This window comes from Heteronotia binoei, chromosome 7 (genome assembly GCF_032191835.1).
Source record: "Heteronotia binoei isolate CCM8104 ecotype False Entrance Well chromosome 7, APGP_CSIRO_Hbin_v1, whole genome shotgun sequence".
Taxonomy (NCBI): Eukaryota; Metazoa; Chordata; class Lepidosauria; order Squamata; family Gekkonidae; genus Heteronotia; species Heteronotia binoei.
Window position 1 is genome coordinate 63,144,260 of NC_083229.1, and position 144,179 is coordinate 63,288,438.

The following is a 144,179-nucleotide window of genomic DNA, read 5'->3' on the forward strand; positions in this document are numbered from 1 at the left end:
AAAATATATCTGAAAAAGCCACATATGACCCTTTGGCTACCTCTGTTCTATCATGTTGCACCAATAGTCATCTCTTTTGTAAAGTGAAAAGTCCCAGATGTTTTAGCCTTTCCTCATAGAGAAAATGCTCCAACCTCCTAATCATCTTGGTTGTCCTCTTCTGTACTTTCCCTAGCTCTGCTATGTCACTTTTGAGATATGGTGACCAGAACTGTACACAGTATTCCAAATGAGATTGCACCATTGATTTATACAGGGGCATTATAATATTGGCAGTTTTATTCTCAACCCCTTTCCTAATAAAGCCCTCGAGCTATCTAGTACAACCCCAAGATCTTTTACCCTCTCCTTCTCAATAAGTTCAGACCCCATTAGCCTATACTCGAAGTTAGGATTTTTTGTCCCCATGTGTATCACCTTACACCAAACTTCATTTGCCAAATTGTTGCCCACTCACCCAATTGCTGGAGATCCTCCTTGGTTTTCACTATCCTGAATAATTCCCATTGTCTGCAAACTTGGCTGCTATACTACTCAACCTCTAGTTTCAGATTAAGCAGTGGATCCGTATTGGGCCAGTATTATTTAATTTGTTCATAAATAATCTGAGAAACTGTGAGAAGTATTCATTGATACCTATTCTTTATGTCATTTAACCAGTTTTTAATCCATAAAACCTATCCTCTCAATTGAAATCTAGTTTCCTGTAACTATAAACCAGAAATAGATGTTGTACTTCCAATGATGTCTGACTAGCATAGAGTGGAACTATTACTTCTTGTTACTTTGATACTATGCTCCTATTAACGCTACCCCAAATATTCAGCTTTTGCAGCCGTCATTTTATACTTCAGCAATCCTAAAACCCTCTTTCACATGTGCTACTCTCATTCCAAGTATCCACCATCCTAGTAATCTGAATCTGATTTGATTCTTTTCCCTGAAAGCAAAACTTTGCATTTGTATTTCTTGAACTTCATTTTGTTACATTCCATCCTGCTTTACCACCTATCAAAACTATTTGGATTTTTTTTATTTCTTAAGATACGATCTCTCTCAGCTTTGTGTCATCTGTAGATTTGATTGGGATTCCCGCTAATTCTTCATTCTTAAAAATATTGAATATTGCCAAGTCCTGGACAGAGTCCTGCAGCACCCCATTCAGAAATTACTATACCTTATTGTGCTATTACCTGAGGCACATTTAATCAATTGGCTAATCAAAATAGCAAGAAGCTGGCTGAAATCAAGGTATATTATTTCATTTCCCACAATCTACTAGGATCTTAGTAGGCTAGCAACCTGTTTTAAAAAAAACCACAATAAGATTAGTCTTAACAATATTTGCTCTTGACAAAACCGTGATGCCTTCTACTAATCAGATAGAAAGAGTCACCGATAGATGGAATTTATGACAGAAGACAGTATATGGCCAAAATTAATAACCACTTTAATGGTGAGTCACAATGTTAGATTTCTGGACACTTAGCAGATATGATTTTAATTTCTAAGTGTTAGTAAAAAAGGGGGGGGGGAATCTAAAGAGCAGAAGAATATCAGTCTTTGTCTCCAGAAATGGATATTGTTGAAAAAAAAAATACTGACGGGGTTTAAGAAGGTTTTTCTTTTCTTATACAGGCAAAATTAGAATTTATATATTGCATAATAGAATGATTTAATCATGCAATCAAGGCTTTCAGAATAAGGACAGGAGACAAACATGTTTAATCTTGAATTTGGGACCTTTCTGTGGGATGAATAATTAAATATATGTATTTTTTGCTGGTGAGTAACTACGCTGAAAAAATAACATTGAAATAAGACAGAGTGTCTGGAAGAAAATGCGCCCTGATAGGATTTTAAAGAGGTTATTGGATGGAAAGCAGGGGAAAGCTGTGTACATTAGGGAAAGAAATTTGAGCTAGGGTCTCTAAAAAAATTAAACATGTAAAATCTGAAAGAGAATGAACAACGAAACTCCAATTGTTTCCTGAAGCTTAATATCATCCAAAACATTATCTGTAATCCATATGAGAATAAAACAAAGAACAGTAATGGGGAAAATGGAAAGATAAAACACATAAGACAGAAAATTGATCAGAGTGGTCCCTAAGAAAGCTATTGTAACATTCAATGACATTTTAAATCTAAATTTTAATTCTTTCTTTCTTTTCAAGCAGTTGGTAAAAGATGCTTGAAAATTGCACATCTGTTTTAAAAATCAATTGAAAAGTTCTTTTAGTACCTTTCTTCCAAGGTAATGAAGGCAGAAAAACTGTATTATATTATTTGTGTCACTTACCAGTATATTTTGATCATTAAAAAGATAGCAGTGGCTTATTCAGGCAAAGCTATCTCCAGCTTAGAAGTTGTTTTCCTGTGCTGTAATCATACATTGCTGGACAGGAGGGCCATGGGGGGGGGGACGCTATGGGACAAAATTCTGGGCCCTAAGTCAGTTGGAGGGCCCCCTAAAGTCAACAGCATGATGAATTCAGATTGTAATGCAGTTCTGCAAGCAGTCACTAGGGAAGGGAGAGCACAGAGAATAGGATTCACTCTGCTTTCTGCAAAATTTACTAGAAGGAAGCAAACACTTGCATGCCCTACTAAACTAATTAACCAAGCCAGCATGGGAGCAAGGCAAGACCAGCCAGCACAGTTCATAAAGGTTACAGCTTCCTAACATGGTTGTTGTTTTCAGCAGTGTTTCCCTCTTCCTTTCCTTTCATCCAGTTCCATAGTTTTGTCAGCTCAGCTAGATCTTTTCTGTTAGTGTGTCATAGAAAATAAAACAACCTTTCATTGTCTCTTAATTTACTACACTTTCCCACACTTTCCTCTATTTTGCTCACTTCATGATATACCTTCATTTCTCTCTCTCCCTTCCTACACCCCCCCCCCCCCTTTTCAGTCTTGGTCTCAATACCTCATCCATATCCTGGTTGGCAAGTTAGAAGTATTTAATAGTAGTACAGCAGCAAACCCTTGTTAATATTATGATTAATTATACTGTAAACACTATTCAGGCAGTGGGTTGTTATTATGTTGGTGGGATGTCTGATCTCTCTCTCTCTCTCGGCTTGACTTCGCGAATGAAGATTTAAGAAGGGTGCAGTAGTCCACGTCTGCTGCAGGCTCGCTGGTGGCTGACAAGACCAATGCGGGACAGGCAGATCCGGCCACAGTGGCTGCAGGGAAAAGTCTGATTTGGGGTTGGTGCTGTAGCAGTGCAATTCTTCCTCAATCTCCTTTTGTCCTCAAGACCAGCTATGCGTGCGTTCTCAAAGGAAGAGACAGCCTGGTGGATGGTGTGCCTCCATACTTTGCGATCTGAGGCTAGGTCAGACCACTGGTGATGGTTGATGCGACAGGTGCCAAGGGATTTCTTCAAGGAGTCCTTGTCTGGCGAAGGACTGATGGCGAAGGAAACCGCCATCAGAAAAAGTAAACATAGCACTAGCACTTTTAAAAATTAACTTAATTTTAATGTTTAATCAGATTTTAAGTAAATGCTGATAATGTTTAATGTAGTTTTATTCACTTGTATAAGTTAACTCCGAACCATGTTGTTAGCCGCCTTGAGCCTGCTCCGGCGGGGAGGGCGGGATACAAATAAAATTTGTTGTTGTTGTTGTTGTTGTTGTACCTCTTCTTTGGTGCCCCTCTATTTCGATGGCCGGTGGAAAGTTCGCCATACAGAGCAATCTTGGGAAGGCGGTGGTTTTCCATCCTAGAAATATGCCCTGCCCAGCGCAGCTGCGTCTTCAACAGCAGTGCCTCGATGCTTGTAACCTCCGCCCTCTTGAGGACTTCAGTGTTGGTCACAAAGTCACTCCAGTGGATATTGAGGATGGTGCGAAGGCAGCGCTGATGAAAGCGCTCAAGGAGTCGCAGGTGATGATGGTATAAAACCCATGATTTGGAGCCATAGATGAGGGTTGTCATCACAACCGCTTTGTAAACATTGATCTTTGTGCCTTTTTTCAGATGCTTGTTGCTCCACACTCTTTTGTGCAGTCGGCCAAATGCACGGTTTGCCTTTGCCAGCCTGTTGTCAATCTCCTTGTCGATCTTGGCATCTGAGGAGATGATGCACCCCAGGTAGCTGAACTGCTGGACTGTCTTCAGAACTGATTCACCCACAGTGATGCAGGGAGGGTGATAATCTTCCTGGGGTGCAGGCTGGTGGAGAACTTCTGTCTTCTTCAGACTAACTTCTAGGCTGAATAGCTTGGCAGCCTCTGCAAAGCAGGACATCATATGCTGCAGAGCTGATACCAAGTGGGAGACGAGTGCAGCATCATCAGCAAACAGTAGCTCTCGGATAAGTTTTTCCATTGTCTTGGAGTGAGCCTTTAGTCGCCTCAGGTTGAACAGGCTGCCATCAGTGCGATAGCGGATGTAGACACCATCGTCATCATCTAGATCTACTGCGGCTCTTTGAAGCATCATGCTAAAGAAGATCATAAAGAGAGTTGGCGTGAGAACGCAGCCTTGCTTTACACCTGTGCCTATTGGGAAGGGCTCCGAGAGGTCGTTGCAGTGTCTGACTTGGCCTCGCTGGTCTTCATGTAGCTGGATGATCATGCTGAGGAACCTTGGGGGACATCCTAAACGTTCCAAGATTTGCCACAGGCCTTTCCTGCTAACGGTATCGAAAGCTTTGGTAAGGTCGACAAAAGTCACATATAGACCCTTGTTCTGTTCCCTGCATTTCTCTTGGAGCTGCCTGAGAACAAATACCATGTCGGTGGTGCTCCTGTTAGCTCTGAAGCCGCATTGGCTCTCTGGGAGGAGTTCTTCTGCAATGGTGGGCACCAGTTTGTTCAGGAGTATTCTGGCAAGGATTTTGCCTGCGATGGAGAGCAGGGTTATCCTCCAGTAGTTGGAGCAGTCTGACTTTTCCCCTTTGTTCTTGTGTAGAGTGATGATGATTGCATCGCGGAAGTCCTGTGGTAGTTTGCCTTGTTTCCAGCAGGTGACAAGTACTTTGTGAAGTGTGCTATGTAGTACTGTGCCCCCATGCTTCCAGATCTCTGGTGGGATTCCATCAACTCCCGCTGCCTTGCCACTTTTCAGTTGCTTGATGGCTTTAACAGTCTCTTCTAGGGTGGGGATCTCATCCAACTCTGTTTTCACTGGTTGAAGTGGGGTGAGGTGGATTGCTGAATCTTGAACTACGCGGTTGGCACTGAAGAGAACCTGAAAATACTCAGACCACCGGTTCAGTATGGATGCCTTGTCTGTGAAGAGCACTTGGCCGTCTGCACTACGCAAGGGACTCTGAGCCTGATATGATGGGCCATATACTGCCTTCCGGGCTTCGTAGAACCCTCTTAAATCACCAGTGTCTGCACACAGCTGGGTTCTCTCAGCAAGCTTGGTCCACCACTTGTTCTGAATGTCTCGAAGCTTGCGCTGGAGGTTGCTACATGCAGCGTGAAAGATTGCTTTTTTCCCGAGACAGGAGGGCTGAGCAAGATGTGCTTGGTAGGCAGATCTCTTTTTCGCTAGTAATTCTTGGATCTCTTGATTGTTCTCGTCAAACCAGTCCTTGTTCTTCCTTGTGGAGAACCCGAGGACTTCTTCAGAGATCGACAGGATGGTAGTTTTTAGGTGTTCCCAGAGTGCTTCTGGAGAAGGGTCTGTGGGGCAACTGGGGTCCTCAATTCTTGACTGGAGTTTTGCCTGGAAGGCAGCTTTAACTTCGGCTGACTGAAGGCTGTCAACCTGAAGCTTTCTCTGAGGGATACCTCCTCTCCTGGGTGTGGGTTTAAAGTGAAGACGGAGATTGCAGCGTACAAGATGATGATCCGTATGACATTCTGCGCTGGGCATTACTCGGGTGTGTAAGACATCTCGAAGGTCTCTCTGGCGCACCAGAATGTAGTCGATAAGGTGCCAGTGCTTGGACCGTGGGTGCATCCAGGTTGTCTTCAGGCTGTTCTTCTGCTGAAAGATAGTGTTGGTGATGGTGAGCTGGTGCTCCATGCAGAATTCTAGCAGGAGGCGCCCGTTATCATTGCAGTTGCCAATGCCGTGTTTGCCAAGTACTCCTTTCCAGGCTTCCGAGTCTTTACCTACTCTGGCATTGAAGTCGCCAAGGATGATCACCTTGTCCTCTGTAGGGGTCTTCCTTACGAGGTTGCGTAGATCAGCATAGAACTTGTTCTTTTCTGCAGGATCTGCTTGAAGGGTTGGGGCATACACACTGAAGAGTGTTGCATGCTGCTTGTTTTGCAGTGGGAGGCACATGGACATGATGCGATCTGAGTGACCTGTTGGCAGGTTTTCGAGTTTGGAGGCAATGGAGTTCCTGACCATGAAGCCAATGCCAGAAAGGCTGCTCTCAGCCTTTGACTTACCCGACCAGTAGAGGGTATAGCCAGCACCATGTTCTTGAAGACTACCTTCCTCAGGAAAACGGACCTCACTGAGAGCTGGTATGTCAATATTCAACCTGAGAAGTTCGTGGGCAACTAGAGCAGAGCGTCGTTCAGGGCGACCACTGTCTACTGTGTCAAGTATGGTTCTGATGTTCCAACACGCAAGCTTTAGTCTTTGCACACTTTGTGAGGCAGGTGCATGCCTTTTCTTTGTTGTTATTTTTTGACCGCAAGTAAGGATGCCCGTTGACCGCGGCTAGCCAACTGGGGTGGGGGAGACGAGCTTTGTTTAGGCCACCTTTTCTAGGCCCCTCTCCGTGTGGAGCAAGCAGTGCTGTCCCTAGATAAGGCTGCTTGGTCATTCAGGGTGCTGCCGAAAAATGCTTTCATCTCCGGGTCAGCATCAGGCGACCAATACCCTGAACCGCCTACATGCAGGATCGGGACTGCGGCTTCCAGTGGCATCTTCCACCTGCCGTTTCGCCCCTTGCCCATCGCTGCAGGACTTGGTGTGTTGTGGGTTGTGGATGTGGATATGCCCTTCAGGCCTGCGCAGAGGAATTTTTAGGTGAAGCACAGTGTGCGCGGTACTGGCTCCACCCTTTCACCTTGGGGTCATCTGCCATGGCCCAGTAAGCCGGGACGCCGGCAGCGAATCCTCCAGGTGGTGGGTATTACATTAATAAGCTCTATCTGCCCGGGTTTGATGTTAGAGTTTTCCTTCTCTTGGCTAGCGAGGTTGGTGAGCCCAGCCTGCCCATCTGGTTATACCGCCGGACATTCGGTCGCACCATGATGTGGCAAACTCTGTGAGAAACGGGGGGGGGGACCAGTGGGAAGGTGTTGCCACGGATGCAGTAATGCAGGAGAGGCCATTGCAGTGACCATCTGCCAGGCATAGCCGGACAGTGACCACGCGGTGTTCACTACACCAGGAAAGGAGAGACTATGTATTGCACATACACTTTCCCTGGGGGGGCAGGGTACCCAAGAGGGAGCCCACCCCTCCCCCCCAGATGTCTGATATCTCTTTGTAAATGCCGCTTTGGTACTGTAGACATTAAACTTAATGTTATATGAGAAAAGAAACAATCTTTTTCAAAAATATGTCAGCAAAATCAATCCCAACAATCCCGCTACATAATAAGTCCTTGCATTTGTGATAGCTAAAGGTACATTTAAATAGATTACTTATTTATTCAAGTTTTATAGTTATATTAAGTTTTTGTGAACTACAGCCACTCCATCAAATGCAAAAAGAGTATCCTATATTGACACACACATGTATATATGTACAAATATACAATTACAAAATGATGATTTGGATCGGGTGCATATGATTTGGATTGGGGGCAAATGGAATCTTTGGGGACCATTGTTGTTCTAGGCAACCATGCTGTGAAGTGCATTTGAATTAGACAAATATGTGCGTAGAGCCAGTCATTTCCATCTTTCTCACCCTGTACCATTCCAAGGTGGAGGGTCGCAGGTTGGGATGGGTGAGGGTCTTTTTAATGTGAAAGGTGCTCATAGCCTGAACAGCTTTGCATTAGGTTAGTCCACATGATCACTCATCAAGAGAATGAGCATCAAAAATTGTTGAACAAACACTAGCTGTTGAAGACACCTGAGTATAAAATCTGTTGCAAATATTTTGATCTCAAAAATAACTTCAAATATTTATAGGTACAACAAGGCCAAGCAACAGTATTTACTACACAGAATGTGAAAAGTTGGTGTGGCTCAGACTGCACAGTAAAAGCATCACTGGTTATAGATTAACACAGATATACATTGGTAATGAAACTGGACCATTATGGTTCATAGTTCTTACTACACGTAATTATAATGTGCATTTTCAATTATGTTATAACTGAGAGTCTTTATTATAACAACAACTGAACCTGCAATTAATCATCAAATTAAGGCATAAGTATTGCTTCCATATATCAACATTTTGTGGGACAAGAGGCATCAGGTATAATTAAAAGTGGGACAGTCTTTTAAAATTAGGAACAGGTGGCAACTTTAATTATTGATGAACTTTCTCTTGAAAGATGAGAATTTCCATAATAAATGCTTTAGAAACACCACCTTACCCATCTGCAGTTTTTCAAGTGTTTATCTTGTAACTACCTTTGGTCAGATCTGTTTTCAATATGGAGAGTGGAAGACAGGAGTGTGGGGTCAGTAGATCAAAATACGTTGTGAATGGCAGAATTCTGAAGCTCACTTCCTTTGTGTCGATCACTGTACCCTCAGTACTTACCAGAATCCTTAAAAGTTTGTATCACTATTTCAGAAGTAAATCAAGAAGGGAAGAGTATTCTGTTTCATTGTTCCCCATTGTTTTCCCATCCATCCATCCACCCACCCACCCAAGCCAAGGCATACACTGCCCCCACCCTTGGTGTCTTCCCATCCTCCAACTTCCTACCCTGCCCTGCATCCTAATACCACCCACATCAACCACCTCTTCCTCTCAACTACCCCTGCACCCCACAACCCATGACATTCACTCACCTGCACCCTTGCTGTCTTTCCACCCCCCCCAACCTTGGCATTCACTCACTCCACCCCCGCTGTCATCCCACCCACCCCGCAGCTGAACAGATGCTGACTTTCCCCCTGTGTGTGTGTGTCTCCATGTCTATGGTGGCTCAAAGCCCTGAAAGAGGACCAGAATGGAGATAAGGAAGAATAATTATGGAGGTATAGGGGGCATGACAACAGTCACACAGACACCAAAGCACAGCATTCCTTTTCTTTGCAGTGCATTGTTGCCGCCTTTTCCTGCCGTATACAGCCTTGCAGTGTTTAGCATCAGTGTGAGCTTGTGGCATGATCTGAGTTTTTTTGCGTGGCTGGGTTGTATGTATGCGTCTCAAGGTGGCTGTTTTATGTAGGGAAACCAATCTGGCTTCAGCTTTCCCTCTCCTCCTCCCTCCCTGCAGCCTCTACCTAGGAAAAGTACAGTCTTTCTTCACAGTTTGGACCAATGCAGGAGGGAAGCATCCTCAGCAGGATATAATGACATCCCACAAAGCAGCTATTTTCTCCAGGGGAACTGATCTCTGCCATCTGGAGAACAGTTGTAAATCTGAGTGATCACCAGACCTCACCTGGAGATTGGCAACAATGGTTCCCCAGGAGGAAATGATCCTCCTTTCTTTTTTGGTCACCGTGTGACACAGAGTGTTGGACTGGATGTGCTATTGGCCTGATCCAACATGGCTTCTCTTATGTTCTTATGGTTTGGAAGGTGGAGTCTATGGCATTATACCTGTCTGAGGTCCTACCCCTTCTCAAATCCCACCCTCTTGATGCTCCACCCCTCAAATCTCCAGGAATTTCTCAAACTGGAGTTGGCAACCCTATCTCCTTCTCAGCCAACCATCTGCCTACCTTGCTTTGCCCCATGACTTCAGGTCTCCATTTTCTCCCCCCTCCCTGCATCCTCTACCTAAGAAAAGAACAGTCTTTCTCTACAGTGAGGACCAAAGCAGCTTACATCATTCTCGTCTCCTCCTTTTGATCTGCATAACAACCCTGTGAGGTAGGTTAGGCTGAAAGTCTGTGAATGGTCCAAAATCACTCAGTCAGCTTCCACAGCAAAAACCTGGGTCTGGCAGACCCTACTCTGAAGCACTAACTCCTATGAAACACTGTCTGTCATAGGGGGGTGCTGCTGAACAGTAGCAAGCTGTCAGGCCTAGGGAACCAACCTTCAGGTGGAGCTTGAAGATCTCCTGGGATCAGAACTGAACTCCAGACAATCATTGTCTGTCCTGGGGTGAGGCTGAGGCGGGGAGGCCTTTGAGGAGATGTTCCCAGGGGGCCAGGCCTTGCCATCTAGTTGCATTATAGCTTCGGTGGCAGCAGCCTTTGGAGGCTTTGTGTGCTAGGAGGCTGTGTGAGCCATTGATGGGGTGGTAGAGGTCTATTGCCAGCAGTGGCCGTAACACCATGAGGGCGCAGTACAGCATCATATTATCTATGATTAGGTTAGATTTGCTAGCTCTTCCAGAAAAAAAGTCCTATTAACAGTTACATTTTTGATCAGTCCAGTTTAGTCCAAAGTTAAGAGTCTCCTATAAAAGCCTCCACATGGATCAATGGCTGATTCAAAGCCTCCCAATAGCTGCTTGTGCCTAGCTTGGAAAGAAAGGGTCCTTTAGTTCCAGCATCATGTGGAGATTTCTGTCCTCAGCTCCTATCTTGCCTTGAGGAATCATCTTTACCCTTGCCACTCCCGAGGCTCTTTTTCTAGCAGGAGCTCCTCTGCATATTAGGCCACGCCCCCTGATATAGCCTATACTCCTGAAGTTTACAGTAGGCCCTGTACTAAGAGCCCTCTAAGCTCTTGGAGGATTGACTACATCAAGGGTGCATGGCCTAATATGCAGAGGAGCTCCTGCTAGAAAAAGAGCCCTGGCCACTCCAAAGCCTCCTTGCTGCATACAATGCTTCTGCTCCATCTCTTATTCCCTGGAATGAGTTTGCTGTAACCTACTAGGAAGAGTTTGTCTGTGCTGTCAGCTGAAACAGGATATCCTTTATAATCCTTTATAAATGTGTATCTTGATGGTCTTGATATTGAAATGTCCAAAATCAATATGGATCAATCAGGAATGTTGTGCAGTTTCACACTGCTTCATAGGAGCTATAGTGTGTGTATATAATGCCAATGTAAACAGCATCACATATATATTGATAGTCCTACTATACAGGTGCAAAGAGAGAGTGAACATCAAATGATCCTGTGCTCTGTAAATAAGTCACTTCAATGACACTATCATTATTCTTGGGGATGCCTGCCTTCTCTAGTGTTTGAAAATATTGAGTCTGTTGGCTATGTAAGTGCAAAAGCTACTGTGCAGTCACAGAGCTTCTCAGCACTATGTTTGAGCTGAACTTTGAGCAAAACCATCAAGGCAAAATAAGGCGTTAAATAAGGACTGAAATTGTACCTCAGTCAGTGTTCTCAGCCAGGCCCGTAGCCTTGGTAAGGCTCAGGGGGCACGGCCCCTCTATTAACCCCCCTTCCCCCTGTAGGGCTCCTCCGTTCAGCACCAGTTTTCACCCCCCCCCCAGCACGCCGGCCGCCGCCAATGCCTCCTCCACCAGCTGGCCTTCACCGCTACTGCCAATGCCCACCCCTCCTTTCCCTTTGCTTCCCCCCACATGATCACAACAGCCCCCAGAAATAAAAATAAGTCCCTGATCAGTGCTGGCTTGCAGCCCTCCCAATGCGCTGCTCACCTGTCGCCCGTGCCTCCTCCACCGGCCTGCCATCATCACTACTGCTGCTGCCTGCCTCTCCTTTCCTTTTTCTTCCCATCGCCTCCCCCTCGCACGATCACAGCAGGGCCGGGCATGGTGCATAATGATTGCGCATGGAACGGGGGTGATGGGAAGGAAAGGGAAAAGAGATGTGGACAGTGGCAGTAGTGTCTAAGGATGCACAGGTGGCAGCCAGGTGGTTCACTGGGGGGGAGGGGTGCAAGCCCATGCTGATCAGGGACTTATTTTTCTTTCTAGGGCCTGCAGTGATCACGCAGGAAAAGAAGGGGTGGGCCTTCATAAGAACATAAGAGAAGCCATGTTAGATCAGGCCAATGGCCCATCCAGTCCAACACTCTGTGTCACACAGCGGCCAAATATATATATATATATATAAAAATACACACACACACACTGTGGCTAATAGCCACTGATGGACCTCTGCTCCATATTTTTATCTAACCTCCTCTTGAAGGTGGCTATGCTTGTGGCTGCAACCACCTCCTGTGGCAGTGAATTCCACATGTTAATCACCCTTTGGGTGAAGAAGTACTTCCTTTTATCCGTTTTAACCTTTCTGCTCAGCAATTTCATCAAATGCCCACGAGTTCTTGTATTGTGAGAAAGGGAGAAAAGTATTTCTTTCTCTACTTTCTCCATCCCATGCATTATCTTGTAAACTACTATCATGTCACCCCGCAGTCGACGTTTCTCCAAGCTAAAGAGCCCTAAGCGTTTCAACCTTTCTTCATAGGGAAAGTGTTCCAGCCCTTTAATCATTCTAGTTGCCCTTCTCTGGACTTTCTCCAATGCTATAATATCCTTTTTGAGGTGCGGCGACCAGAACTGCACACAGTACTCCACCAGGTGGTTGGAGGGAGGGGGAGGTGCTGTGGAGGGGGCAGGGCTGCCAGAAACACGGGGAGATCGAGGGTCGCCAGAGCAACGGCAGCAGAGAGAGTGGGGGCCGCCAGAGCAGGGGGGCCCTCCACCCAAAATTTTATTTCACGGGCCTCCCCATCTGAAATTTTCTGGCTACTGGCCTATTCTCAGCCACTCTCATATCATATGATAAGTTGCAGTATTTATTGCAAAGCCAGAGATCTGGGAAGCAGTACCTCTAAAAAGAGACACCAAGGTGTTCAGGATTTTGTGCAACAGTCCAATAGCAATCCATTCTCCAGACCATAATATATTGGTCCCACTAGTTCTTTAGTCTGGTATTTCTATTTGTGGGACCTGATCATCATCAGTATTGTATGAATATCTTCCTTTTTCTTCTTGCCATCTCGTTGTCCTAACAACATAGTAGCTACCCAAAATAATTCCTCTTATTCAAGATCGCTCATATTTTTTGAGTTTTCCTCTGAGAAGATTTGTTCAAAGTTTGGGTTTCAGGATCACACCTGAAATTATTTTGTTTGGGTTTTTTTTTGAACCTCAGAAAAATATAGAGGAATCAGGAGTTGCTCTGTTGGGGAGTGGGGGGTGCTAATGTTAGTTAACTTACATCAGATTGCCATGAGCTCTCAGACTTTCCTCATGAACAAGAGTTCAAATGCTGCATCTGTTCATCATTTAGTGAACTAGATGGTTTCGTAGATACTGATGGAATCTGCATAAAATCTGGAATTTAGTATGAACTGTGGCTAAAAAAACAAACTTTAAAAGCCTACAACATGCAGGTGAGAGTTCAAAATGTGAATGAATTTCCAAGGAGCCATTGATATCTTCTTCAAATTTCATGGAGATGTTTTTGGTCCCTTTGAAACGTTTTTAAAAATCATCTTTAAATTCTGAAAATATACATGTTTCTTTAATACACTAACATTTCCAAGTTAAAATGAAAATTAATTTATGCAACTTATTTTAAAATACATTGCAGAAAAAATTAAGAGCATATATTCTGTCAGTGGATACACACATGTTAATGGGAATATAGATTTAAATATTTTGGTTCTCTTCCCTTATTTGAATAACATGTATTGTATCTATTTAATAAATATATGCTGAGTGAAATCTGAGCTCTGTTAATATAAAATCAATAGTGAGGCTTCTGCTGATTTAAGCAGAGGCAGGATTTCATTGTGTAAATGCATATTTCATTAACATTCATTGACAAGTTCTATGATGTGACATTTTTAAATGCTTGCCAATTTAAACCATGAATGTGTCGTAGGATATTTTTGATCTTAGAGTCCTATAAACCCTCTCCTGCGGGTGGTATACTTTTAAACAAATATTTAGTTTGGCTGCCCAAGTCTTAAGATCCAACTTGAGAAAGGCTTTTTAGAAGTAATGCTTTAACAGTGTTCCTTTGACCTTCAGTAGCAAAGCTTATGCCTTGCAAATTGATTAATATAGATACAATATCAAATCATTTTTCATACTATTTTTTTAATGTTTGTTAAATGCCCAAGCAGTATGTAAACAGAGTAGTTGGCATTTTTATTAGGGTCCGGAACTCAGTCATTTCCTTTGCAACAACATCTCATAAACTATTTTGACAGTCTAATAAACTATAAAAAGCTGTGGTAAAAACTAGCTCTGAATGTTATAACCGAACAAAATGGAAAGAGCAAGAGAAAACATCTATCACTGAGATTATTATCACTGTTGCTATGGCAACCTGGTTGCAATGGCAATATCTCCATGGTTCTGCTGTTTGTTATCATCTTTCTTGATTTTACATCATTGAAATTGTAGTAATTACACTCTGCCTGATGAAAAATGCATGCTGTCATGGCAACTAAGTCAAATATTCTTAATCATTTCACCTCTTCAATCCAAAATGTAATTGTTTGTCAGTTAAATAGGTTATACAGAAGGCTTCTATGGTCTTACAATCGTTTTAAGTGTTTTGCAAAAATTGTGCTTTTAGGATGAAGACCTGAAGTTAAACTAATGGTCCACAATGGTAAACAATGACTCATTAGAGTAAGTGATCAGTGCTTGTTAATTTTAGAGTATCAATTTTTGTGATGCACATCATATTATTCTGCATTATTTGGAAGTTCATGAACCAGGAAACAAAAGATGGCAATACTGCAGGAATTTTAAAGAAATATTTGTGGTACAAATCTCATAGTCATTGCCTTGAGTTCCTTGATAGCTGTCTCTGAAGACATTGTATCAAAACGTCTGTGACTCTAATTAGAGATCCTTGTGTGAAGCAGTGGCCTACACAGCTCACAAGTTGCAATGCATGAGAACTTCCTTCCTCAAAACAAATTATTTGTACGGTCCAGACCCACAGTCAGATGATTACTTCAATCAAAGTTGCTGCTGGCAGTTCAGGGATATACATGCACCCTGCTGTTTGCCCCATTTGGTGCTGTCCCCTGCAGCCCCGATGGATAGATAGCTGCATGGATAGATCAATCACCATTGGCTAATAAGTTGTCCTTATTTTGAGTAGGTTTCTGCCCCTTGTTCCATAGCAAATCAGTCAGTAGGGCTGAAAATTCTGAGAAAATGAAATCCTTGAGATTTTGGGGTGGAGCTTGGGAAAGATGACGGTTGGGGAGGGATCTCAATGTGATATAATGCCACAGACTCCATCTTCCAAAGCAACCATTTTCTCAAGAGGAACTGACCTATGTCACCTGGAGCTCAGCTGCAATTCCTTAGGCCCCACCCGGAGGTTGGCTACCCTTTGTTACATGGGGCTCATGTATAGCCATTTCCAAAGTAAGTTTCATTATGTAATCATAATGAGTTGTCCCAGAAGTCTGACTTTGGGTACAAGGAATCAACCTAGTAATGGACTCAGTCTTGTCCAATTTTGGGGAGAGGGAATCTGTTCAATGTTGAAAATAGTTGATTTGTAAAATTGATGAAGTTAAAATGTAATAATATATAGCTTTTTAAAGGATACAATTAGTCTGAAACAGCACTGAAGCTGATTGAAGTGTGAAGATTCTTTTAAATTGCTAATTCTAGGCTATCTCCTTTTATTCTTGTTTTGGTCAAAATTAATTGCTGAGGTTCTCTATAACACCATAGTTGAATTTGCTAGCAGGGCCTGTGGTGCAGAGTGGTAAAATAGCAGTACTGCAATTTGAACTCTCTGCTCACGACCTGAGTTCGATTCTGGCAGAAGCTGGATTCAGGTAGCCGGCCCAAGGTTGACTCAGCCTTCCATCCTTTCGAGGTCGGTCAAATGAGTACCCAGCTTGCTGGGGGAAAAGTGTAAAGGACTGGGGAAGGCAATGGCAAACCATCCTGTAAAAAGTCTGCCGTGAAAACATTGTGAAAGCAACATCACCCCAGAGTCGGAAATGACTGGTGCTTGCACAGGGACCTTTCCTTTTCCTTTCTTATATTCATGCAAAGAAATAATGTAGTAAACAGAAGTGTTGGAAATATTTATACCTTGCTACCTACTGGCCTGCAGGCTTCTTCATACAGCCTTACAAAAGTCTCTATTAAGATTTCACAAATTCCACTGTAAGAACAAATTGAGAAAGTACAAAAGAACAAGAAAGCCTACATAGAGATGTACTAATACAATAGGATCCATATGTAATGGATTTTTTAAAAAAAATATAATGCTTTTTATAATCCAAATTCTTATGTTCTTATATAAGCATTATTGTCTTATGTGTGAGTTACAGATCCTATCAAAATCATTTTTCTAGAACAATCTGATGGCATCATGCTGTTGATTAAAAAAAAATATATATCAGATCATTCAGCCATGATTGCCTTTCTGAATTTATTTCTGGAAAACAGCCATGCGTTGGGTGGTGAAGAACATTGAAGTAGATTTCAGAGTTGTTAATAATGTGCCATTCTAATATTGGGGAGAGACGGTAGGAAGCCTAACTTCCCAGTAACCCAGAAGGAACAGGTATGCAGACTGGGAATATTTTCTCTTATGTGTTTTGTTACTACCATCAATCAATTTTTAAAGCAATTCTAAAATTTGATTGCCAACAACACAATCTAAATTTGTTTGGTTCTCAAGTAACTACAATACTATTGTAATATATGTTAAAAAGGAGAATGATTTTGTGAAACAGAATACTAATATTAAATACTTTTCAAACATCCTAAGGCAAAAAAAAAGGTAGCATGGATGTTTATAAACATGAGAAAGCTGTTATTACACAATAACTTTATTCAGCATTGCTAGCATTTCATGATGAAACTTTGCAGAATGAATTTTAGTCTTCTTCTGCCTAACTTTCTCCTGGCTGCCCTTAGGCAATAGTGAATACAGTCTTTCAAATGAAGGCTGCACTTTAATAGCATTGACTTAAAACAGAAAAGTAGGTAAAAAAATTTGACAGGAGACATCTCAACTTTTGCTCAGACTGAGTTTTATGAGAGTCGTATTTTGAAATCTGCAAAATGGTCAAAAAGAATTTCTGTTTGTTTGCTACAAACTTACGCTTTCAGTAGAAGAAGCAGGAACAGTACTAGTTCGAATAAGAACAGCACCACCCCTCCTTTTCTTTTCTTTTCTTTTCTTTTCTTTTCTTTTTTTGCTGAACTTTGTTACAATTCAGGCCTATGAGAGAGGAGGGTCAGTACCAGTGAAGGAAAACATGAAATGAGGTTAAATCCCCTCAAATGAGCTAACTCTTCTTTGACAAAACACATATCTATATTATAGCCCCTTTGCTTATGTGAAGGGTAATGCCATTTTGGTACAGCATTCAATAGAAAACAAAGTGGAATGGTAAGTGGAAGCAAAGGAGCCAATATTGCTGAAGATGGTCCAGGGTATAAAAACCTCTCAGAAGCTTACCTATGAAAGAGTCAAACATGTGAATAAGGAAGACTTTGAATCAAAACTCACTGATGCTTTGAACTCACTGTCTGGATTTAGGCAAATAGACTTGCCAGCCTCCAGGTGGGGAACTATAAATACATGTAATAATATCTGGAACCAATGCTCAAAAAAACCTATGTGCACAATTAGTCAGAACCGCTAATGCCATTGAGAGAAACTGACTAATTGTGCACACAGTTTTTTTGAGCATTAGTTCCAGATATTATGAAGTAATTTGGTCAGATGAAGGTTGATGTCAAAACATGGATGTTTTTTACCTAGAAAACGTGTTATCATCAAATCAGCAATACTTAATCATCAATACTTTGTTTTATGTTCATTTTTAAAACAATTTTTATTTATTTAGTAACATATGGTAACAATATCTATTTCTTGCATCATTAATAACTTCTTTTTATCTATCCCATATATTACTTTCTAACCACCCCTCCCCCCGTTACTTGACCCGCCGGTGTTATTTACTTAAAATACTAATATTTAAAGGTACCCTTAACTAATAAAAACCAAGATTAATATTCTTCTTTCTTCTAAAGCTTAATCATTATCAAAAATTGTCCCATGCCCTTTTATTTTCCATTCTTTTTCTACATATCTTATAAACTTTTCCACTCCATCTTAAAAACTTCTAAGTCATAGTCTCTTAAAATTCTTGTTAATTTGTCTATTTCACTCCATGTCATAACTTTTACAATCCAATCCCATATTTCTTGCTTCCACAATGTCCTAGCAGCTGAAAGCAAGTACCAAATTATAGTTCTATCTTTTGGAAATTTTTCCATTTGTAATCCCAACAGAAAAGTCTCTGCAACTTTCTTAAACTCGTATCCCAAGATCCTAGATATTTCTTGTTGAATCATCGGCCAATACTTTTTTGCTCTTTCACAAGTCCACCACATATGGTAGAAAGAACCTTCATGTTTTTTACATTTCCAACATCTGTCTGGCATCTTATTGTTCATCTTTGCCAACTTTTTAGGAGTCATATACCATCTATACATCATTTTAAAACAGTTCTCTTTAATACTATGACACGTTGAAAGCTTTATCGAATTCTTCCACAAGTATACCCAAGTTTCCATCTGTATTTCTTTATTTACATTAATTGCCCATTTAATCATTTGAGATTTCACTACTTCATCTTCCGTAGACCATTTTAAGAGTAATTTATATAATTTTGAAATTAATTTTTCATTGTCTTCAAGCAGAACTTTTTCCATTTCTGTTTGCTCTTTTCTTATTCCTTCAGTTTTAATATCATTTTTCACCAAGCTCTTTATTTGTTGCATTTGGAACCAATCATATTTATTATTCAGCTCTTCAGCGGTTTTTAATTCTATTTTGCCACTTTGTATTTTTAATAGTTGATTATATGGCAACCACTTTTCTTCACCCATCTCAGCTGTTATTTTTATTACTTCTGCTGGCACTATCCATAATGGTTTTCTCTCATCCCCATATTTCTTATATTTCATCCATGTATTTCATAAACTGTTTCTTATATAATGGTGAGAGAAAAAAACATCCATCCTTCCCCCCCCCCCCCATAGTACATATAAGCGTGCCAGCCAAATTTATTTCCATAACCTTCAAATGCTAAGAGTTTTTGTTTAACAGCATCACCCATTCTTTTATCCACACTAAACAAACTGCTTCATGATATAGTTTTAAATCTGGTAATTTGAATCCTCCTCTCTCTTTTGCATCTGTTAAGATTTTCATTTTAATCCTTGGTTTCTTCCCAGCCCACACAAACGCTGAAATTTTCCTTTGCCATTTATTAAATTGTTTACTGTCTTTCACAATCGGAATAGTTTGAAACAAATACATTATTCTTGGCAAAATATTCATCTTAATTGCAGCTATTCTGCCAAGCAATGACAAATTAAGTTTATTCCATTTTATCATATCTTCATCCATTTTACACCATAGCTTCTCATAATTGTTTTTAAACAAGTCAATATTCTTCATTGTTATCTCCATACCCAAATATTTTACCTTAGAGGTAACTTCACAACCTGTTAGCTTCTGCAGTTCCTTTTGTTTGCTTACTTGCATATTTTTACATAGCAGTTTTGATTTTTCTTTATTAATATAAAGTCCTGCCAGTTCTCCATATTCTTGTATTTTAACTAACAACAAAGGTGTTACTTGTATGGGATTTTCATTTATAAACATTATATCATCTGCAAATGCCCTATATTTATAAGTAAATCCTTTTACTTTTAATCCTTCTATTTCTTTGTCTTCTTGGATTTGCATCAGTAAGATTTCAAGAGTCATTATAAACAACAGTTCATTGAGTCTTTACTTCATTGCACAGCAGTCTTTGTACAGCAACATCGCTATTTTTTTCAGAGAGGTTTCTGCACCTACAAGGGCACTTCACTCACTGGAATTTTCCATCCTTGGTGGACTCTCTAAGTGATTCATACTTCACCATTGGTTCATTGTATCCTTGCCTTCTTTGTGTGAGCATCTATATGAATTTGTGAGATTATACGCTTGGTGCTTTAAATTGTATGGTATTTGGAGAATTGATTAGTAAGTAAATTGTTTTTCTCTGCATCAAGCTGTTTTAATTTTTGAAGTGTTTATGAAAAATTAGTTCTATTGATTGTTTATTACATGTAGTTATAGAACATGGGTCTCTCCAGGTTCTCAACTTTACTGTGTTCTTCCCATTTGGTTTGCACAGCCTCCAGATGACAGAGCTCCGTTCCCCTAGATAAAATGGCTGCTGTGGAGGGTGGACACATTATACATTATACTTCTTTGAGGTGTCTATCCTCTCAAGGCTCTACCCCCAAATCTCCAGGGATTTTCCAATCCAGAGTTGGCATACCTAGATTCAGTACACCAACTGCAATACTGGCTTACCCTCACAGGTAATTCTTGAGATAATGAATCTAAAATACTTCACATATTCAAAGAATGCTAAACAAGTGCTAAGTGTTATTAATATTCCCCTGGAAAGTTAAGATGATACTAATAAGTGAATGATAATGTATAATGTCTACAGAGTCCAGAGTTGGGATTTTATCCAGGCTACTTTTGCCAGGGATCCTGGAGGGTTTTGTCATCTTCTGGGCACAGAGCAGATGTCACTAGGAGTAGTGGGCTGTTTTGGAAAGTGGACTTTATGCTGTCATACTCCATTGAAGTTCCTTCCCCCATTGAGTCCCTCCCCCTCAAACCCCACCGTCCTCAGGCTCCGCCTCCAAAATTTCCAAGTATTTCCCAACTCAGAGCAAGTAGCCCTCGTTGTACTAGATGACCCTGGAGGTTCCTTCCAACTCTATGTTTCTATGATTCTCCACCACCTGGAGCCTATTATACTGTCTATTAGGTACCAGGCCAATATATATATATATATATATATATATATATATATATATATATATATATATATATATATATATATATATATATATATATATATATATATATATATATATATATGTATGTATGTATGTATATTTATATTTATATATGTATATTTATATTTCAAAAAGAAGAAAATTACAATACAATACAATGTCAGATTGCATTTTCAAATTTTGAACTAACTCAGCCCCATTCCAAAATTTACAAATGAACAATCATTGCAGTATTACAAATACAAAATTTAAAGCCTATTGGTATAATAACTGCTTAATTAACATTCAGTCTTGACTATTTACTAATTTCCACCATTAATACAAAAGGGAGACACAATTATACTAATGTAACATCATATTTTATTCCTTTCTCCAAAATTAAAAAAAAAAATTAAGAAAAATCCCCTGTCAGAAATTTGTCAGAAAAATATGAACAAATTCTGATAATTTTTGGTAGTTTTGCAATACCCCAGACGTTTCAATGCAAAACTTGATGGTAAGGTGTTACTAATTTTCCAGTTTTTATCTTGCTAGTAACAATTTTGCACCTGTTATATCAAAATCATCTTTATACAGACTTTTGGACTATATGCATTAACTAGTCCCAGTAGTACTTCCTTGAGATCTAAAGGAATGACAGTCTCTTTATATGATACGTTTCTGTAAGAATCTTAGATTTATTTATTTATTACTTTAAATTTCTATCCCGCCCTCTCCGCGGGATAGAAATTGAGAGCCAATTTGGTATAGTGGTTGTGCATGGACTTTTATCTGGAAGAACAGAGTTTGATTCCCCACTCCTCCCCATTCCCCACCCCTGCACATGCAACTGCTGATATGACCTTGAGTCAGTCACAAGTTCTCACAGAGCTATTCTGCTCAAGAGCAGGTCTGGTAGAAGTCTCTCAGCCCCACCTACTTCATAGTGTGTCTGTTATGAGAAGAGGAAAAGAAAGGAGATTGTAAGCCACTCTGAGACTCTTTAGGTAGTAAAGGGCAGGGTATAAATCCAACCTTTTCTTCTTCTTTTACCACTGGACATCGCCCAAACATATTTTTATGCAGAGTTATATCTAAGGGGTTCCATCTTCTAAAATTATTTTTGTTTCTAGCCTGATGAGTCACAACCATTTTATTGCTGTCATTTTTAAGCAACTGTTTTATTCTTTGTTACAACCTGACTGTTTTTAATATTTTTATGGCTGTTTATTATTAATAATTTGTATACTGATCCTAGTGATGTAACTCAGCAGTCCAATCCAGACATAAGCTATGGCTGGCCATGGTGCATGTCAGGTGGCACTCATCAAGTTCCTAAGGAAATTAGCATGCGCAGGCATAGGGGTGGGGAGGAGAGGCATAAGGCAGCTGCAGGCCTGGCAGCCACCATGGCAACCCCGCTGGAGCTTGCGGGTGAGGCAGATGCAGAAGGAGGGGAGGGCCAGCCTAAGCCCCCCTGATTGACCAGGCACCATGACAGATGAAAGTCGGGGGTGGAAAGAGGCTGCCCCAGAGAGGCTGATCACCTTCCCCACCCCGCCTCGGCAGAGACCTGAGCCAGTCATGGCCAGATGGGCACAGTAAAGGGGGAAAAGTCCCAGCAATGCGGCGAGGGGAAAGGGGTTGGGCTAGGCATGTGTGCAAGAGTGACAGAGAAGCCTGGCATGCTGCTGCGATTTGGGCAGGGAAGGGGAAGTGTGAGCTACAGGATTGGCCAGTCCCATGGCTGTGCCCACCATCAGAGACTCATGCCAGTGGCAAGCAGGCGAGAGAAGTCATGCCCCCCCCAGCCATACACAGACAGGGGAAACGTAGTGCAGGAGTCTGCAGTCAGGGAAACCAGGCAAAATGTGTGTCCAGGACAGAGGAGACAGAGCCATGGCATGTCGAAGTCCCACAGGAAAGCACTGCCCAGCACGGACATAGAGTCTTGCCGCCCCCCTTGCCGGGAACACCACCCCCATTGGCAGAAGGACACAGAGTGCGAGTTGCCAGCCAGGTGCCCAGCTCCTGCCCCCCTGCACCCCCCCCCCCTCTGCTCTGTGCCATGGGATGATGAGGGGAATAACCCCTGGGCTCCCCTGTTCACTCTCTCATGGAGGTGGCTCATAAGCCCCAGCCCTTCCCCATGAAACATGTGACCCCACCCCCAAAGAACCCACTGACGGATGGAACACTTCACACAGCACACTTGGAAGGGGCAGAGGGAATGTTCAGCAGGCACCACGCACACGAGACAAGGAACACAGCACATCTCAACACTTTTCCTAGGTGCAAGTTTCCTTGAAACAACTCAGACATTCTTGCCGGCCAAGGGGCTTCACTCCAAGAGGGGGGTGGGAACAGCTGACAGAGAAGAGGGGGGGAGTAAGTGCCCCACATGGAAGCCTCTCTGTTGCATTCCCACCTGCAAAACAGAAACAGAGATCAAGAGCACCCGAAGGGGTGGCAGTTGCAGCATGTACACGTGTTGTGCTGAGGGAATCTCTTAAAGGGACAGTCCCTGACACACCTCCCCACAGGCATCAAAGGAGTTGACAGACCTCCCCTGCCAGGGGTGGGAACGGGGAAGAGGACAGACTGAGGGGGGGCCTCCGGCAACATGCGGGGGCCACGGAAAGAGCCCCTGCCTGGGCTTGCAGCCTGGGTCCAGTGCCAGAGACGCTGTCACTGTGAACAAGGGGGGGGTGAGTTTGGAGCATGCACTCACACTTACCATTGGGGTGCAACTGGCTCTGCCCACCAAGCTTCGGACACCTGTTTGGACTCAATAAAAAGAAGTTAGCCACAGAAGAGAGCCCTCACTCCCCTCCTTGCAAGTCGAAGTGCCAGCCCTATACTGTCTAAGCAAATTCGCTGTACAAGTTCTGTCACCAAAGTGCCCCCCTCGCTCTAAGTCCATGTGGCAGAGAGCTCCCTGGCAAATCTCCCTGCTACATGGCTGGGTGTGTGGGGCAGGACCAGCATCCTTTGTAGAAGAGGGGGGATGTGATTGGGTTTTAGACAGGGGGCTCACCCCATCCAGAGGATGCGGGGATTGGTGCACCGTTTAGTTGGCTCCCTGAGCGTTTCTGAGGCTGTGCCAGGAGCGCCGGGAACCTTTGTTTTCGGGGCACATGGGTTTCTATGGGATCTGCCACGATTTACCTTGCCGTAACTTTATGCCTCTCACAGGGGGCATGCCCGGGCTGAGCGGTCTTAGGAAGCCACCTAATGCCAGCCACGCCCCTAGTCCAGCTCACTCGCACACCGGCATACCTTCCTACGCCCCAGTTGTGCTGCTGGCTAGGCGGAGCTGCGCTCGCCTGAGGACTGGAATGGATGCACGCTGTGGTGTGCGCAGACGGGAGTAAGCCACATTTGCGCCAGTGGGGAAGGGGTTAGAGTGGCATACCTCCCATTCCCACTGGCATAGCAGTAAGATTGCCTCCAAAGCACTTTCAGCCCTCCTCCTCAGGATTGCACTCCAAATTTTCTAAGTAAATAAATAAAATTTTGCCCTCCCCCCCTGTCTCTAAGTAGTTTATTACTTAACATTTTACGGATTTCAACTCTGGTAAGTTCCTGTCTATTATGTATACTGGTTTGTGGACTAGTGACTACTTGTTTCTTTAGCATTTGAGCATTTTCTCAAGCCTTGAAATGAAAGAAGATCATGTGTCAGCTGAGATGATGGTATACATTTATCTAAAGTTTCCGCAGGTCTGAGAAACAGAACAGTACAATGAAAAACAACTCTGATGGGAAGTCTACAGGGCTCTGGTCTCAAAAACCTGTAAAGGTCAGTCTGGGAAATAAAGCATACTGTGCTTTTCTTGACTATAGCCGTACTCTTATCAGTCAGTTTTTTGTATTTTAACCTTGCTTCTAAAGTTGCCACAGAGATTTGAAGGGACAGATCAATGCAGATAGCTGTAAACTCCCTGGAATTGCACTGAGAACAATCAAATTGCAAATACATGACAACCTTCATTATCTAGGGTTCCTGATTACCCAAAGTCACTGTCTACCCCTCATGTTGCTCTCTGTCAAAGTAGCACCATGTAAATACTTTTATTTATCCGGATGTCATATTGTACTAACACTTTGCATGCCCAGTGAAGCAATTCAAATAAATGAGGTGGTTGAGCCTGTGGATTGACTCTTTGGCTGCTACACAGCACACAGCTGTTGATTCTGCCCTGATTTTTCCACAAGCCCTTGTAGTTATTACTGCTTGCTTAACTATAATAATTACTATTGGTATACTAACAGTAATAATTTTATCTATCTACTTGACCATGTAACACTAGTGGTAATTAATGACATTATGATTGTATTAAAGAGGTCACTGTATAATAGCTGATCCTAATTCATTTGGGAGAACATGCCTGTAGCCTACTTTAGTTAGGTTGTAAGCCAAAATGCCCTCAAAACGAGGTTGGGGAATTGTCAGGTGGGCACCTGGCTTAATCAAGATCTTTTACCGGTGTATACAAGATTCCACATCCAGAAATTAATGCTTAAAATATATTAGGGACTCTAATTAAGTAAAAACAATTAAAATTTATTCAGAAAATATAGGCTTTCATACAAGATAAAATACTCATAAAATCATACATACAGTCCTAAGAAAAATAGATAGAGAGAGAGGGGAACACATGGGTAGACGAACAGGGTGATATTTACCGATCATAGTCTTCAAGGAAGGCTCCAATGATGACGAGCAAGGAAGTGGGAGAGGGGACCCGAAACTTGGCCTTAGAATTGGGGATGGATCTAGGCAGCGGAAGTTGGATTACTGCTAGAAGCACACCTGTGGGTAGCTAGTCCACAGGTTATAAGGACTCTCTTGAGCCCTTAGGGTATGGGAGGTATGAGGGAGAAGGAAGGTGGTCAGCTGATACATGACTTCACGAAAAGGATAGGCTTCGCAGTGACCATGAGGGCTGGACTACTACGATAGCCAATAGGAAGTTCATTGGTGTCACCTAATTGGGTGCCCATTCCTGACCAATGGACTTGCTTGGATCCTGGATACCTGAGTGAACTTTCAGGATGAAATGGACCAGGGTGAGGCTCCAAAAGGACAGTTGGGGAGAAGAATAGGAGAGATTACTGGGTGGGGAGATACTTAAGACTATCAAACTTATCTAAAAGGGTGACAAAAGAGAGTCAAATCATTGCCTAGGTAATACACAGTCTATACAAAGGAACTTGGCTCTGGTTGAAGATGGTCTTCCTCTTCTTCTGTCTTCTCCTTGACACTAGTCTTTGTCTTGAGTTCCGTTAAACAAAGACAGTGGCGGTTGGATGATTAGCCACTCCTTGGGTGGGTAGATTGCTTGCAGGCACAGGTGACATAGGGTGGCCAGACCGTCCCGGTCTCCCGGGACTTTCCTGGTTCTGGCCACCAATTCCCGGCTCCGGGGCTGGCTATACCAGGACCATTAGAAGTCCCGGTATAGCCAGCGGGGAGCCGGCGGGCCGTGCACGCGGGCGGGGAAGGTGGGGAGTGAGGGAGCCAGCATCCCTGCGCGTGCGCACGGCGGTGTGCGCACGCGCAGGGACACTGGCTCCCTCACTCCCCACCTTCCCCGCCCGCTGCGCGGGGCCCGGCGGCGGTGGCGGAGGCCGGGGAGGCCGCCGCGGGTCCCTGGAGGCCCTCCAGAGGCCCGCGGAGGCCGTGGAGAGGCCGCTGCGGGTCCCTGGAGGGCCTCCAGAGGCCCGCGGAGGTCGCGGAGAGGCCGCCGCGGGTCCCTGGAGGCCCTCCAGAGGCCCGCAGAGGTCGTGGAGAGGCCGCCGCGGGTCCCTGGAGGGCCTCCAGAGGCCTGCGGAGGCTGCGGAGAGGCGCCGGCCTCTCCGCCGCCTCCCCGGTCGCCGCAGCCGCCGCCAGCCCCGCCAGCAGCACCAGCCGCCCGGAACAAGGTAAGCCAGGGGGGAGCGGCTGGCGGGAGGGGGCGGCCGGCCTTCCTTCCTTCCTTCCTTCCCTCCCTCCTTCCTTCCTTCCTTCCTTCCTTCCTTCCTTCCTTCCTTCCTTCCTTCCTTCCTTCCTTCCTTCCTCCTTCCTTTCTTCCTTCCTTCCCTCCCTCCCTCCCTCCTCCCTTCCTTCCTTCCTTCCCTCCTTCCCTCCCTCCCTCCTCCCTTCCCTCCCTCCCTCCCTCCCTCCTCCCTTCCTTCCTTCCCTCCTTCCTTCCCTCCCTCTCTCCCTCCCTCCCTCCCTTCCCTCCTTCCTTCCCTCCCTCCCTCCTTCCTTCCCTCCCTCCTCCCTTCCCTCCTTCCTCCCTCCCTCCTTCCTTCCTTTCTTCCTTCCTTCCCTCCCTCCCTCCTCCCTTCCTTCCTTTCTTCCTTCCCTCCCTCCCTCCTTCCCTCCCTCCTTCCTTCCTTTCTTCCTTCCTTCCCTCCTCCCTTCCTTCCTTCCTTCCCTCCTTCCTTCCTTCCTTCCTTCCCTCCTTCCCTCTCTCCTCCCTTCCCTCCCTCCTTCCCTCCCTCCTTCCCTCCCTCCCTCCTCCCTTCCTTCCTTTCTTCCTTCCCTCCCTCCCTCCCTTCCCTCCCTCCTCCCTCCCTCCCTCCTTCCTTCCTTTCTTCCTTCCCTCCCTCCTCCCTTCCTTCCTTTCTTCCTTCCTTCCCTCCTTCCTTCCTTCCTTCCCTCCCTCCCTCCTCCCTTCCTTCCTTCCCTCCCTCCCTCCTCCCTTCCCTCCCTCCTTCCTCCCTCCCTCCCTCCTTCCTTCCTTTCTTCCTTCCTTCCCTCCTTCCCTCCCTCCCTCCTTCCTTCCTTCCTTCCTTTCCTCCCTCCCTTCTCCCTTCCTTCCTTCCCTCCCTCCCTTCCTTCCTTCCCTCCCTCCTCCCTTTCTTTTTTCCTTCCTTCCTTCCTTCCTTCCTTCCTTCCTTCCTTCCTTCCTTCCTTCCTTCCCTCCCTCCTCCCTTCCCTCCCTCCTTCCTCCCTCCCTCCCTCCTTCCTTCCTTCCTTCCTTCCTTCCTTCCCTCCTTCCTTCCCTTCCCTTCCCTTCCCTCCCTCCCTCCTCCCTTCCTTCCTTCCCTCCCTCCTTCCTCCCTCCCTCCTTCCTTCCTTTCTTCCTTCCCTCCTTCCTTCCCTTCCTTCCCTTCCTTCCCTCCCTCCTTCCTTCCTTCCCTCTCTCCCTCCTCCCTTCCTTCCTTTCTTCCTTCCATCCCTCCCTCCTCCCACCTTCAGCGGCACGCTGAAGCAGCCTGTCGGTCACTTCCGGGTTCCTGTCCCGCATCTCGACCTGTGTTATTAGTGACAGGCTGCTTCGGCGTGCTGCTGCGCCGGCCCCCTGGGCCCCACAACGATGGGACCAATGCCACAGGGACGGGCTCGAAACACTCTATAACCCCTCAAAAGAACAGCAGTCTAGCTCGCTTCCCCCGAGCCCTGCTGCCATAAGCCTCAAGGGGGCTCATTTTGCGGCATCTCCCGGCAGGAGGGTGGCACCCGCACGGGACACATATCAAATGAAAGAGGGGGCGCAGGGCTATCAGAAACAGCTGGCGGAGGGAGTCGGGAGACCACCCCACTGGGGGATCCACACCCCGAAAGTGATGAAGGTGGCGCAGATAGAGCCAACAGAGCAAACAGGACAAAATAAATAGTCTGCATTATGCAGCACAGTCTCACTGGAATCTCACTGGAATCTGACTGGCTTCTCAGTGTGGAACCCGTTCTCTCTAGTCTTCTCACTTTGAAAAAAGTAAAAAAAGAGTTTTATTTAACTTTATTTCCCCCTTTCCCTCTCTATAAATAATCTTGGTGTTTCCGGCGGTGATATTTGGGGATTTTTGGGGACGTCACAGGAAGTGCTGTGAAGTCACTTCCTGTTTCCGGCAGTGGCATTTGGGGGAAATGATGTCATTTGGGGGAAATGATGTCACAGGAAGTGATGTCACTTCCTGCTTCCGGCAGGTGGCGCAGGGGAAATGATGTCACAGGAAGTGATGTCACTTCCTGTTTCCGGCAGGTGGCGCGGGGGAAATGATGTCACAGGAAGTAATGTCACTTCCTGTTTCTGGCGGTGGCATGACATCACCGGAAGTGACGTCACCGGAAGTGACGTCACTTCCTGTTTCCGGCCGCGCACGCGCTCTGCACGCATACACCCCTACCTTCCCCCTCCCAAAGGTGTCCCTGGCTGGCCTTCAGACATTATGGCCACCCTAAGGTGACATCTGGCGAGTACGTGAGCCGTCCACTGTGCTGGAATGGAGTCAGGCCTGGTAGGAAGATGGCTGCGTGTGGTGTTAGCCCTCCACAGTGGATTCTATGGTCAGCTTCAAAACTGTTCACTTGGATAGCTCCTGGCGGCGCAGTCTCTTCCGCTCCATGGCCGGGATAGACGTCATACAGAACGACAGGAAGCCATCCGTTCTCCTGGTGGGCACTCTTGTACCAGTCTTGAGTACCTTTGTAGTGTTATGGCTGCTAGTACTGCATAAGTCCCTTTCACCCCTGGATAGGTTAACCCACACTCTCTGGCCAGATGTTTGTGAGTTACTTCTCCAGGTGCTCTGGCAACCAAGTTGGTGATTATGATGTTCTGTAAGGGGGTTTTTCTTCACAAGGTCCCCTGACAAAGAACCAAAGCCATTTGCCATTAGAAAGCATGCAATTTGAGTAAAATCACTGATTAGTTGCCTCCCTGGCCACTACATATCAAAGGATTTATTTATTTATTATTATAGCAACAGTGGTGTAGTTAAAACATGTCATGTACTTTGTAAAACCATGAACATTATATTTCTCATCAAACCAAGATTATTTGTATTTTCATTATGTAACGTAGTATGTCTCTTGTTATGTAGTACAAATGATCCAAATTTCAGGTGAACAGAAGTTTTAGCAGTGTAAAAATAGGAGAAAAGCTCTCTCCCTGCCAGTTCTTCCCACCATGTTTTATTGAACAGGGAAATGTAGGTTAAAACATACAGGTTTGTGGTTGTAGATGTTTTCAAATATTGCAGTGTGCAGCTAAGGAGTGCCCTTATTGGGGGAAAAGATGCACTGTGCTTTTAAATTTCATATTTTTCAGTTCCTGTGGAAGTGTTTCCCAGTCTCATTGTAGCTATAGGCACTTTTAGAATTTTGAGGACAAGGGAATAGACACTATCACAATATAAACTGTGGTTATCTGGCGGTTCAGGGTCAGTTCTAAAATGGCTGCCATTGGCTGTTGGAATCAATAATAAAATGCTGAAAAGTTGTGTCAAGCATAACCCTATGACAGAGACAGCTGTTTCTGAATGTGTGCTCTCTGTAGCCACACACACACACAGTTGTTTCCAAGTGCCTCCTGCTCAAGTGAGGTGGCAAGTTTTCTTTGGAAGATAGATGCTTTGTGGAAGAAACAAATGGATTCCAGGGAATCCACTGTCAGGTGCCATGATGATTGTAGATACAACACTGAGGATCACTGTCCTATAACATTCAACGAAGAGAGTTGGATATGGTCAGGGTGGTGGGGGGTGGGGGGTTGTAGCAGGAATTCCTTTACATATTAAGTCACACAATCCTAATGTAGCCAATCCTCCTGGAGCTTACAGGAGGCCCTGTACTAGGAGCCCTGTAAGCTCCAGGAGGATTGACTACATCTCTTTCCTTGGAGGTTTTTAAATAGAGGCTAGATGGCCATCTGACAGCAATGAAGATCCTGTGAATTTAGAGGAAGGTATTTGTGAGTTTCCTGCATTGTGCAGGGGGTTGGACTAGATGACCCTGGAGATCCCTTCCAACTCTGTGATTCTAGGAGTATATGACCTAATATGCAAAGGAGTTCCTGCTGCTAAAAAAGCCCTGGATATGGTATTTAGCAGGGCTTTTTTGTATCAGGAACTCCTTTGCATGTTAGGTTACACCCCCCTGATGAAGCCAATCCTCCAAGAGCTTACAGACCTCTTCTTACAGGGCTTACTGGAGAGCCAGTTTGGTGTAGTGGTTAAGTGTGCGGACTCTTATCTGGGAGAACCGGGTTTCATTCCCCACTCCTCCACTTGCACCTGCTAGCATGGCCTTGGGTCAGCCATAGCTCTGGCAGAGGTTGTCCTTGAACGGGCAGCTGCTGTGAGAGCCCTCTCCAGCCCCACCCACCTCACAGGGTGTCTGTTGTGGGGGAGGAAGGTAAAGGAGATTGTGAGTCACTCTGAGACTTTTCAGAGTGGAGGGCGGGATATAAATCCAATATCTTCTTCTTCATCTTCATCTACTGTAAGTTCTTGGAGGATTGGCTACATCGGGGGGGGGGTGTAGCCTAATATGCAAAGAAGTTCCTGCTGCTAATAAAGCCCTGGTATTTAGTATATATATTGGCTGTCCTTCAAATCCTGCAATCTGGCCTAATCTTCCTAGAACATCCTATTTACAATGAAGGGAGGCAGTGATTCTGGGTCCCCAGCTTGGGCTTTTGCGCAGAGCCCTAGAATCACTAAGACTGCTCTTGTTTGAAAGAGTAAGCTCAGAACAGAGTAAAGGAAGTAGTTTTTCATACAGTGTATAACTATGAAACTTACTGCTCCAGGTAGTAGTGGTGGCCAGTGTTCCCTCTAAGCTGAGTTAGTGTGAGCTAGCTCACCGTTTTGTAGGCTCTGGCTCACACATTTTTGTCTTAGCTCAGGGAAAATGGCCCCAGAGCAAACTAATTTATGCAGTAGCCAAATGGCTTGCTCACAACTTTAATGCCAGTAGCTCACGAAGTAGAATGTTTGCTCACAAGACTCCACAGTTTAGAAGCAGCATTGGTGGTGGCCACTAATAGATAACATTAACAAGCTATTGTGTAAAATAGGATGCTGGACTAATTGGAACATTTATCTGATCCAGCTTGACTGCTCTTATATTCATGAAAGAGGATTAGGTGTTATTCATGGAGGATAAGTCCATCAGTGAATATTTTACAGATTGCTTCTAATGATGGTTGCTTGCCGGGTTGGGGGTGGGGGGCAGACAGCAACAAAGTTTTTGTTATATTATCTTATGTAAACAGAAAATAGTTCAAAAAATACTCACAGACTCATTTCTTATTAGGAAGAAGTATAATCGAAATAGGGACTTTCAAATCGAATCAGTAAGTTTACAAAATGCAGTCTCATCCCTAGTTGGAATCAATGTTCATTGTTCTCATCTGAAAACAAACTGTTCATTTTCCACAGGAAGTTAAATGTTCAATAGAAAATCGTATTACTTTGCAGATATGTCTCATGAAACTGTTTACCAGTTGTCATCAAGTAATCTGGTGGAAGGTAGATAGGTAGAAGAAAGCCAGGGGAAGGAAGGCTAAAGTTACAAATAGTGCAAAGGGGCAGCTGCTTTCTGTTACTGCAAAAATAAACGATTGTGCATCATTATATTGAGTGCAAAACTTACTGTGAAGTAGATATTACTCTTTTTTTGTGATACAAGTAATGACATTTCTAGTTGGAAGTTTGATGAGATGATATCTGCTAAGCACTATGTTTTCTATTGCATGTTTAACTTTCAGTGGAAAGTTTTTTCTCCAATGTCAATGAGAAATCAAAGATGAGAAAGTAGGATATGAAAGAAGTACTTGGGCATTCAGAAATTACTTAAAGGTTGGTACTGCTTCAAGAGGTGAAATGTTATGCATTTGCTTCTCAAAAACCATAGAATTTTTAAGGTCAAAATCACTTCAGCTTAAAAAAACACAGGTTCTTATAAATAATGTGAAAACTTAAAATTATCCTTTCTTGGTTGTATAAATTTCATAAAAATGATGGTCCTCCCCAAATTCAATTTCTTATTTGGCAGCTTACCAGCTGAACTTCCAGAAAAACTGTTATGGCAATCATTACTGAACACTTTTATTTGGAATAAAAAGAAACCGGGGATACAATGCGATAATACATACAACAGGAAAATAAACAGTGGCTTGGGGGTTCCCACCTTAAGTTTTATTACCAAGCTTCTAGAATTAATTGGGTGAAGAATTGGCTAACAAATATTGTTGAAAATACTTCAGTAGAACAATTATTTGTGACAATACCTCTGAAGAGCTGGCCTTGAGTAAAAAAAGAAAATAGGAAGAAATATAATAATGATAATACCACTATTAATGCTATATTTAGCATGTAGGAACAAATGCAAAATAAACTGTCACCGAGATTTTCACCTTTAGCCTCAGTTATTAGTGATATGATTGATAAGTCCAGAACTTGCCTCTTTTAGAGGATAGGAAATTTGAGGTTTGAGACTCCCAGACTACCAGGCCGGCCTCCCTCCCCGGCTTAAAATGCTATGACCTTAGTTGGTGAAGGAGTCAGAAATCTCCTTGCCACAATTAATTCCTTGAAGAGTTCTTTTGACATGGCCTCTTATTTGACCACTAAAAGGGGGTGGGATGGGAAACCGCATTTGCAAACCTGCTCCTGGCTCCTTTTTGTGCTCTCATTTGTTGCTGGACTTGATCCCACTGGGAAAATGCTGGTGGGCAGGCTGTCCCCACCACTGGCTTTGATTTTTGGACTGGCTATTGCTTACACATTACATTGTGCTGCTGTAAGATGCATCCCTGTCTCCCCCTTCACACAAAAACCCAGAAGAGGACTGGAACATAGAAACGGCTGGTGGAGGGGGATTATTATTTACTCTTGCTGCTTCTCCTTTCCCCCTTTCCTTTGTAAAGTTTCAGGAAGCAGAGAAGGCCCTGAGTGAAGTGCTTGAGAGCCTCCAAAACCAAAGCTCCTGGCCAAGACTCTTCCATCCCACAGCAGCCTCCTCTAAAGCAGAACTGGCAGAGGAGGGGGGGGAGGGATGGAATGTGGGCTTTTCTGAACATAGGGGAGGTGCACAATGCATGGTGGTTTTTTTTGGGGGGGGACAGCCAACCAGCAGAAAATGTCCCTCTGTGTGCTCCTGATCTTTTGACTACCCCTCACCCCAGACCACTCACTGATGGATGGAAAAAGTAGCGAGAACCCAATTGCTGCACATGAGTGGGGGGGAGGGCTCCGAGGCACCTTCTTTTCTCATGGTTCATTGGGGGCAGTCTCTGCTACAGTTTCCTGGTCTTGCGGTCACTGGACGGTGGCATGAGGGCTTGGCAAGGTGAGGCAGTGGCAACTCAAGGATACCTGAAAGCTCCTCCCTCTGGGGTCAACAACAAGACTGGGAAGGAGAGCCATGCAGCATCAGGGGGCCTGCATAGATCATGTTCTTGGACTTCCAGGACTGCTCTGCTCCCCTGCTAGCACCTCACCCAGCTCCGGCAGTGAGAACTGCCCTCCTGCAGACACTGCACTACACTGCCTGGCACCCTCAAAGCCAAAGCACTTGGAGAAGCCTACTCAGGGCCTGCCTGCTAGAGACTCTCCATTCCGCGGACCCAGATGCTGCTGGCAGAACTGGATGAGACTGGTGTGCAGAGCAGCAACAGGAGGGTCCAGCAGCCTTTTGCCCAGCAACAGAGAGGTGCACTGCATCTGCTTGAGGAGGTTCCACTCAGAATTGCGTGCAGTAAGTCTAATTTGGCACCCCCCCCCCAAAAAAGGCCCTTGTCCTAGGGCCTAATGCCTAATTTGCCCAGTGGCAGGGCTGGGCAATGAAAGTGTGTCTGTCTTTCTATCTGTCTGTCGGTCTGTCTACACAACAGTATTGTACAATCATAATTCACTCAAAATGTACAAAATGGGAAAACAAGTCCAAAATTCTTATGGTGATTCTCATGGAGTATTCTTAAAGCTGTTTCCTCAAAGCACATAGTTGCACACTAAATCAGATCCCACAAAGTATTCATCCAGTTAATCATCCAGTTTCAAGTCCAATATCTGCATAGGCTTGCTAGCTTCAGTTTGATTCCCATTTCGCTTCCAGCTTTATCAAGAACCAACTTAAAAATCCAGCATTCCGTTTCATGAAGTTGACCCTCTCTCCAAAACAGACATTGTCACACAGTGGCCTGTCTTCACATAGTGACTTTGGAGAAATTTGAGACAATTGATTTCAATATTATTATTTAATATTTAAAATATTATAAAGAATTACCTCATGCTATTTGTAATTGGCTACACAGTTGTCTTTTTTCTTGCTAGTGCTACACTGTATATTCACTGTTATTGGCCCATTGTCAGCAGGCAACCTCCCACCAAAGTACCCTCATCCCCTACTGGTGCTCAATATGTGCTGGGAGTAAAGGGGGCAAGGACGTCATTGATATGTCAGTGTCATTTTAGGTTAAAACCTGGAAATGATGTCACTGACACTCTAGGATTTTGCCTATTTCTAAGGTTTTAGATATTGGCAAAATCCCAGAGTGTCACAGGTGTCAATTCTGTGTTTCAGCTGGAAGTGATGTTGACACATCCTATTTCTCAATGTCTCCTTTGGATTCCAGGCATGTACCTGGCAACCCTAAGCATAGCAGTTGTTGGGTTCCGTACCTGTTTGCTGGCCTAGGACTACAGCTTGGGTGAAAGAAAGGGGTTTCTTGGTGAAAAAAAGGATTTATGTTCCAAGCTAGCAGCTCTAGTTCACTCAAAACTGTGTGCGAGACTCAGTTTTCTTCAGTCCTGGTGTGCCCATGTGTATAATGAAGACATCTGTTTTCTTTCTGTTGTAACTTTCACCAACATTAAATAAACAGAGTAGTCCCTGATTCCAATAATTGAGGCTGTGCTTTTAATATTTTTATGCTATAATTAATTAATTACATGACAAATGGTGCTGATTAATCAGTAAATGAATTCTAGACTACTTTGTGCACATTCCTTCGTAATGCAATACAGAAATTTATGTTAGCACAACTAATTAAGACATTGCAAATTTATTCATGAGGGTTTTTTTCTGAATGAGATTTTATGCATGTGAAACCAACATGTTCCAGTTAGTGAGCATTTCAAAATGCAATGATTGCAACATCTCTGTTATAGTTATTTTTCCACGTAAATTTTCTTTGTTCCTGGCTATATTTATTTTTATGCTTTCTTTGGAATTCTTTTATGTCATGGTTTGTTGTTGCATTTTTTGATAATTCAGTTACCTCTTTTTCTTCTCTTTTTGACACTTCACTGAAGTGCATCAGATGCCAGCAAAAGAACCAGTGCTGTCAGATCTCTCCATCCAGAATTCATGGCCTTGTCAGTTAGTTTCAACACTTTATGAGATGGCCCTTTAAAAGGGAGGGGCAGCTAGCATGTGTAGTCTACCCTCCATTCCACCAGTTTACTTGGTTCTCTCCAGAACCCAGACAGGTTATTTTGAAGTAGATTTTGCTTTTGTTCTGTTGTCTTGACAATAATCTGGATTAATCACAGGAACCAATCACATGAACAAAGAACTGTGCTAACCCTGCTTGTCAGTTGTAAAACTGGAACATTTCTTGTGAACAACCAGAGTAATATATAATCTGTTGGGGGCAAAATTTTGTGACCAGTCTTTTATAATGCTTTTTTTCAGATTCTCACTTAGCCCTTAGGCTAGCCTTGGGTCAAATCAAGTTAAATGGGCCAACACAGAGAAACCTAGAAGTCATTTTATTTTTATGCATGTTTTTGTGATATGCAAACTAGTTAGACTTTATTTGACTCTAAATGTTAATCAATTTGATATTTGTAGATTTACCTTGACATCAGAAAGTAAGCAAGACAATCGTTATCTTAGATTTTTTTTAAAAAAATGTTTGTGTGCATGTTTGATAGAGGAACATTTATAAATATTACTTTTTCTTCCCATACATTTTGGCTTTACAGTGTGGTTTCACATTTCATTTAATGCTAAATGGTTCATTACACTGAGTAGCAACTTACTTCTCTTATTATGGTGTTATCGTTCACTTTGTCAAAATATGTCTACTTGATAAGAAATCTGACAGAAGTTGCTTATGACGGGATCACTAGCAGCCATCAGTTTCTCTCTAGCAAATGAAACTGTAACCATGGAAACAGGCTTTTTTTGCCAGAATGAAAATGAGACAGCACTCTGCTGCAGCCATTAGTAGAATACACAAATGTCCCTCAAGGCAAACATCTAAAGCAAATGGACTGCAAAGTAAGGAGCACTAATTTCTATTTATTTAGGATTTGTAAACCTAGCAGAGCAAGATATTAACAAAGGAACAAACAAAGGAAGGTTAAAAAAAAAGATGTTTGTGTTTCCCCCTTCCATTTACAAGATTTCTCCTTCTAAATTAAAAAGAAAATATATCTGCCGAGTCTGATTTTTATAAACTTGTTCATCTACAATCCAATTGTAAAATTGCATATGCTTTTAAAGAAAGAAAATAAATTATAACTGAGGAGGTTGCAACTGGATTGTTTAAATGCTCTTTTTGATGTTCAATATCAAAAAATGTTCTCATTTCTAAGAGTTTTTCATGCTAATAAAGAAAATCTATATATTGTCTACCCTGGAGCTTATAAGAAATCAACTACATAGTGTTTCAGAGGCCTTTCAAGTGTCAGATTCCTTTTGCTGTCTTCTTTACTCACAACTACACCCATCTTGCTAGGTACCAACTACTTGCTGATTGTCTAGAATGTTCAGAGTGACATAGATTAAGGATTAGGTGAAAGTATCTCAAGCAATCTGTAATATAGCTCTGTATAGTAAATCTCAATTTGTCTGCCATTTCATGTCCCTGTTAGTTTGTTTCTTTGGAAATCACAGGCTGTCTCTGATTAATTTCTAGTTCAGTGCATAAACTAAATGTAACATTTTCCAAAGGGATCATTTGTCTGGATCATTAATTCATAGACAGAAATGGTGTGGAATTATCATCTGGGTTATTTTATGAATACTGTGGGGTACAGGGAATCGCCATATACTCAACTATCCTCAAGTCAGGACACATCATCCACAGGCTGAGCAGGCATGGTATGCTTTGTGGGAGAGAAGAAACCACACAAAACATTAAAAAAAAACAGAAACAAAGTGAACTTTTTTCCTAATTAAAATGCATCCATTCTGTTTTTGAATCAGATACTCTTGGTATGTCATTGGCTTGGTAACACTGTTCATTTCAAATAGTCTTTGACCACAAACCTGCAGGGAATTTTGGTAAAGGGGAGAAAAGTCAGGAGAACATTTTATGAAGTAATCTTTGTCTCCACTGAAATCCAGAAGAGCTTCTCCATTAATATTGCTTTCTCCCTTCTTCCAGGGGCCAGACAGGTCATCCAAAAAATGGGGAATCACCATGATATTCCAGAGGGGGAGGGGCTGTACTTCCTTTATGGCACGCGGCCTTTACGACACGCGGCCAGTGTCAAACTTGCTTTTTTGGCCAAGATTATTGAAAGGGCGGTTGTGGTGCAGCTACAGAGCTTTCTGGATGATGCTTCTGTATTAAACCCTTTTCAATCTGGGTTCTGCCCAGGTCATGGGATGGAGACAGTTCTGGTCGCTCTCATAGATGACCTCCAGAGGCATCTGGATAGAAGTGGCTCAGTGGTACTGATGCTTTTAGACCTATCAGCCGCTTTTGACACAGTTGGACTGGCCGCCCATCAGTAGATAAAGCTGGGTGTCATCTGCATACTGACGACATCCCAGCTTGAACCTCTGGGCAATCTGGGCAAGGGGGTGCATGTAGATGTTGAACAACATCGGGGATGGAACTGTCTCTTGTAGCACACCACATACAAGCCTTGCTGACGCTGGGATATGGCGGTTGGCCTTACAGTGCCTCTCCTCTTTCCTTCAGGGTTAGGGACAAAGGGTGGCGATAGGGGAGGAACTGTCTCGACTGCACCCACTTGTATGTGGTGTGCTACAAGGGACAGTTCCATCCCCGATGTTGTTCAACATCTACATGCACCCCCTTGCCCAGATTGCCCAGAGGTTCAAGCTGGGATGTTGTCAGTATGCAGATGACACCCAGCTTTATCTACTGATGGGTGGCCAGTCCAACTCCTCCCCAGAAGATCTGACCATGGCACGGTGGCTCAGCTGAGTTGACTGAAATTGAATTTGACGAAGCCGGAGGACCTGTATCTAAGTCGTGCTGGTCTAGGAACCGAGGTCTCATTACCGACTTTTGATGGAGTGCTACTTACACTGGCGCCCAAGGTTAAAAGCTTAGGGGTGTTCCTGGATTCCTCTTTAAATATGGAGGCCCAGGTGGCAGCCACCACCGGATCAGCCTTCTATCATCTTCGGCTGATAAGGCAGTTGGTCCCCTACCTCGAACGCAATGACTTGGCGACAGTGATCCACGCCACGGTCACCTCAAGATTGGATTACTTCAATTCCCTCTACATGGGACTGCCCTTGTCTCAAACCCAGAAGCCTCAACTAGTGCAGAACGCAGCAGTCAGGTTGCTAATGGGTCTTCCTTTATGAGAGCACATTTAACCTGTGATGAAGGCGCTGCACTGGCTGCCTATCGCATACCAGGTTCATTTCAAGGTGCTGGTTCTCACCTTTAAGGCCCTATATGGCCAGGGGCCTGCATACCTTAGGGACCACCTTTCTCCACATGTTCCCCGGAGAGCACTTCGGTCTGGATCACAAAATCTACTTACAATCCCCGGCCCTAAGGAGGCCAGGCTCATGATAACTAGAGCCATAGCCTTCACTGTAGTGGCCCTATGCTGGTGGAATGAGTTGCCGGAAGAAGTTAAGGCCCTGTGAGAACTCATACAGTTGTGCAGGGCCTGTAGGATGGCACTTTTCCACCAGGCATTTGTAAATTAGACTGCTGGCCACTACAGTTTCTAGGCAACATATGGACCACCCCTTGCAATCTGCTTTACAGCAACAGCGGAGAGGACAATCTAAGATCTGCTTTTCAGAGAATCATTAATTTGAAACTTAAGATCATAGCACCAAAATGTTAATTATTCTATGTTTTTATACTGTTTTGTGGTTGTTATGATCCATCATCATGTCTGCTCATGCATATGCATGTCTATGTAAACTGCCCTGAGCCCACCCTGGCAGGGAGGGTGGGATATAAATAGAATTAAATTAAAAAAATAAAATGTGTTTTATTTATTAAAACCATGTTATCTTGCTTTTAGATCACTAGGACTCAAACAAGCTTACAAAATAATATCAATTTAAAATATGCATCTAAACCCAATTTAAATAAATAACCATCAAAATAAAAACATACAAAAGTTCAAAAGTACCAAGCATGAACAATTCAATCCTAAAAAGAGTCAATTGAAGTTAAGAGATTCAGAAGGGTATATCTAATTAAGACTGTACTGTAAAATTAGTAGAGTAGAAGTCAATAAAACTTATTCAAGAATCACAGCAGAATAGTTAGAAGGGTCAAATGGAATTAATTTGTTTTAAAAAAAACTTCTCCTAAACAAAGCATACAATGAAAAATTAACAGGGATAGTGCCAAATATGTGTCTAGGTGGAGAGAGTTGTGTTGGAAAAAAGCATTCCTGGGGCCCCAAAATTTGGAGATTTAAAGACTAACACCATAGCTTGAAATTAGAATCAGAAAGAAGATGGGCACTAATGGAGGTGAAACAACATGTGCTCAGATTGGCAAGCTTCTGTTCCCAACTGAGCAGCCACATTTGAAAAAGCTGAAATATCTGAGGCAATACTGGAACCAGTATACGTCAGTTCTTTCAAGGTCACATATGTTTAAGAAGTCCAAAATTTTCCCATTTAAAAACTTTAAAACAAATGTTGGCTGTTTCACAAAACTAAAGTATGGCTGTTTTACAAGTGTCATATTGAGTTTTCAGCATTTTTCCAATTGATGGCAATGCTTCATGACATATAAACCACATCAGCAAAGTTTGCAAATCACAACACATTATTTAGACAATAGAAAATCCAAAAAAACCTGCAAAGTTCTTTTTTAAAAAAACAAACAAACTGTTGGATCCCTCTAACCAGGAACCTTAGTTGCAACCATTCCATAACTATCAGTCATTCTCAGTAACCATCATCAGCATATCAAAGTCAGAAGAGGTCAGACTTTTTCTTTAAAGTATTTAATCCCCAAATTCTGAACAATGGCCATTGCTATTGATATCTATTTTCTATCACTTTGTCTTTGACGTGAACATATTCAGTAATCAGAATTCCTTCTCCCACAAAATTCTTCTTCTCACCTTTCATAGCAACTGCAGTTCTATCCCTAAGTTTAAAGAAACTCACATAAATTTAAAAGAGATTATGAAAATTGCTGCTGAGCAATTACCATAGCTTCTATCTAACTGCCAGTCATGGGAGCATACATTTTGGCAACCAGGTCTTGTGAGGTCTGAATTGGCCCTAGAATTTTCATATTTTTCTCTGAGATTCTAAGCATATTACACAGTATAAATCAATCAATAGGATCAATCAATAGGATAAGTTTTTTTTAATAAATAATCTTTATTTGTTAATCTTTTAAATCCATTACAACACTTTTTTTTTATATTTCCAACGCACCCTTCCTCCCCCCGCTTTACTCCTAATCTCTTCCCCCCAGCCATGGGCACAAAGTCTTAATCTTCCACTGAATGTCCGTCCTTCCTTCTATCACTGACCATTCTAGGTAGGTCTTCCATCTGGTCGTAATTTCCTTGGTTTTCTCATCCCATGTTGTCATCTTGTTAAGTACCGCCACGATGTCTGACTGTATAAATTCAAACAAAAAATTGTGCCAGATTTCTATTGTCCATTTACTTTTGTCCTTCCAACCCAAAGCAATGACCGCCTTACCCGCCAATACCATAGCCTTAACTAAATTTTGCATACTCCTGTCTATTATCGGACCACCCATTGTATTTACCAATATAAGATTAAACTCTATCGTTAATGTTATATTGCATACTTTTCTGATTATTTCAATAATTTTGTTCCAAAAAATCTTTACTTCTGGGCATTTTCACCACATATTAGCATACCACCCTTTAGAAAGTTTACAGTGCCAGCATAGCGGACTCAGTCGTGGAATCATATTAGCTAATTGTGCTGGGGTTTTGTACCATTTTGTAAGAAATTTATATTAAAGTTCTTTAAATTTGGTTACTTTGATTTCTTCTATTCCTTTCTTAATTTTTTCGACCGACCTCTTTGATATCCTGCCCTCCTGGCTCCATCTCCTCTGTAAATACTCTACTATTTTTTCCATATTTACTATCATCATTCTATATATCTTCCCTACGAAACCCTTTTTCTGCTTTGCCATTTCTTTGTATAATACTTCTATTGGCGTGTCTATCCAAAAATCTTCATTTTCACTAATCTTTTTTACTGTCTTGTATAGCCCAACTACTTTTAACCAGTATTGTTTTCCTATTTCTTCTGTTATTTCCTGTAAGGGTTTAAGAATTCTACTTCGAAACATGTCTTCCACTCTGCAATAACCTTTAAGATTTAACCTTTCCCACCAATCAGTTTCTTGCACTTCCTCATTGACAGTTTCCAGGGGTGCCCATCTAGAAATTCTTCCTAGCCAATGTGGCTGTCATTTCTTCCAAACTTCTAATGAAGCTCTTCTAGGGCCTATTGTTAATTGTAAGTCTTTGTTCATGACTTTAGAAAAAATGCCTGATCTCCCAATATTATTATTTATTTCATTCTCAAAGTTGACCCATTTCTGAGTCTTTTCCTCACCTATTTCCAATAATGGTTTTAGTTGGAAGGCTTCATAATAAATATTTAGGTTCGGAATTCCCCATCCAAATTCTGATTTATGATTATATATTATTCGCTTATGGAATCTGCAATTTTTACTGTTGAATATCCATTCTCATAATGCTCTATTCCATTGTTCAATTTTATTTTTCCTTGTTCCCAGAGGCAGCGTTTGAAATAGGTATGTTAACTTTGGTACCCAAAACATTTTAGCGCTTCTTATTCTAGATGATATCCCTAACGTTTTATTTTTCCATCTTTTCATGTCTCCCTCAATTCTTTTCCATATTTTATCATAGTTATCCTTTGTCATTTTATCGATATTTTTATGCAGAACTATATCTAAATATTTATATTTCTTAACACCCAATCCTATTTTTATAGACCTATTTATCTCTTGCCTTTCTTTTCTATTAACATTGAAATAAATAATTTCTGATTTTGCCAAATTAACCCCTAGCCCTGAACACTTTTCAAAGTCTTCTAGGATAATCTTAATTTCTTTAACCCCCTCTTTAGGATTAGACATAATTATAATAATATCATCTGCAAAAAGGTTAAGCTTCATCTCTTTGTTACCTATTTTATAGCCCTCTATTCTACCCGAATTTCTAATCCTTTCCACTAGTTGTTCCATTGCTATTATGAATAAGAGAGGAGATAGAGGACAACCCTGCCTTACTCCTCCCTGTATAGGAAATACTTGTGTATGATTGTTACTTTCGCATTTCCTCCTTTATAGATCCCCTAAAGTGCCTGTAGAAACTTTTTCCCTATCCCAATTTTCCTCAATATTTGCCATAGAAATTCATGAGCTAGAGTGTCAAAAGCTTTGTAAATGTCTAGTTTTAATAATCTTATTTTTTCCTTCTGACCATGATATAGGACATTAAGAATATTTCTAATGGGTTGTGTGATGTTTCTACCCTTGATGAACCCATATTGGTCCTCTTTGATGACTGACGAAATGACCTTCTGAAGTCTATTAGCCAATATTTTTGCAAAAATCTTATAGTCTTGATTTAATAGACTTATGGGTCTGTATGAACCTACCTCTTCCAGGTTCTTTTGAGGTTTTAGGATTAATATTATTTCTGTTTCCCTCCACGTATCTGGGGCATTCTTTCCTCCAACACTTCATTGAAAACTGCTTGCATTTCAGGTGCAATAATTTCAATCATTTCTTTATAGAATTCTCTTGTAAAACTGTCTAGCCCTGGTGATTTGCCTTTTTTTTAAACCTTTAATTACATCCTTTATTTCCTGGACTGAAATATCGCCTTCTAATGCTTTCTCCAAAGAAAGGCTAATTGATTCCTGGAACTCCTTTATGGGCTTCCCCTTATACAGATTTTTATAAAAATTCTCAAAGGCCTTAATAATTTCCTTGGGGCTTTGTGTTGAGTTTTTGTTAATTTTAATACTTCTAACCTTCTGTTTTGCTTTTTTAATCTTCAAATAATTCGCCAATCGTTTCGCCGTATTAATACTATTTCTCTGAAAATCATTCCTTACCATAATTTCCTTTTTTCCATATTGTAGCTATGTCTAATGCCTCCAGCTGTTTTTGGATCTCTTTTATTTTGTTCTGTTTTGCAGGGCAATATTTTATCATTTGTTCCTCTTGTAACTTCTCCAGTTCCTGAAATTTAGCCTGTCTTTTGTTGTACCATTCTCTTTTCATCCTCTTTTTGCTCTTTATACAATGCCCCCTTATTACCGCTTTGGCAGCATCCCATAATATATTAGTGGGAACCGTTCCTCTATTTTTCTTAAAATATAAATTTACTGATTTAATTTCATCTGATAGCTGCCCCAGTGAGGCTGTAACTATATTTTGAAAAGCAGCCAGCTGCTCAGATAACTCCCTAATTGTCTTTGCCATCTTCAAAGATTACTAGGCTTAATGAGAGCTTGAATTCGCTCAGGGCGTTGCCTCCTTAGAAGAGTAAAAAATGATTGTTTTCTTACCCTTGGACGTTCAGATAAGACTTCTTACAATCACCAAATACTCCTACAGCAGTTCCTTCTTACTATTAGTCTTGAGGACAGACTTATCTCCATTTATTTGAGCTTTTAGCAAATTACGCTGAGGAGAGAATGGGCCAGCTGTTGGCTTTCTTCAGCGCATGCGTACAACTCCCAATAGGATGAGATATCTAATAAACAATGCAATAGAATTAGGATTAAGGAAATCTGAAACAAAGCATATTACATAAACTGAAACCAACACAATGAGAGCAGTAATATATATTTTGCAAATAGATAATGCATACCATATACAATCAGGGCCTTTTTTGTAGCAGGAACTCCTTTGCATATTAGGCCTGATGTAGGCAGTACTCATGGAGCTTACAGTAGACCCTGTACTAAGAGCCTTGTAAACTCTTAAAGGATTGGCTACATCAGGAGTTCCTGCTACAAAAAAAGCCCTATATACCATCCTGTTCCCTTTATAAGTCAGCTGAACCCTACTGAAGGTGGGACGCATAACATCCCTACTGAAGGTGGGACACATAACATCCTTCAAGACCCCAAGCTTCCCAACTTTTCTCATGTTTGCAATTTGTTCATTCTTAGCTTTTCACCACAGCAGTCAGGCAGTGGTTCAAGGCCTCTGGTGCATCAGTTTGGATAGAGTAATATAGAGCTGGATGTCATCAGTATATTGACAACACCCATTTCCAAAATAATGAATTATTTTTTCCTAAAGGTTTTACATAGACATTGAGTAGGAAGGATAGAACGGTGCCTTGAGGAACCTCACAGGACAAATCTCACACTTACAATAACTGGTTTTCAGTTGCAGCTCTTTAAATCCAGTCTACAAGGAACAACTTAAACTCATTGAAAGCACATAATTTGTTACCTACTTCTGTCTCTAGAGATCTCAACAAGATGGCACAATCCACTGTATCACAGACTGCAAATTAATCTAGTAGAAGCAACAAACCGCCTTTGTCTACATCAGACCAAGATAATCTGTTACAGGCAACAGCACCACCTCTGTCCCATAGGCCAACCTGGAACCACATTGAAAGGGTCCAGAGCAGGTGAGTTATTTAAGAAGACCTAGAGTTGGTCCACCATTGCTCTTGTCACCTTGTCCAGAAAGGGCAGATGAGAGATTGGGTGATAACTGGTGATAAATGGGCCACACTTCTTTTGTGAGATATGTTAACAAAAAGCATCCAGATAAGAATGTATTTGACAGATTTTATTAGGGAAAAAAACCTTGCAGAAACATCACAGCTAGTTTCCTGTTCCTGTAGCAATGGTTGAGATTTAGGAGTCAGCAGATCCTGAGATACTTTAAACAACTAGGAACTAGCTGATGTAATAGTAGCACAGAAGTAACATTTCTTTGCTGTTGTCACCACTGCTTCATAAGAATTCCAATTCATTCTAATAGCATGCTCTTTGGGATTCAGCACAAATTTTCCACCAGCATCACTCTAGATGTCTTCCAGCTCTTCAGGTCACTCAGTTCTGTGGTAAACCATGGGACCATGTACTGCCCCAAGGATGGGCTAGGTCAACAAACAGAAGCCTTGTTGATAATTTCTAGGAGCTTCATGTGCCAAATTCATAATCATAGTGTCATCAAGCTTTCAAAGACCTCCCTTCTGGGCTTTGCAGTCCTTGAGTCATATGTTACGCACTCTGTTTTTTGTAATAATACATTTCTGTATTTCCTGTTGCTGAGATAAACCTAGACCATTCTTCATTTGCACGCATGTCTCTTTTCCTCCAAAATCGATCTTGCCATCTTCTGCTGACAATTATAGTTATTATTAACTTGGTGCAGAGATGGTGGGCTAAAAGACTAAGCAAATCAGAAAGTTTCTAGTTTGAATTTCACCATTTGCATAATCTCCCTATGTGATTTTTAAGCAAGCCACATTCTCTCAGAACTAGTTATTAGGCAGCTTTGTGAGTGTGTGTGTGATTTTGAGCAAAGATAAGAAAGGACTAAAGTCTCTTGCCCCCTTCTCTATCTGGTCATCCACAATCTGGCCACCAATATCTTCTTCATATGGTTAAAAGATAGCCCTGGAAGTATATGGGAATATCAGAACAACACTGACAGCAGCATCCTAAACAGAGATATATCCTTCTAAGCGCAACTTGAATGTAAGAAAGGTATAACTTTGTTTTGGTTGGTGCTAATGTGTTTGTAATAAAGGGATAAGAATACTGATTTCTTTTAGATGACTGTTTTAATTTCAGGTATCTGGAGTATTTTGAACATTAGTGAATTATATGTTTATTGTCAACATTATTATTAACCTCAGTAATCTCTTATTCCACTGACTGGATCCCACGGCAACTGGATTCCACTGCAACTTATCCCACGGCAACTTATTCCACTGACTGGATTCCACGGCAACTGGATCGAGGCGGTGTGGCAGTGCTGATGTTATTAGATCTGTCGGCTGCATTTGACACAGTCGACCATCGGCTGCTGATCCATCGCCTCGCCGACATAGGGGTTAGGGGGTTGGCCTTACAATGGCTTTCCTCCTTCCTCATGGGTCGGGGACAAAGGGTGGCAATTGGGGGTGAATGATCCCAGAGGCGCACACTAGATTGTGGGGTGCCCCAGGGAGCAGTTCTCTCCCCGATGTTATTTAACATCTATATGCGCCCTCTTGCCCAGATTGTCCGGAGGTTTGGGCTGGGTTGCCATCAATATGCAGATGACACCCAGCTCTATCTGCTGATGGACGGCCGGCCCGCCTCTGCCCCGGGGAGCCTGGATCAGGCCCTACAGGCTGTTGCAACATGGCTTAGGCTGAGTGGGCTGAAGCTGAACCCAGTGAAGACAGAGGTTCTCTGTGTGGGTCGTGGCGCTTTGGGGAGGGAAATATCTCTCCCGACCTTTGACGGTGCGCCACTGAAGGCGGCGCAGCGGGTAAAGAGCTTGGGTGTTTTACTGGAGCCTTCATTATCAATGGAGGCCCAGATAACAGCCACTGCCAAGTCAGCATTCTTTCATCTGAAGCGGGCGAGGCAGTTGGCCCCTTTCCTAGAGCGCCGGGACCTAGCAACGGTGATCCATGCGACGGTCACCTCAAGATTGGACTACTGTAACGCCCTCTACATGGGGCTGCCTCTGTGCCAGACCCGGAGATTGCAGCTAGTGCAGAACGCGGCGGCCAGGCTGCTGCTTGGCCTCCCAAGATGGGAGCATATACGGCCGGGGCTGCGCGAACTGCACTGGCTGCCGATTGTATACCGGGTCCAGTACAAAGTGCTGGTGATTACCTTTAAAGCCCTATATGGCCGAGGACCGACCTACCTGAGGGACCGTCTCTCCCCGTATGAGCCCCAGAGAGCACTGAGGTCAGTAGGTAAAAACAGATTGACCACCCCTGGGCCAAAAGAAGTTAAACTTCGGACTACCTATGCACGGGCCTTCTCTACCGCGGCCCCTTCCTTGTGGAATCAACTCCCAGAGGAGGTGCGGGCCCTGCGGAACCTTGATCAGTTCCGCAGGGCCTGCAAGACCACCCTTTTCAAACAGGCATTCATGAACGGCTGACCAAGTCCACAAAGAAACATCAAAATGGTCCAGTCTGGAGATCTGCCATCATTCACAAACTGACAGGCATAGCGCCGATTAATAACGGTACTGTCAGATCTAACTTAATGTTTTTAGACTTAGTAACTGTTTTAACTAATGCATTAATCGGTTTGGGGTTAATTTAATGTTTTGTTAAATGTATTGTTGTTTTGCTGTTGTTAGCCGCCCTGAGCCTGCTTGGCGGGGGAGGGCGGGATATAAATAAAATTTTACTTACTTACTTACTTACTTACTCTGACTCTTCTGACTTTTGTAGATGCTTCTCTTTCTGAATGTCCTCACATTTAACTAATAACAATGATTTAAGTTTGGTTGTGTAGTGATAAAAGATGTAAGGATGAGCAAATTCCATGGCTCTGTTCAGTTATCATCCCTCTGATTACCTGTAAGTTGTCATTCCATTTCTCTGCCTTTTTGCTTCTGCCTTTAGATTGCATTTTATTTTTCAGCATTGGCCAACAATACATATTTGAATAGATACATGAATTCATATTTCACTTTACTGTTTCATATGGCTTTTCCTATGATTTGGCTGAATCACAATAGACAAATATTGTTCCTGAAAATACATCTCAGTACATATTTTAGTTCATCATTTCATTGGTAGCAAAAGAAACTGTAGTTGTGTCTGCTCTGAAATGCCAGTTACTAAACTGAACAGATAAAATTTGGCAAAGAAATTAATCAAGGAGGAATTTTATTACTCTCTCTAGTAAGATATGGGGAAATTTTGTGCCCAGTTCTGAACATTGGTTGAGATATAGAGGATGACTATTTTCTCCAGTATAGTTTCAAGCTGATAATGAGCAATTCAACTAATGGCGGAATAATTAGAGCAGTGATATTCATTTAGAGACTTTTTAATGTACCATCTGTGAGTATTTTGAGTATTCTTTCCCAGTGTGCCCCACATGTCCCAGGGAAGAGGGCAAGGCCAGTGCCCCATAGGGCTTGTAGCTGGCAGGTTTTTCCACCTTGAAACAGCTTTTTTCCAGAAGGACTAGAAGATGAATAGGCTATGCTGCACTGAATTGTAGACCTTATGCCAGGCATCTCATCCTTGTATCATCCTTTCCCATAATCCTGCACTCTTATTCACAGCCTCTGTACTTTCATCATCCCAGCACCCAGGTGGTTGTTGGGAAGAGTGTAAACTGGCAACAGAGAGCAGAGAGTAAAATCACTACCACAACAGCAGCCCACAAAAAGAGAATTTTGGCCATAGTGTGGTGGCACCAATTTTACTCCCCTTGTTCTTCTGCAGGCACCTTGGCATTAGACTATCTCACCTGAGCCTCTGTGCTTCATGCTGAAGAGAGAGTGAGAAGGTAGAGAGGGGAGTCCTTGGGGCTGGCTAAGGATAAACAGTGATGGGAAGAAACAATCTTATGTACTCAGAAGTACTGTGGTAATTTAAAATGATATATGTATATATTTCATATGATATATTCTATATGACAGCGTCATATAAACACCTTTTTAGTGAATAGTCATGATCTTTAGAACCAAGTGACTTGATCAAGCATGTCTCATGCACAAAACTGCTTTCAATTACATCTGAAGCTGCTCTCGGGACTGCAAGATGCAATACAGGATTGCAGTTAAAAGGTACAATGGCACACAAAGAAGCTGCATCATTACATGCTCTCCAGGACTGAGATTTGGTCTGCCTTGTTTAGAAGTGACAGCAAAATAAATTGAACAGTAGAAACAGCACTGAAACTTTGGACACATTTCACTGTGAAGTTCTCCTATCCAAACCCAGATTATTGCAACAGAGAACTTTCTAGTGGGTTATATCCTTTGTTTTCAGCACAGAGTGATAAAGCTATCACTAATACAAAACCTACATTGAGATTTCCTGCCTTGTATAGCCATATAGCTATATGAATAATACATGGACATAAAAATATACGCAATACTTGAAAATGGTTAGCAAATGCTTTAGGCAAAAAGGTGACAATTCTAAGCTAAGGCAAACAGAGAGCACTATTCAGCCAAAGGCAGGACACTGACTGCTTGAAATACCTCAGGACACCTCCAAGGTTGCCAGGACAAAATCATTTTACTTCACCTCCCACTGCCCTAAAATAAACAAAGAACCTAACCTTAGGATATCTCAGGCTCCCAACAATTTGCTATTCTTTGCCTCACATTTTCTCTATAATGGGATAACTGGGATAGACAGATATCACATGGCTGTTAAATTTTGAACAAAACGTTAGGAAATATTCCATTCATCATGGAAAAAGCATCAAACCTATAGCAGAATAGTGCTACTGATTCAGGCATCACAAATAAACTTTGGTTTGTTCCCAAGTGAGAATAACTTGTGGAAGTTCTTGGACTCATGAAATCCTTCACTCCGTTCTCCTTTCTTCCTTCATATGAGCAACCAAGACTATGAGATCTGGGGCTTCTTAGTTTTGTTCTCATTCTGAACAGCCCAAAGTTAATTTGTAATGTGTAAAAATAGCTAATCAGGGGTACCTGCCAGAAAATCAGGGGTTAACTGCCAAAATATCCTCTCCAGGCCTATTGCATAACCTCTGCCTGGTTCTAAAATGATTCCACATGGTATATTTTTAAAAAGCCATACAGAACCAGGCTTTCCAATATCTCCCTGCCCAGGTGCGGCAGATATTCAGTTGGCAAATACATGCTTACAGACTGTGTCAATCAGTGCTACATTATAGTTTTTCAGTAGTTTAATGTTGTTTAATGTTGTAAATTGGCAAAATTTCTATACTAGTCATTTGATCCTCTCTTTGTGCACATTTCAAAGCCACGTTCTACATTACCTGCTGACTTCAGTTCTGTCTTACCTTACAGTTTCTTCTAGCTTTTGCTTCACTGTTCTCAAAACTTGTTTTTGCCTGGACCAGTATCCAGATTTGGATCTAAGCCTTCATTGTAGAATTTTCCCTTAGAGTTTTCAAACTTCTCCCCACTTTTCATTGTTCTCTTATCATTGCACCAATTCTGGAAGTTCCTCCCCACATCCGCTTGTATATTACAATGATTGTGAGACTGTGTACCCCATCAGATGCTCCCTCACACTTCCCCCAGGCAGCAGAGGAAAAGGAGGCTTGGTAACATGAATGCTAACTTAGCTTGAGATCCATGCCAAAGAGTGTTAATAACAACTTTCACTCATCTGTGGAAGTGTATGAACTCTAAAGTCACCACCCACCTCAAAAAACCAGTGCGTTGATATTAGTTTGGCAGGAAACGTCTCTTCTTCCCCCCCCTCCCAGTCATCCACTGCCTCGCTGAAGTTTTACAAGCAACACATGCAGGCTAAGAGAGAGAGATCATGGAAAGAGGGGATCTTTTGCTTGCAAGACAGAAGATCCAATCATGACAAGGGTGGGGAAGGTGAAGGGAAAAATCTGAAATCTCTCTGCTGGACAGATATGGAGTGTGGGGGGATGGAGAACCTGCTCACAGGTACAGGCAGAAAGCTAGTTTTTTAGAAAACCTTATAGCATAGTAGCAAATCAAACAATGGAAATATAGAAGTAAAAATCTGCAGATAAAACTGTTTCTCTTGGAAAAGTATGAAGCAAATTTTTAAATGCAGAATCGGTTTGGATGATGCAGATCTGTAGCAGGTGGATCGGGTGCTCACAAAAAAAAAGGATCAAAACTGAGTGTAGAAAGGGCCAGTGACTCAAATTCTGGTTTGCCTTACCAGTGCTGGTTTAATTTCTCTTTATTGCCTGGGAACAAGCCAGGACGTCAGTATTCAGTTGTCACACAAAATCGTAGTTGACACTAATTGTGGTTAAGAACATAAGAGAAGCCATGTTGGATCAGGCCAATGGCCCATCCAGTCCAACACTCTGTGTCACACAGTGACCAAAAAAAAAAATTATATATATATACACACACACACACTGTGGCTAATAGCCACTGATGGACCTCTGATGGACACCAATTTCAGATTCTAGCTGCAGATCTTGGTTTGATGGATCCCAACTAACTATAATGGGTGGAACAGCCTACATTTAGATAATCATAGTTGTTATTTTAATGAAACCATGGTTTTATGCAGTATCTATACTGAGCAAACAGTATAAAAGGTAATTTACTATGAATTCATCACTGATAATCACTGCTAAGTAGATAGACTTGTCTTTTAGGCATATACACAATCAAAAATCAATGGTAGCAAAAGTATGATAATAATGCCTTCAGCATTTGGCAGCACTTTTCAGATGACCAGTTTACTGAGGGATTACATGCATGTTGTGGTAAGGTACCAGTTAGTAAAAGTATGACTTTATTTACTAAACTATAGCATTGTTACTACATCAAAATGACATTATCCTAATTTGGATTGTAGTCATCTTCCACTGAGTAATGGCAATAATTTACTTGCAAAATTATGTACAAAAGGCAATATGAATATTTCATATTTTCTTCCCCTTACCATCTTAAATGAGGCTGCTTATAAGTAATAGAATCATAGAATTGGAAGGGACCTCTAGGGTCATCTAGTCCAACCCCTGCACAATGCAGGAAACTCACAAACACTTCCCCTTAAATTCACAGGTTCTTCATTGCTGTCAGATGGCCATCTAGCCTCTGTTTTAAAACCACCAAGGAAGGAGAACCCACCACTTCCCGAGGAAGCCTGTTCCACTGAGGAATTGCTCTAACAGTCAGGAAGTTCTTCCTAATGTTGAGCCGGAAACTCTTTTGATTTAATTTCAGCCCATTGGTTCTGGTCCTAATGGTAGAGGAAATTCTGTTCCACTGTATCTGAGGAAGTGTGCTTGCACATGAAAGCTTGAATAAAACACCAGAATAAAACTCTGGTGTTAAAAGGTGCCACTGTATTCAAACTTTGTTCTGTTGCTTGAGCTAATTAATAAAACAAAACGAAATGAAATGAAATGAAATGAAAAAACTCTAACATTGATGAAATCCTTAGGCTTGCATTGGTGTGTTGCTTTCCTCATAATCAATATAATTCTGTGTCTGCCATATGCTTGCTTCAGTACTCCAAGAAAAGAACCAGAAAAAATATGAGAGCAAATTAAAATGGGATAAAGAGTACTAGAGTACATAGTATCAATGTTGTTCTATCAAAAGTGTGACTAGCATACATGTAGTTCATTTGGCTTGCATACCCACCATTCATTGGGTGAGTGTAGGTGTCCTTATTCTATAAAACTAGCTCAAAGAACCCAATAGGTTGATGAGCAGTATATTCAGGACAAAGGAAAAAAACTTTCACACAATATACAAGTAACTCATGGAATTCACTGCTACAGGAGGATGTAGTGATGGCTAGTATCCTTATGAAGCTTTAATAAGGATTATACAAATTCATGGAGGATACACTCATCGATGGCTCGGCCTCTTTCAATCTTCAGAGGCAGCACATCTTTTGAATGCCATCTGCTGAAAGACAGTAACAGAAAGGCTTTGGACTCAGTCTGGTTGACCACTATGTGAAACAGGATGTTAGACTAAACAAACTGTTAGTTGATCCAGCTGGGCTCTTCTTATGTTCCCTCTGGTAGCTGGCAAATTCTGCAAGAGTACTGTCAAATTCTACATTTTAATCCTAGCCATAATTACTTTGAAATTCCATTGATTTCATTTAAACTTATTTCAAGGCAGTATGTAGCTTTAATGCTGAAATCCAGTACCATTAAATGCTTTTTCATTCCATTTCAACCAGTGGGACACAATCAACCTTAAGGGTGCCCAATTTTTTGTTTTGTTTTAACTAACAAGAAATTAGTGTATTTTTCTCATGTATCATACAAATCTGTCTTCAAAATGCTAGAATTTCAAGTTTCATAAGCTAGCAGGGATCTGGAAATGAAGAAAAATTGAAGTCTATTATTATGGAACAGAGGAAAGGACCAAAGTGATTTATATTCATTTTCATGGCTACCTTTAGCATGCCAAGGGATGCCATTCCACATAATTTTTTTCTAGGATAATGTTGCGCTTTGTGATATGTAGCTGATATGGAAGCTTGAGGAATGAAAGGAAAAGCTGTGTCTCAGAACATAGATGTTGCTGTTGCCTTTGGCCATTTGTTTAAGAGAATGGATGTTCTTTCAGCGGTCTAAACCCACATAGTGAATAAGTGCAATGCCCTTGATAAATTGATCAAACAGTCATACTGATACAGCGTATGCCCCATTTGCTCCCTTGAAACATTCCATTGCTTTGGGACTGAAGGGAAGGTTAACACTCAGCACTCAATCATTGTGAATCCATGAGGAAGTAGTTCTGCTTAACTTTCACTTTTACTTGTTCCAAGTAAAAATTGCCAAATTAAAGAAAGGACAGATTACATGCCTTTCTGTTGACTAATATAGTCGGGAAAGGTGTCACAGAGAGACCCATCATGTGAACAAGGTTTTGCAAAAACTGAGCCAGTGTGGTGTAGTGGCTAGTGTCAGATGATAATCTGGGAAAGTTCGGTACTCCAGCAGCATACATGTCACACCCTGAGTACCTTCACACAAAGGCAGAGGTATTCATACAGAAGTAGATACATACCATGATGCACTTTTAGGTTTTTTCCAGTTTACATCTGAAAATTTCCCAGCAGTACTGGAATTATTACATTTTATCTTCACAGAATATTAATAGTCATTTGTTGTTGTTTACATGATTAGGAAATGGTTACAAAATGGAGAATTTCAATGGGGACCAAATTAGCATTTCTTTGATCCTCTGAGGGAACCTATAAAATGGGTTAGGGGTCCTTCAATTAAAATACTTTACCTGGGCTCATATTGCATAAAGCAAGGGTACCAGTTGAAGCATGAGAACTGCTTGAGGACTATGCACTGGTGTTTTTCTTTACTTTCACTGTGCTTGTCTGTTGGGTTTTCTTTGTCATTCTGCATCCCCATCACTTTCACTTTGCATATCTGTTGGAATTTCTTTATTGTTTTTCTGCATTTTCCCCCTCCCTTCAGTACTCAGTTTGCTTTCTGTTCACTGTTTGCCCATGTTTTCTGAGAATGTTTTTGCAGTGGTCTTTACCTCTGCTTCACTTCCAAGACAAAGATTATTCAAAAGCATACATATTCCCTCAGATTTCACCCTGCCCTTTTCCAGCTCTTCTGTGACTACTCCTATGCTCACTGAAGTCCTTCCTCCCATTCTTTATTGGTCAGTTTTGTACTCCCACTTAGCACTGGTGGCTGGGTGGTGGGATGGTCTGTGTCTTTGTCAATCACCAGCCTCTTCTCGAAGATCCAGAGAGCTGGGACGGGTGTCTGTTTCCCCCAGCCCCCCTTTTGTGGATTAAGTGGACTGCAGTCAATTCTGATGGTCCTGGGTTTGGCATTTCCTGGGTTTGGCAGCCAGAGCTTGATGAATAATATGGCTCTTTTTATTGCTCAGAAAGAGGTGGAGGAGAGAGGGGCAGAGGTGGAGAGAGAGAGAGCAAAACAAAAAGAGAAGGAGAGTCTAAGAGAACCTTGGTGCTTGTTTGTGTGCTGGGGAGACTTATATCATTAGTGTACCAAATGCCAGCTCTCCTAAAATGTGAGGAAGACCCCCTAATCCATTTATCATATGCCACTACCCCCTCCATGGGGGAGAATCTGTAAGGCCTCCAGTTCTCCCCTCTATCTCAAAGCAGATGGCCTGTACAATCACCACAGGGATAACTGGACTGCAAGAGGAAATCCAGAGAGCCAGCTGAGTTGAAGAGGAACAGGCACCACTGGCCCACACATCCCACCTCTCAGCATGCCCCTCAGCATGCTCCTTCACTCTCCAAAATGCAACTTGCCCTCCAGCATTCTTTTAAGGGAATGCACAGAAGTGGCCAGTTCTGTTGGGCATTGTTGAGCCAGCTCTGAGAGTGCCATGGCAAGTAAGCAAGACAGGCTCATGTCTTGCCAGCACTCAGATTCAGCTGCATGGGCTTTATTTGTGGCTTGTTGTCTCACCCAACCACCTGCCTGCTGCCCCACTCCTTTCTCCACTCCTAGAGGGGTAGCAAGAGAATGCAGCATGATAATGAGCTTCATCAATAGCAATGAAGGAGGGAGGGGGTGGCACTGTGACTGTTGTTTTGTTTGACTCACTTGCAGCTTGCCAAGTCCTTCAAACCAGGTCCATAGAAAGATTTTAAGCCAGGCAATAGAGAAGGGGGGAGAAGACACTCCACTCCCTAATTGCAGGGTTCCTCTGGAGTGGAATGGTGGGAGGGGGAGGGGGGAGGAGCTGCCTTTGCCACAAGGCAAGAGATGAACCTGGAGCATGAGGCTGGTTTGAGACAGAGCAGATTGATCTCGACTGAAGCAGTTTTTAAAATTTATGCAGTGGCTGATAACACATCAGAGAATCCCCTAGTACCCAGCAATATGGACAATGGGGCTTTGCAGCTACCTGTATATTTCAGAAAAAACTTGGTCAGTTTCAAGAGTGGATTTCCCCCTTTTGTCTATATTCCTTTTTGTTCCCTTTCATTCAGTGAACTAATGCTAAAAGGCATGCTCTCAGAGTGGCTCATATTCTCTTTTATCTTCCTCCCCCACAACAAACACCCTGTGAGGTGGATGGGGCTGAGAGAGCTCTCACATAAGCTGCCCTTTCAAGGACAACTCCTACGAGATCTATGGCTGACCCCAAGGCCATTCCAGCAGCTGCAAGTGGAGGACACTTGCATAATTAAAAAAACCCAAAACTTTAGATGCACCTCCCACATGTCACATATGATGTTGCTACTCCAATTAAGAAAACTTGAAATCTTTTTGTTGCAGCTGCAAAATAATACACAGAAATACACTAGAGAAAAAATAATACAGCATATAGTGGGCACACAAATCTGCAGTCAAGCTTAAAGGCTTGACTGCTGGGATTTTCTGCAGTAAACTGCAGTAAGATGTGTGTTCAGAAAGGGCCTTAATACCTGTACACTGCATTTCAGAAGCCTAAAATATTTGATATTTTGTTCACCATTTTCCTCTCTGAAAATGTAAGTGCAGTGATCTGGGCATGGTAACTTCTTTTTTTCTGCAGTACAGATCAAGTCTTGCTGTTGAAAAGCTTTTTTTCGATAAGGAGAGTCAAAGGCCATGACTGCACAGCAGGTGATCTCATTTTTGTCTAGTGTAATGTTCAATTGCATCGCACACACTTTTTTGAATTTTGTTGCCTGTTCCTTCCAGTCTTCTAATTCTTCCCATATTGAAATAAAGATGAGGACCAAAAGCATTAGCTATTTTTCATATTTGGGTTTTGGGAAGAGAATAAATTCTGGAGCTTGCAGCCTGCAGCATAGCTGCTAGGCTGCTTTTGCTCTGTTTGCCTCCTTGGGAGGGAGGAGTTCGCCCGTTTGGGCGCGCAATGTTGGGGGTGGGGTTTAGCCGTTTTAACGGCTAGCTCTACCTTCCCTCCTGTCTCTTCTTCGTTGATCAGCCCTCCCGCCCATCCTGTCTGTTATGTAGGCTTTGCTGGTTGCCTCATTGGAGGAGCCGGGTAGGAATTTTTTATGCCCCGGCTGATTGGCTGTTGCTGGGGTGTGTTTTTCGCCTACCCTGCATAGTAGTGCAGTGGATTGTGGAATTGGCTTAGGGATGGTGCCTTTAGGTGGTCACTTTAATTGGCAGGTTTTTGTGGTTTAGGACACTATGCGGCTAGGGGAGGACTGTGAAGCATCCCCCTTTTGGGGAATTTGGGGTCTGGCATGATCAACCTTGGGTTTGGAGACCTGGGTTTGCAGAATGCAGACTGTCCAGGAGGCTCGGCTAGAGGGTGCCTTTCTGTTGAGACGTGCATCTGGGTTTGGGCCCTCTGGTGCGGGCCTCCCTGCTGGGCCTGCCTGGAGGGAGCTGAGTCACTCAGCTTTGGCTGGGGGGCTGGGTCTCTCACCCGTTAATGGCAGGGGAGCGGTCACGGTGACCCCTAGCCCTGACCAGGCCGCTGGTGGGGCCCTGGTGGGGTGGGGTGTTTATGCTGTTAGTTAATAAAGTAGCCCAATTTTATTCCAATGCATTGTGTCTGACTCTTTATTCCGACCTTGGGGGGCAAACAAGTATTTGTGAGTATTTTGGTCCCCTGTACTGTCCTGGGATTACACACACCACTAGAATGCTGGAATTACTCAGGTGCCATTTCAAATGGTATCAAACTTACAGGGAAGCTAGTACTGCCTGCTCACTAAAGACCATCACTAAAATTTCAAGCAAATTGGACTAGGGGACCAATACTATGGACCACTGAAAAAGGTGCCATCCTACTTGCCATCCTACAAGCCAACACACAAGAGAAACCAACAGCCAAAAGCCTCCAAATGCATACAGAATCATCATGCCCAACAAAACCAATGATGTGGGGAAATGCAGTCGTGAGGTCCTGGAGGAAAAATTTAGGCTGCTGGGCAGGAGACTTAAGGCCAGGACCTCCAAGGTAGCCTTCTCAAAAGTGCTACCTGATCCACGTGCAGGGCTGCAGAGACAGGCACACATTAGAAGTCTCAATGTGTGGATGAGACGATGGTGTAGGGAGGAAGGGTTTAAGTTTATTAGGCATTGGGATGCTTTCTGGAAAAAGCGGAAGTTGTACAAAAGAGATGGTCTCCACTTATCACCAGATGGAACCAAGCTGCTGGAGCTTAAAATCAAAAAGGTGGCAGAGCAGTTTTTAAACTAAATCTTGGGGGGAAGCTGACAGGAGATGAAATGTCTCTGGTTTGGGAGGATTCATCTCAAAGGGCGTTTTCGCACTCACCTTCAGCTGGCGCGACCCCCCTCTTCACCGCGCAGGATCTGCGCGGATTTCACACTAAATGCCGCAGAGCAGCCGGAAGAGCCGGAAACTCCCGGCGCTTTTGCGGCGCAAATGGAAACCGCCAAAAAGCAGTTTCCGTTTGCGTTGCTTTTGCGCCAGGAGTTTCCGGCTCTTCCGGCTGCTCCGCGGCGTTTAGTGCGAAATCCGCGCAGATCCTGAGCGGTGAAGAGGGGGGTCGCGCCGGCTGAAGGTGAGTGCGAAAACGCCCAAAGAGATGAAGGGTTAGTTGTTACTTTTCTACTGGGTAATGGATCAGAGTTGTCCACTGAGATGGTGACAACAGTATGGAGTGTCTGCCAAAGTCTCAAGGCAGCAGGAGGAAGGTTGCGGGCCTAACTTGCCTGGGAAATTATAGATGTTTGTATACAAATGCTAGAAGTGTTCGAAGTAAAATTGGTGAGTTGGAATGTTTAGTGTTGGGAGAAAACATGACATTGTGGGAATTTCAGAAACTTGGTGGAATGAGGAGAATCAGTGGGACACGGTGATTCCTGGATATATCCAAAGGATAGGGAGGGAAGGGTTGGAGGTGGGGTGGCTCTGTATGTCAGAGAGGGTATACAGTCCAGTAAGACTGAGGTCAAAGAATTAGATTTCCTTCTAGAAATGCTTTGGGTTGAAATAGAGGGCCCAAAAGGAAATTTAAATATGGGAGTTTGTTATCGCCCACCAAATCAAAAGAGAGAGGACGATTATAATATGATGGAAGGATTAAAGATAGCAGCTAAACATAAAAACCATGTCATAATAGGTGATTGCTCTCCAAGGACGGAATAAAGAGTCAGACACAGAGTATTGGTATAAAATTGGGCCACTTTATTCAATATTCTTATAAACAGCAAGGGTACTGGCCAGGGCTAGGGGTCACCGCGACCGCTCCCCTGCCATTAACGGGCAAGAGACCCAGCCCCCCAGCCAGCTGAGTGTTACTCAGCTCCCTCCAGGCAGGCCGAACAGGGAGGCATGCACCAGAGGGCCCAAACCCAGATGCACCCTCTAGCCGAGCCTTCTGAACAGTCTGCATTCTCCAAACCTGCGTCTTCAAATCCGAAGGCTGATCATGCCAGACCCCAAATTCCCCAAAAGGGGGATGCTTCACAGTCCTCCCCTAGCCGCATAGTGCCCTAATCCCCCAAAACCTGCCACTACTAAGGCCAAGTCTCTACTTAGGGCTTAGCGCCCACCGGAAGGCCAAAAGCTATCCGCAACCTTTGCTGCAAATCTCTCAGGAAAAGCATATTACCCTTTTCCAAGAGATGGACCCCATCCCCTCTGTAGAGGTCAGGAAATTTCAACAAAATGTCCGGATCTGGCAAATAGTGGCCCAACCCCTTTTCCAGCACCTTCCTGATCTCCTTATTAGCCTTATACCGGGCCCTTTTCTATAGCTGCATGGTCCCAAGCACAACGCCACACCAGGCAGGGCAGCATGGCTGACCAAATTATAGTGGTCCCAGGCCATCACTCCCCAATGTGCTGGAAATCATCCCAGGCCTGCCAAACTAAGGCCTTGCCCTTTAAGAGTCCCAGATCATTACCTCCCAGGTGAACAATTAAAACTTGAGGAGGAGAACCCACTCAATCTTTAAACAACAAAGGCAGCAGGCCCGGCCACTGAAGGCCCCGGCGCCCCCACCATTTGATACACACATGCTGGCTGAGTCCCAGCTGAGAGCCAACTGCAGTTCTCCAAGCCTGATGAGCGGCCCAAAACATGTGGCTATGGCCGCATACAAGAACTCGGCTCCTCTGGCCAGGATCAACAGCATCTAAAGAGAAAAAACAGTTAAACAAGAAGAGAACCAACAATAAACAGACACCAAGTCACTCATGGCCTAATAAAAGGTCGCACGTAAGCCTTATAGGCCGAGAAACGCCACCTGCCCAATCTCTGAATGGAAGTGGAAGGATACCCCATGACAGCCGCTGTTAAGGCTGCCCCAATTCTAAAGGAGTGGGTCCCAAACCGCACCCCAGACAACCCCAACTCACCCAAAGCTCGTGACGTTACTGCCCAAAACTGATGCTTCGTCAGCGGGCTACCATTCGAATGTATAAACAAAAACCTTTCCTTGGGCCCCCTAACTGCCAAATAAGCAGCCAACGCAGTAACTGGACACAGCTCAAGCTCTGAACAACTACCCAACTCGAGCACCGTACCCTTCTGCAACTGATCCGCCTTAGAGCGACAGACAGTGATGACTGCCTCCCGCAAATAGCTGCAGATCCCTTAACAACAGAGCCTTACCAGAAACATCGTTTCTAGACTGTGCCACCAGCTCACTTACTCTAAGAGCCTTCCAAAAAGCTAAAAAAGACGCAGCGTGAAACAAACATGCATCAAATGATGAAGCACACACCACGTCCCAAGCCCTCTTCAAACACTGCGTATCAACCCTGGGACCGGCCTCTCTGGCCCACCCCTCCAGCATCTTTCGAATACGAAAGTCAGCTGTTTCTTCCCTATAACCCAGCACCTTAGTGACAAAAGCCAATGCAGCCAGGCACCCCCTAATGGATCGCACGGCCAACCCCTTACCTTGCCGCAAAACACAGTAATGGAGCAAATGCTCCACCAGGAGGGGCCAAACCCTGCAATACCCTACCTCAGCCCTAAAGTCTTCAAACTGCCGCACAGCCCATTCGTAAGACTTCTTGGTGCTGGGCGCAATGGCTAGACCTATCGCTCTGCAGGCCTCGGCTCCCCAACCAGCCATAGCTCCTGGGGCATTGGCACCGGCTCTCTGTCGGCATCTGGGGCCAGCTGATGAAACCTCTCCATCTGTTTACGAGATAGAGTGTCAGCCACCCCGTTACCCCAGGAACATGCTTGGCTAAAAACATAATGTTAAGCCGCAAACAGCGCAGAGTGAAAGCCCACACCAATCTCATAACCCGGCCAGATTTGGATGAAGGGGAATTAATGACGTGGACCACCACCATATTATCACACCAAAAATGGACAGTGTGATTGGCCATATCCTTCCCCCACAGCCAAACCACAACTAAAATAGGAAAGACATCGAGAAACTTAAGATCCGGTTCACACCAACCTTTACCCAAGAGTCAGGCCAACTATCCGCGCACCAATATCCACGGAAATAGATTCCAAAACCCAAGGAACCAGCAGCACCAGACATGACCTGAAGCTCAGCTTCGAGACTCATGTTGTCCCTCCAAAAAGGGACTGCAGTAAAGGACTCCAAAAATTCCTGCCAAACCCTCAAATCATCCCTCATGCTGCAGGTGACCCTAGTTCTACGCTGAGGCAAGCATAACCCGGCCATAGCATCACACAGCCTTCTAAGAAAAGCCCTCACAGGAGCAACCACTTTGCAAGCAAAGTTGAGGTGCCCAACTAGCTGCTGCGACTCCAACAAAGTAACCTTCCTTTTAAGAAAAAAGGTAGAAATCCTAGCACTCAGCTCCACTATTTTCTGAAGAGGCACCCTAGACAACGGCGCAATAGTGTCAATCTCAATCCCCAAAAAGGTCTACCACTGGGTGAGACCTTCAGTTTTCTCAGGAGCGAAAGGAACCCCAAGCTCCGCCACCAGCTCAACAAAGCCAGACAGCAACTGCCCACAATGCCCAGTCCCCTCAGGAGCCACAAAAAGGTTGTCATCCAAATAATGAATGACATCCTGCAAACCCACTTTCTCCTGCACAGCCCATTCCAAAAATGTACTGAAACGCTCGAAAGCCGAACATGACACAGAGCAGCCCATTGGCAATGCTCAATCCATGTAACATTGACCCTCAAAAGAAAACCCTAGAAGTTCAAAATCATCGGGATGGACAGGTAAAAGGCGAAACGCAGACTTAATGTCTCATTTCGCCAATTCTGCCCCCACCCCGCAACGCCTCACCATGGCAATATCCTGGTCAAAGCTGGTGTACCTAACAGAGCATAAGTGCTCTGGGATCCCATCATTCACGGACTTCCCCTTAGGAAAAGACAAATGGTGTGTCAAACAAAATTCACCAGGTGCCTTTTTAGGCACCACACCCAAAGGTGAGACACTAAGAGTACTCACTGGAGGATGTGAAAAAGGACCCAGTATCCTTCCCTCAGCCAGCTTTTTTGCAATCTTGTCTCTAACGACCTGCTCCAAGCCCTGAACTGACTTAAGGTTTCCTGACATAAACGGAACTCGAGGACCCTGAAAAGGGATCCTAAACCCAACTTTAAAACCTTCTAACAAATACAAACTATCAACCCTTCGAGGGTACCTCGACAGCCACTGCTCAAGAGGTCCCACCCTTATTGGGCTGGGCCCCTTTCTTAGCTGGAAAGGCACCTCCACTCCCACCAGGCTTCTTTGTATTTTTATGCCCACGGGCTCTAGGCAGTTGTCAAATGAGTGGGAACCACCACACATGGGGAACTCGTGCTTGAACTGGCACGCCTTCCTATTACATACCCCAAGGGATCCAAATTCCCAGCAGAGCATGCGGGGTTGAACTGCCTGCCCCGCTGCACAGCGGGGAGAGCCCGATGAACCAGCAGCGGATGTGGATGACCTACTCACCAAGTGACCACTATTAGAGCGATCACGCAGATTAGGCCGTATAGCCTGTATAAATTATGTCCAAATACTTGAACAGGAATGCTGCCCACCACGGCTGCGCCCTCGCTATCACCCCGGCATAAATATAGAACCCAGGAAGCCAATTAGCCCAGGTCCTGTCCACCTTCCGTTCTTTCAATTTTTCCTGCTCTTTCTCATCCAATTCTTCCTTGTCTTTTTTCTCAACCTCCCGAAAGAGAAGAGAAAAAATATCCACGTACTCCCCTTTTAATATTTTTCCCCTAGTAGTGGGAAGCAAGTGGTCCCCCAGCGGCAAGGCAACCTCCCCAAATGGCAAAGCAGCAAAAGGCACCATAAAGGAACCAGCCATGCCAGGATGCCCTGCACCCGGGTACACACTAGGAATGCCTTGCCCACATGGCCAAGCCCAATTCTGAAATGCGCCCAATGCAGAGGAGGCAGGAACCCCCACGCTTGACATGGAAGCGCCCTGCCCGGCCGCCGAAGCAGGCCCTCATGCTCCCCATGGCCAAACCTGCCCAGGCCCTGCCTGTAAATTATCACCCGACCTACCTCCGAATCTAGCAGGAACCAATGGCAAACCGACCACAAATGCTCCAGCCGCCACCATCAAACCCACATCTGGACTGCAAAGGCCATTGTCCCTGCTAGGCACGACTCCACCAGACCTGCCCTCAAGAACAGACAGCCTGGTGAGAATACTCGCCTGCTTTTCCTTCTTAGATTGCCTCACATCATCCTCCCCACCTGGAGAAAGGATGCCCGCTGCCTGTTCTACAAGCAATATTGGAAACAACCACCATATCACCCTCCTCATCAGAAGAGGATAAAGGTGGTGGTGGCCTTTTCACAGGAGCCCTGGGCGCCTTAGGTGCTTGCCTGACCCCTTTCCACCAGCCACCAAAATAGCAAGCACAAGACCACAAAATGGCCTCCTGCAGCTCCACTCTAAAATGGCTTTCCCCTGGAAGAAGAAAGGGAACTCAAAATGGCCACAAAAGCTTCTGCTGCACACCAATGTCTCCAGTAGGAGAAAAATGGGGGGGGGAGACTCTCCAAAATGGTCGCCTGCCAACCTCAAGGGCAATAATAAAAAAAACCAGGTTGCCCCACAGGCCCACACCCTCAAAAATTAAAAGGGGAAAGACCAACCCCTGGGCTCCACAACCCCTGCCCCAGCAGACCCCAAATCGCAGGCAGACTCAGTCAACATGAAGGAGAACGCAACATCCTCCAACGCCTCCGATGGTGCTGCCAGCCCACAGCACCGCAGCCGACGCTACAGCCGAAACTGTTGCTCCGGCCAACGCTTCACCCACCGCTGCCCAGTCGACTGCCCCAGCAAATCCCGACGTCCAACCAAAAACAAAAGAAAAGCCTCAGCCTTAGCCAATCGTCTGCCAAGATGAAGGAGCTGACGAGGAGTGCAGATCTGACAGTTAGACTGTCAGATCCCGCCTTTTTCTCTGCGTGCTTAAACGGGCGCCCCCTGACTCTTCCCATCCAGGGAAGCAAACTCTGCTCATGCAGCCTAGCAGCTACGCTGCAGTCCGCAAGCATAAGATTTTAACGACCCGCAGATTGATTGGGTCAATATATGTTCAGGTCGAGAGAAAGAGATTGAGTTTCTAGATGCTGTCAATGACTGTGCTATGGAGCAGAAGGTCACAGAACCTACCAGGGGTGGGGCGATCCTGCATTTGGTCCTAAGTAATGCCCAAGACTTGGTGAGAGATGTAAAAGTGACTGCACTGCTTGGGAGCAGTTACCATAATGTTATTGATTTCACCATTTGTATAAATAGGGAGATGCCCCAAAAGACCAGCACAACCATGTTTAACTTTAAAAGGGGTAAATTCTCTGAGATGAGGAGGCATGTGAAGAGGAAACTGAAAGGAAAGGTAAGTACGGTCAAAACCCTTGGGGAAGCTTGGAGGCTATTTAGAAGTACAATCCTAGAAGCGCAGATAAAATATATACCACAAGTTAGGAAAGGCACAAACAGGTATAAGAGAAGGCCTGCATGGTTAACAAACAAAGTAATGGAAGCTGTAAAAGGTAAGAAGGACTTCTTTAAGTGATGGAAAGCTAGTCCAAGTGAGATTAATAAAAGGGAACACAGGCTGTGGCAAATCAAAGGCAAGACTGTGATCAGGCAGGCAAAAAGGGACTATGAGGAGCATATTGCAAAAAACATAAAGACCAACAATAACAATTTCTTCAAATATAATAGAAGCAGAAAACCAGCCAGGGCAGCAGTGACCAAGGGGTAAAAGGATTACTGAAGGAGAATAGGGAAATGGCTGAGAAGCTGAATGCATTTTTTGCCTCCATCTTCACTGTGGAAGATGAGAAGTGTTTGCCCGCTCCAGAACCACTAATTTTGGAAGGGGTGTTGAAAGACCTGAGTCAAATTGAGGTGACAAGAGAGGAGGTCCTACAACTGATTGACAAATTAAAAACTAATAAGTCACCAGGTCCAGATGGCATACATCCAAGAGTTCTGAAAGAAAAAGTTGAACTTCTGGATCTCCTGACAAAAATATGTAATGTTTCATTGAAATCTGCCTCCATTCCTGAGGACTGGAAGGTAGCAAATGTCACCCCCATCTTTAAAAAGGGTTCCAGAGGAGATCTGGGAAATTACAGGCCAGTCAGTCTGACTTCAATACTGGGAAAGTTGGTAGAAACCATTATCAAGGACAGACTGAGTAGGCACATTGATGAACACGAGTTACTGAGGAAGACTCAGCATGGGTTCTGTAAGGGAAGATCTTGGCTCACTAACCTGTTACAGTTCTTTGAGGGGGTGAACAAACATGTGGACAAAGGGGACCCAATAGATGTTGTTTACCTTGACTTCCAAAAAGCTTTTAATAAAGTTCCTCATCAAAGGCTCCTTAGTAAGCACGAGAGTCATGGCGTAAAAGTACAGGTCCTCTTGTGGATCGAAAACTGGCTAATTAATAGGAAGCAGAGAGTGAGTATAAATGGGCAGTCTTCACAGTGGAGGACGGTAAGCATTGGGGTGCCACAGGGCTCAGTACTGGGTTCCATGCTCTTTAACTTGTTCATTAATGATCTGGAGTTGGGAGTAAGCAATGAAATGGCCAAGTTTTAGATGACGCTAAATTGTTCAGGGTGGTGAGAACTAGGGATGTGCAAAAAAAAAAAAAAAATCGGTAGTACATGGATTCGGAAGTATACGGGGGAAAAAAATATGGAATCCCATATATTTCTGAATTCCGTAGTCAGAATAGCCGCATATACGGTAGATGCGCGGCTATTTCCGAATATACAGCCCCATTATACCCTATGGGCCACTGAAATAAATGGCAAATAGGGTATATTTGAAGCCACCTGGAGGAGAGGGGGTTTGAGGGAGAGCCCCCAAATTTTCAGGGGACCTGCAGAGGACTCTCCCCTACAAACCCCCCAAGTCCCAAAAAGATTGGGCCAGGGGGTCCAATTCCTGGGGCACCCAAAGCCAAACCTAACTTCACACCAGAGAATCTCTATAGGACCCAAATGCACTATATACATCTCTCTATGAACCCTGCCACACAAAACACAATCTGCTCAAGGTCTGCTCTGCAGACCTGGCTGTAGCAAAACCAGATGCCAGCTCTCCAGCCCTGCCCCAAAGAATGCGGGGAGAGCTGGCCAAGCACAACAAGCATGCTGGCTCTGGGTCTCTCACCCAGGTGCTAGCTTCCCTGCCACAGAACACACAATCTACAGATGCCAGCTCTCCAACCCTGCCCCAAACAACACGGGAAGAGCTGGCCAAGCACAACAAGCATGCTGGCTCTGGGTCTCTCACCCAGGTGCTAGCTTCCCTGCCACAGAACACACAATCTACAAATGCCAGCTCTCCAGCCCTGCCCCCAAACCACACAGGGAGAGGTGACCAAGCACAACAAGCCTGCTGGTTCTGGGTCTCTCACTCAGGTGCCAGCTTCCCTGCCACAGAACACACAATCTACAGATGCCAGCTCTCCAGCCCTGCCCCAAACAACACGGGAAGAGCTGGCCAAGCACAACAAGCCTGCTGGTTCTGGGTCTCTCACTTAGGTGTTAGCTTCCCTGCCACAGAACACACAATCTACAGATGCCAGCTCTCCAGCCCTGCTCCAAACAACATGGGGAGAGCTGGCCAAGCACAACAAGCCTGCTGGTTCTGGGTCTCTGACCCAGGTGCCAGCTTCCCCCCCCAAAAAAAACAGAACCAGGAAAAGGGACAACAGGAGAAGGCCAAGAAACTCAACTGTTAAAAAAGTGGCCTTTTAAACAATGAAAATTAGGCCCAACAGCCCCCTCCCCAAGAACCAGAACCAGAAGAGAAAAGGAACAACAGCAGCACAACACAGCAGCAACAAATCAAACACAGAATCCTTTTAAAACAGTAAAAAACTTAACTTTTAACAATACAGGAACTTTACCAACCCCTACCTCCCAAAAAAACCCCTTCACCCTAACCCCAAGAAATCAAAGCCACCCAAATCAGGAAAAGTAAAAGGACACTGTACTTTTAAAAGTCCTCTCACTCAAGTAAGATATGGGCAAATTGGCAAAAAAAACCCATCCCAGGCCCCCTTTCCCAGCAGAGCCCCCTAACCCTAACCCCAAATAAGCTACCCATCACCCAAATCTGGATAAGTAAATGGACTCTGAGTCCTAAAAAGTCCTTTTACCAACTAAAATAAAAACAAGAACCCCAAGACTGTCTTGCCTTAAATGTCTTCTCTACTCCAGGCAAGTCTGGTAAGGCTGAGAGAGAGCAGCAGCAGCTGAGGCCAAGGGCCAGCACAGCACAATCTCTCTCACACACCAACACACACCAACACAGCAGCAATGGAGGAGTCCAGCCAGGCAGACTCCTTAAAAAGGTTCTCTGGCCCTACAGTTTCAAAAAATAGCACTGCTCTGTGATTGGCCAGACAACAGTGCTTACTTGGATACCCAAGTAAGCAAAAGATCAAAAGAACAGCAATGTTGCTGATGGCTGGGGGATCAGCTACACAACAGTCCTGCAAAGCATGCATGTGCAATGCATTTTGCAAATGCATGCTTTGGATTGGCTGCCTGGGCTCCTCTTTCCCCTCCCCCCCTCCCTGATCCGCCCTGAGACACTTCGGTGAGAAGGGCGGGATATAAGTCCACTAAATAAATAAATAAATAAATAAATCCCAGGGAGGCTATGGGAGAGGTGGGAAAAGGCTACCAAAGGTGGGAAAGGAGGCAAGCAGCTCCCCTGAGGCCGCAGAAGCCCCTTTCCCACCTTCTGCATTGAATTCCGTATACTTCCAAATATCTATACGGAAGTATATGGGGAGCCATACTCGGCTCCCGCATAATGGGCCCCAATTGGATTCAGCTGTATGCAATTCCGTATACAGCTGAATCAGGGGTGATTTGGCGGTTGATTTGGTTTGGTCAAACCGAATGCACACCCCTAGTGAGAGCCAGAGAGGATTATGAGGCACTCCAAAGGGATCTGTTGAGGCTGGGTGAGTGGCCGTTAACATGGCAGATGAGGTTCAATGTGGCCAAGTGCAAAGTAATGCACATTGGGGCCAAGAATCCCAGCTACAAATACAAGTTGATGGGTTGTGAACTGGCAGAGACTGACCAACAGAGAGATCTTGGAGTCATGGTAGATAACTCACTGAAAATGTCAGGACAGTGTGTGATTGCAATAAAAAGGGCCAACGCCATGCTGGGAATTATTAGGAAGAGAATTGAAAACAAATCAGCCAGTATCATAATGCCCCTGTATAAACCGATGGTGCAGTAACATTTGGAATACTGTGTACAATTCTGGTCACCACATCTGAAAAAGGATATTATAGCACTGGAAAAAGTGCAGAAAAGGGCAACTAGAATGATTAAAGGGTTGGAACAGCTTGGGGCTCTTTAGCTTGGAGAAACATTGACTGCGGGGTGACATGATAGAGGTTTACAAGATTATGCATGGGATGGAGAAAGAAGTACTTTTCTCCCTTTCTCACACTACAAGAACTTGTGGGCATTCAATGAAATTGCTGAGCAGTTAGGTTAAAATGGATAAAAGGAAGTACTTCTTCACCCAAAGGGTGATTAACATGTGGAATTCACTGCCACAGGAGGTGGTGGTGGCTACAAGCACAACCAGCCTCAAAAAGGGATTGGATAATGATATGGAGCATAGGTCCATCAGTGGCTATTAGCCACAGTATATATGTGTGTGTGTGTGTATGTATATATATACACACACACATATATTGGCCACTGTGTGACACAGAGTGTTGGACTGGATGGGCCTTTGGCCTGATCCAACATGGCTTCTCTTATGTTCTTAAAACCAGTGTTAAACCAGAGAATCTCACCAGACCCAACCTTGTGTTTTGTTAAATACCTACACCCCTTATCTTCAATTGTTATTAAAACCTAACCAGAAATTTTCTTCAGACCCTGCTGCAACAATTACATTTTTAAAAGAAAACAGCAGAAACAACCCAATACTCCATGCAACCTTCCCCCCTACAAAAAACCACAAAAAATAACTATAAAACAGTAACAACTTTGAAACCCCTGCCATAAACACACTTTTAAAATTTTAAAAAAGTTTTTAGAAACAAAAACAAAAGCATCCAAGATCCCCTTCCAGGAGCAGTACAGAATGAAACTAGCTTCCTCTCCCATCCAACTATACCTGCCAGACAAAAGCAAAAACACAGAAAAAATTAAAATAATTTTTTTAAATGAAGTAAAAAATTAGAAAACAAGACATGAAGATATTCAGCAGGTGAGCACAGTACAAGAAGATCTCCCCAGGCAGGCAGCACTCTGAGGCAGAGACTGCAGCAGTACTCAAAAAAGATCTATTCATGAAATGGAGTCCAGCTGCAGGACTTTTTGCCTATACTCAGAAAGCCATGGAGGGTTGAGAGAAGTACCATGACTGGACAGACAGTTCATGTCACCCTAAGGTCTGAAAGACCTGCCTCCCGCCTCCCCCCTCCCTCCCTTCCTTCCACCCATTGCCTGGAAGTCCTGTAAACTTGAAGAAAGACACAAGAAAAACAGTTGTAGGAACCTTAAAATGGTGGAATATTTCCATATTTTTGGGGACCCTGTTAATCAATATCCCCTTAAATCCTCAGTACAGTTTGTTTATTTTATTTCCTTAGATTTATATCCCTCCCCCCCACATGCAGGTCTGGAGACATAAATACGCCTGAGAAACACAGATAAGGCATATTATTATTATTATCATTATTATTATTATTATTATTATTATTATTATTATTATTCTCTATCATGCTCTCTCCACAAGTGGTCTCAGGGTGGCTAACAGTCAATGGACTCAGGGCGGCTAACAGTTTTTCAGTTATATATTCAGACTGGTTTTATTTATATATATAAGCATACATCCCTAAACTAAAATTATATCCATATGAGACAACTAAGGACCAAACTAAGCATTATATTTGATTTATATATACCATGTATGTAAGTATGTGTATGTATATGTGTGTGTGTGTATTTAAATTTTAAAATATTATATAAGGACTCTATATTTAAAAAGAAAGGAGAACTTGATGTAGCTGGGAACTGGCATATGGGGTGGAGGGGCTCTTAGCTCTCCTTCTGTGCAGTTTTATGTTCAGCATCTAGAACAGATGTGGATAACTCTTTCATTTTTAAAGCATTATTTTATTTTTTTAAATAGCTAGTGTCTGGAATCCATATTTGAATTGGGACTGTGATGTGGGGGCAGGTAAGCCTTTCCCCCTGTGATATCTTCCCAATCTGCATCAGGACCTATATGTTTGCCCCAACAAGACAAAGAACAGCTTTGTGGAGTTGTACAAGGAAGTACTTCTTCACCCAAAGGGTGATTAACATGTGGAATTCACTGCCACAGGAGGTGGTGCCGGCCACAAGCATAGCCACCTTCAAGAGGAGGTTAGATAAAAATATGGAGCAGAGGTCCATCAGTGGCTATTAGCCACAGTGTGTGTGTGTGTGTGTGTGTGTGTGTATTTGGCCGCTGTGTAACACAGAATGTTGGACTGGATGGGCCATTGGCCTGATCTAACATGGCTTCTCTTATGTTCTTATGTTCTTACATGTATCTGTTCGGGGGAAAGGCATGGATGTAAGTCTTAAACCTCTCTTTGGTTTAAGCACAGGATGGGTGCTTCCAGAAACGTGTTGGAAACTCATGGAAATAATTTTCAAATGGATTTCTCAGCAGGACTGATGTTAATTTGGATATCCTAGAAATTGACTCAGATTTTTAAAACAACAAACCATCCAAGTCCAAGACCTATTTCTCACTAGCTTTGCTCCACCCCAGGCTTCTTTTTTCCCTAATGCAAGTGATCAATTTCTCACCAGTTGCTCGGTGAGCAGCTCCCTCCAGTTCCCCTCATGATTTTGTGATGCTGTCTTCTAAGGATTAAGGAACCATGATGGAAACTAGAGGGAGCCACATGTCAAAATGTGCCCATGGAGCAACTGATGGGAAATTGATTGCTTACACTGGGGGAAAACAGAAGCTTGGGGGCTGAGCAACACTAGTGAGAAATCAGTACAACTCATTGTGGTTTTTTTTATAGCCCTAGTGGATGGTGGAACACTTCAGTATTATTACATAGAAGGTCAAAATTAATATGATCACATGAAGCTGCCATATACTGAGTCAGATAATTGGTCTATCAAGGTCAGTCTGTCTACTCTGACTAGAAGTGACTCTCCAGGTTCTCAGGCAAAAATTCTTCTCCTTTTTGTGTGATACTTTTAGTTGGAGAAGGGAGTACCTGGAAGAGAGAGTGAAGAGGGCATGGGATGAGGAAGTTGAAGGAAACAGAAAGTGGTAGTCATTGGGGATTCTCTGCTCAAGGGTATGGAACGTCACGTGTCCAGGCCTGATCCTCTTCTCCAAGAGATGTGTTGCTTGCCATGGGCCAGAATTCAATATATTACACATTGACTGCCAAAGCTGATCAGACCTACTGATCAAAACCCATTTGTGATGGCCCATGTGTGAATGAATGACAAAGTCATGAATACCATCGAGAAAATTAAGGATGACGATGAAGCTCTTGGAAGGCATTTGAAAGCGCAGGGGGTTCAGGTGGTCTAAAGGAAGAGGAAAGCAACAGGAGTTGACCATACTTGAAGTGACATTGGCTACGATGGTGGTGCTGGTAGGAGTGCTTTGGATTCTGGGATCATGGGATAAACTTTCTAAAAGGAGGTCTACTAGCATATGATGACCTTCACCTCTCAAGGTTGGGGAAGAAAATCTTTGGAAAGAACATGGACAACTTCATCAGGAGAGCTTTAAACTGATGCCACAAGGGGAAGGTGATGATCAACATGGGGATCATAATGAAGAACAATCACCTTGGGAAGACAGGTCAAACAAAGTCAAAGGTACGAGGCTACAAGTGCCTATATACTAATGCCCAAAGTGTGGGTAATAAGAAGGATGAGCTTGAGCTTCTCTTGCAAACAGTGGGTTATGATATAGTAGGGATTACTGAGACTTGGTGGGATGATTCTCGTGACTGGAATGTGGTCGTGGATGGTTTTGAGTTGTTCAAGAAAAACCATAAGGTCCACTAGCATATAAGGTCTACTAGCAGAAGAGGAGGTGGAGTGGCATTGTATATCAAGATCATCTTGGGGGCTTGATTGTCAAGAAGTTCTGGAGAATAAGGTTGATAGTCCAGTGGAAAGTATTTGGGTAAAAATAAGGGGACGAAGGACAAAGGGTATTGTGGTTGGAGTCTGCTAGAGACCACCTGACCAGGGAGAGGATTTGGATGCTGCCCTCTTTGAACAGATTAATAGTGTAGCCAGACAACAGAACCTTATAATTATGGATGACTTCAACCTCCCCAATGTGTGTTGGGAGACAAGCTTGGTGAAGTAACAAGAAACATGCAAATTCCTGACCTGCCCGGCTGATAATTTTGTTTTTCAAATGGTGGAAGAAGCCACTAGCAGCTTGGCCATGCTAGACTTAATATTAACCAGCAAGGAAGAGTTGATAGATGGGGTGAAGGTGATGGGGACTTTAGGGGGAAGTGACCATGTGCTCCTAGAATTCCTCTTGGTATGAGAGGGGCAAGGAGATTTATAGCCAGACTTGGAGTTTAGATTTTTGTAGGGCTAACTTTTATGAGGGTTGTTCCATGGGAGGGTGCTGGAAGAAAAAGCAGTGAGTGAAAGGTAGGCTCTTCTCAATCATGAGCTTTTGCAAGCTCAAGCCCGCACTATTCCAGCAAGATGAACAGAGAGCTCCAGAATAAACTAAGGGAGAAAAAGGAAATGTTCAGGAAATGGAGAGAAAGATTGACCTCTAAAGAAGATTATATGGAGGTTACCAGGTACTGCAGATCATCCATCAGAGCTCAGTATGAGCTGTGTCTGTTAGGAGTTCTCGCTAAATTTTCTCCAGATATGTGAGAAGCAAACACAAAGGAAAGGAGGCAATTGGGCCGCTGTTGGGAGTAAAAGGAGAAACTCTGATGGAGGACAGGAAAAAAAGCATACAGGCTTAATGACTTTTTTGCCTCAGTTTTTTTCCCTGAAGAAGAATTCAAGCCCAACTAGAGTTGGTGGAAGACTTAACAGAATGCCTGAGAGGCTTGTTGACATGGATAGAGAAATTGTGGAGAGGTATCTGGTTGCACTGGATGAGTACAAATCCCCTGGGCTGGATGATGTGCACCCAAGAGTGCTCAAAGAACTTTCTAAAGAACTAGCAGAACCTTTGTCCATCATCTTCAAGACCTCCTTGAGGACTGGAGATGTCCCACAAGACTTGAAGACAGCAAATGTTATCCCAATCTTTAAAAAAGAGAAGAAGGATGAACCGGAAAACTACGGGCCCGTTAGTCTGACTTTGGTTGCTGGAAAGATAGTTGAGCATCTGAAGAATAACTTGGTGATTTGAGGAAGCCAGACCAACCAGGTTTCCTTCTTTAATTGAGTAACAAGCTTACTGGATTGTGGGAACACTGTTGATAAGGTTCCCCATGACATTTCAATAGGCAAACTGGAAGACTGTGGACTGGACTATAGGACAGTTCAGTGGATAGGAAAATGGTTAGAGGACCGTACCCAAAGAGTGGTTGTCAATGGAGTTTCATCATATTGGACGGAGGTATCCAATGGGGTGCCACAGGGCTCAGTTTTGAGTCTGGTTCTTTTTAACATTTTAATCAATGATCTGGATGAAGGGGTGGAAGGACTGCTCATACATTTTTCTGATAATACCAAATTGGGAGGAGTGGCAAACACACATGAGGATAGAGTTAAAATTCAACAAGATCTGAATAATCTGGATAAGTCGGTAGTTGTGAACAAGATGCAGTTCAACAAAGATAAGTGCAAAGTCTTACATCTGGGTCACAAAAATGTGAAACACAAATACTGGATGGGGGATGCACTTATGGGTAGTAGTGTGTGCGAAAGAGTTCTTGGGGTACTGTGGACTGTAAACTAAATATGAACAGTCAGTGTGATACTGTGGCAAAAAAGGCAAATTCAATCCTGGGTTGTATCAGAAGGGCTATAAGCATCAAAATTACAGGAGATCATAGCTCTGCTGTACACTGCCTTGGTCAGGCCACATCTGGAATACTGTGTGCAGTTCTGGAGGCATCACTTCAAAAAAGATGTGGACAAAATTGAGCGGGTGCAGAGGGCCTGGAGGAAGAACTCTATGAGGAAAGGTTGAGAGCCTTGGGAATGTTCAGTCTGGAGAAAAGGAGATTGAAGGGGAACATAATTGCTCTCTTTAAATATTTGAAAGGCTGTAATTTAGAGAAGGGCAAGGAGCTATTCCATTTGGCAGCCAAGGATAGGACCCGAAGCAATGGGCTCAAATTACAAGCAGAAAAGTACCAGCTGGATATTCGGGGACAAACTGTTTACGGTCACAGTAATTCAGAGGTGGAACCAGCTGCCTAGGAAGATGGTGAGCTCCACTTCATTGACTGTCTTCAAAATGAGTCTGGACGATTATTTGTCAGAGATGCTTTAGGCCATGGGTGTCAAACATGTGGCCTGGGGGCCAAATCTTGAAAATAAGACTGCATGATTATTTGTCGGAGATGCTTTAGGCCAGGGGTGTCAAACATGCAGCCCGGGGGCCGAATCAGGCCTGCAGAGGGCTCCTATCAGGCCCCAAGCAACTGGCTCTTGTCTGCTTCCTTCTCCCTCTCTCTTGTTTCCTTCTGCATCTCAACTTGCTTTGCAAGGCTTGCTCACTTGCACAGGAGATACAGAGCAAAACCTTGATTTTCTCCATTGGTTGAAGCTCCTCCCTCTCCTGGTCCCGTGGGGAGGGAGGGAAAGAGCCAGAGCTTCCTGTGTGCCCAGTTCCCTGGATCCCATGGGAGAAATACAAAGAAAGCACCTTTAAGAGCAACAAGTGCTAAATTTTTAAGTATGTTTTATTTAAGGTTTTTTTTAAAAAAAAATAATCTTTAGCTGTGTTTGTTTGTGTCCTTTAAAAAGTTTATGCTTCTGCTACCTAATCAAATATAGGTACACACATGGCCTGGTCCGACACAGCCTGGCTCAGCCCAACAAGGTCTCATTTATGTCAGATCTGGCCCTCATAATAAATGAGTTTGACACCCCTGCTTTAGGCTGATCCTGCACAGAACAGGGGGTTGGACTAGATGGTCTGTATGGCCCCTTCCAACTCTTATGATTTCATGATTAAACCTTAGACGTCCTGCATACACAACAGATACTCTACCAGTTAGTCACAGCTCCTCCCTGATAAATATACAATACCATTGTAATCTGCCATTATCTGCATTTCAGTTGTGTATTTTGGGACTCAGCATCCCTGTTTGTTTCAGATCTTCCAGTTACTGGAAACCACCAGGAAGTCAAAATGAATCAAAGTCAGACCCATTTGCTGTGGAATCATTCCATACCATAGATTTCACTGGTGCATATTAGGGCTTTAAGACATTTCAAAAGGTGTGGCCAAGCTCAGACTATCACTTTTATTCCCTTTCTCCTACAAAGTTACTGCGGACAGAAGGATGAGGGCCAGTTCTCTTCCATTCAAACCTTACTGTACACAAAGACCATGAGTACTTCTTGGCTGACTGAAAATACATTTTCTGTGATGTTGAGCAGGGAAGGTAGATGGGGAAGAACACTGCTGCCAGCTGTAACATCTTAGCAGTGCTTTTGTTTTGCTTTTCCAGTTTCAGGTATGTACCTTGGGCATGGCCAGGAACTATTAGTCCTTGCCTCTTAGTGTGGGCTTTTGCCGTGTGGCCTAGGCAATTTACCTGTTAAATTTCAGACCAACCTCAAGATAACTCTAGTTCTTGTAGTCTTTTCATTATTTAAATTTGTTGCAAGCTGCTTTGTGTCCTGTTAGGGAGGAAAGCAGCCAATAAATATACTAACTGCAGATGCCAGTTTCAGGTTGTGGTTTGCATGGCTGGCTGATTTCCATGGCTTGGATCCTATTCCTAACATATTTTCTGCTAGTGGAAGACATTTCTGTTGACCATTGGGAGCAATAGGAGGGGCATGTGGGGTAGCAAAAAGCTGGATCCAGCAGACAGCAGTGGAAGAGGAAATATGTATTCTCCATTGTGCATAAAGTGATCAATTAAGAAAACTGTATAGTGCTTTCTTATTTGTTGCTCCCCTACCTGTTGTTTTTTCTGTGTTTTTAACCAATCTCTGCCCTTCAGTAGAGATAGAGTCCTATTGAATTTCCTCCTCAGTTTTCTACATATTTCTCTTTTTTTATTTACCATCTCTTGTTCCCATACTTTTTATCTAGCTTTCTATCTCTGCAGTCTACAAACATTGTACAAAAATAATAATTGTTCGGACATGTGATTGGAATCTCATTTATTCCAGAACATAATTTGGTCTGCCAGACAAAAAACAGAAGTTCAATTGTTAGTGAAAAGAAATTCACTTTTGACAGTGTTTGCTTTCCTTACATTGATTTAGAGAGAGAGAGAGAGAGAGAGAGAGTAACATGGCAGGTAAAATGCTGAAATGATTTAAACAATTGCAAATTTTGTTTGGATGAGTAGTTGTTTAAATAACAATTAGTTTTTTATGATGAAAGAAACTACCTTACATCAATAATATCCTGTTTGGTAACCTTTGTTCTAGAATGAGTCAGTGTGATAACTACGTATCTTTACCCTTCTGCAACAATTCTAAAAATAAGTTGCAGCTGAATAATATTTTCCTCCTTCCAAGGCTGCATTTTTCTCCCTTTTGGTCAGAAACTAGTGTGAGAGTGTATTTTTGCAATAGAGGTGCCTGTATATAATTAAAATAGTGTTACAGAACTGTAAGGAGCTCTGCTTTGTTTCATGTATTCATTATAAACCAGTATCTCTACCAAATTATAAACCAGTATCTCTACCAAAGGATACTGAGGGGATAGCTAGGAGTTATGGCAGATGCCAACAGAGCTTACAGAAAATAAGTGCCACACCTAAATTTGGTATCACAACACCCTTTCTGACCATTTATCAATGCTTTGGTGATCTTTCTGGCTTTTTATCTAATATCAAGGGGCAAGCTATTTTTGAATGCTGATAAATACATAGAACACTCTGTCCAAACAGATGATGCATTTAGATACACATTTAAGATGATTTTCTTATGTAATATGTTTCAGAGGCAATGTTGTTTGTCTGGAAAAACATTTCCATTTGCCATCCTTTTAAAATATTTATTTTTGCAGCAAATATTTCACATACAACAAGACATCTTCCAATTATTTATGTTTCCACTTAGGCTAAATTTAGGCTGTAGAGAAGACAACAGTTGCCTTCATTAATATGATTACAAAAGAGCAAACATGAAGCTTACATTGTACCTTATATACAATCTAAATGATGACATTCCAAATTAAACTAAAAATCAGCAAGGCTGTTTATACAGTACTTTGGAATTGCTGTTAGCCTGCTTGTCACAGGCAAGAAAAACAGAGCATAGAGGATGTGATTATGACATTTCTAAAAAGGTGTTTCTTTTCCTGCCCAGGCAGTTTTGTTACATTTGCAGATGATATGAGTTTTTTAAGAAGATCTTCTTTATTTATTATATATTCTTTATTGTAATGTACTCCAGGTATGAGGCAATTTGCCTCAATATCATCAGTCCATATAAATAACCAACAAGGGGAGCCCTCTTCTACTTTCAATGAACAATTTGGCTCCTCTGCTGTTGGAAACATCTTTAAATTTTAACACGTGAAGGGACAAAGCAGGAGATCATCTCTTCTTTTCTTTTTTTTAAAAAAAGATCAGTAAAGAATATGATGGATTAAACCAGATTCATGCTGTTTGTAGTTACATAAGACTATTAGAGGCATTGCTTCATCTAGCTTTTATAATTCTATGTCCTACTTTATATAACTCCATCCACTGTGAACAAAAAAAGAAAAGCGAATAACAGAATACTTCACATTTCACTTTGTCAGCAAATTAAGGGAGAAAGCACAAAGACTAACACAATAGACATCATACATAGAATTATCTTAATATATTTTTTTCTTTAGCAAGCCTAAAGAGAACAGAAGGATAAGAAGATTTTTTTTTTGTTTACAATGAGCAGATGTGCTTGTTACTGTTGATGGACAAGCTTATACTTTTCCATCAATTAATATCAACAGCAAGCACATCTATATGGAAGCTTGTCCTGACGCCTTGATTTCTTCCCCCATCTGACAGGTAATAGTAGGGCTGGGAAAATGTCACAACAATTTAGTCATGCCTCAATGGCTTTAACTAGTTCTGTGACAATGGGAATGCATCCTGTTAAGATTCCTTATGATTCATAATGGTGCTGCATTAGTTGGCCATTGGAGAGAATTTAAACTAGTTTTGTCAATTAAGGGTTTAAGGTCAAGTACTCTTTATGTGTTTTTTTTCATTTTGTGCATTAAGCAAAAGCGAGTTAAAATATTTATGAATAGCACTAACATGTAAAAACTTTCTTGAGGAGCTTGTCTTTTCCTATTGACTCATAACTGAAACCAACTCTGTTTGACAGAAGGACAGCTAGCTTATATCAAGTAGGATAGCTGATCCCTCTTCCTTTGGAAATGTCTCAGTAATACCCTACAAGACTGACTGGAGCAGAAAAGATAACTGTGTGGACCAAGCACTATTTAGAGGAATTTGAAAAACACACCTCAAGCTTTTCCAGTAATGAATATGAGGAAAATATTTGGGCTGTAAAACAAGATGCCTGGTGTAGTGTCAGAAATAAAATATTTACAAGTATGTCAGGTGTTCAAGGAAGACAATTGATCTTAGGGATTCAACCACATACTAGAGGAACCTTTGCTGAATGGGGGAACATTATTTCTGGTTGTACAAAAGAAAGTGTTCTTTTTATCCTTGAGAGCCAGGCGATATGATAGGGCCATCATTCATGTACCTAACCAGTTCACTTATAAATACCTGCACTTTGTATTTATGTCTTACTTCATAGAATCATAGAACCAAAGAGTTGGAAGGGACCTCCAGGGTCATCTAGTTCCTGCACAATGCAGGAAACTCACAAATACCTCCCCCTAAATTCACAGGATCCTCATTGGTGTCAGATGGCCATATAACCTCTGTTTAAAAACCTCCAAAGAAGAAGACCCCAACACCTCCCGAGGAAGCTGTTCCACTGAGTAACTGTTCTAATGGTCAGGAAGTTCTTCCTAATGTTGAGTCGTAAACTCTTTTGATTTAATTTCAACCCATTGGTTCTGGTCCTACCTTCTGGGGCCACAGAAAACAATTCCACACCATCCTCTAGATGACAGCCCCTCAAGTACTTGAAGATGGTAATCATATCACCTCAGCCACCTCAGCCACCTCCTCTCCAGGCTTAATATGCCCAGCTCCTTCAACCTTTCTTCATAAGATTTGGTCTCCAGACCCCTCACAATCTTCATTGCCCTCCTCTGGACGTGTTCCAGCTTGTCTATATCCTTCTTAAAATGTGGTGCCCAAAACTGAACGCAATACTCCAGATGAGGTCTTACCAGAGCAGAGTAAAGCGATACCATCACTTCATGTGATCTGGACACTGTACTGTTGATACAGCCCAAAACAGCATTTGCCTTTTTAGCCACCACATCACACTGCTGACTCATGTTCAGTGTATGGTCCACTAAGACCCCTAGATCCTTTTTGCACATACTGCTGCTAAGACAAGTCTCCCCCATCCTATAGCCATGCATTGGATTTTTCCTAACTAAATGCAGAACTTTACATTTATCCCTGATAAAATTCATTTTATTTGTTTTAGCCCAGTTTTCCAGCCTGTCAAGATCATCCTGTATCCTGTTTCTGTATTTGCAACCCCTCCTAATTTAGTATCATCCGCAAATTTAATAAGCATTCCCTCTATTCCTTCATCCAAATCATTTATAAAGATATTGAACAAAACAGGTCCCAGGACAGATCCCTGAGGCACTCCACTTGTCACTCTTCTCCAAGAGGACGAGGAACCATTCATAAGCACTCTTTGGGTGTGATGTCAACCAGATACAGATCCACCTAAGGGTAACAGGATCCAAACCACATTTTACCAACTTGTCAACAAGGATAGTATGTGGAACCTTGTCAAAAACCTGAAATCCAATTCCAATTCCAAAACCCTTTACTGCAGGGGTGGCCAACGGTAGCTCTCCAGATGTTTTTTGCCTATGACTCCCATCAGCCCCAGGCAGCATGGCCAATGGCTGGGGCTGATGGAAGTTGTAGGCAAAAAACATCTGGAGAGCTCCCGTTGGCCACCCCTGCTTTATTGGCATAGCCCTTACTGAAATTAAGATAAACTATGTCTATAGCATTCTTCTGATCCAGCAAGGTAGTAACTTTCTCAAAAAAGGAGATCAGGTTAGTTTGACATGTTATTGAGAAAACCATGTTGGCTCTTAGTAATCACAGCCACCCTTTCTAAATGTTCTAAGACTGTTTATTTGTTCTAAAACTTTTCAAGGTATAGATGTCAAGCTGATTTGTCAGTAGTTACCTGGATCCTCCTTTTTCCCCTTCTTGAAGATGGGGACAACATTCGCCCGCCTCCAATCTTCCGGCACCTCTCCTGTTCTCCAAGAATTCTCAAAAATAATAGCCAGAGGCTCAGAAATTCAGTAGTAAAATGAGTATATTAGGAAAAACCAGTGAGTCCTCCACTTTCTTGATCCTTAATATCTCCAGAGTCAGTTGCTTCTGGTACTTCTTTGCCTTCCCAGCTCTGCTGCCCAAAAATGAGACAGTTGATACACTGACATCTGATGATGTGGACACTAGCTGCCTAGAGTAGCAAAGCTGTATTTATAAAAGGCAAGTTTCAAATATCCCACCACTAATAATTATCAGATGTCATACAAATAATAATGGCAACCCATTGTTTGAACAGTTCCAGGAAAAAAGCACAAAGGAAAAACCCCACAGACATAAATGCTCACAGGAAAAAAAGCCCCCATGGAAACATGCCTACATGGAAAAATATGTAAAGTGCCATAATGTTTATAATTGTGATTCCAGATAAACTGTTGTGAGGGCACAATGCTCTTAATTCTTTGTTCCATTTCAGTCATCCCAGTGTGTGGTCTCTATTCGATGGACTGCAGAGGGACCTGGCTTGTCACAAATTAACATTGGCTAATGCACAGGCAGGACGCCTAGAGGTAGAAAAGAGGAAATATGAGGCACTTCATTACATGGTTGCCACTTCTGTGCAACAATATGAGCAGGTGGAAGATAAACTTAGTTGCTTAAAGAGATTGGCTAATTTGCAATGAAGAATTATATCTGAGTTATTATTGTTGTTAAATAATTGTTGCTTTTACTATTAGGGTTAGATAGTCTTTTGTCGTGGTCACAATGTATTAACATTAAAAAGTTTGACAAATTGTAAATTAATAAAGTTAAAGTTCTTAATTTTATTTAAATATATATTTCTATGTAGAGTTTAATTTCTGTTATTATTCTTTTTCCTTCTTAATAAATTTATTTATTTTATTTATTGTGTTCCATTTATATCCCACCTTCCCCGCAGAGGGGTTCATTAATAACAAAATGGTCACTTCTTGTTGCATGTGAATATGACTTATTTTAATCCTAAAATAACAACAAAATATTATTAACGGTTATCCACAATTATAAGCATCTATGATGCTTTACATATTTTTTCCATGGGGGCTTTTATCCACGTGGGCTTCTTTTCGTGTGGGCTTCTTTCCATGTGGGCATTTTTCCATGTGGGTATTTTTCCATGTGGGTGTGTTTCCATGGGGGCTTTTTTCCTGTGAGCATTATGTCCATGGGGTTTTTTCTTTGGGTTTTTTTTCTGGTTACCGTTTGAACATGGGTATCTTAGGCATTCTTGTGGTGGTGACTTCAGATCAGTAGCTGTATGGTGGTGTGTGTCCCCCCAGTGTAGGATCCAGGGCAGCTGTTCTGGACATCTCATGGCTAAGACAGCACCCTCTTCAACATAGTGCATCATGCTGGTGCAATTCCCCCCCCCCTCTGATTTTTGCACTTTTCCCTTTGAAATGTTGGTAGGAGTCAGAAGAAATGTCTAGAAGATCTTCAGCTATATCAGGAGACGTGACTTTTCTAATTCACCCACTGTGGGCAAAGCTAGATGTGATGCTGGAAAACATATTTTACTTTCTTGCAGTCCATTGATCCAAGAACCTTTCTCCCTTCTTGTCAGAGCTTGGAAGCTAAGCAGGGTTGGAAATTGGATGGGAGTCCGCCAAAGAAGACTATGCCAAGGAAGGCATGGAAAACTACCTCTGCTACTAACTTGCTACTTAAAGTGCCATTAAGTGACCAAAATATGTAATCTTTCATTAAAATCTGCCTCCATTCCAGAGGACTGGAAGGTAGGTAATGTCACCCCTGTCTTTAAAAAGAGTTCCAGAGGAGATCTGGGAAATTGCAGGCCAGTCAGTCTGATGTCAATACCAGGAAAGTTGATGGAAGCTGTTATTAAAGAGAGAATTAGTAGGCACATTGATGAATGAAAGCTTTTAAAGAAGACTCCGTATGGGTTCTGTAAGGAAAGATCTTGTCTCACTAACTTGTTAGAGTTCTTTGAGGGGGGTGAACAAACATGTGGACAAGGGGGACCCAATAGATGTTGTTTACCTTGACTTCCAGAAAGCTTTTGATAAAGTTCCTCATCAAAGGCTCCTAAGTAAGCTGAATTGCCATAGGGTAAAAGGACAAGTCCTCTCATGGATCAAAAACTGGCTAATTAATGGGAAAGACTGAGTGACTATAAATGGGCAATTTTCACAGTGGAGAGCAGTAAGCAGTGAGGTACCACAAGGCTTAGTACTAGCTCCGATGCTTTTTAACTTATTAATTAATGAATTGGAGTTGGGAGTAAACAACAAGGTGGCTTGTGGATGACACTGATTGTTCAGGGTGGTAAGAACCAGGGAGGATTGTGAGGCACAAATCCAAAGGGATTTGCCGAGGCTGGGTGAGTGGGTGTCAATGTAACAAATGAGGTTCAGTGTGGCTAAGTGCAAGGTAATGTACAATGGGGCCAAAAATCCTAACTATACAAACATGTTGATGGGGTCCAAACTGGTGGAGACTGATAAAGAGAGAGATCTTGGGGTCATAGTAGATAACTCACTGAAAATGTCAAGACAGTGTGCAACAACAATAAAAAAGGCCAATCCTATGCTGGGGGTTATTAGGAAGGGAATTGAAAACAAATCAGCCAGTATCATAATGCTCCTGTATAAATCAATGGTGTGGCCTAATTTGTAGTACTGTGTACAATTCTGGTCACCACATCTCAAAAAAGTATTATAGCACTAGAAAAAGTCCAGAAAAGGGCAACTAGAATGATTAAAGGGTTAGAACGCTTTCCCTATGAAGAAAGGTTAAAACGTTTGGGGCTCTTTAGCTTGGAGAGGCATCAACTGAGGGGTGACATGACAGAGGTTTACAAGATTATACATAGTATAGAGAACGTAGAAAAAGAAGTACTTTTCTCCCTTTCTCACAATAGAAGAACTCGTGGGCACTCAATGAAATCACTGAACAGTTAGATTAGAATGGATAAAAGGAAGTACTTTTTCACCCAAAGAGTGATTCACACATGGAATTCACTGCCACAGGAGGTGTTGGCAGCTATATGCATAGATGGCTTCAAGAGTGGATTGGATAAACATATGCAGCAGAGGTCTATCAGTGGCTATTAGCCACAGAGTATAGATGGAATTCTGTGCCTGGGGCAGTGATGCTCTGTATTTTTGGTGCCTGGGAGGGTTTTTGTGTCCTGGCCCCACTGGTGAACATCCTGATGGCACCTGGGTTTTTTGGCTACTTTGTGACAGAGTGTTGGACTGGTCATTGGCCTGATCCAACATGGCTTCTCTTATGTTCTTATATACTGATATATAACCTATAGAGCTTATAAACTAATGAATGATGTGAAGAAAATAAAGAATGAAATTTTTTTTCTGCATTAGTGTCAGAGTTCACTGGCTGTAGGTCCAGGACAGTCAAAAGGAAGCACTGTGTCACATGTTGCATAATTAATGTTTGAATAAACTGTTATAAGAGGTGACATCCACTGGTTTGGAAGACTTCAAATGGGGATTAGACAGAATCACACTGCTGGACAGGTTCACAGGTGACAATTAGCTATGATGGCCAAATCGAACCTCCATGTTCAGAGGCAATATTCTCAATGCTGATTTTGAGGGACAACTGTGTGGAGTGAGCTGGTGTCTTTAATTTTTGCTGGTGGGATTGGACTAGAGAGATATCTGGTATGATCCAGCATGCCTTTTTTCTTATTAAATGTACAGGACATATCGTTACCCTATCCTTATTTTGAAAATATAATCAGTAATCCCATTGCATCTTTAAGAATGCTACTGAACTCTTAGAATGTGTGGGAAGAAAGGAGACTGCCATTTTTCAATAGTGAGTGAAAAACATTCTGTGGATGCCCCAAAGTCAGAACTCAACCTACACTGAAAACAAACTCTTGGGCTATGCCCTAGTGAAATCTTAGTTCAAACTGAGTAATTAGAAGAGACAACTTTTAGAGAGAGGTAGCCATGTAAGTCTGTTGTGGCTAAACCAAAAAGAAATCTCCTGCCACTGTAAAAACAAAAACACTACAAACAGTTATATTGGAGTTTCAGCTGTCATGCTTAAAAATCTATTTCATCACATGCATGAAGTGAATTCTCAGTCTGCAAATATAGCTACACCCATGGGGAAGTGTTGTTTGTAAGGAAGAAAAGCAATTGTGATTTCCATTAAAATGAATGCTATGGAGCTATGGTATCTTGTAATGAATTAATATTACATATATGTTAAATTTCAAAAAGGACATTTGCAAAGAAAATAGAAAAATGGGATAGCATCACTGAATAAAATGGGGCTTACTTCTAAGGAGACCACTTTAGGATTGCCCCCAAATGATCTAGTCATTTCTGTACCCATAGCTTAATAGTATAGCTCAGGAATTTTTTTTTATAAGTTTTATAAGAGAACAGATTGCTGCCTACTGTCATGTTAATTGGATGTGACTTTGCTTTTAATACATTGCCTTCTACCAAAATGCTCCAGCATTTTGCTAAAACTCTATGGGTTCCACCAGGAAAAACATAAGCAAGCCTCCCCCCCCCCCCCCTTTCCTCCCACCAGTGCTAGCAGGCAATGAGATGGGAGGCCTGGCATCCCTAGTCACAACTGACACTTTATTTGGGGTAGACAGTCAACTTTAATGAGTTATGCTACTGAGCTCTGCCACCTATTTTTCTACAAAATGACCCCTTCTTCCGGCTGAGCAGGAAGTGACACCGTCATATGAAGTTGCACCCTCCATTTTTCTACCACCACCCAGCTGAGTGGTATAAGGATGGGGCCGTGGAGAGTGGGAGGTATTCCACTCCCATTGGAAACCCTAAATTGACCTCTTTGAAAGCCCAGGGAAATCACAAAATGCATTAGAACATACCTGTGTTGTGCTTTCTTTTCTTCCCAGGCTCACACAGCATGTTTATTTCTTTAAGCCTTAGTATTTCATATATATCAAATTATGGGATGCTGGAAATGACAATAAAGCAATATTTTTTTAAAAATAGTGAAAGATGCATTTCTACCCTTTCTCTCACTAGTGTGTTTGGGAGCCGTTAATTTTAATAGTTTTTAAAATGTGATTTTAGCATATATGTTTAAAATAGAGCCCCGTGGAGCAGAGTGGTAAAGCTGCAGTACTGCAGTCAGAGCCCTCTGAGTTTGATCCCAGCAGAAGCTGGTTCACGTACCCGGCTCCAGGTTGACTCAGCCTTCCATCCTTCCGAGGTCGGTAAAATGAGTACCCAGTTTGCCGGGGGGGGGGGGGAGTGTAGATGACTGGGGAAGGCAATGGCAAACCACCCTGTAAAAAGTGTGCTGTGAAAACGTGAAAGCAACATCACCCCAGAGTCAAAAACGACTGGTGCTGAGAGAAAAATTGTAAATCTAACCCTGAGTGCAGGAAAGATTTCTTCTTGTGTTCTGAAGCTCTGTATCACTGACTAGCACATTTTTTCTTGCCTTTTTCAATTTGTGAGATTATTTATATCCCACCATTCCTCATGGCTCAAGGTAGCTGTTACAAAACACCATAATCACAGAAGTTGACATCAAAAGAATTTCCATATAGCTATGAAATACTCTTGAAACATAATTTGTGCTTCCTTTTTCTGCATACCCTGGAATTTTAAATACAGGATTCTCAGGGTCACTAACAGATGAGCCCAACTATCAACAAATCCTCTGTAGGAGACTGAGGAACATGAGGATCCTCAGGATGGGATTGTCCATCATGGAGTAAAATGCTTCCTGGCATGTGTAGCTCTGGATGACTACATGGCTGCATGTGAAGGGATAGTGAATTAAACCTGGTTTTCCAGATTAGAGTCCACTGCTCTTAACCACTACACCAAACAGGTTCTCCAGAAATGGGGTCATAGCATCCATGACACTCCCCTCCTTTCTAGACTCCACTCCCCCCAAAGGCTCCTGGGATTTGTATTGAAAGACTGGCAACCCAATCCTCATTCCTATCTGATATTCTCATACAATTCAATCAAATCCAACTGAAAGCTCACCTTACATACTCTAAGGATACCATGTGCCACGTCTACCTTTTTCTTTCGTCCTTTCAGCTTCTGTTTATATGACCAGATGGCCTTAACTCCACCCCCATCAAAGTTTTCATCAAAAGTTGACTACTGTTTTATTAATACGCTGTGAAGAAGCCACACTAGTCTCTTCTAGTAAAACAAAACAGTGGCACCTTAAACGCTAACGGTTCTAAATAGCTAGTGGAGGTCTCCTCCAGAGCCAGGATCCACACAGTAGCTGGAGGCTGCACTTTGGGATAACACTAATATGTCTAGGTTGCAGTTTGGGGTTCATTGCATTGGAATATTGCAAGGACACCCTGCCTCTAGGAACTGATTGAAGCAAGACCGTTCTTTTCTTTTCCTGGAATTTAAATAATCTGAAAGGGAGAGATGCTACACCTGCTCCTGGGTTTCAGCCAGAAAGGACTTGATTGATACCCAGTCCTGCAAGGATCTACATATAGCTGAACAGTAATCAGTAGCAGGAGCACTGAATGCAAGCCCTGCACCTCTTTGTCATTGTGCTGCCTCTTCACGGGCAGTGACTGTCAGACCTTGCCATTGTCAGGTTGACATTCATTATAATGTGTTCTTTAGTTTGTTCTTTAATTGCTGTGTCTTTTCCTCAGACTTCCTCTTTGATTGATACCCTACTTCCTTTTTGTCTTTGAATGTTGCTTCTGCTTTTCCATTCACACCACAATTTACTGTGAGCACAGTGTGAGTACGTTTACTTCAACAGACTTAGAGAAATGCATTTTAGCATAGGCTTGGAGCACTGCTTAAAGCACAAAGTTTCTTTGATACAATTGAAGTTGCTCTTGACTGTTTTTTTTGTAGAATCTAACAAAGTGACTTTGGGTCGGGGGTAGCCAAACTTGCTTAATGTAAGAACTGCATAGAGTAAATGTCCAATGTTTGAGAGCTACAAGACATAAATGTGGCTGGACTTGCTCTGGCCCACTAGCTCCCAGGATGCCAACCACACCTCCATCCAATACACTGTGCAATTATATATTATTACACATACAAAATGACAAAGAAAGAAAAAGAGAGAGAGAGAGAGAATCAGGCAAGAATAAAAGCAGCCTTGAGCTGCTGGCGCATCTTATTTGTTTCCTGAAAATGTACTTCAAAGTGAAATATTTTGGCAAGCATTCTCTATCTCCCTCAACTGGAAACAAATGTGACAGGTGTGAGGAAGAGAGAGAAAGAAAGAAAATGAAAGAAAGCGAATAGATGGTGAGGGAGGAAAGAGAGAAACAAAGAAAGCAAACAGATGGGGGAGGGAGGGGAAAGAAAGGGATAGAAAGGAAGGAAGCAAGGAAGGAAGAGAGGGAGGGAAGGAGGGAGGAAAGGAGGGAGGAGGAGAGAGAGAATGAAAGAAAGGTGGAAAGAAAACAAGTAGCTTGGGAGAGGGAGAGGTGGAAAGAAAGCACCATTTAAATATGTTCTCCAAGCCTATCTTTCACCAGCCAGATCGTATTGGAGAAGGATTTAAAGAGACAGATACCTTCTCTGAGCCAAGCTAGCTGGCTGGCGCGATAATGGGGAAGGAAAATAGATGGGGATGAAAGAAAGCAACATTTAATGCATTCTATAAGCCACCAGCTGGCTTGGTAAAGAGATTTAAAGAGACAAGTGCCTTTTTCAAGCCAGCTGACTGGGCAATGGGGGCTTTGAGAGCCACACAATATATGTGAAAGAGCCACATGTGACTCTTGAGCGACAGTTTGGCCACCCCTGCTTTGGGTATTTCTGTACACGTGCATTAAAGAATTTGGTACAACTAGTGTGTACAGTGGCTAGATTATCAGACTAGGATCTGTGATGCCCAGGTTTGAATCCCCAATCCCCAATTGAAGCTCACTGAATGACCTTGGATCAGTCATGCACTCTCAGCCTAGCCTACCTCACAGGGTTGTTGTGAGGCTAAAATGGAGAATGATGTAAGTTACTGTGAGTCTTCATTTGGGAGAAAAGTGGGGACATTTACTTCATTTTGGGAGAAATTAAATAAAGTTGCCTATATATTAGATGTTTTATCTCATCCATTTAGAAAGAATGTATATACAGAATTGCATATAGTTGAAACACATGTTCATTACAAGGACACATGCTGAAAAAGGCATTCATAACAGAAAGAAAGAACTCTTTGTGTAAAATACAATTTTAACTTGTTGTGAATAATAAGTATCAAAATACAAAACAAATATCACCAGTAGATATCACCAAGTTAAAACCTCATAAGTTCCACAATGCTCCTACTGTCCTTATGTAGCTGAAAGCCACTATATTACATTCAGTACAATGTTTAAAAATAGGTGGTCCAAAGGCATTCATGGCAGTATTGCCATGGTTCTGGTTGTCTTGATCCCTTTCTTTTCAAATGAAGGATGGGACAGAATGGGCTGGGCTAAAGGTACCTACACAGGCATTTTACCACATGCTGTTTATCTGCCCACTCTCTCACTCATGGGATAGCTGGTCACTTAGGGTCTAAGCAAGAATTATTGGGTTTCCCCTTATTGGCATTCTGAAGGACCATTTTTCACCTGCTCCCTGGGTATGTGTAGGCTTGTTTGGGTCATAACCAGGACTGGAATCGGTTGCTCAACCAGCAAACACTCTGACCCATCATGCATCTGATAATGTGGTATTTCCTGAACAACCCATCATGCATCTGATAATGTGGTTGGTTGGGGGAAGGAGTACCCTTGGTGCTGAACAGCCTTGTCCCAAACCTAGCCGTGGTTTACAGTATATTAGACAAGGGGGATGAAGCTTGGCACCTCTCGGCACATTTAATGTGCAAGTAGGGATAGACAAGACTTGCGTAATTGCTGACCAAGTTTTGAGCCAGTGTGAATTTCCTCAAAGAATAGCAGCCAAAGTAAGCTATCTAGTGCAGCCACCCTAAAATTTGTTAGATGTTTTAATAAATTATGATGTGGAACAGTTATTTAAATAAACTAGTTAAACCCATACTGGTGTCTTATATCACTATGGGGGAAGCTGGCTAGGATAATTGTGTCATTTCGTTGCTAAGTAGACAGTTTCAGTAACAAGATATAACAAGCATGATCTCTGTGATATCCCTGGGTGGCATTCTGGAGGTATGTGTGGGAGAGAAATCTATAAAGAAACTTGAGGCCATACCATTTAATCATGAGACATATATTACAATGTCTGTGTAGATTAATATACACAGATGAATGCATACACGTGCATTCTACCTACCAGGTACATTTTTATCTTGTCCTTTCTCACAATACAAGAACTCGTAGGCATTCAATGAAATTGCTGAGCAGACAGGTTAAAATGGATAAAAGGAAGTACTTCTTCACCCAAAGGGTGATTAACATGTGGAATTCACTGCCACAGGAGGTGGTGGTGGCCACAAGCATGGCCACCTTCAAGAGGGGTTTAGATAAAAATATGGAGTAGAGGTCCATCAGTGGCTATTAGCCACAGTGTGTGTGTGTGTATATATATATAAAACATTTTGGCCACTGTGTGACACAGAGTGTTGGACTGGATGGGCCATTGGCCTGATCCAACATGGCTTTTCTTATGTTCTTATGTCCTTCTTTTAAGAAACTCATTGAAGCATATGGTTCTGCTTTCCTCATTTTATCATCATAATACTACAGCTGAAAGAGAATGTCTGGCCCAATATCACCCAATAAATTTTGTGTCAGTGTAGGGAGGGATTTGAACCTTGGTCTCCCAGAACCTGGCAAACCACTGAAGCACAATGTAATACCTCATCTTATCAAAAACTTTATTGTGGTTAGTCCTTGCTCCTATCACTTGATCAGTGGAAAGTGCTGTCAAATCACAGCTGGCTTATAATGATCCTGGAGGGGTTCCAGATCAAAATAGCCAGACATGGTTTGCCAATGCCTGCATCTGCATAGCAACCCTCAACTTAGTTGGTGGTCTCCCATCCAAATACTAAACCAAGGATGACTCTGCTTAGCTTTCAAGATTTAACAATACTGGGCTAGCCTAGGCCATCCAGGTCAGGGCTCGCACTTACACTTTGTTATTCAGTGAGTTTTATCTTATAACAATATTGTGACTGCAATCCAGAAAATTGAATATAAATAATGAAATCATCATCAACTGGATTGCTACAGTCTGTATAGTACCCTTATGAGACTAAATGTTTGTTTTCCATTGTACATAATGGAAATTATGCACTGCTGGTAGAGTCTTTCTTCTTTCCCATGCCCCCAAAGTAAAAACATGTGCACTCATACAACATAGTTTCTTCTTTTTTTTGCGACCCTCAAATACAGAAAGCTCTTTTTGTTCTAGAGGAATCTATTTTTAGAATGCATTCTATGCCTTTGGTTTTTAAAGGGTTACAATTCACCCTTTCCCTTTGCACTTGGCTGGAATAAACAATCAAACTAAATAAATAAAATCAATCTTAAAACCAATCTGTATGGTGTTGAGCAGCAGCAGAGGTAAGAGACAGTACTGCACTATTTATGCCAATATTATGTTCCACTGACTGACTGGCATTGTGCTGCAGGTACAGTAGTTTTCACTTCCAGAAACTGGGAATATTTCCAGAGGAATGCATCTGGATAACATTTGCCTGTTACCTTCCCCAGAAAAGAATTAGTCACCAAGGGCCCTATTCATAAAAAGTAATTGAGGCCATTTCCACATGAATATTGCATCTTTATAAAGAAAAAATGTGATGTGTGCTTTTCTTTCCTACTTTTTACCTAAAGAATGTTTTTTCTGTGATTAAGGGAACCCGTTTCCTTTACTTGTAAACAGACATCTCACTTTTAGAAATTAAAGAAAAGTGACCTACAGCTTATTTGGTGGGGGTACTTATTTATATTTAGGTTATATTTAGCTCAGAATTTTATACATGATAGTGTTTATATTACCTGACTATAGAGTGTAAATATGTTTAACAAATTGCATAATGAATCAGGTCATTTTTTAAAAAATGAACTCAGATGACTTTTAAATCATATAGTTCCCACTGAATTGTCCAATATCATGCTTCCACTGCATGCATGTTCATTTCACAAATCCTTCATTCCCAATACCAATGAATTAATCTTAATCGGTCCATAAGGCTGATAAATGGACTTGATTGGAATACCACAATTAGCATTTTGACTGGGGCAACATTTTAGTAACAGCAAAGCATGTATATGATTTATGGCAGAGTCCTTTTATGATTTTCTTTTGGCTGAATGTTTGTTTTAATGGCCTACCATATATGCTAGACCTTGCCCACTGCTCAGTTTGCATAGTGACAAAGGGGTTTAATGTATACTGAAAATTCAGATAATTGCAATTCATGCAAGATACAGTATATTGCTAAAAATTTTTTTTAAAAGTTCTGGGAGATGAAAAACTTTTATTAGACTCATTTAACAGTTACAAGTTGCAGAACATGGACTGCATATGTAACATCTGGTGGATGCAATACCTTTCTCCATTTTAGAAAGGAAACATTCAAAACTGATATGTCTTTTGGGATAGTTACATCAGAAGGCTGAACTACTTTGTCTAAAGATGGAAGGAAAGAAGTAAAACCTGAATTTCACATTTCCAGTTGACTTACATTACTGAGCAAATGGAACAAATGGCAGAGAGAAATGTCCACTGGATAGGAGGTCTGAAGATATCCTGGAACTTCAGACTGCAGATCTTCAGACTACAGAAATCCCTTCCTTCCCCAGATCATGGCCCCAGACCATCCCCACAGCTCCAGGAATTCTCCAACCTGACAACCCCACATAGGACTGACAATTTTTTTATCTATCTTGAAGTAGTCTCCAAAAGGGTTCTTCAACAGGTAGTTAAACATGCAGGAAGGGAGTGGCAGCTGGGGCAGAGAAAAATAGACATTTCCCCTCTAGCAATTGCAAAACTTCAGGCCTGCACTATCCTTTTCTTTATCAAAATCTGTATTTATCAGCATGACAAAATCTGTAGATTCTTAAACCCAGAAATTGAAGGCAAGAACATACAAGGCAAATCTTTCTACAAACTTGAAAAAAGCTACAGGTTTGCAGAAGAACCAGAAATCGGGTGGGGGGAGGAAGTATGAAGGGTTAACCCCACCCCCCAAATAATAGAAGCAGTGTCTGTTTCAGCCACTGCTAGGCAACCAAATAAAACAAATAAGTGGGTTCTAGATCAAATTAAGCCTGAACTCCCCCTAGAAGCTAAAATGACTAAACTGAGGCGATCTTACTTCGGTCCAATTATGAGAAAACAAGAGTCACTGGAAAAGACAATAATACTAGGAAAGGTTGAAGACTGCAGAAAAAAAGAAAGACTAATTTGATTGAATCAAGGGAGCCATGGCCCCAGATTGCAAGACATGAGCAAGGCACTGAACAATATGATACTTGGGAGGTCATTAATTCATAAGGGCACTATAAATTGGAAGCAACTTGACAGCATGTAACATACACACAAATAATAATAAATATAACTGAATATGGGGGTTAAATAAAAGTTAGGCTGGTTAGGAAGGAGAGGAAAAAGCAGGAAAAGGTGATGGGGGTTGCCAGCAGAGGGAAAGAGGAAATAGTAGTGTAGATACAGAGGAAAGTGAGGTGTGTCTCGCAAGTCCTTGTGGGATCCTTACTGTACAGTTGGGCTTGATAACCAGCACCATAGAATTCAGCCATGGTTTTCCTGGGCAGAAGCTGACAGCAGAAGGTAGAAGGGAGAGCAGATCAAGGTTGGTTGGATGATGGGTGGGAATGAGAGAAGAAAACAAAAAAGGGGATGAGGTTATGGGGGCTTTCACTAAAGGGAAAGTGGTATGGTATAACTTGTTCTCAGCAGATCTTAGAAGCTAAGCAGGGTCAATACATGAATGAGAGACCACCAAGGAAGATTCTGAAGAGGAAGGCAATGGCAAACTGCCTCTGCTTCTCACGTCCCTTAAAAGCCCCTTGCTGTGGTTGCCATATGATAGTTTCCAGTGCCCACAAATAGTGCCGAAGCAGCATTGGGATGATTACCAGCTTTTTACATGAAAGTATTTCATTACAATGCTCCACCCATATGGCACCTGAATCTATGCTCTGTGATGAACCAGTTCTAAAACCAGGTTGTTGATAGAAAAAAATTCAGCAGCAACCTTTAAGTGACTGAACTCTTCAAGCTTTCTGAAAAGAAATTGTTATTGACTGAAGTTTTGAAAGATTCAAATAGCTAATACTCTGAGATTTTAATACATTATAATAAACCTATAATGTATTATAGTAAACTTATAATGTATTATGTTCAACCTATGCTTTGCTTGGAATGAAAATTATCCTATTGACGAGTGGAGGTCTGTAGAATGTTAAACCTCTGATGACTTAGACTGAAAGATTATTATCTGTGGAAAAATCCCCAGTTCTGTGGTCTGAATTTGTCTTCTTGAGAGCATGGCGTCTTGTTGCTGGAGGGCATATTTAGTGATCATTTTCCAACATTATAGAGACATCAGAAAACCTAAAATAAATGGACCATTCTTGGGGCAATTAGATTAGCTTGGGCTTTTTCCACATACAATTGGAGTTGATCTAATTGGCCTGTGGCAGTAAGTAGGTTACGCTGAGTGTTTGAACATAATGCATGTATATTTACAACAATACATACATTAGATGTAGGTTTTTTTTCTTAGAACACTTCTTTCCTGTGTGAAGTTTACATAGAATTTCCTATGGCTATGAAGCACTAGTAACCCTTCATCAAATTTGTACTTCCTGAAGCATCAGCTACACATGAATGTCCCTCTTCCTATAGGGGAGTGAATCTTTCCTTGTTTGTCTGCCAGGTAATTCACTTATTGGTATGCTGAAGCATGTGTAAGTGTTAAGCATCAATCATTTCTTTGTGTTGTGTCTGCTATCTTCCTACCATTCCCCTCCTGGTTTGGTAAGTCAAAAAGAAGATGTGGCAGGAGAGGCTTGTCATACACTGTATGGATCAAAGTGAAATCAGATAGAATGAGGTCTCAGCTCCAGAGGGCTTCAGTCCCAGTCCTTGGACTGGATCCTGCCACCTTTTCAGTCTGATCGAGTTTTTAGACACTCTTAATGACCGTGCTATGGAGCAGATGGTCACAGAACCTACCAGGGCTGGGGCGATCCTGCATTTGGTCCTAAGGAATGCCCAAGACTTGGTGAGAGATGTAAAAGTGATTGCACTGCTTGGGAGCAGTGACCATAATGTTATTGATTTCATCATTTGTATAAATAGGGAGTTGCCCCAGAAGACCAGCACAACCACATTTAACTTTAAAAGGGGTAAATTCTCTGAGATGAGGACGCATGTGAAGAGAAAACTGAAAGGAAAGGTAAATGTGGTCAAAACCCTTGGGGAAGCTTGGAGGCTATTTAAAACTACAATCCTAGAAGCTCAAATAAAATATATACCACAAGTTAGGAAAGGCACTAACAGGTATAAGAAAAGCCCTGCATGGTTAACAAACAAAGTAATGGAAGCTGTAAAAAGTAAGAAGGATTCCTTTAAACAGTGGAAAGCTAGTCCAAGTGAGATTAATAAAAGGGAACACAGGCTGTGGCAAATTAAAGGCAAGACTGTGATCAGGCAGGCAAAAAGGGACTATGAGGAGCATATTGCAAAAAACATAAAGACCAACAATAAAAATTTCTTCAAATATATTAGAAGCAGGAAACCAGCCAGGGAGGCAGTGGGGCCCTTGGATGAAAAGGATTACTGAAGGAAAAGGGGTAAAAGGATTACTGAAGGAAGATAAGGAAATGGCTGAGAAGCTGAATGCATTTTTTGCCTCTGTCTTCACTGTGAAAGATGAGAAGTGTTTGCCTGCTCCAGAACCACTAATTTTGGAAGGGGTGTTTAAAGACTTGAGCCAGATTGAGGTGACAAGAGAGGTGGTCCTACAACTGATTGACAAATTAAAAACTAATAAGTCACCAGGTCCGGATGGCATACATCCAAGGGTTCTGAAAGAACTCAAAGGTGAACTTCTGGATCTCCTGACAAAAATACGGAATCTTTCATTGAAATCTGCCTCCATTCCTGAGAACTGGAAGGTAGAAAATGTCACCCCCATCTTTAAAAAGGGTTCTAGAGGAGATTCGGGAAACTACAGGCCAGTCAGTCTGACTTCAGTACCGGGAAAGTTAGTAGAAACCATTATCAGGGGCAGAATGAGTAGGCACATTGATGAACACAAGTTATTGAGGAAGACTCAGCATTGGTTCTGAAAAGGAAGATCTTGCCTCACTAACCTGTTACAGTTCTTTGAGGGGGTGAACAAACATGTGGACAAAGGGGACCCAATAGATGTTGTTTTTCTTGACTTCCAGAAAGCTTTTGATAAAGTTCCTCATCAAAGGCTCCTTAGTAAGCTTGAGAGTCATGTAGTAAAAAGACAGGTTCTCTTGTGGATCAAAACTGGCTAATTAATAGGAAGCAGAGAGTGATTATAAATGGGCAATCTTCGCAGTGGAGGGCAGTAAGCAGTGGGGTGCCACAGGGCTCAGTATCATGCTCTTTAACTTGTTCATTAATGATTTGGAGTTGGGAGTAAGCAGTGAAGTGGCCAAGTTTGCAGATGACACTAAATTGTTCAGGGTGGTGAGAACCAGAGAGGATTTGTGAGGCACTCCAAAGAGATCTGTTGAGGCTGGATGAGTGGGCATCAATGTGGCAGATGAGGTTCAATGTGGCCAAGTGCAAAGTAATGCACATTGGGGCCAAAAATTCCAGCTACAAATACAAGTTGATGGGATGTGAACTGGCAGAGACTGACAAAGACAGAGATCTTGGGGTCATGGTTGATAACTCACTGAAAATGTCAAGACAGTGTGTGGTTGCAATAAAAAAGGCCAACGCCATGCTGGGAATTATTAGGAAGAGAATTGAAAACAAATCAGCCAGTATCATAATGCCCCTGTATAAATTGATGGTGGGGTTTCATTTGGAATACTGTGTACTATTTTGGTCACCACACCTCAAAAAGGATATTATAGCACTGGAAAAAGTGCAGAAAAGGGCAACTAGAATGATGAAAGGTTTGGAACATTTTCCCTATGAAGAAAGGTTAAAACGCTTGGGGCTCTTTAGCATGGAGAAATGTCGACTGTGGGGTGGCATGATAGAAGTTTACAAGATTATGCATGGGATGGAGAAAGTAGAGAAAGAAGTACTTTTCTCCCTTTCTCACACTACAAGAACTCGTGGGCATTCAATGAAATTGCTGAGCAGTCAGGTTAAAATAGATAAAAGGAAGTACTTCTTCACCCAAAGGGTGATTAACATGTGAAATTCATTGCCATGGGAGGTGGTGGTAGCTATAAGCATAGACAGCTTCAAGAGGAGATTGGATAAAAATATGGCGCAGAGGTCCATCAGTGGCTATTAGCCACAGTATATTATTGGAACTGTCTGGGGCAGTGATGCTCTGTATTCTTGGTGCTTGGTGTGTGTGGGGGGGCAAAGTGGAAGGGCTTCTAGACCCACTTGTGAACCTTCTGATGGCACTTGGGGGGGGGGGGTTGGCCACGGTGTGACACAGAAGGCGTTTTCGCACTCACCTTCAGCCGGCGCGACCCCCCTCTTCACCGCGCAGGATCTGCGCGGATTTCGCACTAAATGCCGCGGAGCAGCTGGAAGAGCCGGAAACTCCCGGCGCAAAAGCCGCTCAAACGTAAACCGTCAAAAAGCAGTTTCCGTCTGCGCGGCTTTTGCGACAGGAGTTTCCGACTCTTCCGGCTGCTCCGCGGCATTTAGTGCGAAATCCGCGCAGATCCTGCGCGGTGAAGAGGGGGGTCGCGCCGGCTGAAGGTGAGTGCGAAAACGCCCAGAGTGTTGGACTGGATGGGCCATAGACCTGATCCAACATGGCTTCTCTTATGTTCTTACTTGAGACCCTGTCTATCATGGCTTTTGTATATGTAGGCCCCCTAATCTCCATAATCATCTTTTGGGTGTTACAACCAACCTCTCCCTCTTTTGGATTGGATCCAGAAGTCAGATACCAAGAATCTGGTGCCTGAATTATCTTGTAATTTATTATTGTGTCTAATAAATAGTGGAATGAGATTCTGTGAATTCCATAAGCTCTATTGCCTAAATCAAAGGTTTTGAACTCATTTGTTAGGAGGGGATGGATCTGACATAAACATCACTTTGTTCGGCTGGGCTATGCATGCTATATAACGTAACACGAGGTACAAAGATATAAGCATTATAAAGGTGATTTCAGATGCCAAATGGCAATAACAAGTGAATTATAATAGCATGCTTGATTGGTTGAGGTGTGATATGCAGAGGGGTAATAGGCGTGGAGATACCAGAGTTGCTAATGAGACAGAAAACCTACGTCTCACTTCCATCCAGGAGGATTCAGTCCAGTAGGATGCAAATAATAAATGGACATATGTTTGACACTGGAAACCACAACATTTAGTTGCTGACCTAAGAGTAGCAGTTGTCTTACAAAGCAATTTCAAAGGGAGATTAGAAAGAGAGACTGCAATTGATAATGAAGCTCAAGTCAATGCATGCTGCTGGACTAAACTCAGAGCTAGTTTTACTGTCTCATTATCAATGTGTGCTATTATCATTTGGCAACTGAAATCATTCCACTCTTGAGAGAGCTCTTCCAAGATTTAAGGACCAATCCAAGTGTTCTAATTCCTAATCAGGGTCTTTTCAAAGAAAATAAGAACAGTGAAATCCGTTTTTTTAAAGCAACAACTTTTCAGAATACACCAAAATAATTTCTTCAGTGTTCATTGTGCTTGTCAGAAGAATCCCCCCCTCCTTTCAAAGAGTTGTGCTTGCACACAAAACTTATACCTGGAATAAAACATTGTTGATCTTAAAGTTGGCATGGGACTCCAACTTTGTTTTTTCTTTTTTCTCCCCTCCCTTTCTCCCCAAAAGAGGAGGAGCCCCAGAGAAGGAAGCAGAAGCTCTGAGTGTGTGCCAGAGAGGGGGGGTGGGGAGAGAGAGAGCATTCTGCTTTATTTTAAACCTGTACAATGATGGGGGAAAGTATGAGTCCAGTGGCACATGATAGCTCACACCTTAAATAAAACTTTATTGGTCTTAAAGGTGCCACTGGACTCAAACTTTGTTCTACTACTTCAGACCAATATGGCTACCAACTTGATCTGTAAAACTATATTTCCTGAGCAACATTATCAGCATGAACAGTTTCATGTGTATGAAGGAGAAACAGTTCAGTAACAGAATTTCAAGTAAGTGCTAGTCAGTTACTTTTTTCATTTATTGATGACAACAAGAAGCCATTATAATAACAGAAGAGAACCACCTATCTTTAGATGGAGGGGAGGGATCATTGGATGCTCTACTACAACTATGTTTTTAAAGGCTGTTAATGAGAAGAGAAAATGAGAGAAGAGATTGGATTTATACCCTGCCCCTTCACTACCCAAAGGAGTCTCAGGGGACCTTACAATCTCCTTTCCTCTCCCCGCAACAGACACTTTGTGAAGTAGGTGCGGTTGAGAGAGCTCTCACAGAAGCTGTCCTTTCATGGACAACTCTTGCAAGAGCTATGGCTGACCCAAGGTCACAACGGCAGGTGCATGTGGAGAGTGGGGAATTAAACTCAGTTCTCCCAGATAAGAGTCTGCGCACTTAATCACTACATCAAACTGGCTCTCAAAGGTATTGCTTAATTCCTATCTAGCATTACTCATGCTCTGTCTTTTAAAATAGTAAAGAATTCAGTAGCACCTTTAAGACTAACAAATTTTTATTGTAGCATAAACTTTTGAGAAACACAGTTCTCTTTGTCAGATGTTTGTCAGATGTGTCATGAGCCCTGACGAGGAGAGCTGGAAGGGTTAACAGACCTGGAATTGTTCCTCAGCTGAACAAACAGCAGCTAGCCCATCAATCACTCTCCAGGTACCAGTGTCAGCTGTTAACGATCAATCTCCTCCAAGCTCTCCTCCTCCCATCTCAAGTGTTCAAAGCAGGCTCCGGAAAGAACTTTCAGAGCGAAGACACGAGGCACATCGATGCTTCAGATCTCTCAGCCCTGAGTTCTAGCAGAGTCACTGCCACCCAAGGAACAAGTTGATTGAGACTCCCATATAGCTCCCACCCAGGACCTGGTAACCTTGTGGAAGCAACAAGTCTATTCTCTGGCTTGCATCCACGCTCCTTCCTGATCCTGATTTGCTTGATTTCCTTGGCACACTGACCTTGTGGCTTTTGGACATTCTGATTCCAGTTTGTGATTCTGCATTGGTGACTTGGCTCCTGCTTGACTTCCTGGACTTTGACCTTGGATTGGCTTTGGACTCCTGCCTATCTGCACCCACAGAACATGACAGATTGCTTCCACCCACACACTCACTCCACAAGATGGATTAGGAGGCAAGCGGAGGCTCTGGACAGCTAGCAGCCTTGCTCACTCAGGTACAGCACCTCACTCAAATGGTGGCTCACCTGCAACAGCAGCAGCAAGCCACTGTCGCTGTCCCACCCAAGTGCCCGTTGCTTCCCCCAGAGAAGTTCACTGGGAAGGTGGAGGAGTTTCCTGCATTCCTGGCACAGTGCAAACTGTATATTGAATTACATCCCAGAGACTTCCCCAACTGCAAGACCAAGGTATACTTCATTGTCAGCCTCTTAAAGGGGCTGGCAGCTAAATGGGCTACCCCCTTGCTTCTAGCCCCATCACCTTTGCTGACTGACTGCCAGGGCTTTCTGGATCATATGGCAGTAGCCTTTGCTAACCCCCAGCAAGCAGCCACCGCCAATCGGAAGATCCGGACCCTGAAGCAGGGTAGGGACTCGGTTTCCCAGTACTCCACCAAGTTCAAGCTTCTGGCCCAAGACCTGACCTGGAATAAGGCTGCCCTCATGGACCAGCATATGGAGGGGCTGGCTGACAAAGTCCTTGATGAGCTGGCACGAGTAGACCGACCGGACACACTGCAAGGCCTAATCATGCTGTGTCTCTGCATTGATGGCCGCCTGGAAAGCCGATGCCAAGTGCAAAGCAGTGCCCGTCCCTCTCAGCTGCCCCGCCGCCTAGCAAGGGTGATAACACCAATGCACACCAGTCCTGAGACTGAAGACTCTGAGCCCATGCAACTTGGGGCTGCACAGCCACGGTTCACCCCAAGGAAAAAGCACGGTGCCGCTCACAGAATCTCTGTCTGTACTGTGGAGGGGCGGGGCACTTCTCCTCCGACTGCCCCGCCAAACGCACCTAGCCCAGTACCATGCCACCACCACCAGTAAAAGACCAGCCACAAGTCTGAGTGGACCCCCCAACTTGGGGCACCAAGCCAGGTCCCCTGAACCCTACATTACCGGCCAGGGACTGTTCCTCATACCGGTCACACTCGGCTTGCCGGATGGGCGTTGGCTGTTTGTCTGTGCCATGGTCGACTGCAGGGCCACCTGATGCTTTGTCAACGTAGCCTTTGTGAAGCAACACCAGATCCTGGTGCAGGACAAAGACACCCCGACCCTGGTCAAAGTCATCGACAGGCACCTCCTCCAATTCACTCCAGCGACCCAAGAGACCCACCTGGTCATGCTCCAGATCCAACACCATCACGAGCAAGTACAATTCGATATTGCTCACATGCCCCACTTTCCCCTCATTCTGGGACTCTCCTGGTTCATAAAGCACAATCCCCTCATGGACTGGGCACAGGGAAAGCTGAGCTTCAAGGACCCTTGTCCTGACCAGGCCCGGTTGGCCACCCTGGCTGCTGCCACCCCGGCTGCTGGTCCTCTACTTCCCCCTGCCTACACAGACTTTGCTGATGTCTTTGAGGAAAAGGGGGCCAACCAGCCCCCCCTGCACTGGCCTTATGACTGCACCACTGATTTGGTACCAGGGTCACCCCTGCCTATGGGGCGGCTCTACCCCATATCCGAACCGGAGCTAGAAGCCCTGCAGGACTTCCTCGCTAAAAAACCTGGAATAGGGTTTCATCCAGCCATCCATGTCCCCGTTGTCCGCCCCTATTCTCTTTGTCAAGAAGAAAGGTGGCGAGCTCCAGCCCTGCAATGATTACCAGGCCCTGAACAACATCACCGTCTGGGACCGCTACCCTTTGCCACTGATCTCAGAACTACTGGATTGCCTTAAGGGGACCCAGGTCTATACCAAGCTGGACCTCCAAGGCATGTACAACTTGGTGCGGATCCACGCAGGAGACAAATGGAAGACAGCTTTCAGGACCCGCTATGGCCAGTATGAATATCTCGTGATGCCCTTCGGCCTGACCAACGCTCCTGCTGTCTTCCAAAGGCTGATGAATGACATCTTCTGTGACCTGCTCGACCGCTTTGTGATCATTTATTTAGATGACATTTTAATTTATTCCCAAAGCTCCAACTAGCACGCAGGGCACGTCCGCCAGGTGCTGCAACACCTGCGCAAGCATGGTCTCTACGCCAAGCTACAGAAGTGTACCTTCGACTTAAAAGCAGTTGAGTTCCTTGGCTACATCATCTCACCCCATGGGACTAGGATGGACTCGAACAAAGTCAAGGTGGTCCTGACCTGGCAGATGCCACGGAACCACAAGGACGTACAGCTGTTCCTTGACTTTTTCAATTATTACTGCCAGTTCATCCCTGCCTATGCCACGCTTCTGACCCAGCTCCTCCGGCCCAAAGAGCCATTTCACTGGACTCCAGAGGCAGACCATGCCTTCACCACCCTGAAAACCTGTTTCACCACTGAGCCGCTCCTGTGTTACCCAGACCCGCAGCTGCAGTTCACAGTAGAGACCGACGCCTCCAGCGTGGCCCTCGGTGCAGTGCTATCCCAACAGGAGGACCCCTCCCAGCCGCTACAACCCTGCGCATATTACTTGCGGCAGCTGACGCCCGCAGAGCACAACTACACCATCTGGGAACGGAAACTCCTGGCCATCAAGACCACCTTCAAAGTGTGGAGGCATAACCTTGAAGGGGCACACCACTGCGTCCAAGTCCTGACTGACCACCGGAACCTGGAGCATCTACAGACTGCTCAATGCCTCACCCAGCGTCAGATCTAGTGGTCCCTCTTCTTTTCCCGGTTTGACTTCTGGATCACCTACATCCCGCAGAACCAGAACCGGAACATGGATGCCGAAAACTCCCGAAAACCGGAGCATGCTGTGCCTCTAATGGAGAAGATCCCAACTGGGCTCATTCTTGCACCCTTGGTCTTCACTGCCACCACGACTCGCCCGACCTTGGCTGCAGACATCCAGGCCAGCCAGGCCCAAGACCCCTGGGCTCAGCAACGCCTCCTGGAAGTGCAAGACTGCCTGCACCCTGAGAATGTGACAAGATGTGGAGGCACCAGAAATGTGGAATGCCCTCTTGGAGGCCATAAGGGCCCTATGGGATCTTTCACAATTCTTCAGGGCCTGCAAAACTGAACTTTTTTGACAGGCCTTCAACACCTGAGCTGAGAGAGAATTGCCACCTCACACCACTGAGGAGCTACAAATATCATAGCATCACTTACAGAAAAAAGAAAGATCCTGCCATATCAAAATTGTATAGCACCACAAAATGTTTTAAATGTATTTTATTGGTTTTAAATTGTATTATATAACTGATTGTTAGCCGCCCTGAGTCTGCTTCTGGAGAGGGTGGGAAAGAAAGAAAGAAAGAAAGAAAGAAAGAAAGAAAGAAAGAAAGAAAGAAAGAAAGAAAGAAAGAAAGAAAGAAAGAAAGAAAGAAAGAAAGAAAGAAATCACAGCTCAGTCTTCCTTTTAGGGAAGGGGAGGGGATTGTCAGAGGTGTCTGCAAATACCTTTTTAAAAAACATTGTGTTATTTGTATGCAGTGCACTATTACCCATGCTCCTCAAAATAAAATTAAAACAGAGTGAGAAGACAATCCTGAGGATTCTGGGAAAACAGCAGGGGAGGGTTTAATGTACATTAGGCATAAAAAGAAAAGCATTGCTAAAATGGAGATACTATCATTTACTCTGGGCTATCTGGAATCTCTGTTTCAGGGGTGACTTCACACAGAATTTCATCAGCAACCGGACTATGTGGAAGCAGCCTTAGACATGCTGCAGTCCCTCTTCCGTTAAATATCCTGAGACTGGAACATGTGAAGCTTATATACTTGGTCAGTAGTAGCACTGGTTTCCAGGTCCAATTCAGCATGTGGTTTTGAACTTTCTGTAATACTCCTTGTAGCCTGGGATGCATATACTGTACAGACCATCTCTCCTTCCCATATGTTTTGTTGCTAAAGTGGACCCTGATTCAGCTATCATTTCTGTTTTGTGAAACAAACCTCTGTACCCCTAGTATAGCTTTGACCCCTCTTTGCTCTGAAGCTGTGGAATGACATGCTTCTGGAGATTAGGAAATGTTCCTTTTAATGTGCATTTCAGCAGAGCTGTAAACCTTCTCAAACCGTTTCTGGCACACTTTTTTGGATTATTATTTTTTGTTTATTAGATACTATCATTGTATTTTTTCTTGTTTTTACCTTTTTCAGATTAATGATTATTGTAACTATTTTAAGCATATTTTGGAATATAAATGCTTAAATAAATATCACCCAAGGCTAGACTGTTGGTTAGGCATACATTTCTTGATAATATTGAGAAATCCTAATAATTATTCAAGGTTATCATCCTTAGGTTTAACTACGATACTCCCACTGTAATTATTTAAAACAGGCAGGGAATAAAACTATATATGCTATCATTCTTTTCATGCTTCCAAACACTTTGCAGTAATATCAGCCTGGATTATATTAGCAATGTTCTCTCCATTTTAAATAATTCTACTTAATTCAGTGAGTTTCTCTCTCTCTCGTTAAAGAACACCCTATTCATCCTAATGACAGAGATCGCTGTACTCATATTTGGCAACATCAGAAGTGCTATGCCTGCCTGACATGAAAGAAATTGCTTACTCATTGTAAATAATTATCCAGTACCAGCTTCCAGGGACTGTGTGCTGCTAGCACACTTCCACTGCTATGTTTTCTATGTGTTGAGACTTCATCTGAGCAGATTAAAGAGTAGCTTGAAGAGTCATCATGTTTCCAACAGAAAATGAACCAATTTCACAGTATGAAAGTGAAGTGTTTCAGAAAACAAGCAATACTCCCATCGTTACTTTGCAGGATTCCAATAAATGAGTATCCCCCATCATCACCATATTTGCATTGCTTTTGAATTATGGTATCTAGGCAGTTTTAAAAAAGCAATTGTCCACAGAGGCCAATATTTTGCCAGTTTTTCCATTGCACCTAACACAACTGTGCACATATAGAGAAGGTCATGACTACATATGAAGGAAAAATGAAATCAGTCAACACCAGCCACTAAGAGGAGGCATGAGTTGCAGTAATAGCCTGCAGCTATTAGTCATATACTTAGCAGCTGACTGGCACTACATTGAAACTGAAGTCTATCCAGACTTCTACCCCTGTTGGATGGCTGTCTGCCAAGAGTCAAAAGAGACACAAGGATAGGAGCACCGAACAGTATATAAATCTCAGGTCTCTGCAAATGGCAGTCTTGCAGTTCCCTAAATGCCCTTCTCCCCCAGGGAGTGCTTACATGGGGAGAAGGATACACCTGTTGAAAGACACTGTTTACCCATTGACCCAATGATTATTTCCACATGCAAGGAGTTGCATTGGAACAGTGTCTGCAAGTTCTCTTGTGGCCCATAGGCTCTGATCTTGCAAGGCAATAAGCAGTAAAATTCTTTTGCCAACAGTGGAATGGCTGGGAGTCACCCAGAACAGTGATTGTGTTTTCTGTGGCCTCCTCCACTTGAGATGAGAGGTGATGTGCTATTAGGATATCTGTCAGAAGGGGCTGTTTTCTGCATCATGTGTACTTCCTGCTAGCAATGGTTGGGTAATGGGAATTGCTGTAGCAATACACAAAGTATATACATGGGGAGCATGGTGAAACATTTACATCAGTCGCAGTTTGAGGCAGGGTGATACTTTCCTTTGTTTATCTGTGTGGGGTTCATTGTCCTTCCCTAACTGGGGGAGTAAAAGCACAATTTGGTGTTTGTGTCCAAGGATGGAATACCCATAAAGTGTCAGCAATGTCCTGCAATAATGTTTGTTCTCATCCTTGTTTTTTTGTACAAAGTACAGATTTCCTATCACAAAAATACCCCCATGCGCTTGCCATGGGGTCAGAGAGATGTACCCCATTGCTGTGTACCACATCATCAGAGATACAAGTACACTGGTTGGTGTTTTATATATTGTTTAGGAGAGCTGTGATTGACCATTGGCTTAAATAGTATCCTAAACTTTGCCATGCATTATAAATTTGGAGCAAGGTGTCAGTGGGGGCATTTTGTAGTTAAGGATAGCAAATAAGCTCATCTCCCCACCCAGCACACTCTAATCCTTTCTATTTCTACATCAGCACTGGTAAGTATGATGTCTCTTCTCCTTGGTGCTTGTGTATCTCCATATAAAAAAAGGTAAAGGTAGTCCCCTGTGCAAACACCAGTCGTTTCTGACTCTGGGGTGATGTTGCTTTCACAACGTTTTCATGGCAGATTTTTTACGGGGTGGTTTGTCATTGCCTTCCCCAGTCATCTACACTTTCCCCCCAGCAAGCTGGGTACTCATTTTACCGACCTTGGAAGGATAGAAGGCTGAGTCAACCTCAAGCTGGCTATCTGAACCCAGCTTCTGCCGGGATCTAACTCAGGTTGTGAGCAGAGCTTAGGACTGCAGTACTGCAGCTTTTCCGCTCAGGGACATAGCCAGGATTCTTTTTTGGTTGCAGGGCTTTTTAAAAATTTGAGTGCCCCCTGAATTTTTTAAGCCCTGCAACCTTAAAAATTCTGGGTAAGTCCTGCATAAGCCAAAAGTGCTACTAGCATTAAAGTTGTGAGTGAGCCTACATTTGTCTATGAACTTGAATTCATTTGAGACAACAGGAGCTATAATCAACAATGCCTCTGAGCTCGCCTGTCAATCCCAGTATTTCCCCATATCATCATAGTGTTATTTTGATTTAAAAAAAAAAACAGGAACCAGTAAATCATACTGATCCATTTTACATTTCAGTTGCAGCAACTTAACCATTGAACAATGGCAATACCAACTGCTTAGCCTTCCATGGTGGTACTGGCCACCAGAGAACTGATCTACCTCCAGGACCTGTAGACCTGGCCTCCAGGAAACAGGTTTACCAGTTACTTACTTTCATGGCAGTGACCTGGCTACTGGAGAACAGGTCTACCTGCCCTAGCACTAGAAAGCCATAGAAGATAACTGCAGGTAGATCTAGTCTCCAGAGAACAGGTCTACCTGCCATTGCCTTCTATGGTTTTCCAATTTACTTATTCCACCCCCCTCCAGTCGGAATACAGAGGTTGATACAATAGCTTGGGTAACTGGGCCGATGTATTAATCATAACTGAACACAAAACTGGATTGGCAAAGGGCTCTGGCCTAACAGGACAAGCTCTGGGGTCAGCCTCTGACCCCTCCTTGTCCTGCAACGGGCGAGCCACCTAGCCCCTAGCACAAGCCCAGTTATTATGGCTTGTGCCGGGCTGGCAGGCCCCATAACTCCACCTTCATCAGAGCAGGCATCAATCCTACAAGAAATATCCTCCCTGGTAAGGCTTTGTTGTGATCAGCATTCGCAGCATTAAATCCCATCTGCTGTTCATAGAGACCACATGCACCCAAATGGGTGCAGAGCCGTGGGTGCTTACCAGAAACTTCCAAACCCCTTTACTGCTACTGTCACTGCCAATGCCAAGCCTCTGCTTAGGCATTCACACCCACCAGTCGGCCTAGAGCTTACCGAAGCCCTTGCCATAGCTCCTCCAAAAAGGCCCGGTTACCCAGCTTGGATAAATGTACCCCATCCGGTCTATACAGGTCTGCGCATTTGGCCCGTATGCTCAGATGGGGGAGGTAAATACCCAAGTCCCCCTCCATGGCTTTCATCAAGGCACGGTTGGTCTTCCGCCTAGCACGCTCGACCCCTGCAAGGGACAGAGCATTCTGCCAGACTCTGCATGGCAGTATAGCAGACCACACCAAGATAGCCCCAGGCCACCTGCGTGAAATGACCTCAAGGTTTGCCTGTGCCTGCAAAAAAAGGGCCTTCCCCTTCATCAGCCCAAGGTAATTCCCACCTAGGTGTATGGCCAATATGTGAGGAGGGGGGGGGGCAACCTTCCTCTAAACAGGAGTGGCAGGAGCCCTGGTCATCGCAAGCTACATCACCCCAGCCACTCCACTTCAGCTCGTTTCTGAGACCCAGCTGAGTACCGACTAGGGACCTCCTGGCCTGGTGGGCAGCCCAGAACACCATGCTGTGCCCGCAGATGAGGATCCGGCATTTCTCCTGATGAGCCACAACACCTGCAAAAACAAAAAACAGTTACAACCCAGAACTGTAACAAGCTCAACGGGGCCAACATGAAACAAAAAGGTGCCCCTATTCACGCTGCTGCCGTGGAGGTGGCTCTAATCCTAAACAAATGGGTGCCGAATTTAAATCCTTCCAGATCCAGCTTAACCAGTGCCCTGTCAGTCATCGTCCAAAATTGGTATTTTGTAAGGGGGGAACCATCCTTTTGGCAGAATAATGGCACGTCTGCATCGCCCCGAACTGCTACATACTCCTGCAAAGCCTGCACTGGGCACAGCTCTGGCAAATCACATGGGCCCAGTGTAATAACTGCCCCTGTTGCTGCTGGTCAGTCTTGGATCTTCTGACCATCAGCCTAACCTGATCCACTATAAACTTCACATCCCTAGCCTACAGAGCATGATCAGAAAGATCCTTTCATGACTGCCGCACCAACTCACTAACCCTGAGTGCGCCAAAAAAGGCAGTCAATGAGATGGCATGAAATAGTGTGACCTCAAACAGGGATGAGCACACTTTGGCCCAAACCTGGTGCAATCCTTGAAGCACCGCAGGCATGATGAACTGATGCATGTCGGGCTGTGGCCCACGTTCGTGGGCCCAGCCCTCTAACATTTTCCTAATCCGGAAGTCTTCCGTGGCCTCACTGTGGCCCTGTGCCTTGCTAACGAATGCTAACGCTGCCAGCTGGCCACATATTGATTTTATCCCTAGCCCCCTGTTCTTCTGGTGCACACAGAATTGTATAAGATGAGCCTCCGGGATAGGCCTTCTGTCGTGCAGACCTGCCATGGACCTAAACATCCGGAACTGTAACTTTGCCTGATCATATGCATGCCTGGTACTTGGGGCTAATGCCAACAGGATTGCCCTACCAGCTTCAACCCGCCAAGCTGCCACAGGTCCTGGGGCATCTGCACTGGCCAAGGGTCAGCATCTGGAGTGAGCTGGTGGAAACGCTTTATCTGTTGGCAAGATAGGGCATCCGCCACCCCATTACTAACTCCAGGAATATGCTTCGCTAAAAATAACAAATTCAAACAAAGGCAACGTAATGTAAAGGCACACACCAGATTCATTACTATTACAGATTTAGAGGTCAAGGAGTTAACAACATGTACAACGACCATGTTGTCACACCAAAAGTGCACCAGATGGTTGGCGAGTTGCTCCCCCCATAGCCATACTGCTACAACAATGGGAAAAAACTCTAAAAATGTTAGGTCATGGCAGAGCCCGCTAGCTAACCATGCCTCAGGCCATTGCTCCACACACCAGTGACCTAGGAAATATATTCCGAAGTCTGTAGATCCCACAGTGTCAGAAGAGACCTGTACTCGCCCTGCAATATCTTCTCCTGGGTTGCCACTGAAATGGCAAGGCAGTATCACCATATGGAAGGGCCCAGAAAGGCACTGACCCACAGGGATTAGGGGGTAACTCTAAGCACCCCACTAATGACCCTGCCACCCTCCTAATTGTGCCAGCTGTTGTTGGCCACCCCATGGGATCACGCTCGGCAGTGGCTGTGAGGCAGGGGCACTGGATGAAGTGGCCACGGCCGTCACGGGAGCTGGTGTTTGCAATAGAAGGGCAGCATAACTCATGCCCTGCCACTGAGGATAGGTTGCAGATGTAGCCCATGAAAGCCCCGGCAGGCTATGATGTGTCCAAGGCCAACCTTGCCATGGCATTAACACCACCACACTGGCTGAGCCCACTGGCAGTGGTGTTGGTGGTTGGCCCCAAGGATCCCATGGCCAGACATGCTCCTGTTGTATCAGAGTGGGCTCACGTCCACTCCCTGATGGTGTTACCGCCACTGCCACCACTGCAGACTGGGCCGGCTGCTCCTGATCCGTCGGGTCCTCCTGGTTCTCCAGCTCCTTGTCTGGTGCACCACCGCCACTACTCACTGCATCCTGGATCGGATCCCGCCTGTCGTCCTCTCACTAACCCACACCCTGTAAAGCAGACAGGCGGGCCAGTACTTCTTTCTCAAATGTTAATTTAGAAGTCTTACCAGACACCCTGCGGCGCCCCTCTCAAGTAGGCGCTCCTGTTGCACCCTGTCCTCCCCTGTGCCCTACAGGCAAGCTATGTAAGCAAACAAGGCCCGCTGGGGCGGGGGTTGGATCCAGCTGGAGCAAGCAACTGTACTTGCAACCCTGTGGCCAGGGGGGACCTATCCGCAGCCACCCCACTACCCCCTGAAGGGCAGAACATAGATGCCGGTGCTCCAAATGGCTGAAAGCAGCCAGGGGAGGGGGGTTGAAGACTCGCCCATGGCTTCCACCTAATGCCGTGTCAATGCCACCACAATGCCACCCCATCCGGCCTTTGCAGACCCAAGATGGGAGGAGGTGCCGCCGCTAGCACCGGGCCCATGCCACTGCTATGAAACACCACCGTCGCATCTCCGCTTCCATGTCTCCGCCTCTGCTTCTGTGCTTCCACTATCGCGCTGTTCCCAGCCACTGCCTTGCAGCCGCTCCGAACTGGCTGCACTCATCCTTTGTCATTGGAAGAATGTCGATGTGCATCCTTCCACCCAGAGAGCCTGAATGAACTGCGCAGTTTTGGGTGGGGTCAGGGCTAATATAGCCCCCCGAGCCCCACCCCAGCAGTTCCCTGGATGGCCAAGAAGGCTCGTCAGCCTCCCAATCACTTCCGGGCAGGCAAAAACGGCCCCCGGCCTTTAGTCAACGCTGTCAACTCGGCCGGGAAGGGGCCAGATACTCATTAATCAAATGCATGCAGATTTACAACCTCTCCTTATATGCAGAAGCAAACAGAGTCCATCAAAATCTTAACAAAATATGCCAACAAATATAGAAAAGAAAACAATGACCCACAGACTAGAAAATGGTCGTCTATTCCAATTCTGGAAAAGGATATGTCAAAAACTGTAGCAACTATTGCACAGTCACATTAATTTCTCTTTAAGTCGCATTGATTTCTATTGTAACTCCCTCAATGCTGGCCTGCCCTTGAGACTGACCCAGAAGTTCCAACTGGTCCAGAAAGTGGCAGCATGAGTCCTGATGAGAATGTCACAGATGGCACAAATACAACCTGTACTGAGCCAGCTACACTGGCTTTCACTGGAGTACCAGGTCATTCAAGGCTTTAAGGCCTTGAGCAGTCAGGACCAATTATCTGCGGGACCACCTCCTCCAATATGTCCCTGGGAGACCATTACAGTCCCTGGATAACAATCTGCTTGTGATCCCTGGCCCCAAATGTATCCTGCTGTCCTTGACCAGGGCCAGGGCCTTTTCAGTCCTGGCCCCAACCTGGTGGAACTCTTTGCCAAACACCATCAGGGTCCTGTGGAATCTTATGTAATTCCACAGGACGTGCAAGGCAGAGATGTTGTGCAAGGCCTTTGGTTGAGGCCAGCAATTATTCCCATTCTGGCTGGCACCTTCCCATATTCTCCTTTCCCCTCAGACTGTTTCCTCCCTCTCTATACCCATGAAGTGGTCATAGTCCAGAATTAGGGGATCATTGTAATTGCTGCTTTTGCCACTTAATCATTTAGACTGCTGTAATAATGTTTTATGTACTTGTTTTTAGAATATGTTAAATGTTTTTATTATGTTGTAAATTGCCCAGAGCCCTGCAATAGCAAATTTTAGGTGATTCATAAGTCTAATATAACAAAATAAATAATAAATGTGAGGAAAGTAATGCTCAGACTCTTACCAAAAAACCTTGTTTCCATATGGAACAAGGCATGCCGGATGTTAATGTTGATTTGGAAAAGAAAGATGCAATGAAGATCATAGTGGAAATTTATACTAGTTACTGGAGCATACAAGAGAATTTTGAAAGAAAATCACCTTGTGACTTAAAACGACTACTGCTGAAGGTTAAAGCAGAAAGCACCAAAGCTGAACATAAAGAAGACAAAAATAATGACTACTGGGGAATCACAGAACTTTAAGGCTGCCAATGAAGAAACTGCCATTGTTCAAGTTTTTCTATTCCTTGGCTCCATCATCAACCAAAATGGAGGCCACAACCAAGGAATCATTGAGACTTGGAATGACAGCAATGAAAGAGATAGAAAAAGATATAAGAATGTTTTGCTGGTGACCAAGATCAAGAAAATTAATACCAAGCTGGACAATCAGTGCCGGATTAAACCCTGTAGAGGCCCCTAGACAGTTAAAATCTTGGGGGCCCCTCACATATTATCTCAGAGTCTGAGTGCCTGTCCTGCTGCTCACAGCCCCTGCTGCAGCCTACAGGAACCTTCTTAAAAACCCCTTTTTACTAAGCTGCAGGAGAGAGACAAACTTGGTGACAATGCCAGCAGCCCCCACATCAGGCAAGTTGGGCAAATAGTGACTCAGTTGCTGGCTGCACGTGCAGGCTGGGAGGGCTGCAAGCAGGGGGGGAACCGAGGGGAGGGAGCCAGCCTGGGGCCCATAGGCCAGTGCCTACTTGGGCTAATTGTTAATCTGGCTCTGTGGACAATGAAAAAAGCCAACAGGAAGAATGTTGATTCTTTTGAAATGTGGTGTTGGAGGAGAGTTTTAGAAATACTGTGGGCTGCCAAAAAGACAAATAACTGAGTTGTAGACCAAATCAAGCCTTAACTCTCTCTAGAAGCTAAAATTACTAAACTGAGGTGATCATGCTTTAGTCACATTAATAGAAGACAAGAGCCCTCTCCCAATATACTAGAACTCAAAGGTCTCCAATGAAGCTGATGGGCAGTAGATTCAAGACAGACCAAAGGAAATTCTTATTTACACAGAGAGTGATTAAAATGTGGAATTTGCTGCCAGAGGATGCAGTGATGGCCACAGACACAGACTGTTTTAAAGTGGGATTAAACAGATTCATGGAGGATAGGTCTATCAGTGGCTACTACAGTGGCTACTAGTGACTGAGGGTAACCTCCAAGTTCAGAGACAATATACCTCCAAATATAAGTGCCAGGAGGCAACACTGGGGAAGGTCTTTGCCTTTATGCCCTGTTGTTGACCTCCAGAGGAACTGATTGGCCCTATGTGGAACAGAATGCTGGACTAGATGGACCAATAGTTTGATCCATCAGGGCTCTTCTTAAGAGACAATAATGCTAGAAAACATAGAAGGCAGCAGGAAAAGAGAAAGACCCAACATGAGATGAAATGACTCAGTCACTAACAGCAAGGCAACTTTACGGCACTTAACACATACACAGTATTAATGTTTGTTTTTGGCAAAAATCATGCCAACCATTGTCAGTCTAAAGGAATACTTAAATAAAGCACATATAATAAAACTATAATGTAAAATTTTATTAGAAACAGTAGTAAACACAACAGAGATCTATCAGGGATTCACATGATCAGGGCAGGCAGGATAATTGGTTCAATACTGATTGTAGGACATTTAAAAGGGCAATTCACTACATGCATCTGAAATTCAAATTATGCAATGACAGAAGCATGCTCAAATGCATTTTCTTGTTGAAACATGAATTCAGAATGCTTATCAAAAACAAAAAAGAACTGCTCTAGTTACCTCATGGAAACATTTAATTTGGGCTTCCAAACAGAAAAGTGTAAAAGCTTTTGGAATATGATTGCAAATGAGCTAAACACTAGAGTCCCACTTTGTTACATTTCTGCTAATTGCTGAGAGGCACATTTCAAGGCCTTATTTGCAACACCATCTGCCAATAGTATTCCTTTCCCAATGGTTCTTGTTTCAAGACTTGAGAAATGGCCCCCTGTCACAGTATTGGAAATCAAATTCTTCATAACTCAAATGAAATCTGGCAAGGCACCAGGACCTGACTTGATACCTGTGGAGCTGCTTAAAGCAAATCCTGACTGGTGGGCAGAGATTTAGGCACCAACATTCACACAAATCAGTGGAACAGGAATTATTACCACCTCTTGGCAACATGCAACAATAGTTCCTGTCCATAAAAAAGGTGATTCAACAGACCAGCATCATTATTGGCCCATAAGTTTGTTACCAGTGGTGGGCAAACTATATGTCCCTTGCTATATAAGACGTTACATCTCTTCTTGAGAATGAAGCCATATTGGGTCAACAGTAAGTTGGATTCCATAGAATCCATAGTGCAGTTGAACATTGCCATACTCTCCAATTTATTGCAAATAAGTATACCAGCTCAAAAGCTGTGGATATCAGAACAGCTGTTGATTCAGCGCTTAGGCAAAGACTATGGGACAAACTGAATAGATCGTTTATTGACAAGCATCTTCTTTTTCTGATGCAATAACTATATAATCAGCCTACTGATCAGGTGAGATGAGGTGCATCTGGTGAACTGACCAGGGCTATTCCATTGAGTAGAGGAGTCAAGCAAGGATATACCTTTGCTCCATTGCTATTTAATTTGTATCTCAATGATTTATGTTCTCATATTTCTGGATATGAATTTCATGCACCTTGCCTGGTTCATGTTCAATTGCCTTTTCTCTAATATGCAGATGATATCACTCCTCTGTCAAGATCTGTGATTGACCTATCCAAGCTTATAGGTTCCTTTTTGGAGTATTGTTCAAATGAGGGCTTAGATATTAATGTTACTAAGTCAAATGTTCTTCTTTTCAGTAAAAAAGGAAGGATGAAGAAGTACAAGTGATCAGTATCAGGTCAATCTATGGAGCAAGTGGGACATTTTAAATATCTTGGAATTATTTTTCAAGCAAGCCTTTCTTGGAAGATGCACTTGAACTCTGTTTTAAGTATTGCTGTGAATATTGGGAAGGCCATTTCAAGATTTTATTATTCCTCTGGTGGCCAATATGTTCCTACGGCAGTTAAAGTATTTAATGCTAGAGTTGCCAGGCAGATGCTATATGCTGCTAGGGTTTGGATCAAAACAGTAACCGACAACACTGATAGACCACTGTTGAGATTCCTATACAATATTTTGGGAATTCCTTAATGTGTGCCTGCAATAGGTCTGAAGCTGGGAGATGTTCTTTGAAACAAAGGCTGGGGCAGAGCATTCAATCTGAGAATTAGGATCCTAAAATCAAACCCAGTATCAAGCCTCCTTGGACTAGTAAAGTTTGACCATCACACAAGTGATTGGGACAGATTACTGGATCATAAATTATCATCTTTGGGCATTACCCACAATGTAATAGAAACAATGAGTAGACAAGAATTGACCCATCTCATTAGATGTCTGAGGGACTTCAATTATGAGAGAACATTGATTAGAACCTGTGAAGAAATGCAATTTCTTCTTTGTATGTTTGAAATGAGCAAATCCTTGCTTCTGAGTTTTAAGTTTTTTTCCCTCCTCTCTGGACAAAGAACAGGTAGGAAGAGGGAAAGTCCAGTCACTTTCTAGATTTATTTCAGCCCACTTTCATACAAATGCTAATAGGTCTAGACAATGGGTTACTCTAGCTCCCCCCCTCTCAAGTAGGGAAGAGGCAGGAGGTGTTAATACCAGAGAGACTTTGGGAAGGAAATTCTGGAGACTTCAGGAAAAGCTTCTCTCACCTGGCCTGATCTCATCAGTGTGTGGGGGAAAGAGAGGTGATAAAACTCAAGGGAGCAAAGAGGAAGTTCTCTCAGAGCACACAAAATCCTTAACTGAGATCTGGAAGAGGTGACTATTAGCCATGTATTGACCTGGACAGATGAAGGAAGTTTCAAGGTAATGATGATTCTGTAGAGATCTGTAACTTCCTATATTTTAATATCTGATAGGGCATTTATAGAGAGACAGAGGAATTGCATTTTAACCATTTCTTTTAAATTTCTTGCTCAGTCTGGTGCTGTGCTAAAAGTATGCTTGTGAACATTTTAATATACTTTATAACTTTTTATGCTGGTCATAGTTATCTGTACCACATAGGCCTCCACTCTCTTGGATACACTATTTTAAAAGGAGCAGTCAGTGGACAAGTGGCTATTCCTCCAGGGGTGCACAAAGCAGTAAATGGTCACTTTAGTGACCAGGTGCAGGGCGGCAGGAGGCACAGAGGCAAAGTTTCAGAACTTGGAAGGGAGCTGGGAGTCCTCCCTACCTTCCCAGTGGGCTATTCCTAAAAAGGTCAGGTGATGGCAGTGGGTTACTAGAGAGAGAGAGAAAGGTCTCTCCAGGTGTTGGGAAAACCTTGGAGGGCAGAGTCGATCAGAGCCTGCAGGCACAACAGGGCCATTCCACCAAAGAGCTGCAAAGTATATTAATTTTTCTTAGTAGGCATTCTTCCTCCGCCAAAAATGTCAAACTATCTATCTGAGCTAAGTCTTCTAAAATATAGAAGGGCATTCATGCTCATGCACCTGTATGCCCTACCTTCAGTGGTGATGTTAGGAAGATTTAATGGAATTCCATATTCAGATACTCTATAATTGTGGTAACAACAAAATCAATTCTGTGGATTGTATGTTTTTTACTCTCACAAATTTTCAGATCTAAGAGTTGATTTGATCTTCATTATTTAATCAGGATTTCATCTGTTCAAAAGTGAAATCATCCTGGTTACTCAGAGATAAAAATAAACAAACTACTTTGTGTGTGACAAACTTTCTGGCAGCTATTTTAAGTTACATGATAACTTTCATAATAACTTTTAGGCTCTCCATGTGCGGGATGAGGGTTTGCTGTTCATGACTCTGGTTGTGAAAACAATAATTAAGAAGTAAGTAACAGTATTTAAAACAATATTAGCTCTCCTTCATCAGCAATTCAAACTTCTAATAATAATGTTAGGCAAGTGTCTAAAAGTCAGTGGAATGGCTAGGAATTTCTCCATGAATAAGGATTTCCATAGAAGGTGTGATTTTGCTTTAGTTCATGGTTCAGCCACAAACCACGAACTGTATTTTTCCAGTTCATGCACATCTCTACATTTTATGCAGGGCCTTTCTAGAAGATCTTACAACATTAGAAGAAGCATAAACAACACACTAAACTTCAGAGGATGTGGACACCTTATTTGGGATGGGCACAAACTGGACCACAAAGCAGAATTTATCACAAATTTTTCCCTGTTCATGGTTGACAAACTGAAGTTCATGATAGGTCTACCATAATGAACTTCCTCAGACTTTTAAATCAGTTCATGGGAGATCATGGATACAGCAGAAAGCAGAGGTTTAAAGAGACCCTGAAACAGGGTCACAAAAACAGCTGAGCAGTACATAGCAGCCAGCTCCCTGCCGCTCAGCTGTTTCACACTGTCTTGTAAAGGGACTGTGCAAGACAGACTGAAACAGCTGAACAGCAGGCAGCAGACTGCTCCTTGTCTATCAGCTGTTTTTTGGGGCTTTTTGCAAACCTTCAATGGGATTTGTGAGGCCACAAACCACAAACCAATTCAGTTTGCAAAGAAACCTCCCTATTTGGTTCATGCTTTAGTTCATGGTTCAGCCACAAACCACGAACTGTATTTTTCTAGTTCATGCACATCTCTACATTTTATGCAGGGCCTTTCTAGAATATCTTACAACATTAGAAGAAGCATAAACAACATTTAAAGCTTTTAATTATATATTGTTATTTGCAATCAGAAAATCAATAGTTTGCACTTTTAAGTTTTCAGATGTATGATTTCAGCAATTAATAGAACCTCACTAATACTGAGTTGTGCAAAAACTCTTAACTGCCAATCAACCATAAGTGCTTCATTCAACCTCAGGAGATTCTTTAGTAAGTGCCTCAATTCCATACTGATACTCAAAAATAGTCCATACACAGATTGACTTAACCACTAAGTCCTGTATGACTTGGATTCAGGTAGAGTATGTTATTTGATAATTCCATTATAAATTAAATTTCAATGAAATACAGCTGCTCAAAGATACATCTGCAGCTTTATTAAATATAATACAGCTACATCTGCCAGGGACTGTCAACATGTTAGTAAGTAACAGCTGTGAAATTTATGTTTTTGTCTTGTCTCTTATTAGGCATTCTTATAGCATGTCTTTTGGGGACGCAGTACAGGGTTGAATAAAAGGATATTTAAGGAACAAAATAACTGTATATATGTGTGTGTGCAATCATGCACATGAATGTATGTAAAGAGAAACTGTGAAACACAAAAAGTTGTAAAGCTGGTTAGTACCAGCTGCTTTAAAGTTCTACAAGAATTCGTTTTAGATAAAGTACAGCAAGCACACTGGGAAACCTTTGATGGATTTGTGGTACATCTGCTGAACTAAAGCTGTAAAAGGAGTTGTAAAGAGTGATAGAAGTATGTTGGCTTTAATTCTGAAACATAGATACAGAATGGCAAAAAGAAGCAACCCTCGCAGGCATTAGAAAAGGCTGTGCCAGCTTCTTAAAAGAGTAAGTAGACTACGCATGGCATTCCATTTTAGAAAAGGCAAATAATTTTAATCAGATCTCACTAAGGAATTGCTGTTACTAAAGCAGGAAACACTTCTGAATGAATTGTTGAACTAAAAATCATTTTGAAATAGAAGCCCATTTCAATCACTACTCCACAGTAAGATTATGTACCTTTATGTCTTAAAGCCAATAATGATATTGTAGAAACAATATCACATTATACATGCTAAATCTGTCACTGTACAGTTCCCAAAATTTCAAAATGACTGTAATTCTGAATATATACTTTTTTCCCTTGAAAGATAGTTTGACAGTTTATTGGCAGTCATGTTCTTGTATTCCCCTGGTTGCTTTTGCTACCATGGTAGAGAAAAAAAAGATCACATATTCTGTTAATTAAGGCAAAAGTCTTTCTTTTTATTGACTTGAAAACAGATTTACACAAACTTAACACATTTTGAAAGTAAAAATAATATGGATGATTTGCTTTAGCAAGATACCGGATTGTTAGTTTTGTGCTTCACCTCAAGATGAAATTCCTTGGAGTCTTTAGGGTGCATTCACATAGTAATATTATTGACCTCAGCATCCCATCAGCATAACTCTGAGTATATTATTCCATTTCCTACAATTCAATTGGAAAGAGCCATATTGCATCAGTAGCCACAAGTCGCCCTAAAAAACCAAAAACAACAGCATACCTATTGTGGGCCATCTCATAAACATCTTTGGAAGCGCCTCTGAACTTCACAAGCAGCTTGTTCTCATGCAATCAGGGGTCGTTTTGTAGAAAAATAGGTGGTGGAGCTCATTAGCATAACTCATTATCATATGCCACCCCCACCCCCAACCAGCCAAAAGCAACCCAACACAGGAAAGGAGAGCCCAGGGCGAGCAAGGCCTGGATCCAGCCAACCAAGCAGGCCTCACTCACCTGGGGCTCTTCTTGGCCACCACCACCCCCAGTCAAAAGGCCAGCAAGCAACCTGCTGCCCAAAATTACATAGGAAGTGGAGAAAGGGTGGCACAGGCTTCTTCAGGGGTTAATGAGGACTGCTGGGGGTGTGGCAAAGCCCCCAGTGGCTGGCTGGCTGCCCGCTCTCCTAATTCAGGGATTGTTATGCAGCTGCACCTACAATACAATGGACAAGGTAGATGGGTGAGGAGGAGTGGGGGCATCAGAAAGGTTCAGGAGCTGTGTCCCTGTGATCTTCTGCTGAATTCAAGGCTTGCATGCAGTCAAGAAACACACAATCAAATGTTCCCCAAGCACACTGAACTAGTCTTCTGTTAGAGTTGTTTGGACACTGTTGAAATTGTTTGGACAGCAACACCATTTTTATCTGCTTCAACTGGATTCTATATCAGTCAGTGATATAAACTGTTACAGGTAATCCAGGAACTAAAACTGAAAAGAACATATAGACAAACTTTGGTGAAGCATTTCTAATTTTACATCTCTCTGTGAAATTTGAGATCCCAGATAACAGAGAAATATTAGCTTTGAGGGGGGCTGGCATTTGGCATGTGTATGTTCTTCTCCTCTTCTATATCTAGAGCACTATGACAACATGCTTTGCAACTGCTGACGCCTCCCCAGAACCATCTGTCAACCTGTCTAGACAGCATTTGATGTCCACAACCAGGCTGGCAAGTCGCCATGTGGTCAAAATGTCTGTCATAGTCCTGGCTCTATATTACTAAAAATCAAATCACTCACTACTAAAAGACTACTTATCTCCAACCCCAAAGGCATATCCTCAGTGTGAGAGGACCATGGTCCATCATCTGAGAAGGGAGTCCCTTCAAAGAGATCACATCCCTTCTCCTAAGCCTCCAACCTTGAGATTCTCACACTCTGCAGCAGCAGAAGAGCAGTCAGCACAAGAGTGTAACTTTCAAAAAGTCAACCCTAGCCTCAAGAGAACCCAACCTGCTCCCTGAGCCCTCACAGCTCCATTAATTGAGCACACACCCATGATTTCTGCCCAAGGGGCAGACATTCATTTGTATGTCAAGTAGAAAAACATTTTAAAATCTCAGCCGATCCTAACACAAGAAGATTTGAATCAACCACAATGAATTGTGATAGGGGGCTTCTGGTGATAGTTAAGCAAAATACTCTTGATATCTTTGACCAATTCTGCAGTCACTGTTACTCCACCCCCAGGCTTTTGCTGTTGTTGGATCAAGCAATCGATTTCCCATCAGTTGATGTGAGGGTGCATTTTGACCCACGGCTCCCTCAAATTCTCCCTGCACCTTCTGAATTTTGTTTTTTAAAGATATTTCCTGGTGGCTTTTTGTGACAGAGTAGAGCCATGGAAAGGTGAGGTCAATGCACTTGCGACTTGGATGTGCATGTGTAAACATGCCTTTTAAATTGAAGGGTGGCTGTGTCAGCCAAAATGCCCATCTATATGCAGCCAAAGAGAGCTTGAGTTCAGGCTGCCCACCACCACCACCAGCAGAAACATAATACAAGGAACCTTGTTACTGAAGAAGCTGATTTTCATTCATACTTGTATATTTGTCAAAAAGATTAGATCCTATCAAAGTAATCCCTAATAAGAGTTAATTGGTGCACTTAATTGGGATCAGATTCTTAATTGAATTAATTTTCCTGTAGCCTTCAAATATCTTACAAGATTATCTGTGCTCATATATTCTCATATAAACCGACTAAAATTATATGTATGACTTGAAAAATGCATTTTAGCCACTTTTAATCATGACAACAATGTATCAAAAATTATGATTTTAGTGATTTTAACTACCCGCAGATTGATTGGGTCAATATGTGTTCTGGTCGAGAGAAAGAGACTGAGTTTCTTGATGCTCTCAATGACTGTGCTATGGAGCAGATGGTCTCAGAACCTACCAGGGGTGGGGCGATCCTGGATTTGGTTCTAAGTAATGCCCAAGACTTGGTGAGAGATGTAAAAGTGATCGCACCGCTTGGGAGCAGTGACCATAACGTTATTGATTTCACCATTTGTATAAATAGGGAGTTGCCCCAAAAGACCGGCACAACCACATTTAACTTTAAAAGGGGTAAATTCTCTGAGATGAGGAGGCATGTGAAGAGGAAACTGAAAGGAAAGGTAAATACGGTCAAAACCCTTGGGGAAGCTTAGAGGCTATTTAAAACTACAATCCTAGAAGCTCAGATAAAATATATACCACAAGTTAGGAAAGGCACAAACAGGTATAAGAAGAGGCCTGCATGGTTAACAAACAAAGTAATGGAAGCTGTAAAAGGTAAAAAGGACTCCTTTAAGCAGTGGAAAACCAGTCCAAGTGAGATTAATAAAAGGGAACACAGGCTGTGGCAAAGCAAATGCAAAACTGTGATCAGGCAGGCAAAAAGGGACTATGAGGAGCATATTACAAAAAACATAAAGACCAACAATAAAAATTTCTTCAAATATATTAGAAGCAGGAAACCAGCCAGGGAGGCAGTGGGGCCCTTGGATGACCATGAGGTAAAAGGATTACTGAAGGAGGATAGGGAAATGGCTGAGAAGCTGAATGCATTTTTGCCTCCGTCTTCACTGTGGAAGATGAGAAGTGTTTGCCTGCTCCAGAACCACTAATTTTGGAAGGGGTGTTGAAATACCTGAGTCAGATTGAGGTGACAAAAGAGGAGGTCCTACAACTGATAGACGAATTAAAACTAATAAGTCACCAGGTCCGAATGGCATACATCCAAGAGTTCTGAAAGAACTCAAAGTTGAACTTGTGGATCTTCTGACAAAAATCTGTAATCTTTCATTGAAATCTGCCTCCATTCCTGAGGACTGGAAGGTAGCAAATGTCACCCCCATCTTTAAAAAGGGTTCCAGAGGAGATCCAGGAAATTACAGGCCAGTCAGTTTGACTTCAATACCGGGAAAGTTGGTAGAAACCATTATCAAGGACAGAATGAGTAGGCACATTGATGAACACAGGTTATTGAGGAAGACTCAGCATGGGTTCTGTAAGGGAAGATCTTGCCTCACTAACCTGTTACATTTCTTTGAGGGGGTGAACAAACATGTGGACAAAGGAGACCCAACAGATGTTGTTTACCTTGACTTCCAGAAAGCTTTTAATAAAGTTCCTCATCAAAGGCTCCTTAGTAAGCTCGAGAGTCATGGAGTAAAAGAACAGGTCCTCTTGTGGATCAAAAACTGGCTGAGTAATAGGAAGCAGAGAGTGAGTATAAATGGGCAGTCTTTGCCGTGGAGGACGGTAAGCAGTGGGGTGCCGCAGGGCTCAGTACTGGGTCCCATACTCTTTAACTTGTTCATAAATGATTTGGAGTTGGGAGTGAGCAGTGAAGTGGCCAAGTTGGCAGATGACACTAAATTGTTCAGGGTGGTGAGAACCAGAGAGGATTGTGAGGAACTCCAAAGGAATCTGTTGAGGCTGGGTGAGTGGCCATCAACGTGGCAGATGAGGTTCAATGTGGCCAAGTGCAAAGTAATGCACATTGGGGCCAAGAATCCCAGCTACAAATATAAATTGATGGGATGTGAACTGGCAGAGACTGACCAAGAGAGAGATCTTGGGGTCGTGGTAGATAACTCACTGAAAATGTCAAGACAGTGTGCGATTGCAATAAAAAATGGCCAACGCCATGCTGGGAATTATTAGGAAGGGAATTGATAACAAATCAGCCAGTATCATAATGCCCCTGTATAAATCGATGGTGCGGTCTCATTTGGAGTACTGTGTGCAGTTCTGGTCGCCGCACCTCAAAAAGGATATTATAGCATTGAAGAAAGTCCAGAAAAGGGCAACTAGAATGATTAAGGGGTTGGAACACTTTTCCTATGAAGAAAGGTTGAAATGCTTGGGACTTTAGCTTGGAGAAACGTCTCCTGCGGGGTGATGTGATAAATGTTTACAAGATAATGCATGGGATGGAGAAAGTAGAGAAAGAAGTACTTTTCTCCCTTTCTCACAATACAAGGACTCGTGAGCATTCGATGAAATTGCTGAGCAGTCAGGTTATAATGGATAAAAAGAAGTACCGGTACTTCTTCACCCAAAGGGTGATTAACATGTGGAATTCACTGCCACAGGAGGTGGTGGCGGCTACAAGCATAGCCAGCTTCAAGAGGGGATTGGATAAAAACATGGAGCTGATATATATATCTCTGAACTGTTTCAAGACTATACTGATCCAAGGTCACTTTATTGCTTTCCCTCATATCTAAACATTTACTGAAAGCAGCACAATCATCTTTTTTGTGCATTCTTATGCAACCTGACTGAGTTCAAGTTCCTACCCCTGTCCTTGCTGCATGACTAGTTCATGACTGAACCATGAACCAACCCCAAAACAGGATGCTCATTTATGAAACAAAGCAGTTCATGAGGTTTGTGGCCTTGTAAATCCCATTGCAAGGGACCACTCTTCCTTTAAACAGGGTTTGCAGAAAGCATGAAAAACAGTCGAGTGGCAGGGATTAAGTTACTTCTCAGCTGTTTTCAACTGTTTTGTATGCGGCTATTTTTGTGCTGCCATACAGCTGTTTCAGGGTGTCTTGTACAGTCCCTTTAAACATTAGAAGGACTGCAGAAGGCAGCCCAAAAACAGTGGCCAGGAGAAAGACAGGGATCACCCAGCAAAGAACTTCCTTTCCATCTTTCTGCTCGCAGCAGCAAGCCAAAGCTAGCAGAAAGGTGGAGGTGAAATGGTCCTGGGAAGGGACAAGTCCTTCATTTAAACCCTCCTTGCTGCTCCCTTTGAAAAGCTGTAGGGAGCTGAAAGCCGGGTTTAAATGGCTCTGAGCCATTTAAACCAAACTGCTGAGTGGTAGGGAGCTACCAGCTGCTCAGTTGTTGCTTGTGAAGAGCAGAAAGCAGATGGTTACCATTGAGAACTACTACGAATTGCACCAAAATTCATGGTAGTTCATTCCAGTTCTTCAGTTCACAAACTCTGGGTTGAAAACCCTGAACAGCCAAAATTCATGACAAACTTTGGTTCATCAGGCAGTTCACACTCATTCCTAATTCCTTGATATCAACCACATGATCTCTGAACTGTTTCAAGACTATACTGATCCAAGGTCACTTTATTGCTTTTCCTCATATCTAAGCATTTACTGAAAGCAGCAAAATCATCTTTTTTGTGCATTCTTATGCAACCTGACTGAGTTCAAGTTCCTACCCCTGTCCTTGCTGCATGACTAGTCTGCTCAGCTGGCAGTTGTGTAAATAAACAATCAAATAATAAAGTAATAAATAATTGTTATGTTTTAATAAAATCCTACCCTCTAGTGACCATTTAAGAAGCACTTAGCAACTATAATGGCTACTAGTGAGTTTGAACCGGCAGCATCTTTATGTATGCACAGTTTTGCAAAAACCAGTACAAAGCTGTTTGGCAGGTGTTTGCAGAATCACAGCTATTTGGCATGAATAAACAGACCAGATGACTGACTTACATCTAATCAACATATTCACAATGAAATTCACAACTTGGTGTGGATGAGGTCTTTACCACATAAGCCTTTACAAAGTGATGATAACCAACTATTCGCTTCAGATATAGTTTCCCAGTCATAAAACACAGAAGAGAGAATGGAACATAGAAGCCATGATACTCCTGCCTTCATACTCATTGTTAGAAGTTTCAGTCTTTTTCTGTCTTAATATGAAATACCATGCATCTTCCAGAGAGAGCAACTTGACAGTTGACATTTTCTTCTTTTGCTTTGACTCCAGCTACTAATTGCATATTTACAATCCTTCAATCAAGAGGAAAAGAGAAACAGATTAGAAAATTTTAGTCTGTCACTGGAATGATAAAACACAATGAAACATCTACTCATTAAACAGAAAGGACTTTTATAACATTAATAGTATTATAAAGTGTATCAAGGTATTATTAATTTTGAAGGAAAGCAGGCCTGCACAAACAATAAGTCATTTTGGCAGTTGCTATGAAGTCTATTACTAAATATTATGTTTACTTGTCTGGGCTCCATTTATAATATAAGATCTATGAAAAACAATCTTCCATCTAACCAATTGAGATTTTCTCTGTTATAAACTATGGGCTAATGGAGTGAAACTCTGATACATTGGGAATGTAGATTTTTAAAAACAGAATGATTAGCAACTTGGGTGATGTCTATGAAAATCGAAGGACCACATCCATGAAATAAAAGTTTAACACAAGATTTTAATTAGACTATTAAATGTTTCTTTTTGATGTTAATATAGGCTAAAAAGCAGGTCTTTCAATTGGTGATTACCTTTTTAGAAGCCACTGAAAAAGGTATTTGTTTATCATGCAAATTAAAGTACAATAGTTATCTTAATTTCTTCACTGTAATCACCAATTAAGCCCCTCTTCCCACACAAGAATTTAATTCCAGAAGCCATACAAGACATTGTTCAGCTTTTGTCTGTGTTGGTTTTGATTCTGGATGCAATCAAGCAAGTTGACAGTATATGATTATATATGATCTCCCTCTGCGGGAAACTATTCCAATATTATATTTGCACTCTTCCATTCATTATTAGCAATCATGTGTCTGTGAACTTATATTGCAGTGTTGCAACTGGCATTTTGAAATACTGTAATTCTTTCCTTCTCAGAGTCAGCTCTGAAATTCATAATAGATTTAGTGCACTCTGGGCTATTTTATTCAATACATGTTCATAACGCCAACATTTTGGGGAGTTATGTGTATATACTGAAAAAAGAATAAAGCTTGTAACATACTGATGAAAATATAACATTACTCTGAAACATGGAGGATATAAAGCAGGAATAGAAATGATGCTGCAAGGAGCAAGAAGGAAAAATGTGATAGGACCAACCAGATTGGGATTTGGGTGTGGTGATGTTATTTTGTAAAATGGTGAGGTGCTGGGCATCAGGTAGATTGTGGTAGCTCTATGCAGGGATCATTTCAAAGCAGGAGCTGCTTCGTGTATTAGGCCACCTCCCCTGATGTAGCCAATCCTCAAAGAGCTTACAAAAAAGAGCCCTGTAAACTCTTGGAAGATTGGCTACATCAGGGGTGTATGGCCTAATATGCAAAGGAGCTCCTGCTACAACATGACCCCTGGCTCTATGTGCCAAGGCAAATGTTACTGTATATATATGCTTAGATGACCCCAGTAATTATGGGTTCACATGTTCAGTGCTTTTTTGTAGAAAAAGCCCAGCTGGAACTCATTCGCATATTAGGCCATGCCCCCTGACACCAAGCCAGCTGGAATTAGTTTCTTTGTGTTCCTGCTCAAAAAAGCGCTGCACATGTTTCAGTTTCCATTTAAGCTCCTGTATTTCTAATAATATACATTTTGAATTGTGTTTCTTAGGATGACTCTTAAACATGCAACATTATATGTATGTTGTGCTAATCCCATAGATTTTCTCTAAAGATCATTTCCATGTAAGTATAATTCCAATATGCAATTTTTATTTTTATTTTTTTTTGCAAAAAATAGAGGAGAGAACTATGCAAGCCACTTTGCATCCCAACTGGGAAGAAAGACAGAATATAATAGTAATGCAAATAAATAAATATTCCAAAAATGTTGCAAAGCAAGATATTTAAGAGTGCAGTGCTAAGAACAGTCTGGAATCTATTTATGTTGCCTGGGGTTAGCATAATATGGAGATATGCTGGTGTATCTGGAGATGTGCCAACATAGTCTGCTAATGCTGTGCTGATGTAAATCCAGCACTAGAGTGGTTGTACCAGTATTGGGGCCCAAAATGGACAGCACCAGAGTCATGCCAAAGAAAGAGGAGAATTTACTTGGCAGCCTAAGCTGTTTCAGTCAATGTCAAGCCTCCATGGCTGGAATGACATTAGTCCAGCAAAAATGCTGTTATGAATATATGGAACTCAATGGAAGCAGAAAATAAATGCCCCTTCTCTGCTTGTCTCCCACATGCCTAATCAGAAAGTCATGGTGCAGTTTAGGACTAGGTAGTCTATCATAGAACTTCTAGGCACTATATTAACCCCAGCCAGGATACTCATACCTCAAATTATGGGCATGGATGGTGTTATACCCCTCTGGCATCATGCCATACATACTTAGAACATATATGACCTTAATGAGAGGATGGCTAAGGAGAGGATGGCTAAAAAAGGAGGATGGCTAAAAAAGGAGCACTTTGGGTAAACAGCCAAGGATTGGAACAAACAGAACAGTTTTCTGCTCAAAACCTTTAAAGGTACACTACTTCAGGACACAAGCACTAACCTTGGCCTCCAGTCTTCAACTAGAGATGTAAAGACAAGGCAATCCACACAGGTGAACAAGGGAAAAGAATTTCAAACTTCACTGCTACAAATGTCTCCTCTGTCCTACAGTGTATACATACTATGTATTGGCTCAACAACTCTACTTTCCTCGGCATCTGCTAGCAGTGTCTCTCAAACCTGGGGCACAGGAGAAGTATTTCATTCAGGGAGAAAAGGCAAGGTGTGTACAAAATGTTGTTTTTTATTTCTTAAGAATATGCCAAACATGAACTAAAACACTTTCAGAACCAAAACAACTTCAGCACTGAAGTTTGCTAACTGCTGTTTCTGACTGCTGTCTCCACTTTCCCAAAATGCTGCATGGTTCAGTCTTAAAGGGGCAGCAGCATATATATTTTAAAAAGCAAACATAAAATCAACAACTACTCTTTATCACAACTGCTTAGTGCAGACATTAGGCTCCCTTTAAGATATGCTGGCACTGCATCACTGAAGTGCTGGTGTGATGTCATGCCCCTGTGATGTCCCCCATGGAAGCAAAGGACACAGGAGGCACAATCAAATTTTGGGGAGGGGCACAAGAAAGCATCACCAGATTACAATGATTGACACAGTTACAAGAACACAAAAATTTTGATTAGATTACCTGAAAACCTAATATTTGGTTGGATTTATTAAAAGTCTGTGGACCTTTTGATGGATTTTATGTAAGCCATTAGTTTTGCTTCTTTTTCATCCAAATTCACTTTGGTATTCTAGGATAGTTAGAGTGAACTACTCTCAACCATTCTATGTAGCAACAACAAATAGTTTTTCTTGTGTTTCTTGAACACTATACAAGATCATGCCCAGGGCTATTCATTGATGCATTGTTTAAAACACTTTGTCTCTTTTAAATGTCCTATGTATGAGACAGATTGCAAGTAGGTGGAGTTGAATGGCATATTCTGGTATACTCTGTATTTCAGAACATCCCTCCAGTTGTCAACAACTGTAGCCTCTAGAAGTATGGTTTCCATTTGACTTTTTGAAATATGAATCGAGCATTGTTGCCAACACATATTTTTTTCCTGTCAAAACATTTCACTTGTTCCTAGATCTGCAGACAGTTTTTGGGTTACATCTTTCCCTGGGTTTTATTGAAACAGGATCTTCATTCCTTTTGAAATCATTTTTCATTAGTGAGCAAGCAAAAGCAGATTCTCTACCCGGAAAGTGGCAGCACCTGGCTTATAGATATGCCATCCGTTCTTATTTTCTGTGTGATCATTTCTGATAATTGGAGGATGAAAACCAAAGCAGCAGTTACATTCAAATCAGGTAAGCAAAGACACAATCATAGTATTTCTTATAAGCATAAGTGCTGTTTGTTGACTTTGCAAAGGGAGGAAAGTTGACTTAATAGCACCAAGTTTCTCCAAGGGTCTTTTTCTCTTGCATTAGCTGATCATTATAAAATGAAATGATGGCGGTCCTTCCCCAACAGTTAATTTATAGTGTAAGAAATGCACAGATGTTACTCATTTGTTGTGGGGCAGCATTTTTTGAAGACAGTACTCTTGAAAGAGGGATACCAGTTTCCCCAGCATTCAAGAGGCAATATTTAATTGCTGAGACAATGTGATTGATAATACAATTGACAATGCTCCTGATAGGATTCTACCACTCTACCATACCATTTTGTATCCTTGTTACATCTGTATGTGTTGAAACTGAGAGCACTCCTGATAAGTCAATTAGGAATTGCACCACAGCTTTCTTATAAATAATAATTAACAGCATTCTTGGATGATAACAATTAATAAGGGCTAAAGTATGTATGTGTGTGATAATAAACAATTTGTTTTAGTGGGGAAAAAGCAACCAGGTTGCTAAGATGCATAAAGAACTGAACTGAAATATAATACAATGTCATTCTATAAATCAATCATTCTCATCTGGAATACTTTTGCAGTTCTGGTAACCTCATCTCAAAAAGGATATTGCACAACTGAAGAGGTTTCAAACAAGGCCAATGAGAAAGATCAAGGACATATTGAAACTCTCAAACACATAGAAATTGAAAAATTGGAATTGTTTATCTTGAAAGGGAGACAAATAAGACAGTACAAAATATGATCATATGACATATTGAATAGTATTTAGAAAACATATCAAGATCTACAGTTATTTACATCTCATAACTCAAGAAAAGGGGAACAGTAAATGAAACATACAGAGCATCTGGACCACATTGCAAAAAAACACACACATTAAATGAGTAATACTGATATATGAGTTTCCACTCTGTTGTTGTGTGGGTTCTGGTTTTGCTCTCCCTCCATTTCCATAAAGGAAAGATGCTGAGGGTGAAGCACATTAACCCAGCCAGTCTAATTCAGGGACAGGAACTGTATTTACATATGCTCTCTACCTTTGCATGGCACTTGCATGCTGAAGCTGCCCAGGGTGGATGTGCTTCTGGTTGTCCAGCACAGCAATTTGCTTATGTATTCTGCCTCTTTGGGATTTGGCTCTAAACTGGACATTAAAGTATCCTTTATTTTGAACCACCCTTTTCTTGGTGGCTTGAAGGCATGGTGTGCCTGGGTTTATTCCTAACCAGACTGGGCACGTTTTGCCCTTTGTGGCTTCAGGCTATGGTTGGTCAGAGTTTGAAGGCACCTTTCTTAGTCTGGCACTCTGGTCTTCTGTTGCTGTTAGTCTGGCACTTTGGTCCACTGCCAGTCTCAAGATTTGGCTTTTGTGTGGGAACAATTGGTCATGGACAGTGGCTATTTTTAGTAGGGATGGGCACGAGCTGGCTCACAAACTAAAATTCATTATGAATTTTGGCCAGTTTGTGGTTCACGAAGCAATGTTCGTGGTGAAGTGACTGGCACAAACACTCCACAGTTTTATTCTGTTCCTGGCACTTCATGAATGGATGCATTTCCAGACAGACTGATTCCACTCAAATAAACTGTTTACAAAATTTCAGAGGAACAGGGGAGGTGGAATTCTCCAGCCTTGGAAACACCATCACAAGACCTCCAGAGCTTAAAAGGCATGGCTGGCTGCCAATAACACAGTTCCCATTCTGCTCTATGGGATCAGAATATATCAGCTAAGCTCTGCAGCCTCTCCTCTGTTGGCAGTTAGAGAGGAAGGGAACTTGTTAACAGCAGAGCACATTCATTTATTCCTCATTGTGAACACCTCTATCATGCTGGGATTTGGGTATTAGGAGGACTCAGGGCTCTAAGCCACTCTGCGGAGCAGAGGGGCTTGGCTACTGGGTTGCTTGGCTGAGGGCCCACATTTTATACTGTCTTTACTGTGAATTTCTCACCTCTGCTGCAGTTAGGTAGACTCAAGGTTCTGAGCCAACCTGTCACTGTGTTTATGCAAAGTGGTGGGGTTTAGCTACTGGTTGCCTTGGGTGAGGACTCACATTTTATAGCCTTCTAATTGTCTATTTCTCTCTTCTGCTGGATTTGGTTGTTAGATGGATTCAGGGCTCTGAGCCACCCCCTCTGCTCAATCTGAGCAGTGGGGCTTAGCTTCTGGGTGCCTTGATAGTGAACTCCTCTCCCTTGCTGTGGTTTGGGTGTTAGATGACTACTCAAAAGAGGTGGGGCCAGATGACAGCCTTGCATGACCACTATTCCAGGTGGCTAGCATTGGCAGGGTTGCTTTAGACTCAGGTCTTTTCTGGCATAAAGAAAACTAGAACATGTGAATGTAATTCATGTATTCTGCCAAGATGGTGGCTGGGTATTACTTAGATATTGACCACTTGGTGACTAAAGTGGCAGCAGATTTATGCATGAGTGCTTTATATGTAGTGGTTCTCATCCAGGATTACAGTATGCCTGGGGATGGTGAACAAGAAAACCTTTGCAAACGCACGTCTGATAGGAAGGGTCTGAATAATACTCTTATGGCGGTGGAAAGTGCATCAAATCACAGCCAACTTATGCCAACTCTATAGGGTTTCCAAGTCAGGAGATTAACAGAGATGGTTTGCCATTGCCTGCTTTTGCATCACAGCCCTGGTGTCCCTTGGTGTTCTTTCATCCATATACTAACCAGGTCCAACTCTGCTTCGTTTCTGAGGTCTGATGAGATCAGGCTAGTCTGGGCCATCCGGGTCAGGGTGGATAAGAGCATTACCTTATTACATTTGAATTCATTCTTCAGCTGTTGGGTGTATATCCCAAAGAAGATGCTTTGCACTGAAGGATTTTCTTTAGTTTTCAGAACTCCAGGTCAACTACTTAAGAGAGGTGGGACCAGATGAGAGCCTTGCATGACCACTATTCCAAGTTAACGGCCATTAACTTGATATCATGGAGAAATTAAGTAGGTAGTTAGACAACAAAGAGTCAAGAAAATTAGGGAATGGACAGTGCCACCCTAAATAGAATTACAGATTTCTAATTTATGAGGATGTAACTCTGCTATGAATTACACTCTGGTCCATTTAAAGAGTTTTATATATAGAAGATGAAGAAGACATTGGATTTATATCCCGCCCTCCACTCCGAAGAGTCTCAGAGTGGCTCACAATCTCCTTTTCCTCCCTCCCCCACAACAGACACCCTGTGAGGTGGGTGGGGCTGAGAGGACTCTCACAGCAGCTGCCCTTTTAAGGACAGCCTCTGCCAGAGCTATGGCTGACCCAAGGCCATTCCAGCAGCTGCAAGTGGAGGAGTGGGGAATCAAACCCGGTTCTCCCAGATAAGAGTCCGCACACTTAACCACTACACCAAACTGGCTCTCTTTGAAGAGCATAGAATTATTTATCCTTTATCTTATCCCAAGAGAATATCCATCAATGAGAATAATGGTGGGAAGTGCTGATGTACAGTCAAGCTTCTCTTGGCACACCGTTGAGTATATGGACCAATAAAAGGTAGGTGTGGGGAAAACATCAACTTGGGCTTGGAGTCAGATGAGATTGCTCATAATGCATGTATACATGTATTTCATCCCAGAAAGCAATATAACCTACACAATGGAAATGTGGTTTAATATGCATGCTTGTAAGTACTTCAGTTCAATTTTCAGTGTGTGGCATCTCCATTTCAGGAATGATTAAGCAAAACAAACAGTGAAATCATGATGAAACACAAATGGCAGCAATTTATGATTTCTGTAGAAATAACGCAACAGCATGTATGTGTTTACCTTAGTTAAAAGATCTGTGGAAATAAAGAGATGCTTAAGAGCATGTTTTATTTCGTATCAATTTGCAGAACAGATTTTATGATTTATCGTTTGAAATAGTTGTTCTTAGGAAGCAATCCTCTGCCGGTCTACTCATAAGTAAGTCCCATGTTAGTCATTGGACATACAAAAGTATTCTTAAGACTGCAATCTTAATACATGTATTCCTTCAAGAGTTTAGAAATGCTAAATGATAATTTCATGCTGTGAATTTAACTTGTAGTTTAACATGTGCAGTGCACAGATATGTTGTGTATTTAAGGAGAAACACTTGTTTTCTGTACAAATCCCTAGATAGTGTCCTGCATTTCACTTGGAAACATGCCAGACCAGTGTGTTTTGTTAAAGAACAGCAATATGAAATGTATCCATTTTTAAGGCAGACTGACATACAATATTTACCAAAATCTGAACCACATGTTTGCAAACGTTTACATCACAGAAGGTGGTTCTTCTGTGCTTGCATCTGGAAACATCCACATCTCAGAGAAAGGCTTTGTTAAATGCATACAAAAGGTATTAAACTCCTTTTTTGTGGGGGCACAAATAAGTCACTCCTCCTATTGATCTAATAAAATTCTCAAGCTTATTAAATAGTCTGGTCACTCATGCTTGTTTATTCATTCAATGACTACCTCAAGGGATGATATTACTTATCTCTTCAGACACAATGCTATGTAATGAAGACATTTTACATATTCCATTGAAAGTCATTTAAGTGTAGAATCATAGCTAATAATTCCCTAATGGTGGTGTCCAAATGGAACGCTCCCATTGGCTGACGGGTGCACTCCACAAACCATTGGCCCATCATATGTCAGTCACCACCTCTGGGTTCCCATTGACTGACTCCCCTGTCCCCTGCCTACTGCAGACCTAGGAACACTGAGCAAACTGCCATAACAGTCTTACCTCAGAGACAGGCACATCTCCAACACTTCTCTGTGTCCTCTCCATCAACCAGATTCAGAAAGGGCTGCTGTTCTACTGTGGCCTCACAAAGTGTTTCCTCAGAGGCCACAGTGGCTGCCTCTTTCCTGTCACTCCTTCCCTCTCTCCTTCCCTCAGCCTCACTCCAGGTCAAGTGAAGATTGAACCACTGGAGAAGCTGCTAGCCAGAGGCTGTTGCCAGAGCTGCTAGCCAGAAGCTGTTCCTAGCAATAAAGGGAGAGCCCTTAGCTGAATAGAATGCCTTAGAGTCCACCCTCCAAAGCAGTTATTTTCTCCAGGGAGAGATATCTGTTATCTGGAGTTCAGTTGTGATCCAACTTGATGCCACCTAACTGGCATGACTTAACTAGGTCTAACTGCTTGCTCCTGTTCAGCAGCAGCCAGTGTGACTTACCAGTTGCCAACCCCATGTTGAGAAGTTCTTGGAGATTTGAGGGGGGAGCCTAAAGAGGGTAAGGCTTGAGGAGAAGTGGGACCTCAGACAGGTACAAAGCCATAGACTCTACCCTCCAAACTAGCCATTTCGTCTTGGAGAACCACTGTTGACAATCTCCAGGTGAGGGGTGGAGATCACTCAGAATTACAACTGCTCTCCAGATGGCAGAGATCAGGTCCCCTTGAAGTGTGTGGGGGGGGGTGAATGCCTTCACTTGGGTGAGTGGGTGGGAAGACAGCAAGGGTGGGGGGGGCACTCGCCCAGAGCCTCTTTCTAGAGCCAATTGTATTTTTCTTCACAATGGTTCTTAATCCTAGTAACATGATAAATGTGTATATTTGAACTAATCATTGTAGTCATGTGCTTCAACGGAACACATGCTGTGTTATGAAGAGAACATGAAATAATTGGGAAAAAATCAGTAGAGCAACTAACAGTTCTATTATCTACTAGTACAGAGACACATTTTTGAATGTTGGAAGCACCCCCAAGAAAAATTATAATATGTGAATGAGTAAGTATTACCCACATCACCATTTTCCATGTGTCTTTGTTAGCTCTGTACTGTACTATTGCTGTTGGTATAAGATAAATGTCATTTATAAAACTTTCCTGAAAAGCAAACTGTATATTTATTTATATTTAAATGTGTAGACTGCTGTGAATGTACTTATGAACATGAGCATATACAAGCACAATCTGGCACACTGTTTATAGATAAGTAATATAACACATTTACTAAAATATATATATTTTTCATCATGGCCATATCTGCAGACACCTTAATCTGTGGCTGGGGACCATGTACAGACTATAGACATTTTCCTGCAAAATTGGGTGACTCTTCAGGTTTGCAGAAAAATCATAAACTGGTGAGGGGGAAGATAGAGGGGTAGTGGTGAAATCAAAGAAAACAAAGGCGTGTTTGCACATTTACCATAGCTACAGGCCTGAAAGGGGGGTGGGTGGATATGCCAAGCAGTAAAACGGCAGGAATGCAGAGTAAAGAACAGAGGGATGGGGAATATGGCAAGGAAAGGGGATAGGCAGGCACAATGGCAAGGAGAGTAAGCAGGCCCATAGCTAAGCTTTATTGATTGGGGGGCCTTTGGAAAAGTCAAGGGGCACCAAGGGAGAGGGTGGGAAAGACAGCAGGAAGAGCAGTGGCAGGACTGACAGCAAGCCACCACTGTTCATGCTGCCTAGAACCCAGGCTGAATAGACACCTTCCACCCTTGCAATGCCAGCCTCTCATCTGAGTCTCCTCCCAGGCCCTCTTGAGCAGCATACTGGAGGAAGTTCCCAAGAGCCAGTGGCTGGCCGGCTGGGCTGACTCACCTTGCTTCCTGAATGGCATGGCAGCGGAGGATGGTGGCCAGATGGACCCTCCCTTCCTCCTCCTTCTGGAGTGGCAGGCTCCAGAAAACACTCCAGCCAGACAGCAGGCAGCAAGGAGGAGCCTAGCCAGTGAGCCCTGTAAACCCAGCAGCAGGTTCCAGAAGAAGTCTCCAGCCATATGGCAAGCAGCAAGGAGGAACCCTGCATGGGCACCCTCCCCACCTTCTTCTCCCACACTTCTGCTTGACTGGGGCCTAAGAGAGGCCATGCTTGCACCACTTGAAGATCCTCCATGGGCAACTCGGGAGCCCTTAGTCAGGGGGCCTCAGACATAAGCCGGGGGGGTGGGGGGGTGGGCAGGGCCACCATGGCTATGGGCCTGAGAGTAAGTAGTAGAAAGTCAAAGTGAGGAATGAAAGGGCAGTAGGAGTTCAACATAGAGATGTGGGCCAGTGTTGGGGTAAAAGAAGGAATATAGCATGGTAGAAAAAATGGGAGGATGATATGGCAGTGAGAAGAAAGGGCAGAGAAAGGTGGTAAAGCAACAAAAGCTGGAGTAGAAAGCAAAAACTAGTGAGGGAATTTCCCTGTGAGTTTCTCACAGGACCCTACTTGTTTGTATTTAAGTTGTTCTTATGTCATGAGTAAACCATTCTATTCTATCCTGATTTACGGAAACTTGTCTGTGGCAATACAGTATACCCAGTTCCTTTGGTGCAGGGGCAGAGCTGGCGCTGTAGCACCCTCCAGAATTCTGTTCTTCCCTGGCAGACAGGCCTGGAGGGGGTGGGTTCACTTTTACCCAGCTTTCTCTTTCTCAGGCCTCCACGAGTCCTCTCCCTTTTGTAGTCTAGGGAGTGGCTGAGCGCTTCCTCCTTTGAACTTCCTGGACCTTCCTCCTTGGAAGGTTCCCCAGGGAAGGGATATCTCCATCTTCTCATTTTCCATCATGCTGGGTCTAGGCCCTGCAGACCATCAGGATTCAAAGCCAATGGGTCTGACATAGCCCTGCCCCACCCCACTGGTCTCCTCTAAAGGAACTGGGACTGCCTGTCCCATTTCCATCCCACCAGGTGCTTTCCCCTGGATGTGGCCTCCATGTCTAGGTAGGGTTGCCAAGTCCAATTCAAGAAATATCTGGGGACTTTGGGGGTGGAGCCAGGAGACTTTGGGGATGGAGCCAGGAGACATTGGCGGCGGAGCCAGGAACAAGGGTATGACAAACATAATTGAACTTCAAGGGAGTTATGGCCACATTTAAAGGGACCGCACATCTTTTAAATCCCTTCACTCCCTAGGAAATAATGAAGGATAGGGGCACCTTTCCCTCAGCCTCGCCTGGCCTCAGCGCCGCCACCACCACTCACCACAAGCCCCCCAGCCCTGGGCCGCTGCTGCTCCTGGCACATGCCTCGCTCTGCTCCTTTGCTCGTTCGCTCACTTATCGACGACGGGGGGTCAGGGAGGGATGGCATGGCATGGGAGGCAGGGAAGGCGTAGGTTCTCTCATGCCCAAGCAGGCAGCGCCAGCTCCTGCGGGAGGGAGGGAGGGAAGAAAAGCGGGAGGGCTAAGAGGAGGAAAGCGACCGGTGCTTGCACAGGGGACCTTTCCTTTTTCCTTGCCATTACCATTTAAACAAAGGCGCAATAAAGAACTGCAACCAGTCACAAAGCTCCAAGTCTACCGAATAGCCAGCACAGAGACGATCACCCTTGACGTTTGGAGTTGGCTACAGGGTGCAAAACTATACCAGGATAACCCCCAGACCAGACTCTTAAGAAAGATGTGTTTTTTTCCCCCATGGGGCATTTACATTTCTTATTACAGCAATAAAAGCTTGCATTCTGTGAAAATGAACACTTTGCATTCCCTCTCCCACTCCCCCACCATCCTCGCTCGGGGAGGAGAGAAAAATAACAAGCAGACTAGATCAAAGGCTGTGTCTTTGGAAGCAAGGGAGATTTGTTGCCTGGTGCAATGGTGCCACTTAATAAATACTTCTAAAAATGTGATCACAGTAGCTGAAACGGAAGAGGGCCAATGTCATAGGATGGGGGGAATTGCAAGGCTCTCCTAACAGCTAGTTTGTTGGGCTAGTTAAGGCAACAAAAATGAGAGAGAGAACATGCATACAAATAGGAGTCTGTTCTTTCTCTCTCCCACCCGACCTCTACCTCTTCCTGGGCCATTCTCTGGAGTTGTCGTTGCCAGGGTTAGACCTGGACAAGCTGCCTCTGGCCAGCTCCTTTCACCTTCTCCTCCCTACCAGGCAGAGTTAAGATACAGCTTTCCACGCAGGATGGCGGCCCAGGCATTGGCACACCCCCTACCCCCGCACACAAAGCGTGGCCCCGGATCAGTTCCCCCAGCTAAGCTGATGGGTGGCAAAGGGCTTCTTCCCCTGAAAACAAAGCAAAGCAAAGCGTGGGTACTGGAGACCCCACCCCCGCTGCTTGCAAAGTTACTAGCTCGCTTATTCCCCTCGCCAAGGAGCAGGCAGGCAGATCCCAGCCGGTGGCGTCAAAGGGCTCGAGCCCAACCTCTCCCCCCCACACACATGGCAAAGCAAAATGCGGGCATTGGGACCCCACCCCCGCTGCTGGCCCGCTTGTTTACATGCTGACTCCTGATTGCCCTCACAGAACCTAACTGGGAAACTCAATGGAGAAGAGTGACACTAAAATTGGCGCCGTTTCCTACCCCCCCCACCACCACCCCGCTTCTGGATTTTTGGACAGCGGGGGAGGAGGCTGCAAATTCGGGGGTCCCCCGCCAGGGTGGGGGCGTTGGGAAGCCTATGTCTAGGCTTTCCCTGTATTGGGCCAGATTCCTCCCTGCTTCCTTTACTGTTGCCATGCCTGTGGGATCCTTTGGGCCCAACTAAGACCTTGGTGTACTGCCTGCCTGCTCCCCTGGCTGGGCAGCCTCCAGTAAGGCCAGCTTCTGCAGAGCTGCCCTTGCTCTCACCACCTCTTCTGGAGGCTTTCCTGCCACTGTCTACTGTGGCTGCTCTGCTGCTATGGCATGCTTCAGTCTCTCTGGCTGCATTGGCTTCCTGCAGACCCCCACCCTGTCTGACCAAGTAGGTAAGTGTGGGAGTGCCACCTCTGGCAAGTTGCAACACACATTTGAGCTATCCAAAAGCAATGTTCTCTTCTTGGTAAGCTACTTGGCATTACAAGCAAGATTTTCTTATGCAGCATGCTTCCTAAAACTTGTTACTTTACCCACCTGTCATTACATCTCTTGAAATCCTGTATCTATGCCTCTGTTATTTCACTATTATCTATTATTGGAGAGGGGGATTTGGAGGAGAACCAAAATGGAAACAGAAAGAAACATTTATGCATACTCTCAGAGTTCATGTTTGTAGGGTGATTAATCAGACAGGTCCTTTAATATCAGATGAACAGTGGCAAAAGCAATCACTATAGTTTGAACTTTGCAAAGGTGAAAGAGGTATATCAAATTCTACTGGCTGATCCCATATTTTTGTAAAAGGTGCTGACAAAATCTACAAAAGATGCAGCAGGTCATCTGAAGGTTATTCCTGCTCTCAGTGGCATTTCAGTCACTTTCATTATCCAAGTCAGACACTTTTGTAATGTGGAAATTTTAGAGGCAGCAAGTTCCAATACATTCAGATTAATGGACATAAACTCTAAAGAAAATTTCTAAAGAAATGGTTTTGGCTCTCTCATCATTACTACTTTTGAAAATAAGTTCTTGCCAAGAGTTAATAAAAAAAAACCATTTTAAAATAATAGTATACAATTTTCAAATAACGCCAGAAGCAAGTCACAAGAAGATAAGCATTTTTTTAAAAAAGCCTGAGAAGGAACTACAGAAATAGTTAGTATATTGCACTATTCCTAGAATTAGCTCAAATGGTAGAACGTTTACTTAGGATGCAAAAGGTAACGAGAGTGATGTCCACATTCTCCAGTTTGCTTTGAGAGTCAATAATTAGAATTTCAGACCATGATGTAGGAGCCCTAGGTTTGAATCTCTACTATGACATAGATGCTTGCTGAGTGATCTTCGGCCAGTCATAGACTCTCAGCCCAACCTACTTGACAAGCTTATGAGAATAAAATGGAGGAGAGGAGAACCACGTAAGCCTCTTTGGGGCCCCATTAGGGAGAAAGGCAGGACATGAATGAAGTAAACACATAAATATGTTAAACTACTGGGGAAATCATTAAAAGACATTTATTTTTATTTTATTTTATTCAATTTACAGCCCTCCCTCCCCTTGTGAACAGGGCTCATGGCGGGTAACATCATATATAAAAACATGTTATACAATTAAGATAGCAATTTCATGTACAATAAATAAGATAAAATACAGCTACATTTTTAAACTATTTGATGGCATAAGCTCCCGGAGCGAATAACTATCTTAAGATCTATCTTAAGAGAAAGAAAGGAGAGCAGAGGAGCAGGGCAGGGGGGTGGGGGAGAGAAAGGAGGCAAAATTTAACAAAATTTATTTCCTGCCTTTCTAGCCTAAGAAATTAATATGTCATAAAATCACATTTTAAAATCATTAAAACCTACTTCCCCTGAAACACACATCATTAAAATAACAGGAAATAGCTAAAATACATTCATTTAAAAATAGAGCCACACTGTTCTCACCTGTGTTTTCTCATCTCAATCACACACACACACACAAATCTCACTACCATCTTGAATCTGAGTTGAAAAGCAAAGCCCTTTGAATGAATTTCAGTCGGCAAACTTTTATGCCATTACTGTGGGGTGTGAGCACCTTTTGAAAATGGTAGTAGAACTTGCAAGTCATTGAGAAGGACATTTTGATCAATGAGCCAGTACTCATAGGATTTGCAATAGTCAAGGTTGCAATCCTAAGCAGTAAGCACCACTGGGAGTAAGCACCACTGAAAAAAAATAGGACTGGCTTCTGATTAGACCTGCTTAGGATTGCCCTTTTACTTTGGTTTAAACAAGATTGCAGCTTTATTGCCAAGTTTTTTTCTGAAGACATCTGGATAAGTGAATGTCCCAAGAGAATCTTCCTGAGATATGGCAATAGATAGAGAAATAAGGAAGGGTCCATGCCATAGTCATGCCAAAATCCTCACTTCACTTTTCTTCTTAAGAGCTTTAAGAGAATGGTTTTTATGTCCACAATTTCATTCTTCTTTCTAGAATGAATTATGAGTGCTCTCAATATTCTAAATCATACATGATGAGCACAAATTTCATTCTGAATGCAAATGGTACTATGAAGGATTCTGTGGAGGAGCTGCATGCAAAAAGAGGAAGGATGAAAGAGGAAGGATCAAGTTATGCACATCGATGTGTGAACCAGCCCTAACAAACACTCTGTAAAGGGCACACGGCATGATGGAGTGAGCTCTTGGGTCTATTGGGATCTGGGGTTTTTCAGAAATCCCCAAAGTTTTTTTTTTCCAATAGACCAAAGAAAGACAGAAAGACAGAAAGAAAGAAAGAAAGAAAGAAAGAAAGAAAGAAAGAAAGAAAGAAAGAAAGAAAGAAAGAAAGAAAGAAAGAAAGAAAGAACACCTCTCTTCATGAAGGCTCATGATGGAATAAATGTTGTCAATCTCAATTGGATACATCACCACTCAGCCACTGAATTTCCTGCTCAGAGTTTACTAAATGGACAGAAAGAAAAAGTGAGAATGAGGTAGTTAGCTATGGAACAAAATGGAATACTAGCTAAAATCTAAGAATGGAATTCACATGGGTAGACACTAAAAGCAGAATTTCCAGCTTGCAACCAATACAATTCAGGAGAAATCATAGACTGTGATGGAAAAATAGGATGTAAATTACATGTGTATGCACTGCTGGCATGTGGTAGACTGGGGACATAAAAGAGATGTTTTGGATTAAAGACATATCACCAAGTTACATATTAGATATAAAATCAGCAGCTGTAGCTGATTTAATAAACTGGAAATTATATCTGCAGACATCAAAGATATGAAATTCATGTAATGATCACTGGCTGTTGGAAGAGCAATCTATACACAGATCACACATAAAACAACATTCAGTGTTTCTTCTGTAAAAGGCTAATATTTAATCAATACTATTTCAAACAGCACTGAGCATCTTAAGGAAATATTTTTCTTCCTTATATTTTGACAAACGAACTGATTATGCTGGTTGTAACACTAAATATTATTTGTAATGTAAATCAGAACTACATTTTAAACCAACCTCATATTTATGAAAAGCTTGCAAGTACATTACATCATGCAAATGAAAACAAATTGTTTACAAAGTATTAGGTGTGTTCAAAACCAGCTGATTCAATATTTGGAAACAGCTACCAGTCATTTAAGCAAAAAAGTCTTTTCTGTTTTCTGTTTATTGAACATATGAACATGAACATATGAAGCTGCCTTATACTGAATCAGACCCTTGGTCCATCAAAGTCAGTATCGTCTTCTCAGACTGGCAGCGGCTCTCCAGGGTCTCTAGCTGAGGTTTTTCACACCTATTTGCCTGGACCCTTTTTTTGGAGATGCCAGGGATTGAACCTGGGACCTTCTGCTTACCAAGCAGATGCTCTACCACTGAGCCACCGTATTGGATGGAACAGAGCTTGTTCAAAACATTTCTTAAATTGGAATATCTTCCAAATGACTTTTTCTAATAATTTCATCACAAGTTTTACATTTTATAAAAACAGGAAGATAAAGCTGGAGACTGGGCATGTTTTCTTTCACATATAATAACACAGAATATCAATTACTCATATCATCACCTAAAATATTTCATACTCTTTTGTCATTTGAAAACCTTTGAGGTTTAAAATAGTTCTCTTTCTTTCTTTGCTACTATTAAATGAAAAAGGTAAGATTGCTGAAGTCATGAACAATCACAACTTCAAGTTCAAAAAGAGTGTCAGTTTTAATTGGTTCGTTGCATATTTTTATAAAGTTTTGTACTCATTAAAATCAGAATTCAATGTCATTTTGGACATTGTAGTATATGTGAAATCAGAGAAATTTAGGAATTATATAGTCTGTAAAAAACCACAGACAGATATTCTTTATTACACATGTCAGAAGTATCAGAACAAATTTATCTATATAACTATTTTTTCTGGTTTGTAGAGTGACTCATCTAATTATCTAATTAAGATAATTTTAAATGGGGACTTTGCATTTGCTTTGCACCAGCCTTGTAGACATCTATTTCTGTTAATGGAATAATACATAATACAAAATAATACTCTAAGTGGGTAGTTTACAGGAATATGTCGTGTAGGTTAACAACTCTTTTTAGATATTTTATGGATTACAGTTGGCCTGTTCAGATTTCTTGCCAGTAGAAATTGTAGGGCTTAACAATGATTCATGAAAGATATGCTTTTCAGTTACTCCTGGTCATGATAGCTAGAGATGGAACCTCCATATTCAGAAGCAGCATACTTCTGATTACCAAATGCAAGGTCCATCAAACATCATCAAAACATTCCCTGTGAGCTTCCCAGACATCTGGGGGGCTCCTGTAGCAGACAAAATAGAGGACTAGATGGAACAGTCTACAGTCTGTTCCAGGCAGCTAAAGCACTTCTTATATCCATATAAATAGACTATCCAGTCTGCTTAATAATCCTCAAATAATGCATCTGTTCATATAATATAAGCAGTAAGCTTTCTCAAGCACTCTTAATTCCTCAACTCTTACAAGCTTGATTCCAATAGAGAGTATTTATTGTTGCAACCATAGTAATAAAAATATTTATTGGCAGTGGTAATTCGAATTGTAAACAACCATCTGTCTTTGGTTTCCTTTGCTATGCTCCTTGAACATTTCTACAACATCAGTG

The 144,179-nt window shown here is 42.9% G+C and overlaps 1 pseudogene; it reads left to right on the plus strand.

Moving 5' to 3' along the window:
- The first annotated feature begins 23,451 nt into the window (after positions 1–23,451).
- LOC132575528 (uncharacterized) lies at positions 23,452–78,886 on the plus strand (annotated as a pseudogene).
- Positions 78,887–144,179: the final 65,293 nt, after the last annotated feature.